Here is a 121,896-nt window from a genome sequence, read left to right on the forward strand (position 1 = left end):
AATTATAAGACACTGATGAAAGATATTAAAGATGATACAAATAGATGGAGAGATATACCATGTTCTTGGATTGGAAGAATTAACATTGTGAAAATGACTCTACTACCCAAAGCAATCTACAGATTCAATGCAATCCCTATCATACTACCACTGGCATTTTTCACAGAACTAGAACAAAAAATTTCACAATTTGTATGGAAACACAAAAGACCCCGAATAGCCAAAGCAATCTTGAGAATGAAAAATGGAGCTGGAGGAATCAGGCTACCTGACTTCAGACTATACTACAAAGCTACAGTAATCAAGACAGTATGGTACTGGCACAAAAACAGAAATATAGATCAATGGAACAGGATAGAAAGCCCAGAGATAAACCCACGCACATATGGTCACCTTATCTTTGACAAAGGAGGCAGGAATATACAGTGGAGAAAGGACAGCCTCTTCAATAAGTGGTGCTGGGAAAACTGGACAGCTACATGTAAAAGTATGAGATTAGATCACTCCCTAACACCATACACAAAAATAAGCTCAAAATGGATTAAAGACCTAAATGTAAGGCCAGAAACTATCAAACTCTTAGAGGAAAACATAGGCAGGACACTCTATGACATAAATCACAGCAAGGTCCTTTTTGACCCACCTTCTAGAGAAATGGAAATAAAAACAAAAGTAAACAAATGGGACCTAATGAAACTTAAAAGCTTTTGCGCAGCAAAGGAAACCATAAAGAAGACCAAAAGACAACCCTCAGAATGGGAGAAAATATTTGCAAATGAAGCAACTGACAAAGGATTAATCTCCAAAATTTATAAGCAGCTTATGCAGCTTAATAACAAAAAAACAAACAACTGAATCCGAAAATGGGCAGAAGACCTAAATAGACATTTCTCCAAAGAAGATATACAGATTGCCAACAAACACATGAAAGAAGGCTCAACATCACTAATCATTAGAGAAATGCAAATCAAAACTACAATGAGATATCATCTCACACCAGTCAGAATGGCCATCATCAAAAAATCTAGAAACAATAAATGCTGGAGAGGGTGTGGAGAAAAGGGAACCCTCTTACACTGTTGGTGGGAATGTGAATTGGTACAGCCACTATGGAGGACATTATGGAGGTTCCTTAAAAAACTACAAATAGAACTACCATATGACCCAGCAATCCCAACACTGGGCATATACCCTGAGAAAACCATAATTCAAAAAGAGTCATGTACCAAAATGTTCATTGCAGCTCTATTTACAATAGCCCAGAGATGGAAACAACCTAAGTGTCCATCATCGTATGAATGGATAAAGAAGACGTGGCACATATATACAATGGAATATTACTCAGCCATAAAAAGAAACGAAATTGAGCTATTTGTAATGAGGTGGATGGACCTAGAGTCTGTCATACAGAGTGAAGTAAGTCAGAAGAGAGAGACAAATACCGTATGCTAACACATATATATGGAATTTAAGAAAAAAAATGTCATGAAAAACCTAGGGGTGAAACAGGTATAAAGACACAGACTTACTAGAGAATGGACTTGAGGCTATGGGGAGGGGGAAGGGTAAATGGTGACAAAGCGAGAGAGGCATGGACATATATACACTACCAAACGTAAGGTAGATAGCTAGTGGGAAGCAGCCGCATAGCACAGGGAGATCAGCTTGGTGCTTTGTGACCGCCTGGAGGGGTGGGATAGGGAGGGTGGGAGGGAGGGAGACGCAAGCGGGAAGAGATATGGGAACATATGTATATATATAACTGATGCATTTTGTTGTGAAGCTGAAACTAACATACCATTGTAAAGCAATTATACTCCAATAAAGATGTTAAAATGAAAAAAAAAATACAGTGGTGCAGTGGTTAAGAATCCACCTGCCAATGCAGGGGACACAGGTTTGATCCCTGGTCCAGGAAGATCCCACATGCTGCGGAGCAACTAAGCCCGTGCACCACAACTACTGAGCCTGCACTCTAGAGCCTGCGAGCCACAACTGCTGAGCCCGCGCGCCTAGAGCCCGTGCTCCACAACGAAGAGTAGCCCTCGCTCGCCACAACTAGAGAAAGCCCATGCACAGCAACGAAGACCCAACGCAGCCATAAATTAATTAATTAAAAAAATACATTCTGAGTATGCTGAGTTTTATTATTTGAAATAGAACATTTTTATTGAAGTATAGTTGAAGTACCTATATGTACAAGAATGCTTATAATAGAAAAAAAACCCTCAGATTCGTATCTGCAAGTAAAGGAAAATGGGTAAATAAATTTGTATTGTGGAATATGACACTGCAGTGAAAATTGATGACCTACAGTGACCCTCAAGAACATGGATGAACCCTAAAGCAATATTGAGTAAAACATGAAAGGCTACATAAATCAAAATACAGTGTCATGCGATTTTCATAAAATTCAGAAACAAGGTAATCTAAACAATATATTGTATAAGCATACATATAGATGTGATAAAAATATAAAAAAATTTTCATGGACATTAACAAAATGATTCATGGACATTAACAAAAGTCAGGACAGTGATTACCTCTTGGGAGGAGGCAGAGAGATGGAAGTTTTGGAGTGTAGGAGTAGGTGCAAGTTTTGTAATGTCCTAGCTCTTGGGTTGGGAGGGAAATTCAATGAATTAATTATACTATTTTTGCTTTAGAACATATACATACTCTTCTGTTTGCATTTAAAGCACTTTAAAAATTAAAGAACTTAAAATAGCAGTTATTAGCATACCATACACACTGTTCTTCTTGTTTTCCACTTACAATATCATAGAGATTGTTCCCTATCGGTACACATAGATCTACCTCATTCTTTCTAACGGTTACATAGTATTCCACTGAATACACCATCATTTATTTAATCAGTCCTCCTTAGTGATGAATATTTGGATTGTTTCTAGTCTATAAGCAATGTCGCAATTAATTAATTAATTAATTATTTTTTTGGCCACACCACGCGGCATGTGGGATCTTAGTTCCCTAACCAGAGATCAAACCTGCACCCCCTGCAGAAGGGCAGAGTCTTAACCACTGGACTGCCAGGGGTGTCCCCGCAATTAATATTATTATGCATACATCTGATGGGGTTCAGGGCAGGCCACTCCAAAATATGCCATTTTGGCTTATTGATTATTTTGAATTAAATTTACTTAAGAAACAGCTGGTACAAGAAGGACACTCTGACCCTGCTTTGTCCCCCCTAAAAGCAGGAAATAAGTCTTCCATGTGAAAGGTACCTTGCATGTACCAGAAGGGTAGAGGGCATTCTTATCACTAGAGATAGGGAGGTCAGAGCTGAGATGTCTGTATAAAAAAAATCTTGTTACTTCTTTACTAATGTACTACTCCAAGCCCAAACTCCTTTGTCTTGTCAATTGTTCACAAATTTATTGTTTCTTTGTCCAAAAGGTATAAAAGCTGCCTGCCCTGGTCACTTCTTTGGGTCTCATACCTTTGGGGTCCCCTTACATATGAAATTAAGTTTGTTGTTCTCCTATTAATCTTTTATTTCAGGGAGTGTCTCAGCCAAGAACCTAGTAGGGTAGAAGGAAAATTATTTTTCCTCCCTACACATCTTTATACAGTAATCTGAAAGGTCAAATTTCTAGAAGTGGAATTACTATGGTAAGAAATGTTACAATTCTGAATAGATGACTAAATTGCTTGTTTAGGGGCTTCCCTGGTGGCGCAGTGGTTGAGAGTCCGCCTGCCGATGCAGGGGACACGGGTTCGTGCCCCGGTCCGGGAGGATCCCGCATGCCGCGGAGCGGCTGGGCCTGTGAGCCATGGCCGCTGAGCCTGCGCGTCCAGAGCCTGTGCTCCGCAACGGGAGAGGCCACAACAGTGAGAGGCCCGCGTACAGCAAAAAAAAAAAAAAAAAAAAAAAATTAAATTGCTTGTTTAACTTCAGACAATACGAGTTTAAGGCAACGGTGAAAAATCCAAATGCGGGTGGCCTACAGATATTGTCATCAGGAAGTACCTGAGGACGCCCAGGAGTGTTTGAATGCTTTTGCACATGCAAGGTATTTAGAACAGAGTAGGTGTGGAAGTGGAGTGAGAGTGACTATGTATTCACTGCTTGAGAAAAGCAAAGTTAGTGACCTAAGGCCTCCCTCCAGGCCTGTTGGACAGCATTTCCACAGCCGACCCGTATACTCAGCCAAACTCTTGCCTACTCCCTGAGGGTGAGCCAGGAAAGTCTTGGGAAGGAGAGAAGGAAGGAACAACTCTCCTGGCCTTGGACATGTCTGTAGTTGGGGTGGCCCCTAGGGCATCTGAGCTAGGCTCTCCCCCACAGCGCTGGCCCAGCATAGAGGCCCAACCCCAGAAGAGCATAAACAGGGGTGACCCTGAAAATACCTTTTGCTGAGAGAGACCAAGCCCAGTTGAATGGGGCAACCTCAGTACCAGGATCCTTTTATTACAAATCATGAGTTCAGGTGAGATCCCCAATTGCTGGGCAGTTAAAGTTGTGTGCAGTTCTCCCCTGTTATAAACAAAACTGGATTGAGCGCACTTGCTCTTCCCTTCCATCCAGCATGACTACCAGGCTTCACTTCTTTAGGTCCCTATTTCCCCTCCTATAATGGCAGCAGGATTCTCTGTTCGTCCCTCAGGATCCTCCCCAGAAGTTGAGACTAGAGTGAGGCAACTGAGGCAGCCATTCTGCAGGCAAAAGTTAAGGGTTTGCCAAAAAAACTCAGTAATCAAGATAAAGAATACTTTAGGGAATTCCCTGGCAGTCCAGTGGTTAGGACTCTGAGCTTCCACTGCAGGGGGCAGGGGTTTGATTCCTCCTCCCGGAACTAAGATTCTTTTTGCCGCATAGCGCAGCCGAAAACAGAAACAAAATAAGTATTTTAATGCAGCATTTCAAAAATTCAAAACTAATGGCAAACAAAAAAATCCATGATGAACAAAATACCAGAACTTACAGTGTTAAAGACGAGATCCAACCCTTCACTTTCACCAACCTGCCTCACTCCTCTCACTAGTCCTGGTTCCACTAAAACTTTATATACAAAATCAGGTGGCCAGCGCCACTGGCTGTGGTTTGCCAATATTCCTATTTTTAAAAATTCTTTGTTATATATATATTTTTTATTGTGGTAAAATATACATAATATAAAATGTACCATTTTAACCATTTTAAACTTTACAGTTCAGTGGCATTAAGCACATTCACATCGTTCTGTACACGACATGATTTTTTTAAAAATATTACATTAAAATATTGTATATCGTGATTACTGAGTTTGGGGGCGCCAGAGGCCAGTGTCTCCCTTGCCTTACTCTAGTTCTCACGCTGCCTCCCCCACTCTTCACCCACTCCTGCAGCCTGAGGAAGGAAAACTGCAAGTTTCTCCTATAAGGCAGCAGCAGAAGAGTTATTCCGGTGGCGAACAGGCTATTGAGGACGTCCGTCCACACAGCCGCCGGCAACAAGAAGACTTGCTCCACCTGCATCCTCCCGCCGCCTTTGCTCGCTTGCAATGAGACACACTTGGCTGGCGCTTCCTCTACCTGCCCAGAACCACCTGACGGAGGGCGGGCATCCCGTGGCCCGGCCCGCTCGGGTCGGCTGGGCGTCCTGCCGGCCAATGGGGAAGGAGCCCCTCCGGACACAGGCAGTGTCCTTAAGAGCGGCCAATGGGAGCGCGGCATGCAAATGAGCAGGTGCGGCGACGGCTGACCAGTCAAGGCGGCAGCGGCTCAGGGGATGTTAAGAGGCGAGCAGGGCGGTCGCGGAGTAGACACGCAGGCTTCGAGCTGCGAGCTCCCGTCTCCCGCCATGGCCCCCGCTCCGCCCCCCGCCGCCTCCATCTCCTCCGCCGAGGTCCAGCGGCGCCTGGCGGCCGGCGCCTGCTGGGTCCGCTGCGGGGTCCGCCTCTACGACCTCACCGGCTTCGTGCGGCACCACCCAGGGGGCGAGCAGCTGCTGCGGGCACGGGCTGGTCAGGATGTTAGCGCCGACCTGGATGGGCCACCACACCGGCACTCGGACAACGCGCGCCGCTGGCTCGAGCAGTACTACGTGGGAGACCTGCAAGGAGACCCTCAGGTACAGCCGGGCCCGGGTGTCACACACCCTCTATTCCCTCCACCCTCCCCGCCCCAACTCGCCACTCCCCGGCAGGCCGCGTTCACCTGCCCTCTAGGAGGACCCAAGGTGACAGCCTCCGCCCTCACCTCTCTTCTCTCCAGGTAACAGGTCCCTGCCTACCACCCCCCCCCCCAACCAGGAGTTTGCCCTTCCTCTCCAGCATTTCCCCTGTCCCTCCTCTATCTGCTACTTCTCCTACCTCATAAGGTGCCAGTCACCCTTCTCAGCTAGTTTGGATTTCCTGGGGCCACCCTAGTCTTGCACAGCGGCTTCTCTGGTTGCGTGGAGAGGCTGGCACAGTGTCTTGGGTGGCCTATGTCCTCCCACCCCTCAGACCTCCCTTTATTCCTTGTCTTGCATGCTGGCTTGGGTGTCCAGCAGAGTGACGTGACAGGGGTAAGCCAGTTTTGCTGGGGAGAAGGGAGTAGCACTCTGGGCTGCCTGCTGCTGTGCACCACAGGCTCGTGATTGTATTTAAACCTCTGACTGATCCTGGGGTGGCTTTTGTTATCCCTATTTTAGGATGTGGAAACTGAGGATCAAGGAGGCACTGTAATTTGAGGTCAATTTGGAATTTGAGGTAATTTGAGCTAGTTAGTGGAAAAGTCAAGTGTGTCTGATTCCAAAATCAATGCTCTCTCCATCCCAAGGATCCTTGGGCCTGGGAGATGATCCTATCCGTTGGGTTCCAGGTAGGCTTGTGCCAGAGGAAAACCGACTCTTCAGGACTTCCCCAGGCCCAGCTGTAGGACTGGTGACAGCGAGGCCATCATGCTTGGACATAAACCAACAGTTGTTCCCTGCTTCTAGCTCTTGCATTCAAGATGGCCCCAGCAAGTGCTTTTAGATCTTTGGATGAAAGGACTTGTCTCTCACTGTTCCAGGTGGCTTTTCACTAGGCCATCTTGCCTAATTCTTTAATCATTTATTCACTCACTCACTTGGTCCCTTAGTGATTGGCAGTACTGAGCTAGGCACTGAGGAGGTATCAATGGACAAAAGCAATACTGTCTTCATGGACCTAACAGGCTAGTGAGGTAACATACTAATCCTACAGTAATTCTTCATTTACCTGGTGCTATCAGAGTATGAATCAGGGAGAGCTTTCTGAAGAAAGTGATATTTACCTGGGAGCTAATCAATGGATAGGGCTTAAGCCAGGTGAAGTGTGGTGAGAAGAACCTTCCAGACAGAGGGAAAAGAATGTGTGAAGGCTCTGAAGGGTAAGGACTTGGCAGAGTCAAGGGACAGAAATAAAGCCAATGTGACCAGAGGCTGTTGGGCAAGGAGAGGGAGTGGAAGGAGGCCGGAGATCAGCCAGGGCCGCTGTGGTCAGGTTTTGGGACTTGATTCTAAGAACAATGGGAAGCCAGGTCATGGATTCAAGCAGGGGTGTGGCGTGGTCAGATCTGCATCTTTGGAAGAGCATCCTGGCTGCGATGCCAAGAAGGGGTGGAAGGAGCCCATGTGGGTGTGAGGAGACCAAGCGGGAGGCTACCCCATAGCCCAGGTGAGAGATAACGGTGACGATGACCAAGGGAAGGGGAAGGTGGAATTTGGGAGACTTCATGTGTAAAATGGTAGGACTCAGCATTCTGCAGCGGGGGCCCAGTTTAATCTTGGAAGCTGATGTTACGTGTCAGGTCATGCTGAAGGGGCAGAAGGTTTAGCCATAGATATAACTGAAGCTGAGTGCAGGAAATGAGAGGTGGGAGCTGGAATACTAGAGACTTCCAGGCTCGTGATGGCTCATGGAAGCCATCCTACCTTGTAACTGTGTCCTATAAACAGGAGGCTTAGGGTGTGGCCTCTCCTCTCAGCACCATCCAGAGCGCCTCTCCTGGCTAGATGCCCTAGATGGCTTTACCTCCTAGCTCTGCTAGCTACCCAGCACTATGGTTTGATTTGGCTTTGTTTTGCTTTGCTTTACCTGACCTTCAGAGAATACTGAGTCTAAACTTGTTTCTCACCCCTGCGCTCACCTGTTACCCCAAGAGTCCCAGTGTGGCCATGTTTCAGGCATCCTTATATCTGGGCCCCCACCTGAGGATGTGGGAAGAAAACTAAACATTAACACCACATTTACAAACCCATGGCCCAAACTTGACCAACGGCCGTAGTCACCCAATACTCCAGTTGCTCGTCAGCTTCCGTCTACTATTCTGGAAACTAGTGTAGGGTTGTCTTTCTATTGGGGAAGAGGTATTCAGAGGGGAAATCTGGAGAAGATATCTTTTCAGAGAGAAACCATCTTCATAAGGGCTGAATGGCGAGAAGACATATCTGTTCTTCTCTCTGGTTAAGCCCTTCTGGCAACCCCCATGCTGCCTTCTCCACCTCTCCCATCTCCTCCTGCTGGACCAGGGATGCTGACACCTGTTGAGGCTAGAACCCAGCTCCTGTAGTGTGAAGACCAGAAGGGGCGTTGATGGGGAAGGGGAGTGTCATGAACCAGCTCTGTTGTTTGGAGCTCATTTCTGAACGGTGCCCCTCCTTGAAGTCCTTCTTCCCAAGTGTAGTCCTCAGCAGGGAGCCTGCTGGAGCTCTGCCATGAAATTCCAGGGACAAGGCTCAGCCCCACTGGTTTCCCCTTTCCCCCACTTTGCCACACCCCCTCTGTATACACACTTACCCACACATTCACACTCACAGGGAAGCACACACACATGAAACAAGTCAAACTTGTTTGAGCCAACATACCGTGGGGATGAGACAAGATCTTTTGTAGCCCTGGACTTGAGGAAGTGAATCGGAGATGGCTGAGCAGGGAAGCCAGGCCCTCTTCTCGATTGGGCGCTCAGGGCTCCTCACTCCAAGCTTAGATAAGAGTGGCTCATGTTGTTAGTGGGGCATGAAATCCATTGACTGAGCTGCAACCAGCAATTTTTGTGTGTGTGTGTGTGTGTGGTACGCGGGCCTTTCACTGTTGTGGCCTCTCCCATTGCGGAGCACAGGCTCCGGACGCGCAGGCTCAGCGGCCATGGCTCACGGGCCCAGCCGCTCCTGGCATGTGGGATCTTCCCGGACTGGGGCACGAACCCACGTCGCCTGCATCGGCAGGCGGACTCTCAACCACTGCGCCACCAGGGAAGCCCAACCAGCAATTTTTTTAAAGAAATAGGAAAGAAAATAACTTTGGGTCCAAACCTCCCAAGACTATAGATACTGTTTCCCAGACTTGTCATCCACGAATCACTGTTCCAGTTTTTTTCCAAATTGGCATATGACTTGAACTATTTAATATTTATTTTTAAGTAGACTCACTTTTTATTTTACCGTTTACTCCCCTTAGGCAATATTACCAGTGAAATCAGGGTTTACATGCACTTTAAAAATAGAGCTATTAAAATCAGTGCTCATCCTCCTATCCCCTAAAACCCTGAGCACCATCAGTGGAGTAAGTCTCACACTTTGGAAGACACAAGGAGCAGAGCTTCTTAACCCTGGAGTTCTATGGACCATTTTCTGGGACTGATGGAAGAGATGAAATTGTGTGTAAAACATGCGTGGTTGTGCATTTTTCTGGTGACAGAGCTGCAGCTTTCATCACAGTCCAACCAGAATCCTTCCCTCACTCCAGACCTGCCACCAAGAGGAATATAACTGAAAAGGCAGATCATACTCCCCCTGTCTTACACACCCAGACCTTGAGGGGGCCTCCTGTGGGCAGACATCTGACCATGCCCCTGGAGAAAAGCCCTCTGTTTGGGGAGACCCTAGAGGAAGGCAAGCCCTGACTCCCCAGCCCCTGCCGTTGGGTTAACCCTAATGTCTGAATGTGTGTCGCATCCTAATCCCACAAGGTGTATCTGTCTCTGAGTGGCTGAGAAGTCCCCAGATTCTGCCACATGTGGTTCTACCAGGCTTTGGGGGTCCAGCCGTTCAGAACTTTGGAGCTTGAGTAACTAAATGGGGATGGACCATAGGGAGGAGATCTAAGTGCAGGAAGACTCAGGGTCCCCACCCCACCCGGGGCTCCGGAACAGCTTGAGCACAGCCCAGCTTGGAATGCCGGTCTGAGCTGAGAATTCAGATAAAAGCTGATGAGTAGGAAACTTTTAAACTCCCCCTGCCTGCAGAGCGGAGTGTATGCGGGAAATCTGCTAACCGAAGGGAGTCGAGGTCTGCTCAGCCCACAACAAGGCTTCCCAAGTGGGCCTGCCTGGCCAGTCAGCAGCCACCGTCCTTTGCTACCTGCCAGGGACTTGTGAGCCCTGGCCTGCTGTGGTGCCAGGTGAGCCTTACCTGGAGGATGAAGCTAGCGCAAGCTGGGAGAGGGCCAGGGACACAAGTCACTGTGGTTCCATGTGACACAGGGTAAACACAGGCTCCAAGAGTGCCCCCTGGCGTCACCTCAGAATTCAGTGATAGAAGGGGCTTCGAGACCCAAATTAGGGCGAAGATTGGAAATTAGGACTCTATGGGGGAAATAAAAAGAAATAGACAGGAATCTCAGAAACACCCGAGGGTAATCATTTCTGGAAACATTCCCAGCAAAGAACCCAAATTGACGCCTGAGCAGCGTCCATCATCTTCCCTTTCCTTATTTATTTATTTATTTATCTTAAGACACACAACTCACTGTTGGTCCATATGTCGTCCTCATTCATTTAGACAGACAGGAAATAAGCGCCCTGTTCTCTCTGAAACCCACCACGGCACTGACAGTACCCTTGCCAGGGCCATCGGGACCTTCACCTGGCTAACCCTGGTGGTCAGTTCTCACCTGGCCTGGCAGCAACTCTCGACATGGCGATCGCTCCCTGCTGCTTGACACACTGTCCTCAGCTGGTTTCTGGATACCTCGCCCCTTTGGTTTTCTATTGCTGCTGTAACAAATTACCACAAATTCAGTGACTTAAAACAACACACATCTATTCTCTTGTGTTTCTGGAGCGTCAGAAGTCAGAAATGAATTGGCAGGGCTGCCTCCTTCTGAAGGCTCTAGCAGAGAACGTTTCCTCCCTTTTTCCAGCTTTTAGAGGCTGCCTGGGTTCCCTGGCTCCTGGCCCCCAGCCAGCAGTCACATTGCTCTGACCTCTGCTCTCCTGTCCCTTCTCGTTCTCAGACTCTGATTCTCCTGTCTCCATCTTTCACTTATAAGGAACCCTGTGATTACACTGTGCTCCCATCCCCCGACCCCCACCCCCACACCAGATATCCAGGATCATCTCCTCATCACAAAATCTTTAATCACACCTGCAAAGTCCTCTGTGCCATGTAAAGTAACATAGTCACGGGTTCCAGGTATTGGGACGTAGATTTTTGAAGGGGGGGTGCATTATCCCGCCTACTTCACCCCTTATACCCCTGGTCGTTACGGCTCAGTCTCCACTGCTAGTTTCTCTTGCTCTACATTTTCCAGAAAAGTCACACAGTGTGTGCTCTGCTGTACAGCTTCTTTTACCCACTACTACGTCTGGGAGATGATCTGTGTTTTTCAACTGTCTCCATTCCTTGCTGTGTCCTAGAGAATCCAGAGGCTGTAGAGGGGAAAATGGGGGATAATTGGAAAAAACCAGAGCCAGTGGCTGGGACAGACCCCATGCCGATCCTCATGAGTCTCCTTAGTCCTCCTTCCAGGACGCCTACCCACTACTACCCTACCTTGGCCAGAGCTGCGTTATACTCATTATTGCAGCAGTCTCCTGGGCAGGTCTCTCCTTGCCAACACTTCCTTCAGCCCATTGCCTTGTGAAGCTTTCCAAAGAGCATGTGGTTTTGTTACAGTGGGATTCCTAAATCTTCAGTGGCTCCCTATTGCCACATCCTTTAAGTCCATCTCAAACTCTATTTCTTCCACAGAGATTCTCCTTATCTCCCCATCTAGAACTGGGTTTTTCCTTCTCCCAAACTCTCATGGCACTTGGCCTCTCCCTACATTACAGCATTCAAAATGTTTTTCCTTATTCACTGTGTTTTCACTATGTGTCTTATCTTCTCTACTAAACTGTAAACTCTCCGAAGACTGGAATTGCCTAATTCATCTGGGTTTCCCTAGGAGACAGTAGCACACTGGTGCCTGCCAACAGGAAGTAACAAATGTCTGAATAAATGAATGAATGAACTGCTTGGAAAACTGATATGTGTACCAGATTGAAAAGGAAAGTGGTGATATTAGCGCACGCAAGATACTTCAAGTAGTAAGATGTTAAAAAAACAAAAAAACAGAAACAAACCTGTTTCCAGTTTCTTTTTTGTTAGCTAAAAGGGTTGGGAGTTGATGGAAAGGATGGAGGACTATCAAGTGAGTCACTCATTTCTACCTTTGGCCTCAGTGTTTTGCCGCCAGAAAGAGTTGGCAAAACGTCTTCCATACCAGGCTACTGAAGTTCATCCCTGCAAGGTTAGAAGTGAAATTAACCGTAGAAAATGCCAATTGAGAGCCCTCGTTGCTCTCAGGGCTGTGACCCGTCCCCATGTGTCTATAAGTGTCTGGATGATGTGCATAGGCAGGACCCAGGTTCCTGGGTTTCCAGTTCTGTTTACTCTTTCCTGTGTCTTTTCATACAAAATTCTCTAAAGCGTGTCATCTCCGAATGGTGATTCTCAATCTTCTCTAATTGCTGCTCATCTAAGATGGGCAGAAGATTCTAATGACCGTTTCCCCACCTGCTCTTGCCCTCTGATGGAAAACAAACTCAGTCATAGTAACAAGACTGGGGAACAAAAAAATTGATGCTACCAACAGCTGTAAAGTTATCACTGAGAAATAGAAACCTCATACTCAGGATTTGTTGTTGTGAAGCATTGCCCTAAAACATAATTATTCAAATGCTTTGTTTTCTGGCTTCGATAGTATTTATATTGCAAGGTGTTAAAATAGCGGTACCAGATAAGCAAATTTGAGGGGATGTGTTGAACTACGATGCATACAGAATGTCTTAAGGTCCTGTTAGAGGAAAGCTAGTAGCCAAAAATTCCTTTGATGGAAGTACATGTGACTACACACTTAGAGTGAACCATGTAATCTACAACAAACGTGGTTGATAATTACCTAAGTGAATTAGTCATAGTTTCTCCTTTAAAACAAATAGAATTTAAAGGGAGTAGAGTTCTAGCTCTGTACATTCTTCTATGCCCAGCAGAACCTTTTTAACGTTGCTTAGCATTGCGTGATGCTTACCTTTCCCACTGGAAAATGGAATTGGAGATTTTAGGGATCTCTAGTAATGGCTAGCTTTGTTTTATAAATCCCAAATGTTAATAGTCCATAATAACCCACTTAGTTGCTAATAAATAGCTCCTAGTCTTATGTAATAATGAATGTCTATGAAACAAGCATCACTTACCCACAAAGATCAAAGAAAGACCTCACATTTTTATTTTTTTATTTTTTTCCATTTGTTATCACAGGATCTCACATTTTTAAATCAAGTTAAGGCCCACACTTTGAGACTGGCTGCCATGGAGGAATAAGGAGAAGTTACATTTAGCTGAATAAATACAGCTTCCATGATCCCAAGTTAGGCACCAGGACAGACCAACCCGATTTAGTTGTTGCTTCCCCATGTCCTGGGCAAGACCCTTTGGAGTGGCAAGTGTAAAAGATTATGCAGGTTGGAGACAGGGTGCCATAAAAAAACTCAGTTGTTCTTGAACCTGAGTAGGAAAGTCCTTGACTCCTAGGATTAAAGGTCACTTAAAGTGAATCTACTTTAAATGAAGACCGAAACTTCATAGAAAATGGGCCAAGTGGTTGAGAGAAGGAAACTGATACTCTTTAAAAATGAAACTGAAAAGTTTTTTTTGTTGTTTGCTTTAGTTTATTTTAATCTGACAGCAAGGGAATTCCCTGGCAGTCCAGTGGTTAGGATTCTGTGCTTGCACTGCAAGGGACACGGGTTTGATCCCTGGTTGGGCAACTAAGATCCTGCAAGCCCTGTGGCACAGCCAAAAAAAAAAAAAAATCTGACAGCAAAATTCAGATTGCACTTGGGTGCTGATTCTTAAATTGAGCATATGATGAATCAAGTAGTGTTGTTTTGCACATGTGTGGTTTTTCTGACAAAAACGTATGAAAATACATTGTGACATTCTAAACTTTGCATTGGCTGTTCACTGTGTGATCATAAAGGTCATTTTAGAGACTTCCCTGGTGCTGCAGTGGTTAAGAATCCACCTGCCAATGCAGGGGACACGGGATTGATCCCTGCTCTGGGAAGATCCCACATGCAGCGGAGCAACTAAGCTCGTGTGCCGCAACTACTGAGCCCGTGAGCCACAACTACTGCAGCCCACGTGCCTAGAGCCCATGCTCTGCAACAAGAGAAGCCACCACAATGCGAAGCCCGCACACCGCAACAAGAGGAAGTCTGCGTGCAGCAGCGAAGACCCAATGCAGCCAAAATTTTAAAATTTTTCAAAAAAGGTCATTTTAGCAAGAGTATTTAAGGGCTAAGGATCTCTTTTGATCCTTTAATAAACAAGTCCTCCTCTTTTGAAGGGCCTCACCCTTTGTTGATTGCCTGTATTCCAGTGTTAAACAGCCTGACTTTGCCAGATCCTTATTTGGCAGTGGAACTGTACCTAAAACAGTTTTCTCTCACTTTCATTGACTTCATGAAATTTTTCTAAGTTTTTGCATTGATTTTGAATTTCCACTTTGCAGTCAGTTTGCATTTTGTTATATTGTGTACTGTCAGATGATAGTAACCCCAGCCATCACTTTGTCCCTCCTTTTCTCTATTGTGATAATTACCCATGAACATAGTTCATACAAAAATTTAAATCATTAAAAGTAATGTGCAGGGCTTCCCTGGTGGCGCAGTGGTTGAGAGTCCGCCTGCCGATGCAGGGGACACGGGTTTGTGCCCTGGTCTGGGAAGATTCCACATGCCGCGGAGCGGCTGGGCCCGTGAGCCATGGCTGCTGAGCCTGCGTGTCCGGAGCCTGTGCTCCGCAACGGGAGAGGCCACAACAGTGAGAGACCCGCGTACCGCAAAAAAAAAAAAAAAAAAAAGTAATGTGCAAAAAAATATATTGAGTGCCCCTCCCAACCTAGTCCCTGTGTAAACACTACCAACAATTTCTTATGTGGCCTCAGAGAAACACATATATTATTCAATTTCCCACATAAAGGAGTTGTATGGTACAGGCTGCTTGGCAACTTGCGGCTTTTTTCACCTAATGACATGTTTTGTACTTCCTTACACATCAGCAATAAAAGTTTTCTTCATTCTTTCTTCCAGTCCAAGAGCATGGGATATCTTTCCATTTCTTTGAGTCCTCTTTGATTTCCTTTATTTAATTTATTTATTTATGTTTCAATTGAGTCTTCACTGCTGCGCTCAGGCTTTCTCTAGTTGCGTCGAGTGGGGGCTACTCTTAGTTGAGGTGCACGGGCTTCTCATTGCAGTGGCTTCTCTCGTGGCGGAGCACGGGCTCTAGGTGCACAGGCTCAGTAGTTGTGGCTCACTGGCTGTAGAGCGCAGGCTCAGTAATTGTGGAGCACGGGCTTAGTTGCTCCGTGGCATGTGGGATCTTCCTGGACCAGGATTGAACCCATATCCCCAGCACTGGCAGGCAGATTCTTAACCACTGCACCACCAGGGAAGTCCCTTGATTTCCTTTATTAATGTTTTAGTTCTCAACATATAAGTCTTTCACCTCCTTGGTCAGGTTTATTCCTAGGTATATTTTGGGGGTGGGGTGATTTTAAAAGTTATTTTTTTTTTACATTCCCTTTCTGATATTTCATTGTTAATGTAGAAAAATGCAACTGATTTCTGAATATTAATCTTGTTTCCTGCTACTTTGCTGAATTCATTTGTTAGATCTAGTAGGTTTTGTGTGGCGTGCTTAGGGTTTTCTATATATAGTATCATGTCATCTGCATATAATGACAGTTTTATCTCTTCTCTTCCAATTTGGATACCTTTTATTTCTTTTTCTTCTCTGATTGCTGTGGTTGGAACTTTCAATACTATGTTAAATAGAAGTGGTGAGAGTGGGCATCCTTGTCTTGTTCCAGATTTTAGTGGGAAGGTTTTCAGCTTTTCACTGTTGAGTATTATATTGGCTGTGGGTTTATCATAAATGGCTTTTATTATGTTGAGCTATGTTCCCTCTATACTCACTTTGGTGAGAGTTTTTATCATGAATGGATGTTGAATTTTGTCAAATGCTTTCTCTGCATCTATTGAGATGGTCATGTGGTTTTTGACTTTTCTTTTGTTTATGTGGTGTATTACATTGATTGATTTGCATATGTTGAACCATCCTTGTGAACTTGGGATGAATCCCACTTGGTCGTGGTGTACGATCTTTTTTATGTGTTGTTGGATTCGGTTTGCTAATATTTTGTTGAGAATTTTTGCATCTATATTCATCAAAGATATTGGTCTGTAATCTTCTTTTTTGGTGATATCTTTTCTGGTTTTGGTATCAGTGTGATGGTGGCTTAAGAGACTGTCTTTGGGAGTGTTCCCTCCTCTTCAATCTTTTGGAAGAGTTTGAGAAGAATCAGTATAAGTTCTTCTTTGTTTGTTTGGTAGAATTCTCCTGTGAAGCTATCTGGTCCTGGACTTTTTTTGTAGGGAGTTTTTTAAATTACAGATTCTATTTCACGTGTAGTGATCGGTCTCTTCAAATTATCTATTTCCTCTTGATTCAGTTTTGGTGGGCTGTATGTTTCTAGAAGGTTGTCCATTTCTTCTAGGTTGTCAACATTCTTTCTGATAGCTGTCCCTATTGATGTTTTTCCCTATTGTATCAATGCTACAAGAAGCATCCTTACATAATCATTTTGCACACATATGCAAATAAATTTGTAATATAGAGTCCTAGACGTGAAATTTCTAGATCAAAATGATATCCATTTTGTATTTTGATGGATATTGCCAAACTGCCCTCTAAAAAGGTTGTACCAATTAAAACTCCCTCCAAAAGCATACAAGAATGCCTGTTCCTTCACACCCTCACCAATGCTGTGTACTACCAGTATTTTTAATCTTTGCCAATGGGAGAAAAAATTTGCTCCCTGTTCAAATTATACATTTCTAAATTATTTGCACCTTTTTGGTAAACTGCATGTTCAGGTCCTTTGTCCATCTGTACTGGATAGTTGATCTTTTTCTTATTGATTTATATCACTCTTTATGTATAAAGAATATTAGCCTATTTTCCATCATACATAATACTACTTGTCTTCCAGCTCTCATTTGTCTTTTGGCTTGTTTAATTTTTTTCTTTTCTCCATTTAAACGTTTCAGTTTTCCATGTAGTAAAAGCTGTCATCTTATCATTCTTAGAAAGACCACCTCTACTTTATGATTTTATATATAAAAGCAAGCAAAAAATATTTTGTATCTTTCTCACAGTTTTTGTCCTTAATGATTCTGTTGTTTGTTTGTTTTTGCTTAAATGTTTTATCTACCTGGATTTTTTTTTTTTTTTTGGTGTAAAGAACAAAATAGAGATTATTTTAGGTTTATATTTTTCCAAGTGACCAACTGGTTATCCCAGTAGATTTATGGAATAAGCTATCTTTTCTCACTGATTTAAAACAAAAACAAAAACCTTTATCACACATCAAACATTCACAGTTATATTTTGGTCTATTCTTGGACTCTATGCTATAGTAATGAAATCACTCATTTTCTTATTAGGTTTTAGCCATTCAGGTTTTTTTTCCCCTCTCCTCCTTCTGTTCCATTCCATCCTGCTCCCACCTGCTCCACTAGAGAAAGCAAAGGGCGGGACAAGAGCTGAGCATCAATTCTGTACCATGTTGCCAGCCTTGGGGAAATACAGTCAAGTCTGACTTTCAGGGGCTGTGGCTGCCCAGCACGCCCTGACCCTGATGTCGTGTGGCTGGAGCAGGGAGGAAGTGGCTCAGGGAAGCTCAGACAGGCTGCTGCCGCAGTCCGAAAGCCCATGGGAAGGGGGGGGTGCACGGTGGGTGTGCAGTGGTTGTGGAATGGTAGTGATTTCAGCAGGGAATGCAAGGATGAGGAGTGGTGTGGAGAGAATGTCTGGAGGCAGCCTTGCCGCTGGAACTCAGCATGGGGGCGGGTCCTGTGTACCTTTCCTGCTTTGTGTCCACAGCTTGTAGTTGGAGGAGGGGCCTACAGGTCAAGTTCTATGTGTGTATGAACAGGGGAGGCTAGGAGAGCCGGGAAGGAGCCCTATCAGGGAAACTGGCACCTCTCTTGTAAAGCCCTGTAAATCTAAAACTTCTTGTCCCTCTGGTCAAGGGAACTGAATACTTATCCCTCTCTACCTTCCTTTCATCAAAATCAAATGAGGCCTTACTAAAAATAGATTCCTGGGACTTTCTGGGACGGTGGAAATGTCCTACATCTTGATGTTGGCATTGGCTGCAAGGAGGCATATAATTGTCAAAACATATCAAACAATACACTTAAGATTGGTAATTTTTTACTATATGAAGTTTATACCCAATTTTTTTAAAGGAGGCAAATTAATTTAACACATATTTAGTAATTGCTTCTAAAGATATGACCTCATGATTGCAAGCGTTAGATGTTGGTATACACCAGCCTTTAAAAATTGCTTTTTTTTTTTTTCAATCATTTTACCGTTGAGTAGTATTGTCTGAAGGTCTATCAACTAGAGATTAGTAATCTTAGCTCAATTAAAAGCATGAAAACTCTGACAGGTTAAAAGGGTTGTCTCTGGTCATTCAGATCTTAATGTCAATCACGTAAATTAGGTTTTTTTCCTGCTAGAACTGGGCAGAATTGGAGCACACTGAGGGAATGCTGGTTTGGGGTTTTTGGTGAGGAGATGGCTTTGGAGAAAGGCTCTGGGAAGCAGGGAGGTCCCAGCGTGGTGTTATTTGGGTAATAGGAGCATACTGTAATGTAGGGACTGGGTTTCCAAGAGCCTTGGGGGGAGGGCAGTGAGACTAGCTGGTAGGGAGGTGCAAGGATCAACATTTTACTTAGGACTGTCCACAGGTGACACAACACAGTGAGGTACTTCTTTGTCCTCTGATCCTCCTCCTCTTTCAGACACATGCAGAATACTACAGAAGCGGAATCACACAGTGTAAACAGGCAGACCTTGTTTTATTGCACTTCACTTTGTTGCACTTCGCAGATACTGCATTTTTTTTTTTTAATTGAAGGTTTGTGGCAACCCTGTGTCAAGCAAGTCTGTTGGTGCCGTTTTTCCAACAGAATTTGCTCACTTTGTGTCTCCGTGTCACATTCTGGTAATTCTTACAATATTTCAAACCCTCTTACAGCAAAAAGGTAATAACTCACTGAAGACTCAGGTGATGGTTAGCATTTTTTAGCAATAACGTATTTTTTAATTAAGGTATGTACCAAAAGTGCTTTTAAAAAGAAAGAGTAGAATGTGAATGGTAGGATCTAGGTAGTAGGGATACAGGTATTCACAGTGAGATTCTTTCACCTTGGCTGCATGTTTAAATTGTTTCATAATAAAAAGCTGGAAAAATACTGGGTAGTTACATCATGGACATCACTCCCAAATATGTTCTTAAAGGATGAGTGGGAAAGTAAAACAAGGTAACAGCACATGAATGGTTACCTGTAACAAGGCATCACATTTCTAATGAAATTGTATTAGTTTCCTAGAGCAGCTGTAACAAAATACCACAAAGTGGGCACTTAAAATAACAGGAATTTATTCTCACCATTCTAGATGCTAGAAGTCTGAAATCAAGGAGTTGGCAAAGTTGGTTCCTTCTGGAGGCTCCAAGGGAAAATCTGTTCCTTGCCTCTTTCCTAGCTTCTGGTGGAGCTGGCAATGCTTGGTGTTCCTTGGCTTGTGGATACATCACTCCAGTCTCCGCAACCATCTGCACAAAAGCATTCTTCCCTGTGTCTCTGCATCTGTGTCTCCAAATTTCCCCTCTTCTTACTAGGACACCAGTCATATTGGATTCAGAGCCCACCCTAACTCAGTATGACCTCATGATAACATGATCAGTGCAAAGACACTATGTCCAAATAAAGTCACATTCACAAGGTTCTGGGTAGACATGAACTTGGCAGCAGTGGGGTGCAGAGAGATAATATTCCTCCCAATACAGATATCGTTAAACGACTTCTGCCGCTCAAATAACCTAGAAGAAAGTGAATGTGATAGGCACTGGAGAACTGCGTTATATTTCAGAAAAATGGCTCTAGTAGCAACAGAGATTCTAATATTTTAAGACTTGTGTGAAAAGTTTGATGTTTCACTGGGGGTGAAAAAATAGACATGAAACTAAATTAGAGAATTAATTGCCATAAGGATATATGTGTATATATATATATATATATATATATACACACACACACACACACATATAGATATATGTGTGTGTGTATGTATATATATACATTTCATATTCTTGGGCCATTCCCCAAATCTACAAAATCAGAATCTCTGAAGGCAAGACCCCAAAAATCTGTACTTTTAACAAGCTCTCTGTGTGCCTTAGAAACAACATAAAGTTTGCAACCCACTGTCCCAGAAGGCTAAGGGCAGAGGGAAAATGGAGATGGAAAAGCTGGAGTCACTGAAAGTGGCTCAGTAGGTAGATCTCTTGGAATTACTGAAGAATCAGCGTCCCCAAGCTCCCAGAGTGGAGCTTAGTGCAGAGCAGTTGTGTGGTGGGCGCTGAATTAGCAGCCCATCCTACTCCCCTCCAGGAGAGAGGAGGCGCCGGGGATCTGCAGCTCTGGGTCTAGCTCTGGGTCTTACTGGCTACGTGACATCGCATGAGTCACTAAACCTCTCTTGGCCTTGATTTCCTTATTCCTTGCATCACTACAGGATTTTCTGCGGCTTCAATGACATCGTGTGAGCTCTGTAAGACAGAACATGTAGATTAAACTGAGATAGATGATTACGAGCCCCTTTAGCCCCGGCTTCTGCTAAGAAAAGGCAGGTTCCTGTTAGGTGGTGAGGGATGGATGCTTTTAAGATCTGAGTTGCTATGTGCTCAGACTCTCTTGGGTGAGGCCACTTACCCCCTGGAGGAGCTGGAGAGTGGTAACATTCAGTCTCTCAGAGTTACCCCTCCCCCCAGCTAGGGCGTGTGGGGTCTGCACCAACCTGCTGTCCTTCTGTCTTCACCTGGACAAGTACAATGTTGGACTGGGGACACACGCCCTGGTCAGGGACAGTTGGTCTCTGAAACAGAGGCTGGCGACTGCCCCAGTGGTCCCAGGGGCTTGCAGGGCTGCCTCTTTCTCCCCACCATTCCTTCCTCTATTCACCTGCAAACATAGTGAATATAGTCTCATCATGCCCAGACCAAGCTTGATGCTGGGGATAAAAAGACAACTGTTCGCTGCCCTCATGGGGGGTACCTACCAGTAGACAGAGGGAGATAGATAGGACAATTACAGGTGGTGGCAAGAGCTGTAACAGAATATATTTTAGATAGATAGATAAACAGACAGACAGAAAATATATTTTAGATCAGGGGGCTGTGACAGAGTGACAGCTGCAGCTTCTGATGGGGATGGTCAGGGAAGGCTTCTCTGGGGAACTGATATATGATGGATGAAAAGGAGCTGTCATAAGAACTAGGTGAAAAAGCATTCTAGGCAGAGGAACAGCAAGCACTAAGGTCCCGGGGTCTGGCAGGATTGGTGACATCAGGCATGCAAAAGGCGGCTCTGCTGTTGCTGGAGTGCTGTGGGCGACGGGGAGTGGGTGTGGGCTGGAGCGGGGAGTCAGCAGGAGCCCTACCTCAGCGGGGCTCACAGGTCATTGTAGGGGGCTTAGATTTTACTCTGAGAACAAGGGCCTGGAGGACTTGAAGCGGAACACTGACAAAGTTGGTCTATAGTTTATTAGATCATTCTGGCTGCCATGTGGATGGTAGCTTGAAGGGAGGCAAGAGCGGAAACAGGGAGCTTCCCTGGTGGCACAGTGGTTAAGAATCCGCCTGCCAAGGCAGGGGACACGGGTTCAAGCCCTGGTCCAGGAAGATCTCACATGCCACGGAGCAACTAAGCCCATGCGCCACAACTACTAAGCCTGCGTGCCACAACTACTGAGGCCGCATGCCACAACTGCTGAGGCCCGCGCACCTAGAGCCTGTGCTCCACAACAACAGAGGCCACCGCGATGAGAGGCCCACACACCACAGTGGAGAGTAGCCCCCGCTCGCCGCAGCTAGGGAGAGCCCACGTGCAGCAACAAAGACCCAACACAGCCAAAACTTAATTAATTAACTAATTAATTAATTTAAAAAGAGTGGAAACAGGAAGAGAGCTAAGAGGCCATCCCTGTTGTCCAGATGACAAAAAGAGGTGGCCTGGACTGGGAGGCCATTGGGACAGAAAGAAGTAGATAGAAATTGGAAATGTCTTGCTGAGGGATTAAACATTGGGAGTGAGGGAAGAGAGGAGTTGAAGGGACATCAAGGTTTTGACCTGAGCAATTAGGTGGTTTGATTTGTGGAATGATGAATACTGGGATGGGGGTCCATGGTTTGGGATGGGGCAATTAAAGTTCACTAGGACCCTATCAGGTTTGAGATGCCCAGGAAACACCCGGGTAGAGATTTCAAATAGTAGCTGAATATATGAGTCCAGAAATCTGGTGTCCAATATGGTAGCCACGAGGCACATGTGGCAATTTAATTTTAAATTAAATAAATAAAAATTCAGTTCCTCAGTCACACTGGCTAGATTTCAAGCGCTCAGTAGACATATGTGGCTAGTGACTACCATATTGGACAGGACAGATCTAGAACATTTCCATCGTTGCAGAAAGTTCTCTTGGGCAAAAAAGCGTTGGTCTGAGCTGTGGCCCAGAGTCACAAGGCATTTCTCTCTAGGATAGTGGCATCCTAATCTGGACCCCAGAAAGCTGGTGTCCCTGCATCCTTCTCAAATGGCTCCTTCTTGCTCTCTCTCTACATGATCACACCATATCGTGTATTCAGTGATGTCCCTGACATGTGGCCATGTCAGAGAGGCACTGGCCACCCAGAAGGACAAGTTGCCTTGAGGCTGATCAAGGACGTCATCCCCTGGGGCTGAGCATCATTAGAGTGATGAGTATAAACACCTGAGCATAAAATGTGGCGTGTAGGCTATTACTCATGAGGCGGTACCAGTTCTAGGGCTCACTGTGTAGACTTGGCTAGTTTGAGAAATGTGCAGTGGATTTGGAAATTGTCAGGATAAATGAGGGTGGAAAAGAAGACAGGTTTAGAGTTCAACAGTCTTATGTTCTTGAACTCACTGTGTCACTGGAGGGAAGCCAGTCAACCTCTTGAACATCAACATCCTCAGCTACAAATGGGAGAAGATTCCATGCCTGAGCAAGGGAGAGGGGGAAATTGCTTGAATAAGTAAAAAGAAGTAGTGGGTAAAAGACAGGTGGTTTTTTGTTGTTGTTTTTATTGTTTTGTTTACAAAACAGTTCAGTGGCTTTTATCGTTTCTGGCAATATAATCATTTGCCATTTTGTAAACAAAGAGAACAATAGTATTTTTCTTTCTTAAGTTATTAGATTACAAAAGGCACATTTAGGAATCTTGTCTCTGGAATAGAGATATATGAGGTTATTTGTAAATCAATGGTCTTGTTTCTCCTTTAATAAAACAGCAAAATAGTATTTTGAGATTCATCCTTACAGACGGAGTGTTACATCTGACATTGGTTGTTTTATAGAAGTTGGGTCGGTCAGGAGATAATATATTTTAGATGGCTTAAGTGTGTCTTCCCTGTGGATAGCACATTCTGTAAGCCCACCTGAGGTGCCTTGAGGTCTAAGACTTGAGAGAGCACAGTCTAGAAATGTCCCGTGGAATCTGCAAAAGGCTAAACCTTGAGGAGCTCATTTGCTGCAGTTGCTAATGCTGCTTATCAGAGTTGAAGCTCTGGTCCCACCCATCCTACCACTGCAGGCGAGGCGGGGTTTTGTAAGGCAGGACCAAGGAAGTGAGCCTCAGAGAGCTCCCCTGGTCCCCCCCGACCATGCCCAGGTCAACCTCCCCAGCACAGGCTCCCAGATGGAGTTTTCCCCTCGGGCTGTTCCAAATCCCCGAGTTCAGCTTTCATTGGGAAAAAACTGTGTCCACTTGCCTCTTGGTGACTTCCTGGAAATGGTGCCCTCGTCTAAGGTTAGAGGCTAGAGCAGAAGAGATCTGCCTGGATACGGATGTTCCATGGCAGGACTTGGTAGAGAATCCAGTTAGTAGCCTGAAAACTTGCGGGGTGCTCGGGCGAGTTGTGAGTGGTAATTTACTATTTTCAATCCACTGGCCCCCTTTTCTGATGTCTTGGAATGCCCACCTATGCTGGCTCCTGCTTCTGGTGACAAGGTTGCTGGTGATGTCATCCAAGGGGGCTCATTTCACGTGTAAGAGCAATGCTGGGTCCACAGCAAACTGACATCAAGGACCCAGGAGGCTGGGAATGTCTTGTCCACATCTCCACGTCTTCTGAGAGAGGTGTGGGGCACACCTCAGGTACAGGTTTCCTATTCCTGCTCATTTTCTCTTTTCCTTTCATCTTCCTACCATGAATACAGGGACAGTGGCTGGCAGAGCTAGCTGCCTTGCAGTGACTGGGCGAGTGGGACGTGGGTGTGCTTTGGGAGTTCTGTGGCTTGTCACTTGCTAGGCATGGATTGTGTTTTGGTTTGGGTTTTGTGCACGTCAGGGGTTTGTTTTAAGTGTTTTAAGGCGTGGATAGGCCACAGGACCTGGCTGGTCCTGGCTTCTGATTTGGACCTCATCACACAGCAGCTTCCTGGAGACAGAAGCAGGCAGGTCCTGCCGCCTTCATTTTCGCCCCATGTTTCTGGCTGCAGAAAACAACCAGCTCCAGGGAGGCTGCTCCCTGGGGGGCCTGGGGGTGGGCTTGTTAACACTGGCTTCTCCCCAAGGAAGCCTCTTGGTGCGGTTACGGTCCTCCTCCTTCTGGGACCTGCCTGGGCCATGTGCAACCCAGGTACCCTGAGACACGTGGGCCTCTGGGCCTCCGTGGGAGGGGAGCAGCTGGACACAGGGCCTGGGGCACCCTCTCATTTCAGAAGAAGGGTTTTCAGGCTGAACCCAGGCCATGGGATAAAAGGCCATCTGTCTGTCCCTCGGTGCCCAGCCCTGGCTTTCCCAAACAACATTCCTTTATGCCGGCTCCCCCGCCTCCTGCAGCCCCCGCCCCGCTGCACACAGCCTCCTTTCACTGCCTCTGCGGTCGGCTTGTTTGTTTGCCATGCAGAGGGCAGGCTTTTTGTTGTTCTCTTTTCTCTCCCCCTCATGCACCATCCAAGCACACCCTCTCTGGGGACGGTCTGGGGCACTAGAGAGGGGCTTGGGGGCTCAGGGCAGGGGCTTGGAGTATCCCAGTGAGTCCTCCCAGAGGGGATAGAAGAGGACGCGGGAAGGACCTCGGCGGGGACAGCCCTGGAAGTGGATTCCTGGCTGGCTCTCCCAGCAACTGTTTGCAAGTCCTTGAATCAGTGACTTGGTCCCTCTCTGCCTCCGTTTCCCTCATCCAGGGAACACGTCCTCAGGGAGAATTGTGTTGATCCCGATGAGATGTTGGCCACACGTGCAGGTGGTAATGGCACTCACTGTGGAGGTGGTGCAGCTGTCCCAGAAGCCTCGTGGCTGGGTGGGGGGTGGGGATCACCAAGTAGGCCAAGGTTTGCACTAAAGGGGGTCGCGGTGCACCGGACCTCCCCCCACCCCAGTTCAGCCTGCCTCCCCAGCACAGTGCTTCCAGGTGCTGGGGAGTGACTTCCCAGGCCCCGAAGAAGGGGAGCAAGGCCACCCCTGGCTGCTAGACAAGGAATGGTGGGCTGGGGAGGGAGGTATAGTAAATCCCCTACATACGAACGAGTTCCGTTCCAAGTGCACGTTCGTAAGTCCAATTTGTTCATGAGTCCAACAAAGTTAGGTAGGTACCCAACTAACACAATTGGCTACATAGTATTTACTGTAATAGGTTTAGAATACTTTTCAAACAGATAATACATAAAAAACAAACACAAAAAATAAAGACAACATTTTTAATCTTACAGTACAGTCCCTTGAAAAGTACAGTAGTACAGCACAACAGCTGGCATACAGGGACTGGCATCGAGGGAACAGGCAAGAAGAGTTACTGACTGCAGGAGGGAGAGGAGGTGGGAGATGGTAGAGCTGAAGGATCGCCAGCAACAGGAGATGGAGGGCAAGCTGCAGTTTCACTCACGCCTAATGTTGACGGAACACACGTTTGCATCTTTGAAAGTTCGCAACTTGAAGGTTCGTATGTAGGGGACTTGCTGTACTCGAATGCCTACCCCTCCCAGCGCCGTCTGTGTGGGCTGCCACCAAGGGCCTGGCAGGAAGGCTGTGCTGATTGCAAGACCCTGGTTTCTGCCACCTCCTCAGATCTTGTCTCCACATCTCCTTGGACGCCTCCATCATTTGTTCTCATTCCTGGTTGGATTCCTTCTCCTTCTGTGGCCCTGAGGCAAACCCAGGAGAAACTAGTTCAGCTTGGATTCATTTGCTGTCGCTGACATAACCAAGTCCCACACCCTGGGTGGCTTAGGCAACAGAAATTTACGTGTCCCAGTTCTGAAGGCTAGGTGTTCTGAAGGAGACCAAGGTGTGGCAGGCTTGGTTCCTAGCGAGGGCTGTGGGAGAGACTCTGTCCCAGGCCTCTCCCTAGCTCCTGGTACTTTGTTGGTAATCTCTGGCGGTTTGGCCCTTGCAGATGCTTCACCCTGATCTCTGCCTCCCTCTTCACATGGTGTTCTCAGGGTGTGTGTGTGTTTCCAAATTTCACCTCTTTATAGGGGCACCAGCCACATTGGATTAGGGCCCACCCTAATCACTTCACTTTAACTAGTTACACCTGCAGTGACCCTAGTTCCAAATAAGGTCATGTTCTGATGGACTTGGGGTTAGGACATCAACATAGGAATTTAGAGGTGGGGTGGGCATGTGGAGGATCGAATCAACCCTCCCTGGAGGGAACATCCTTGGTGCACAGCTGCGTCTCTGCTGCGATTCCCTCACCCTCACGGATTTGTCTCCCTTCCAGACACCATGAGGGGGAAGAGCGCCAGTAAAAGTCCGCATCCACCACCCACTTCTGTTTCCAGACACCCTGCCTCCTCTCGGCTAGCCTAGAAGGAGAAAGAGGCCCAGGTTGCCCTTCGTTGAGCCTTGCTGGGGCTCTGGTCCTCTCAGTGCTGCCCACCTGTCACCAACCCACTCAGGGCATTGGTACAGCTGGGTGGGTGCACGTGGGCTCCCCGTGGATTCCCTGTTGTGGGAACAGGAGGACAAAACCCTTGCTCTTGCCCGTCCACGCCCATCCCTCTCTGAGGCTGTCCCGGGGGCAGGAGGGCTGCAGCTCACCCAGGCTTTTCAAAGTGGCGGGCTGAGGGCTGTGTTTGTATTCAGGCAGGTTGGTTTGGCCCACATTGTGTGTTTGTTTTAAACATGCGTCAGATTTTGAAATCTGGAGATTTCACAGAGAAATCTAGTTTTCCAGTTTTTCTTAGAAGTCGGAAGGTCTGACAACACTGGGCCCCATCCTCACCTGACCTGAACCTCAGTCGGGGCTGGCCCCTTTCAACGGGGTGTGACCCCCTCCAGTTTGCTGCAGTCCCCTCCATTCCCCACAGCCTCCCCCATGCCAAGACCCCACGACAATGACCACAGATTACTGCACGTGTTGCATTTCTTTTTTTCTCTGTACTGCTGTCTCTAGCAAAAGGGCTCCTCATGTTTTTGCTTGTCTTTTGTTTCTTGGTGCCTCGTGTTTTAAGAAAAAGGAGAGTGAGCATCTTTCCTCATAGAAGTAAAGAATATTCCTATGTATTTAGCCAAAAATAAATAAATAAAATTTTTAAAAAAAGTTCGCAGAGACTTCCCTGGTGGCTCAGTGGTTAAGAATCCACCTGCCAATGCAGGGGACACGGGTTCAATCCTTGGTCCGGGAAGATCTCACATGCCGCAGAGCAACTAAGCCCGTGAGCCACAACTACTGAGCCTGTGAACCACAACTCCTGAAGCCTGTGCACCTAGAGCCTGTGCTCCACAACAAGAGAAGCCACCACAATGAGAAGCCCGCGCACTGCAACAGAGAGTAGCTCCCTCTCGCCACAACTAGAGAAAGCCCATGCGCAGCAACGAAGACCCAACACAGCCAAAAATAAATAAATAAAATTTTTTAAAGTTAATTAAAAAAAAAAAAGAATATTCCTATGTGTTTAGTCTGCAAACGAAATGAGTCTGTATTATGAACCACACTCTGCCTGCTTCATTCATTGAAGGCACCTGCCCACCTTCTGAGGACAGAGCAAGAACTCGGGGTGCCTTTGCCAGAGAGAAGCACTTCTTGTTCCAAGAGGAGATCCTCAGGTCACAACGCAAGTTGATGAGGGAGGCTGGTCTAGAACTCTGTCTCTTCATTAAAGCTGAATCTGCAGGGTCTGGAATAGATGGTCGGACCCGGATTCTTCCCCCGAGGGCTGCCTCCCTGAGAGACAGGCATGTTGGGGGAACTGGCTGGAACCTCAGCAAGCTGGCAGGGGCAACTCCTGGGTCCTCTGTGAGTTCGGGTCCGAGGGCATTGAACTCAGTGTGAGAGAGGAGGCGGCGGCCGAGGGAGCCCAGAAGAGGGGGCGGTGGTGTCAGCAGGACCATCTCCATGAGACAAGAGCAGTGGCTTGGGCTGACCTGAGAGGACATCATGATTCATTAGCAGCCGGGAACTGGCACTGTAGTGGGAGAAAATAGGGCTGGTGCTGCTGTTTCATTGGCTTCTTTCCCTGCAGCCTTGGACTGTGGCTGGGAGGATCTAAGGAGATCAAAATGCCCTCCTCACCTCCTCCCCCATATTGCCCAGCATGTCCAGTGGTTCCCAGCTCAGGGTGGGCAGTGCCCGCCTACCTAGTCTTCTTAGCAGGGCACATTGACCTTCTCCCCTCAAGTAGGCATCCTGCCTGCCTGGGCCCCCAGACCCTAAAGAGGCCACCATCTACTCAAATATACCATTCAGCACGTATTCAGGTGCTGACCCCGTGCCAGCTGCCAGGAGCAGAGCAGTGAGCAAAGCATCAGGGTCTCTACCCTCATGGAGCTTGCATTCTGGCTTGGGAGGCAATCACAGGGAAATGCATAGGAAAGCAAGATGCTTTCAGCCCCTGAACTATCGATACTTTGCTAGCTAGGCTCACCAGCTTCTCCCAAACAGCCTTGGGGCCTGACCATAAATGTGCTTCTAGCCAGGTCTCCTGCCTGCCTTCCCAGGATGGAAAGGTCGGCAGGGCTCAAGAGGAGGGGTGGGTCTTCAGCTCCATCCTTGCTCCCCTGGGACAATCTTGTGTCCCTCGGGTAGACCCTCTAGGAAAGCTGTCATCTGACACAGGTGGGTTGGACACCGCATGTCAAGCCACATCCATCAACACTTGGGCTGATTATTCTTGTGAAAGCCATTGTGAGTCTGACTACAGAATTACTCACTTCCCTTCCCCAAAGTCTGTAGCTAATGCAATCTGAAGGCAGGACCCAGAACAATTTCCAAAACCTGGAAAAGAGTACATGTTTTCTTCACTTGCCGCTGCCTTTTGGTTTTCAAAGGTTTTTGGTTTTCAGGCTTGCTTCCAGGATCAGGAGAGTCTTTTAAATAATGCATTGTGGAAGTTTCCAAGAAACTTTTTTTAAAAAGTCTTTTAGAGTCTGAGTTGTACCCTAGTCCCTAGGAATGACCTTTACATACTTCTGATTCATAGATGGTGTTTGCCCATGGAATTCAAGCGTGAGCCTGGCTCAACCATAAAATAAACACGAGGCAGGGAAGTCTGGAAACCATGGCTCAGATCAGTGTGTGTGGTGTGGCGGCTCCCAGCAGGACTCGCTTCCTGGAACACCCGCCCTCTGCCCTGGTTCGGATGGGAGCAGCCCCCGAGTGGGAATGGGAGACCTTTTGAAAACTCACAACTAGACCCTAGAAAAAGAGTCAATAAAAGACGCACTAGAGGACACTTCCTTGTACCTGAGGGCATTTCTGCTCCTGGCAGCGCCCATGTGCTGCTTGCTCTGGTTCTCCTTGAAATCTCCTCCCGTATTGGATCTGTGTACAATCTTGTGGTTAATAAACCTGGGCTCCTGCCATGGAGGGCTGTGGTCCTGATGAGGCCACCCAGAAAGCACCTTGGTTCTATTGTCAGTCTGCGATCTAGTGGCCAAAAGCCTGTCACCCACAACATGACTGCCTGGTGGTTCCAGGACCCTCAAGTTGTGATTAGCTGGGGTTACAGGAGGACAGGAGGAAACAGCCCCGTCCGTCTTCCTCCCCTTTCCCCACCCTCCATGGCAGCGCACGGCCCGTGCCAGCCTTCAGACAGGAGCTGGTGCAGGATTCAAGGGCAGCATCTTGGGAGAGTCCCTGACTGCTCAGGGCTGGGGAAGCAAGCTGGTGAGCCCGGTGCTGGGCAGGAGCCGCTCCCCTTCCTCCTGGCTCTCAGGAAAGAGGCAGAGAGCCACGGGGATCCTCCCTCCATTTCCCTCATTCCACCCGGAATATTTCCAGCTGAACGACAACAACAACAACAAAAAACCCTTGAAAGTTCTGTTTTCATTTTCAGCCAACATCTCTCTGTGAAACTGGATTTTTAGTAATTTGTTAAGAAACCTTGGAACTGGAACAAAGAGAGCATTTGACCTACTTCCTGTTACACAGAGACTAGAGACCCACACCGACCACCATGAACCAAGAAAACAATGATGTACAATTAATTCTCACAAAACAAAATTTTAGGTTGTAATTTCTTCTGCATTAATAAATATTTTTAAATGGAACCTTTTTTTTTTTTTTAATCCCCCTGTAAATTTGCCAAATGCCCTTCCTTGGGAAGAACTGCCTTTTATTCTGCAAGCATGTGTTTCCTACCTATTTCTTTCATTTATGAAATGCTGCTGCTAATTTTAAAAATATTTTTTAATATACGTTTTTCATGTATTTATTTTATTTACTCTTTTTTTTTTGGCTGCATTGGGTCTTTGTTGCTGCGCACGGGCTTTCTCTAGTTGAGGCGAGCGGGGTCTACCCTTCATTGCGGTGCGTGGGCTTCTCATTGCGGTGGCTTCTCTTATTGCAGTTGCAGAGCACGGGCTACAGGCGCGCGGGCTTCAGCAGTTGTGGCGCATGGGCTCAGCAGTTGTGGCTCACGGGCTCTAGAGCACAGGCTCGGTAGTTGTGGCGCACGGGCTCTAGAGCACAGGCTCGGTAGTTGTGGCGCACGGGTTTAGTTGCTCCGCGGCACGTGGGATCTCCCCAGACCAGTGCTCAAACCTGTGTCCACTGCATTGGCAGGCAGATTCCCAACCACTGCGACACCAAGGAAGCCCCTTTTTTAATATCTTTATTTGGCAAAATAAGATGCTGGTAATTTCATGTCAGACTAATGTACTTTCAGTTCTGCTCGTGCCTATCCTGTGGACTACCCTTGGCCAAAGGGCACTGAGAATATACGGCCCAGATTATTGGACTTTGACCCTTGTGTCTGGGCACCACCCCACCCAGCCCAGGTGGCATTCTAAGATGGTGTGTTCAGTGTCCTGGGCGACCTCTCTCTTCCAAGCAGATGTGCTCACCCCCCATTCTTTATATATTTCCAAGGAGCATGAGCCTGGCAGAGTTTCAGGGCTCCACCCTGAATAACACAGTCAGGATCCCCTGTGGTTCCTGCCACATCTCAGGGGTCTGGAGTGTCAGGGGATCGTGGCTATGTTGCAAAGAGCGAACACTGAAACATGATCCACTTGAGAAGTATGAGTGGAGATGTAATATTTTCAAGAGCCCACCCTAGGTAACTTGAAGAGAGGAAACAGTAGTTTCCTGGCCTGTTAGAATCTATTGTTCGTCCACCATTGGACAAACAATGCCGGAACAAATGCCGGAACATGCAAAAACAATAAGAGGAAGGAAATTGTAAATACCAACTGAGGCAGTGGGACACATGGAAAGTGTGACTTTTTTTTAAGTTGGAAAATGAAGAGCTCATTTCTGGCTAGAATGGTTAGGGAAGAAGTACATGGTTGTCAAGAGAATATTCTGGAGCCCAACTGCGGCTCTACCCCTCATTAGCTGTGGGGCTCCTTCATGCCTTGGCCCTCCCATCCGTGAAGCGGGAATAATAATCATGCCTGCTTCATATGGTTGTTATGCAGATGAAAGGGCTGGGCACATGGTAGGCCTTCATGAATATTAACCGTTGTCATCATGCTAGATAGGATGACATATGAGAAGAAAAACGCGAGGTATGTTTAGAAAATGGCAAGTCGTCCCTACCGGTGAGAGGGAAAAATTAGGCTTAATTCAAAGGCGTGACAGGAGAAGAGCTTGGAAATACAGGGGAAAGACGTTAAATACAAGGAAGTCAAGGATAAGCCGACCTACAGAGGAGGATAGCGTGTTCCCTCCTAGGAAAGTGGTCAGAGGGTCAGACTATAATGTCAGCTGTTGGAAACGCACTCCCGGAGCAAGGAGCAGGACCAGTGTTAGAGAGACGTTGCGGAGTCTTCTGAGCTGATGTGTGATTGGCACGTTGCAGATGTTCAAACACCTATGTCTGTGGATGAGTGGGTGACAGCAGTGGGTGTGGATCAGATCCTTGTAGGAGGGAGGAATTAAGGGAAGAGGCAGGGGACCATGGTGATACTTCACTGAGACCACCAGCCCCTGAAGAGGAGGCGGATGTGGAACCAGGGCTTCTGTCCCCGCAAACTCCCCTCGATGATCCCATTTCTTAGGGTTTCTTTGGTTTCCACCGCCTTCTGCCCTCCTGTCCATCACTACTCCGGGCATCCCAGCCTTCATCACAGTGGGTCTGCAGGTCCAGCTCGCCTCCTGGGCCACACAAGCTCTCCACACCACGCCAGCAGCAGCAGTCCATGGAAAAAGCTTCAGGTGGCTATAAGCTAAGTGAATGAGCCGCATAAGATGGAGGTCAAAGTGCCAATGGGAGCTCAGTTCCCATGGCCTGAAATAGGATGTTCCATGTGGGGGAGGCATGAGCCCTGCTGGGTTCTGGCCTGGTCCCATCACACCCACCTTGGAAGAGGAGCCGGAACCAATCATGCTTAGAGACCCTGTTATGTCCTAAGAGGTTCTTGTGGAAAAGCAGATGGCAGTGGTCCTCATGTATGTAGAAGTTGCCAGGCGAAAAAGAGCCTGTACAGTCCTAGAGGGGAAGAGCCAGGAGCGGTCCCTGGAAACTGAGGCAGCCAGCTGAGCAGAAGGGAGACTTTCCTAAGGACTCGAGCTCTCAGAAAACAGCCCAGCCTTAAGTGACCAGAAGCACAGGCTGGATAGATGAGGGCTCTGTGCCCAGTGCTGAAAAGTGATGACCATTTCTTCTGCTTCCAGTTGTTGTTTAGATGCACGTGCCCCTAACAGATCTGTGTCTGCCACTCAGGGATGTCTGAAAAGTGTAGCGCAGACAAAAACATCAAATGCTAATTCGAGTGATAACCCCTTCCCTGCTTGGGATGGGTGGACCCCAAGACAAGCCTTGTGTGGAGAGAGATGCATGGAGTTGTAGTGAATGAGAGGGGTTGGAGGTGCAGAGAAGGATTAGATCACCCTGCTTAAGAAAGGACTTGGGGTGAACAGGAGAAAAGAACTACCCAGGAGGGAGGGAGAACCAATAGGTCCATGATTGGAGGCGCTCGGAGGTATTTTAAGGGTAGAACAGAATTAGAAGGGACAAGATTCTTATATGACATTTATTTTTGATACTTAGGGAGTTTCCTTGTATGATATACTATAAAATCCACTCCATCCTCAAGAGGTCATCAGAGATGCTTTTGAGAAGAATTCAGGTATTAGCGTGGTGACAAAGACTAAAAATACTGAGATACCCAGACCAAGACAGGACCATGAAAGCCCGCTTTTACTTGGGTTACATATGGGTTTTCCCAGAAACTGACAGCGTCGCTGTCACCATCAAGTTCTCTTCATTCATTTGGAAGCAAAACATGTAAGAATCGTAGCAACAGAAACCCCAACTGGCTGCTCAAACACTCTTCTTGGGTTCTTGCCAATATCCAGGTTCCAAGGGCCCCGTCTCCATGGCCACCACAGCTTCCTTTAGTCACAGGGACTCAGAGGACACCCCCCACCATTGGTAAGCGCTCTCCCCACCTTCCTGGAGGGAAGCCTGCATTTTACCTACGTGCCGGCCTGCCCTCTCCGGCCTCACCCCACATGACATCAGGGCCAGCTCGAGCCATGTGATTTTCCCAGTACATTCCATTTCCCTCTGCCTTTGCCTCTTTGCTCCTTCCATTTGACCTTGAGCCCATCTGGGTTCTCCTCTGCCAGTCCCGCCCCACGTGTGGCCGCTGACCCACACCTGGGAGTTCCTGGAGGGACGGCTCCCTCACGCTCTGCTGCCTTTCTTTCTTGTGGGCGTGTGGACCTAGCTGCTCAGCCTGTGGCCCACGAGCTCTGTAGAATTACCAGGAAGAGAGGCAGGTGATGTAGTCATTGGGCGTGACCCACTGAGCCTGCCAGGTCCCCTGGGTGCCACCCTGTGACTCTTTACCTGACACCTGTCAGGGGCCTGGGGAAAGGCTGGCAGGGATCTCCTGGGCCAGGGCATTCCCAGTCACTGCTCTCATTTCCCTCCAGTCTCTCTGCCAGCTTCTATGCTCCCCCAGATCTTTTGCCTCTTGTTTTTATGGGTATTATTTTCTTTTTCAGAGAGAAGAAAAGTGCAGAGAATAAGACCACCCACATCAGTGTCTACCCTTTTTCAAGTGCACTCGGTGCCCTTGATTTCCGCCCACCCTGCCCTGCCATGGTGCTCCCACCACTCCTGACTGCCTCATCGTGGGGCAGTTGGGGGTTCTCTTCCTTCGCCCACTGTGGGTAATCCCCTTGTGTCTCCTCTCCCCAGGGTTCCGTGGAGAATGGGGCTGTGACCTCTGCAAGCACTCAGAAGACAGACCCTGCGATGGAGCCGAAGCTCAATGCAGTGGACTGGGACAAGGTAGTGGGCACAAGACTGGGTGGGGTGATGGTCGGGGCTCCCAGGGCCGAGGACAGGGTGCGTGGAGCCACAGGCTATGGTTATTCATGACGTTTGCCCAGGGAAGATGAGGACCGAGGAGCAGGTGCCCACAGCTCACAAGCACGACCTGGGGCAGCAAACCTGGGCTGAGGTTATGGTGGGTCTGGGGAAACGACACACGAGATCTGTGCAGAACCAGGCTCCAAAGACCCCAGAGGGAGGTCTCCCACAGGGACCCCTGCAGCTGAGAAGGGCACGATGACAGGGTCAGGAGGCCTAGACGCGCCCAGCTTGGCCAGTGCACAAGGCAGAGCTGCCCCAGGTGCCGGCGACCACTCGCAGGAGTGGCCGGCACGGGAGCCTGCGGAGGCCGGCAGGGAAAGGGCTGCAGCCTTCTGTAGCATGTGGCTGCGGAGCCCGATGACAAACCTCTCTTGGTGCTGGGAGACCAGCATCTTGCTGTGATTAGGCACACCCATTTTCTGGCTAGGGAAGTCCTAGAGGAGCTGGGTAGTCACAGGTGGCAGTGGAGTCAAGAGGAGGGAGGGGTAGCATTGCCTGGGGGTTCTGGAGAGAACCAGACCTGGGTGTCATTTCCCTCCAACCTGGGTCAGAGGACTTTCTCAATGTCATGTTGCCATTTCCTCCTGTAATAGACATAAGTGTGTATGTCTATAAATGTCCCCAACCTGTGCTGGACACTGGGGACAAGAGACCAACAGGACAGGCCATTGCTTTCAGGGAGCTCACAATCTGGTGCGGAGGGCAGATCTCCCCCCAGACATGTTATTACAACATGGGGAGATGCAAGAACCACACCCAAGGGACACAGGTGACCAGAGGAGGCCCCCACTGATTGTTTGCTGGGCCCCTTTTGCCAGGACTCCTGAGGCCCTGACCCCAGGAACTCAGAGATGGCATCTGTCACGTGGGAATCGCCTCTGCCTCTGGGGAAGCCCATCAGCCCAGGGCTAAGACGCCTTCGGGTGCTTCACTAAAGAGGCCGGGACAAGTGGTCCTGTGCTCCATCCCCTTCAAGCAGGCCTGTGACCGAAAGGGAAATTGAAGGCTGTCAAGGGGAAAGGCTTGCATAGGCCACGCAGTATGTTCCCAGAGGGCTCACTGGACCTGGTCTCCTGACCTTGACGCCGGACTCAGCCACGATTGCTCATTGCCCAGGCCGGGGGCACAGGTTGAGGGTCTCAGTACAAACGGCTGACTTCTCTGGAAACTTTGGGGACCTGGGCTTGTTCTGCACGAGCGCAGGATGGAGGGGGAGACAGCCAGCTTGAATGGGACAAGGATCCTGGAAGCTGGTGGAGTCAGGACCTCGACTTGAAAAAGGAGGAGCTGTGGTGGGAGACGAGGAAGGTGTGGGGATGAGGGTAGGACCAGAGAGTGAGCTGCAGCATGTCGAGCTCTGGGCTCAGCGGCCAGTGGACGGTGCTGAAAGGACCACATGAAGAGGGGTCCTTGGGGCCAGCATCTGTGGGCTTGGTTTAGGGGTTGAAGGTTGGAAAGAAAATACTCTACAGAGGGCTGAGCAGGCCTGGGGTGGGGAGGCAAGAAAGAATCATCCTAGAAGGGAGAGGACTGTCACATGAGCCTGGCTGGGGACTGGCAGATCACTGCTCAGGGGAGGGGTCCTCCCAGTTTCCCTGGGCTGCCCTGGGCACAAGGCAGAGGGATCAGGTCCCCCAGGCCTGTTCCACCATCCACCCCGCCCCTACCCAAGGGGAAGAGAGACCTCCCCTCCCCCTCCTCCCCAGGCCCTGCCCAGGCTCCTCTCCAGCACATCCTGGTCATACCTGACTCACCTTCCCCGCCTCTGTCATTCTCTCTCTCTCACACACACTCTCTCTCTTCCTCCTCTCCCTCTTCCTTTGTCCCTGGGCTGAGAGAGAGGGGCAAGGGCTGGCCCAAGAGGCGGTGTGGAGACCCACTGGGAGCAATGGGGGGTCAGCTTCATGCCTCCCCCAGGCCCTGAGAAGACCCAGCTCGAGGAACTCACTTCCCAGGGAGAGCGGACAGTGCTTTCCTTGCTTTTTTCCCCTTTTTTATTCATCTACCACGTGGTCAGTCCCAGCCCCTTTGTGGGGAGACGAGAGGCTGGGAGACCCCCCATCTGTTTCTGACCCAGGCCAGGGTCTGGACCTTGAGGAGCTCTAGAGAAAGGCCAAGAGGCAGCAGCTTTGTCTCAGCTGGGGTTCCCGGGCCTGGGGTGGACTTGCCAAAGGTAACCCTTCATGTTTTGCATTCACTGGAAGCCCCTCTAGGTGCTGCTAAGGAAGGGAGTCTTGGTTACCATGGCCCAGCCTCCCTGGTCCTAGAAGCTGGGGGACAGAGTCAGCCATGCTGGAAAGAGGGAGGGAAACTGGGATGGGGGTGCTGGGGCAGAGAGTGGAGGGCGGAGAGTTCTGAAAAGACAGGAGAAAAGGCCAGGAAGCAAGCCCGGGGGGCCCTGCCCTGCTTAGAGGTGCAGTATCATCTGACTCTTGAGCTCTGCATGGGATTTTATTGGAACAATTTCTGAATCATACCTTGCATCACCTCTTGGGCAGGACCCAAGTTTCCTTGTGGGACAAGAAACCAGGTTGTATCTCTTTACCCCACACTACGCCCTACATGTCTCTCCCTGTTTCCTGGAACCCAGCCAGCTCGGGAACTATCCCAGTAGAGGTAGACAGAGCGCCCACTGCTCCTGGCTTCTGGGCACACCGGTTCCATTTGTCCCACGACCTCTTTTGCTCCTTCACTGTGTCCTTGGCAGGCTTCCCATTAGGGGGCCAGGGTCCTGGGAACCAGATTGAACTAGTGTGATTTGAGGGGTTTGCAGATCCCCCTGGACAGCTAACAGGACAGTTAACGGGAGTTAACACTGGATTAACTCTTCTTCATTGAGCTCTTACCCTGTGCCAAACACAGGATAAGAGCTTTAGGCTAAGCACTTTAATGATACTATCTTTTATCAACAACACAAGGTGATAATGAGCCTGATTTAATTAATGAGGAAGTTCTTCAGCCCAAGGTCAAAGTCACTCTGCTGGTTAGCGTAGGGGATCACAGCTGAGCCCCCTGCCCTGCCCCCTCCACGTGTCCTGGAGCCCTTCCACCCTGGTGGCTGGCCAAGAATAAGACCTTGCGGCCTGTGACTGGGAAGGGGGGGGGGGGTGGCAGAAGGCAGGGAGGAGGCCGAGCAGGTACTCAGGGAGGTGTCTTCAAAACTTGGCACCTCCTCTCTGCATCCTGCTTCCCTCAGGCTCCTGGAGGCCGCCAACAGGTGTCACAGAGCAAACTGCAGCTCCCCAACCTCCCTGCCCCTACACACACACACACACACACACACACACACACACACACACACACACACACACACACACACATTGGCATCAGGGGCTGCCTGGCAAAGATGTTGATTTTGCCCAGTGAGTTTTACGCTTTCACGACCCTCACATAAGTCACTGAGAACCTGGGCAAGTAACACCTGGATCGGAACCAGCGCCCCTCGGGAAGCTGCCCCGGGACAGGGCCGACCTCGACACCATGGGTGCTGGCTTCCTTCCCAGGACTCTGCCCCCCAGTCACCTGGGGCCCCCTTGAGCCTCCCTTCTCCCTTTGGCCCGCCCCAGAGTAGGGGTGTGGAGGGTCTGGCTGCAGAGGGATCCACAGGGGGTCCCCAGGATTGTCCTCCTGGCCCAGAGCCTCTCAAGTTTCCTCCCTGCTCGTCCCCTTGCCCAGAGGTCTGGGCCCCTCTTCTAAAGAGCTCAGCTATGCTCAAAAAATACCCCTCGGGGAGACACCAGGCAGGCTGGCTGGGGGGCAGGAGGTGCCACTGGGTGACCACAGGCAGTTGCGGCCTGTTTCTCCCTCAAGAAGGAGGAAATTATTCCTGCCCTGTATTGTGTGGGGTGTCGGAAAGTGAGCTGCCAGTGAAAGACCACCCCGCCTGGCCTTGGGCTGGGCACCCGGGGCAGGACTGCGGTGGTACCGGCTTTCTGCACAGCATGCCATCCTTCCTCTCTCCCTGGGCCTCGGCCCATTCGACCCCCCGCTCCCTGTCACTCTCATCCCCTGGACCTTCGCAGCGGGGAGCACGAGGCCACCCCCTCTGGGTACGGGAAGGTTATAGGGCACGGGCAGGGGAGGCAGAACACGCCCCTGTGGACTGGAGCTTGTCCAGCTGGGAGCCCCCAGTTAGACCTCAGGGAATAGGCCTGCACTCACCCCTGCAAGGCCACCAAGAGCCGCGGCACTAGACACCCCTGCTGGACCCCTCACAGACTCTGTGCCAGAGAACCCACTGCCGTGGGGGTCCTGAGCCGGCTGAGAGCGGGCCTCCCGGCCTCGTGGTTAGGACCTCGGGCTCCGGAGCTGGGCGGCTGGGGTGCAGCATATGTAGCTGGGCCTCTAGCCTAAGTCTCCTCATCTGTCAAATGAGCTCATCAGAGGCCCCAACTTTCAAAATTCCAGCTTCCAAGAATATTGGACCTGAAGTCTGAGCCCAGGGGCCTGTTACAAGGATGCAGAAACAGTGGCTGGAATTCTCGTCCTTCCCGGGCACCGTCCCCCGCCCCGCCCCTGCTCCTGCTGGTTGGAAGTCCCTCCCCCACCTCCCTGGCCCAGAAAGCTGCCCTAGAGCTGTGAGCTCTGGGGTTTGGGTACACATTTCTTTCAACAATCGCCTCAGCTCACAGCTGCGGTGGTGGGAGGAGCTGCTGACAGAGAGCAGCTGCCCCCTCTCCCCACATTTGCCCCTCGCCCCGTCTGGGGATGAGCAGATTCCCACTCCTGAGCTGGGGCTGCCCCTGGAAAGAGTTATGTGCCACCTGGCCCCTGTGCTGCCCAGGAGGAGGGGCCTCTGGAGAACGGGTGGGGCAAAAAAAGAGGCCCTCTCCCCACCCTGGCAGCGCCCTTCCACCCACCCTGTGGGCAGCAGGCTGCCCTTTTCCCCCGCTGGCCCTGCTGCAGCTGCATTCCTGGCATAGCCCGGGGAGACTCCCTCCCCCTCCCTCCCGTTAGGGCAGGGACAGAGCTGCATGGGGGAGGGGAATGGGACACCAGGTGCTTGGGCCAAACTCACCCCGACTTACACGACTTACACGTGTGCTCCCTGGGACTTGGCCTGTTGCTCTGGGTCTTTGAGTTCACTCGAGCCCGCCCCCCCCACCACCACCCTCAACAAGTGCACTCAAGAGCAGTTTCTGGACATATCCTCACCCTCATCCATGCAGTCTGGCTTTAGCTGGGTGACCCTGAGTGAATCACTTGCCCTCTCTGAGCATTAGGTTCCACAGCTGTAAAGGGAGGATTTGCTATCGTGAGGGTAGCAACGGAAACCCCCAGATGCCTGGGAACTGGAGGCGTGATCAGTGGGCTGTTCCCCCCTCCTTCCCCCACCCAGCCTCCTTCCGAGGCCCGCAGACCTTTGCTGACGCCTTCCCTGTCTCCCCTGAGCCTTAGGAAGTAGGGGTGGGAGAGGGCCAGGAGCAGGCACCAGCTCTGGAGGAAGAGAGCCGTTTATGTGGGAGGGTTAAGGGGCCAAAGGGTCCCAGCCAGGTGGAATAGGAAGTGAAATTTATCCTGAGTCCCTTCCTACCTCATTGGATCCGAGCCATCATCTCTTGCCATCCCCCCTTCTCAGCCAGTTGCCATGTTGGAAATGACCAGCAAGCGAGAGGTGTTGAATTAGCACCCACCTGAGACTTTCTCGTCAGTGAGCACGACTGGAAGAGAATTGAGAAGAGACACCCTGTGTGTGCATGTACTGTCTGAACCAGGGTGGAGCCCATGGTGAATGTCCCAGCTCCTGGGAGATTGTGTGGAGGATGTTACGAACTTGGGGGAGGCGGGAAGGGAGGCTCCTACTACAGGACCAACCAGCCTTATCTGAAGAGTCACCTGACCCCTCCTGGCCTCAGTGTCCACCTTCTCAAAGTGGGGAGGAAGTCAGCCAAGCTGCATTTCTACACTTAATGTGGAAGGGTAGGTTTACTGCCCCTGGCATAGCAGGACTGCCAGCGGGGAGAGTGCAGGTGTCAGCCTTTGAGGACTGAGGGGGATGTTTGCAGACAGGAAAGTGAGCCTTCTTGGGATTCCTCCGCCATGGTCCTTCATCCCCCAAGGTGAAGTGGCCCTTCCTGGGCACCAGTGAGGGCTACCTTGCAGAAATGCACGGGGGGCTAGACACAGAGCCCAGGTTCCAGGCCCTCCAAGGCCAGCCAGCAGGTCAGAGGACCCTTGGGACCAACTCAAGACAGCAAGTCCGCCCTTTGTACAGTGGCCAGTGCCCACTGGTCTAGCCAGGGAGGAACCCAATTCATGTCCAAAGATCCAGTGGGCAACAGGCCATCAAATGAGAGACGCTTGTGTCTGGGAGGAGAGGCTGGCTCTGTTTCCATCATGCCTGTAAACAAGCAGCTCTCCGGCCATCTGACTCCAGCTTCTCCATACATTCTCTGTCCGTCTGTTCTGTTCCCTTCGCAACAGGGTGTTAGATTCAGGCTAGAATCCCTGCTTGGTGCTAGACCTAGACGTTTCCTCCTGGGTCTCAACTGAATCAAGCTTATGAATCCCATGCTGTTTTCTGTTCGCTTTACAAAATAAGGGCAAAACGGATCAACAGAAAAAATTTTCCCAAACCACTGCTTGGCTGACAGAGAGGCCTGCCTGTTCACATACCTGTGCCACAGCTGGAAACGGTTCTTGTCTAAGGTAGCTGAGTCTGAATTAAGTGTCATGTGTAACATGCAAAAGTGGAACACGTAAAAACCAGGGCTTTCGCTTGAGATAGATGGTGATAAGCTATGGATGCATATTATCATCCTTTGAACAGCAACTAAGAAATATACAAAAAGGCATAGCTAAAATGCCAACAGAGCAGATAATATAGAATATTTTAAATTCTTGATCAACACAAACAAGTCAAGAAGGGAAGAACAGAGGAGACAAACAGAAAGCAAATAGCAAGACAACATTAAATGTAAATGGACTGAATACTCTAATTAAAAGGCAGAGAGTGTCTGACTAGATCGAAAAGCAAGACCCAACTATACACTGTCTGCAAGAGATGCACTTTAAATTTAAAGGCATGTGCAAGGTGAAATTAAAAGGGTGGGGAAAGAAAGACCATGCAAACACCAAGTATAAGGAAGCCTTGCTAAAATCAGACAAAGTGGACTTCAGGACAAGGAGTATTACCAGGGACTATTTCCCAATAATAAAGGGGCCAATTCATCAAAAATGTCTTAACTGGGCAGCCTTGGGCAAGTTACTCACCTTCAATTTCCTCATCTGCAAACGACAACAATAAAAGTACCCACCTAGTTATGGGTACAGTGAGGATCACAGGATTTAACTCACGTCAGGTGTTTAGAAACATGCTTGGCACATAACCAGTGCTCTGTGACTGTTAGCCCTCAGTTCCTGACACCACGTCCCTGTCACCCACAGTGGCCGCCGAATGCCCTGCATTGGACGTTCATTGACACCCACTGAGTACCAGACACTGGGCACGTGGCGCCCTCTCTCCTATTGTGGGTGGTGGGTCCAGGCACACCCGGCTTTACAGACGAGAGAGCCGAGAGGCTCTGAGAGGTAAAGGCACTTGCCCAGGATCCCACAGCTGATAAAAGGCAGAGTCAGGCTTGGAAGGTGGTCACCTGACTCCAAGGTCATTTTTCTTTACTGATTTTGCTCTAGATTAATCTTCAATACACCGACTCATCAGAAATCTTCAAGGGCTACCCATTGTCTTCAAGGGCTTCTGCAGCCTCCAAACTTTTTTGACCTTGCATCCCTATTAACTAAACGTTTTGAGCACATTCTCCATTATATGTCCATTTAAATTATCTACAAATTATTTGTGCGAGCTAATGTACTCTTGTATTAGGTACATTAGAAAACATTCAAATATGGCTTATATATGAAAGAAATATATCAAAAAGAGTCTCTAATATTTTCTCCTCACCTCTGGGGATCAGCCTGTGAGTATCCCTGGGGTACACATACATCCCTACCTTGGAGACATCCAGCCTGGAAGATGAAGTGACAACTCCTGGGCCTGATACTGGGTGTTCTGTCATCTAAAGCCCTCAGAAGATCTCTTTCTACTGCCCCACAGACCAATGTCAAGGAATCAAATGGGCCACAATCATTCTCAACTCCACATCTATGCCCATACTCCCTCCCCACCTCCTTTCCCTTCTCCCCCTTCCCAAGTATTCCATATTGTATGAGCTCAACCCAAATCCTAGGTTCTGTGGCAAAGCCCTCCTCTCCTACCCTAGACCCGGGCATTTGTACCAATCATTCTGCCTCCCAACCTCAGCCTGCCTGCATCACCATTAAATTTTCTTGCCTGGCATGTCTCACCTTGCTGAGTACTTTATGTGGGTACCATTATTATTACTTCCATTTCATAGCTAGGTAAACTGGGGCTCAGAGAGGTCAAGTAATTTCCCCAAGGTCACACAGTAAGTGATAGAGCCTGTCTCTAGAGTCTGAACTGTGCTTCAGCACTAAGCTATGTGAAGCAAAGATGGTCTCTTACATTGTTTTTTTTTTTTTTTTTTTTTTTTTTTTGCGGTACGAGGGCCTCTCGCTGTTGTGGCCTCTCCCGTTGCGGAGCACAGGCTCCGGACGCGCAGGCTCAGCGGCCATGGCTCACGGGCCCAGCCACTCCATGGCATGTGGGATCTTCCCGGACCGGGGCACGAACCCACGTGCGCTGCATCGGCAGGCGGACTCTCAACCACTGCGCCACCAGGGAAGCCCGGTCTCTTACATTGTTGTTTATTCTTCCCAGCAACTAACATGGAAATATAGATATATGTCAAGCAAAGTGCTGAACAAATGATTGTTTGAATGGGTGAATGAATGAATTACACAGGCCACCACTAAGAAGAAAGCCCTTGGACTTCTCTGGTGGGGTAGTGGTTAAGAATCCACCTGCCAGTGCAGGAGACATGGATTCGAGCCCTGGTCCAGGATGATCCCACATGCCACAGAGCAACTGAGCCTGTGCGCCACAACTACTGAGCCTGCGCTCTAGAGCCCGCATGCCACAACTGCTGAGCCCGTGTGCCACAACTACTGAAGCCCACGTGCCTAGAGCCCATTCTCTGCAACAAGAGAAGCCACCGCAATGAAAAGCCCATGCACCACAATGAAGAGTAGCCCCTCCTCGCAGCAACTAGAGAAAGCCTGCGCACAGCAACGAAGACCCAATGCAGCCAAAAATAAATAAATAAAAATACATAAATAAATTAAAGAAAAAAAAAGAATCTGCCTGCCAATGCAGGGAACATGGGTTCGATCCCTGGTCTGAGAAGATCCCACATGCCTCGAGGCAACTAAGCCCATGCGCCACCAACTACTGAGTGCCCACTCTAGAGCCTGTGAGCTGCAACCACTGAGCCCCCCACACACCACAACTACTGAAGCCCTCGTGCTCTGGGGCCTGCGTGCCGCAACTACTGAAGCCCGCGCCCCTAGAGCCTGTGCTCCACAACAAGAGAAGCCACTGCAATGAGAAGCCCACACACTGCAATGAAGAATAGCTCCCACTCACCACAACTAGAGAAAAGCCTGTGCACATCAATGAAGACCCAGTGCAGCCACAAAAAAAAGAAGAAAGCCCTTGTTGGAGGAGAAAGGGCCTACCTGATTCCTAGTACAGAATATATTGGCTCCTATACCTAAAGAATCCTGGTTAAGACTTCAAGCTTCATGCATGGCTGAATCTAGGCACTCAGATGTCATCACCAGGATTCAGTGTCTCCAGCTCCGGGCTTGGGCATCCTCTGTATTGACTTCATCCTCAGGCAGCCTTCACTGGCAACTCCAGGGTCATGGCCTGCCAACCTAGCAATCCCAGCAAGAGGAGAGGGCTGTCCGATTGCTCATTGCACCAACTTAGGCCATGGGCCTATCCTGGATCCCATTTCTGTGGCCCTCGGGTTGGGATGAACAGTTAGTCCCCAAGCACTGGAGCAGGAGGGTTGGTAGCTCCATACAGACCACATAAGCTGAGGTGGGGCTGGGGAGTAGGATGCTGTAACCAGGAGATGGGAGAACGAATGTGCACAGGTGTGAATTTCAAGTGTCCACTTGACTTTATCTCTTGCAGGACCTGGTAGACTGGCAGAAGCCCCTACTGTGGCAGGTAGGCCACTTGGGGGAGAAGTACGATGAGTGGGTCCACCAGCCGGTGACCAGGCCCATCCGCCTCTTCCACTCAGATCTCGTCGAGGCCCTCAGCAAGACTGTCTGGTGAGCCCTGCTCTCGGACCATGGTGGGCTATCCCTCTCTCCTGATGGTGCCAGTCAGATGCAAAGGGGACGGGTCAAATGGATCCCTCCCTGGAGCCCAGAGCTGTACTGTAAGCTCTTGGCAATAGTGGAACATGTCATAGGCATAATCCATGATTATGGATATAGTATGCATGATTTTGCATAGTATGCATATATATAGTATGCATGATTTTGCATAGTATGCATAATCCATGATTATGGATATAGTATGCATGATTTTGTCCACTGAGTGACAATCCAACATGTAGCCAGAAACCACTTTGAATGTCACTCCTGTTCTATTCCAGACTCCTGTGAGGGGTTTCTAGCCTTCCCTGCCATGGCAGACTATTTTGCCTGCAATTAGCCGCTCTGCCACAAGAGGTCAGCACCTATCTAGCTGCACTGTTAGCCAGAAGGACTTTTTTTTTTTTTCCTGCCAGTAATTCATCTCAGAGACTGAGACAGACTCACAGCTTCTCTCCTCCTCTCCTCCCCATCCCCCACATCAGTGTCCCCTGGACCGCAAGTCTCCATATGCTTTGTGCACATGCTTTGGTATCATCTCATCCCCCTCTAGTTGAGAGGTGTGTCTCTAGGGAAGTTGGACCCTCTCGAGCTTCCGTGCATGTATATCTCTCACCCTGACGACCTTCCTGCAGGTACAGCGTCCCTATCATCTGGGTTCCCCTGATGCTGTATCTCAGTTGGTCCTACTACCGAACCCTCGCCCAGGGCAACGTCCGACTCTTCACGTCCTTCACCACAGGTAATGTTGGGTCCTTCCTCAGTTGCTCCCATGGCTCCTGAAGGCTGGAGACCTTGGTGCTCTCCCTGGTCCTGAGTTTCTGAGAACATAGAACACTAAACCATATCACAAAGATTTTAAAATGAGGTCTATCTGTAGAAATATTCTTCCAAAAGAAATGTCAGACCTCCCCACCCTCCACAAAATGAGTTTTAAAAAACAACCAGCCACACATTAGCAGACACTAAATGAAATCATTTCATCAAGTGGTGTAACAATAAAGACGGGGTTTCTCACTGAGTCTAAGAATAGAAAAAGTGTGACCTGGGATTGTTTGTCAGGAAACTAAATGAAGTCATTTCACCAGGTGGCACAGCAGAGAGCTGAACCTGGAATGGTTCACGAACAGAACACAGATTAGAGCCTGGGAGAGAAGGATCCCAGAGTGTCCTAGAATGTCCCCCAGGGCAAAGGCCCGGCAGCAGAAGCCCTGACTCAGAGTAGCAACCCACTAACCTCTACTGAGCACTTATCACATGCCTGGTGCTTTCCAGGGACCATCTCATTTAACCCTCCCAACAGCCCCACAAGAAAGGTACACCCCTTTAGAGATAAGGAAATGGAACCTCAGGAAGTCAAGTGAGCAATTCAGGGTCACGTGGCTGGGATGTAGATGCTAGGTGCCACCCAGGTGGGCAGGGGACAGAGAGAAGGGCTGACATGGGGTGACTTCCAAAGAGCCTGTGAGGCTGAGTCTCTCAGGGCAGCCACAGGTTTGGGCCTTTTCTGCCAGCCTGCCTCCCAAGTTCATCACCTACCTTTGGTCTCCAGGTAATCTGTCACCTGCCCAGGTAATCTGTCCGTCCTGGCAGAACCTGCCTTGGGGAAGTGCTTGCCCATGGCAAATGGCTCAGACAGAGGCCGGGTAGGGGGACAGGTGGGAGAGGGGTGCTGGGAATAGCTCAGGTGGGCTTTCCTCTCCTGATCACATGTCATGTTCCCAACTGTGAGCCTCTGAACCCCTGTCACTGCCAGACAGAGGCTCCTTCTCTCAACACTCCGAGGCTCTCTCCTGCCTGCCTCCCCCAGGAGCAGAAGTTGAGGGCTGAATGGTTTAGATGAGAGGGGCCACAGCCACAACACCTGGAGCCCCAGTTTTCCCACCTGGTCCAGGATGGGGAGGTGCTGAGCCAGCTGCAGGAAGTCCCCCAGAGCCCAGGCTGCTCCCGGTCCCCAAGGGTTAATGTGTGCACCCCTCGAGCCAAGGTTACCCTATTCTGCCCACGCTGAATAGCTCAGGCACAGCACAGGGCTTGTTGCTGAGATGGCCTGCTCACTGAATCACCCACTGTCTGCCGGGCGCTCCCCTAACAATCACCAACAGTGGCAGGGCCGCCAGGGCTGGGGCCAGAGGGGGAATGGGATGCCAGAGCTTTGGCCCAGGTCCCTTTGCAGGATTCCTCCAGAGATGCCACTCGGTACCAGCTCCGGCCTGATGGGCTGACGGGGGTGATGCTGGGGTGAGGGGGCGGGTGGAGCCTTGACCTATAGGAGGGGACTCTTCTGCGAGGCAGGGAGGGTGATTCGATGGCTTCATCAGAACCACGGGCCTCTGCAGAGAGCTGAAATGTGCTGTCTAATAAAGGTCTAGTGTAGGGGGTTAATGGGGCTGTGACCATGATGCCAGCGATGGTGACATGAGAGCCGCACACGCCTCCCTCACCTGCAGCTCATCAGGCAAGGCACAGGCCACAGGCAGAAAAAAATAGAGCCACAAAGCAAGGCGAGTGGAAACTCAGCAGGGTCCCAGCACAGCTGCTGGACAAAGGGTGCACTGGAGTAAATGCAGGAGACTCAGGGTGCCAAGGAACAGTGGAAGCTGCATGGAGACACCAGTGCAAGGCTGAGATTCCTAGGTGCGTGTGTGAAAATGCTTTGGAAAGCAGAGGGCTTCTGCACATCCAGGCTGGCCCCCAGCGCAGTTCCTGGAGGCGCATTAGAGTGAGTGCAGAGCAGCGTCCTAGGCAAGGATTCAGGCCTCCATGCAATTGTGGTGGGAGCCCCAGCAAAGGTCAAGACCAAAGTCTGTGGCCAGGGAATGCTTATGTATGTCCAGTCCTTTCCCTGCTGACAAGAGAGCTACACAGCGAGGAAGGGCTCCTGCACTCTGGGGCGGGGGAGCTGGGAAACTCCTTCTCCCCCAACCAGGGACCCTCCAGAGCCCTGCAAGGAGAACTGAGAAAACACAGCACAAGGAGGACTGTGTGGAACTTAGATGTACTTTGACTCATTATATTTAAAAATTATAGTAGCTTCTTGTTATATATGAGGCATATTATATTATTATGATAAGTATTAATATACAGTGTATTATTCTTATATATAAGATATATATTTATCACATAATCAGGTGTTATATTCCCTATGTCTTAGCAACAGCCCTTCACAAGTGGTAGGATATTTTACTGTTGAGAAAACACGTAGATGGTACAGAGCTGGGATCTGAACCCCGGTCTGCAAATCCAAAGCCCAGGCTCCCTGCACTTCACCAGAGTGTCCGAAAGACCCCAGAGGTGTCCAGCCTTCCCTCAAAGTGGGACCTGGCCAACCAGAGCAGCCCAGCCAGGGCTGGATGGCTACTGACAGGGAGTGCTGTCAGGCATATGTCTCATGCCAGATGTGGACACAGTAGGCCCCACTGATGAGAAATGTCAGAGCAGCTCAACGCCTGATTTCGGAAAGATTGGCTGGGTCCTTTGGGGATTGAACCTTAGCTGCGTTGTGTTACTTTCCAGGCAAGGTGTGAAAAATCCTTTCTTAGCTTAGAGACTCATTTGGAACCGTCTATCAGAACGGCCCTGGGCCTGGAATCTGGTCCACAGAGCAGGAAAGTCACCTCTCCTCCTCACCTTCCTGGGCTCTCTCCTTACTCACTAGTTCCCTGTGGTCATTCACACTGGGCACAGTCCTTCAGAAGTGCTTTCTTAAACAGAACCAGAGGCTGCCCCTGTTCTGCCCTTAGAGCAGTACGGGTCAAAGCTCATCTTTGTCCAGCCCTCCAGAGAGACTTGGGCTGGCCCACGAATCTCACGAGTGTCTGAGCACCTGCTGTGTTAAGCACAGGAGATACAGAACAAAATGCCCACTCTGCCCATAAAATGCTCACAACCTGGTGGGGACAAGTGGGTAAAACGGCAGCCATAGCTCAACATGAGGAAGGATGATGTGGCAGGCCTCAAACCCGGCCCAGGTCGGGGCAAAGGGTGTCTGCAGAGGCTTCTCACAGGAGGAGACACGTGGGGTAAGGAGGGGAGGGAGGGAATTCCAGCGAAGGAAAGGATATGTGTGGGTGGGGAACGCGGGCATCTCAGGAGCCACAGGTGGTTCGGTTTGGCCCCCGTACAGGGTGATGGGGCAATGAGGCAGGGATGTGTCTGGCAGGGCTGGGTCTCAAGCGAGCTCGAGTGCCAGGCTAGGGGTTTGGACTTTACCTAAAGAGAACAAGGCACCACAGGAGGGTTTTAACAGCATGTAGGGGCAGAGAGTTGGAGTAGGAAGCTGATGCAGCCACCGGGTGATGAGGTAGTGGGGGCGTCAGGGCAGTGAACTGACCCAAGAGATTCTTTTTTAAATTGAGGTGAGATACATATAACATAAAATGAACCATTCTGAAGAGAACAATTCAGTGGCATTTAGTACGTTCACAATGTTGTGCCACCACCACTTTTGTCTAGTTCCAAAAGGTTTTCATCACCCCAAAACGAAACCCCACCCCCACTGAGCTTCTGCTCCCCATTCCCCCCTCGTCCAGCCCCTGGCAACCACCAGTCTACTTCTGTCTCTCTACATTTGCCTATTCTGGACATGCCATATACTGCCTACAGTATGTGGTCTTTTGTGTCTGGCTTTTTTTTTTATTTTGCCAGAAGATATTAAGGAGAGGCAGCTGACAGAGCTTGGTGACAGGTTGGACGCAGGAGACAGGAATAAGTTGAGCCTTAGGTAATGTGTGGAAGTCATTAACCCCCGCACTGAGGTGCAGCTTGGGGTGACAGGGTGGGCAGGAAGGAAGAAGAAGATGATTGGCTTCATTTGGAAGCTGCTGACCTTGGAGGCGGGGCTGTGGACAGCTGCATGGAGATGCCCAGTAGCAAGCGGCCGTCCAGGGCTGAGCTGGAGGCATAGATCTGGGGCTTGTCAGCAGGCAGGTGCGGCTGACATCCTAGATCAAACAGAGAGCATATAAGAGGGGAGGGTCAAGGTTTTGACCCTGGGGACAGAGGCAGTTTCCACGATGGAGCCTGACAAAGGGCATCTAGAGAAGAGGAGAAAAGCCAAGTATCCCAGTAGGCAGGGGGTGGAGCTGTGTGTTCAAACCTTGTTGGTTCCAGTTCCTTGGAGGATCTGAAAATTTGTGGACTCAACCCCCAGAAAGATGCACGCAGATGCATCGTTTGGGATACCACGTCAGCAGGTTCACTCTGAAATCCGACCGAAGACTCTGGGTATTCATAAACCTCAGGATGGGAACTTACGGGGTTACAGACTCAAAAATAGAGTGGTCGGGCTTCCCTGGTGGCGCAGTGGTTGAGAGTCCGCCTGCCGATGCAGGCGACACGGGTGCGTGCCCCGGTCTGGGAAGATCCCACATGCCGTGGAGCGGCTGGGCCCGTGAGCCATGGCCGCTGAGCCTGCGCGTCCGGAGCCTGTGCTCCACAACAGGAGAGGCACAACAGTGAGAGGCCCGCGTACAGCAAAAAAAAAAAAAAAGAATGGCTAGCTTTAGAAAACAGTTTGGTAGTTTCCCCAAAAGTTAAACATAGTTGCAGTAGGTGCCAGCAATTCCACTCCTAGGCATATACCCAAGACAACTGGAGACATACGTCCACTCAAAAATCGCACACGAATGTTCACAGCAGCATTATTCATAATAGCCAAAAAGTAGAAACAACCCAGCTGTCCATCAACTGAGGAGTGGATAAGCAAATGTGGTGCATCCGTATTAATAAGGAATATTATTCAGCCTTAAAAAGGAATGAAGTTCTGATACACGCTACAACGTGGATGAACCTTGAAAATATTGTAAGTGAAAGAAGCCAGTCACAAAAGACCACATACTGGATGAGTCCATGGATATGAAATATACAGAATAGGCAGATGCAATAGACAGAAAGTAGATTAGGGGATTCCTGGCTCTGGGAAATGGCAGGGGTTGGAGGCAATGAGTAGTGACTGCTAATGGGTAATGGGTTTCTTTCTGGGCTGATAAAAATGTTCTAAAATTGTGGTAATGGTTGTACAACTCTGAGTACACTAAAAACCATTGAATTGTACACTTGAAATGGGTGAATTGTAAGATATGTGAGTTATATTTCAATAAAGCTGCTCCTTTTTAAAAGAGAGAGCCAGTATAGCCAAAGCAATAGCTTGTGGAGAAAAGAAATAGAGCTAAGAGAGTGAGCATAGACATGAAGAAAACTGTGACAAGAGCTGAAGTGTCGGTGAAGTCGAAGAATGGATGAAGCAGAGAAAAGAAACGAGAGCCGGAAGGACTGCAGGCTGTCCTCCGAGGGCTGGGCATGGGGGACCTCACACTTCATGATAATTACATCTCTCCAGTCTCCTGGTCTCCGGGCCAATCATCTTCAGGTTTTTCGCATCTTCCTCATATGCTATGATTTGAAGTATTGTTCATGAACCTATCTCTCCTTGGGTTTTCCTGGCCCTCCTGGCCCCCCAGTCCCTGGTGGTTAGCATCTTCCACCAATAGCCCCCCAGCTCTGCTGGCTTCATCAGAATCGCCCCTCCCTCTCCTCCACGCCGCTGGGGCAAGGTCACTTTTTCCTTGTCCGTTCAGTCTTCTGTAACAAAACATCACAGACTGGGTGGCTTGTAAACAACAGAAATGAATTGCTCACGATTCCGGAGGCTGGACGTCCCAGATCAGGGTGTCAGCATGGTCAGGTGAGGGCCCTCTTCTAGGTCAAAGACTCATTGTATCCTCCCACGGCAGAAAGGGGAAGAGTTCTCTCGAGCCTCTTTTATAAGGGAATTAGTCCTGTTCACCCGTGACCTAATCACCTCCCATCACCTTGGGGGTTAGGTTTCAACATATGAATTTGAGGGAACATGTTTCGACCATAGCACCAGGTAAAGGTCCAGTGCTGGCCATAGCTGTTCCTCTTACAGTTGCTTTAAGGAAGATCTCAGATGTCTAACCAAATCTTACTCCAATACCAAAGCCAGACAAAGACACCACAAGAAAGGAAACTACAAACTAATATCACTGACGAATATAGATGCAACAGCCCTCAACGAAACACTAGAAAACTGAATCCTAGAACATATGAAAGGATTATACACCACCACCAAATAGGATTTATTCCAGAATGCAAGGGTGGTTCAACATCGGAAATCCATGTAATACCCCACATCAATAGTCCCTCTGAGAGGACTTCTCCTAAGCCCGACATAGATCGTCACAGCCTCCTTCCCATTTTGATTCAAAGGCCCTAATAGTGGGGCTGGGCCCCATAGCTGCTGGGCAAAGGGCAGCAGCTCCTAAGGTGACAGGGCCTTGAGACAGGACCTCTGGAGCTACCAGGCACCGCTGTGCCCTGGGGCTGTCTGCCCTGACCTTGCCTCTCTCCTGCCCCTCTGCAGAGTACTCGGTAGCCATGCCTGAGTTCACGTTCCTGGGCCTCTTCATGCTGGGGCTGCTCCTCTGGAGCCTAGTAGAGTACCTCATCCACCGCTTCCTGTTCCACATGAAGCCCCCTAACGACAGCTATTACCTCATCATGCTGCACTTCATCATGCACGGCCAGCACCACAAGGTGAGCAGGGAAGGCTCTCACCCGGGTCCCGCCCATGGGAGCTGCCCATCTTGGTGGGAGTCAGGTTGAGAGCGAGGGGAAATGTGACTGGGTGTGACTGGGTCCTCACCTGCACCGGGCATGGACAGAGTGAGCCTGTGTGTCCAACTTGAATCCTCACAACAACTTCATTCCTTCATTTATTCATTCATTCAGTAAAGGCTCACTTAAGTGCTCACTATGTGCCGGGCACCGTTCTAGACACCATTGAACAAAACAGTCCAGAATCACTGCCCTTGTGGAGCTTCATTCTGAAGCTGGTGCTACAGTTCTCCCCATTCCACAGACTGGCAGACTGAGGCTTGGGGAAATAAAGGAACTAAGGAATTCACCCAAGGTCACACCTGGATGTTGTCCCCTGCGGAATCCAGAGTCTGTGCTGTCAGCCATCCACCCCACTGGGGCTCCTCAAGGGCAACATGATGGTCCCAGCAGCTGGGATTGGAAGCCAGGTCTGCCCAGAGGAAGTTGTGTCTCCCTGCTGCTTCTCTGTCCCTGCACCATGCTGTTCTCAGCCTATCCCAGGGTCTCCATCCTCCCCCCTCCCTTCCTTCCTTCTTTGTCCTGGAGCTGGTGTTCGGGCACATGGCCAGCAAGTCCTGCTGCTCCTGGTCAGAGGGGAGGGAGGCCCACATCGGTATATTGCTCTTTCTCTGTCGCCTGATTTCTCTCTCTCCTCTTTCAGCCCAGAGAGGGTCTCTCCTCAGAATGCTCACACAGTCTCTAAAATCTTACCTGTCTGCCAGGCCCTTGGCTTTGTGAAGCTCCGGAGCCAAAGACTAGGTTCTTTTGTTGTCTGGTTCACTGTGACAACACCCCCTTGGAACACAGAAGGCCACCTGGGGTGGGGGACCTGCCTGTTAACACTTCCAGCATCGTCTACCATGTGCGCCTTCATCACCCTCGGGCCGTGTCCAGGTGCCCCGCCTGGTACTTGGGGTGGGGGGCTGGGCCTCCTCCCTAGCACCGAACAAATTCCAGAGCCACAGGGGCCTCTTCAGCATAAAGAGGGACTCTGCTCTGCGAGCACCCTGCCCACATCACACCCCCCCGTTTTCTTGGCCGGTTTTCCAGGTCCCATCCTGGCTTGGAAATTGGAGTGGGACAGACTCTCCAGGGCTTTTAGGCTTGGTGGCCCACCCTCCCCAAAGCCACCGAGGGTGCTAAGCCTACACCCTCCCTGGACTGTCTGGGCTGCTCTGCCCCATCCCCCATGGGAGCACCTCTGGGCCGGCATGCTGTGTGTGACCACAGTCAGGCCCTGGGGCCCCGGGCTGCGTCCTGACACATGAGCCCCTCCATCCACAGGCACCCTTCGACGAGTCCCGCCTGGTCTTCCCCCCTGTGCCAGCCTCTCTGGTGATAGCTTTCTTCTACGTGTTCTTACGGCTCATCCTGCCCGAGGCGGTGGGGGGCACTGTGTTTGCAGGTGGCCTCCTGGGCTACGTCATCTACGACATGATCCACTACTATCTGCACTTCGGCTCCCCGCACAAGGGCTCCTACCTGTACAACCTGAAGGCCCACCACGTCAAGCACCACTTTGCACATCAGCAGTCAGGTGAGGACCTGCCGGTGCCTCCCCACTTCCTCGTTTGTTCATTTCTTATTTGACAGCTACCCCTGAGCTTCTCGCCAGGGCCAGGCACGGTTCTGGGGATACACAGTCAGCAAGGCAAGCGTGGAACTCCCATCCTAGTCCCTGGTGCAGGGGGCTGTGCAGAGACAGACAACCAAGGAAACCAGTAAATAGCAAAGACCATTTCAGACAGTGATAAGTGCCACAAAGAAAATAAAGCAAAGTGATGTTAGAGAAACCATGTCAGCAGGAGAGGGGACCCACACTGTTTAATAATATAGAATATGAGTCACAGATGGGATTTTACATTTTCTAGTAGCCACATTAACAAGTAAAATTAAACCAATGGAGTTAATTTTAATAATATAGTTTATTAAGCCAAATACAACCAAAATATTCTCATTTCAACGTGTGATCAATATAAAAATTGTTGGGCATTCCCTGGAGGCCCAGTGGTTAGGACTCAGAGCTTTCAGCCTGAGGACTCAGCCTGCCGTGGGCCCAGGTTTGATCCCTGGTTGGGGAACTGGGATCCCTCAAGCCATGCGGCGTGGCCAAAAAAAATAAAATTGTTAATGAGAAATGTTACATTCTTTCCTTCTATTAAGTCTTCGATATCCGGTGTGTATCTTGCACTTACAAGCCTGTCGCCATTCAAGGGCTAAATGTTCATTGGAAATACTTGATCCATATTTAGAGTTTATAAAATTTACAGTCAAAAAAGTAGATTCACATACATGAGTTGCTCCAAACGTGCCTAAAAGTTCTCCAGTAACTGAATCGAGTATAGCTTTTTACATTGAAATGTAAGTTAATTAAAATTAAATGAAACTGGGAATTTAGTCCCTCCATAGCTCAGGCCACATTTCCAGTGCTCAGAAGTCACATGGGCTAGTGGCTACCCTGCTGGACAGCAGAATGCTAGCTAAAGTGGTCCGGGAAGGTGTCACTGCAGAGACGTCATTAGAGCTGAGACCTGAATTAGGAGAAGCCAGCATCCAACGTCTGGAGAACGAGCCTCCCAGGAGCAACAGGTGCGAAGCCTTGAAGCAGGAATGAACTTGGCATCTTCAAAGAGAAGGAGGCGGCTGGAGTGTGAGGCAGAGAGAGGAAGAGGCAGGCAGCAGCCAGGCTCTCCCAGGAAGCCAGGCCAGATAAGAAATTTGGGGTTATTCCAACGGTATCCTTGGGAGTCTAGAAACACTGGTACCCTGCTCTTGACTCCTGCCAGAATGGCCCTGAGATTTGGAAAGGCCATCGGAGACTATGTTGAAATCTTCCCCACGTGCTAGCCCCAGCTAGGCTCCCTTCCAAGCAGATTGACTCCTTCAAGCATGCCTCATCTTCTCCCCATTTGTCTCCCTCTCTAGGATTTGGCATCAGCACTAAATTTTGGGATCACTTTTTCCACACCCTTATTCTGGAAGAACCCCACCCGAAGATACAGTGACAACTCCCAGCCCTGTTGTCCTGCCCTCAGCCCCGCTGTGGCCCCTACCCCAGTCCACCCCCGTCCAGACCCTGCAAAGAAGGTTTGCTTGACCAGGCAGTGCGGGCTTTGTCCGGCCCTTGGGCTTGGTGGAGGGTGCTGGGGAAACCCTGAAGCCCGAGGCTAGCCCTGAGACTGCCGTCCTGACCCAGCACAGGAGGGTCACGTCCACTTGGTGGCCCACTGACCCTCAGGGACTAGCTCTTTCCTGGAGCATCCCAGCCTCTTCACTCACACCCCCGCCCAGTGCCTTAGCCCACAGGACTGCTTCAGGACCCAGCCAGTGGGGACTTTCCTAAGGGGAGTGAAGGCAACTGACCCCTGGGACCTGCTGGTGTCCCACCTGTGTCTTAGCACCCTGGAGCTGCCAGTGTTAACCGTGAAGAGCGGGGCCTGCAGGGCCATGGCCCTCATCTTCCCCACCTTCTGTCGCCGGGGAGTGTGTGGTGGCTCAGGCTGTTCTCCTGAGGACTGGAGGACACAGAGGTGGATGAAGCACTGTCCGAAGAGGAGAAAGCAGGAAGCCTCCTACAGGCCATCCCCAGTCCTGGGGCAGCACCTTTGTCCCCTGCCAATGACAAATGCCAGCTGCATCACCAGGTGCCTCGGGCTGTGACACATCCAGCACCCACACGCCTGGCCCTCACCTGTCTGTGCAGGTGGGCCGAGAGTAGCTGTTGCGGGTCTCAAGGCTGGAGGGAGCCCACGCCCCTTTCTTTAGGAAGCACCAGCTGCTCTAGCCGTCTCTCCCCCTCCAGAATCACAAAGCTTTTCTCCAAGGGAGGCTGAAGAGACCTCTCCATGGATGGGAGCCCCATCCTGTCCCCAGCCATTCTCGACCTCCACCTGGCAGAAGTGGGCCACTGCCCGCCTCACTCAGGACCCTTCCAGCCAGTGCCTCCTTAAGCCGAGAAGAAGCCTTGATGCGGTGCCTTATCTCCCCGCCCCTTCCACCCCAGCGGACGAGGTTCCCCCCCTTTCTTCCTCATAACCAAAACCCTCGCTGCTCATAAGAGGGTCTTATTTATAAACTCTATAAATACCCTTAGTCGGGCCCCAGACCAAGTAGCTGCTCAGATTGCCCTTTCTAATCCTACATGTCGAGCTTGTGTAAAAACGTTTTTGTCTTATTTTTGTTCCCTTCTTACCCACAAACCGTTACTACTTGAAACTTTTTAAAAACTCGATGTGTGTAAAGGCTAAAGGGAAGCAGTTTGACCGATCCTGTGATTTGTACTGTTTACTGCGGGGTTATTTAAAGATTTTGGAATAAATATACAAACTACCGTTGTGAAATAAAGGTGTAAATAAATTGTATATTTTGAAAAATAAACACATTGGAAAAGAAACCAAAAAAGATGAGGTGTTACTTGCTGATGGCGACTCACCAGACTTGGTCGAGGCCAGGGAGGCGCAGAAGGGTTTGGGGGGTGTGGCTGGTTGAGCAGGAAGGAGTATTCGATCGCTGACCAGGTTGTGTAGACTTGCTGGGGTATAGTGATGATAAAAATCAGACCAACCCCTATCTTTTTATTCGATTTTATTACTGTTTGGTTTTTTTTTTTTGGCCACTGCCTCGGGGCTTGCGGGATCTTAGTTCCCCGACCAGGGATCAAACCCACGCCATTCACAGTGAAATCGCGAGGCCCTAACCACTGGACCACCAGGGAATTCCCTCGTCACTGTTTTTAAATTCTCTGCAGACAGCATCTCTCCCTCACTGCTTATACCTGGAGGTGGGCATAAGGGGGCGTCACTCCCACAAAGTGCCTTGGTACACAACAGAGGAGGTGTTTCTTTTGGAATTTATCAGACCACAGCTAAGACTCTAGTTGACTTTTCTAAGGCTCCAGCAACAAATGCCCAATGTAGGAACTAGAACTTCAGGCCAGCTCAGTCTGGGTGAAACAGTTTCCCAGGATATCTTCCCAAGCCACCACATCAGAACCACCTATGGAACCTATCAAACCACAGATCCAAGTCCTCAACACTCAGAGTCTCATTCAGTAGGTGCGGCAGAGGTGGGCTCTGCATTCGCCTGCACAAGGATGCAGAGGCAAAAATGAAAGTGGAGGCAAGCTGATGTTGGCGAGACTGTGGCCACATGGAGGGGCCCCTGCTCCTGCTGCCTCTCCCTGCTCGAGAGAGCAGCTCCCAGCCTAAAGGTTAGGGTGACCTGTCTGAGCCAATCCTCCCTCAAGCTCCTGGAATCAGGCCATCGAAGCAGCAGAAATCCAACCTCCATTCCCTAGATGGTGTTGGGAATCCAACCATGGAGCATCACTCCCCAGGGGAAGGAAGAAAGAAAAAGCAGGAGTAAAGGAAGAGATCAACTAGTTGTAAATATGTGAGTCCACCGGAGACAGGCCTAAGATGAGCAAGTTTGAGCAAAAAATTAATTGGAAAAAAAATTCTTTGAAAAGATTAAAACAGGGCTTCCCTGGTGGCGCAGGGGTTGAGAGTCCGCCTGCGGATGCAGGGGACACGGGTTCGCGCCCCGGTCAGGGAAGATCCCACATGCCGCGGAGCGGCTGGGCCCGTGAGCCATGGCCGCTGAGCCTGCGCGTCTGGAGCCTGTGCTCCGCAACGGGAGAGGCCACAACAGTGAGAGACCCGCGTACCGCAAAAAAAAAAAAACAAAAAAAAAAAAAAATAGAGCTAGTAAGAAGTGTCAAAATCTATGTGAGTTTGTAGCATGGTAATGAGAAGATTTAGGGGGAAAAAAGAAACAAAAAACAAGCCAATCTATTAATGAAAAGGTCCACTCAGTGAATATTGGACAGACTCCCCCAGAGCTTCCTACTGTGCTGGCTAGAACTTTCCAGGAGGTTAGGAATTTCCACAAGGCCTTGGAAGGGAGAGAATGAGCCTCATCCTACAGAAGAGAACAGTATAGAAAGTGCCCTTAACCTCAAGCCAGTTGGCACTCACAGTGCAGTCCCTTCTGGAGTCAGAGAATTTTATCTTCAAGTGCAAGAGACCCAAGGAGGAGTCAAAGATTAGATGCTAAAGCCAGCAAGGGACATTATCAAGATGCCAGCACATCTAACATGATGGGAAAGCCTGAAGCTTGGAGCACGTGATTATTTCTGTAGTGGGAGAAGACAGAAAAATCATCAAGCAAGTTTAATGTTTACGTGGGCGAAGGGCCATTTAAATTCTGATCAGTGTAAAGTAAATACGCAGGTTGACTGACTCTCAATGACCCTAGCAACTTACCTGATTCTCTAGCAACAACCCAGCTGCCCTGGCAGTGGACAGGGCCATAGCCCGTTATCTTTATTTCTGGCATCGCTCTACCTCCAGACATGCTGTCTTTGGGTGTTTCTCAGCTGACCTGAAGAACCACCCTCTTAACTTGACTCTGTTCCACTCCTGCATTGGCTCTAGCCTCCCATCTCTGTCTTTGAACTTTGTTCTGTTTCTAATTGAGCCTAACTTGTAACAGGCCCCAATAAGTGTTAGTCTTGTCTCTGTCAGATCTCTGGCAGGTTACATTGTTTGGGTTTGGTTTTCCACCGGTTCCCTGGCCTCTGCTGCCCTCTGGTGACAGCATGCGGCTCTGACCCCTTATGACTGGAAATCAGATGTCTGTGATTGTAAAATTCCATCACTTTTCCACCTTACCTGTTCTCTTAACTTACTGTTTTGTCTCATCTACTGTTTTTGAGAGGAAGATGGAACTATACATATTAACTTTCCAGTTCTAACTTTCTATAAAGATATGATGGTTGCAAAAAAAGATGGAGATTTCTTTACAATGAGGTAATAACGGCACAATGAAGAACTGTTACCTATTAAGGTTGCTACAGGGTGAATGTGAAATTTGGAAAATGCCAAGAGTCTCATCTGCATTCCATCCCAGACACCTTATTAGCTTATAGTGGGGGAGGTGGAAGAAGGAGCGATAAGAAAAAATATCATTTTGGCAAAAGCATAAAGGTAGGGGGCTGTCTTCATTTAGGTTCCCTAAAAAGCAAACCTTAAAACAAGAACATTCATGCATGTAGTTTATTTGGGAGGCAATTGCAGAAATAAAGAGTGAGAAATTGGGAAAGATTAGACAGTGGGGGAGCCAAATAAGAATGAGTATGTGAAGTTCTCCTACGGATTCCACAGGGGCATCTTGAGAAGCAGACAGAATACCTGCCAGAATTGTCCACCTAAAGGACAAGAGGCTGGAACATTTACCCACAGCTTCCTCTCCTATTGGTTGAGAATTGGTGTCAACACCCTCCTCACTGATGTGCTGTCCCAGCATGCAACGCAACCAGATTCCTTGGCTTTGACAAAGGTCCTGGAACAAAAGCAGAAAGACAGATGTGTGCAATTGAAGTGGGATGCAGTCAGTACAAGCTGAGTGTGAGCTTGCTAGGAATTATCCACCAGAACTGTGGCTGAGTTCCCACAGAACCTTCCACCACAACTGAGGTTAAGACCAGAGGTAGACTCAAGGGATATGACAAGGATCCCAGACATGTCTGCTACAGACCCCAAAAGGCTAGATCCGCAGTGGAAGAGCGAACCAGAAGTAAAACCACTTTCCCAGGGCACTGCAAGTAAAATTACCTGCATGGAGTGGAGAAAAAGCTCTTTTGAGAATATAGAACCCCAAGCATGGCCCTCATGGTGGTCTGAAGCGTGGATTCACATAAACTGTGTGGTTTGAAACACCTCAAGTCAAAATTTTAGTGTAAAATATCCCTGACAGGTGGAGCCACAAGGCTCTCAGGAGAAGCACTTATAAATTTTGGTGGAAAAATATGTAGCTTCAATCCAGGCCTCAAAAAATTCCCACAGATAAAATTCCAAGGACTGTAAGCTCACAATAAAAACAAAACAAAACACACAGGGAAAGAAGGCACCATGAGTAAACGCTGATAGGAACAACATGCAACAAATACACCAACAAAGACATCAGACATAGGAATTATGAGATGGGCTAGATACTTGCCATTTACTCTCCAGATTCACTCTCCCCTTCTTTCCCATCCCTCTCAGTACCCTGTGAGGCTGATCTGTGTGAACTGCATCAGTGTGTTCTTTTGCATATTGACTGCCAGTTCTGCAAATACAGGCACTGGCAAGAGACTGGCGGTCCAGGTGTTTATACCTGGAACTCTTTAATTTACTTCAGCAATGGTTTGTAGTTTTCAGTGTACAAGTCTTTTCACCTACTTGGTTATATTTATTCCCAAATATTTTATTCTTTTGGCTGCTATTGTAATTGGAATTGTTTTCATAATTTCCTTTATTGTATTTTTCATTGCTGGTGTATAGACACACAACTGATTTTTGTGTTCATCTTATATCCTGCAACTCTGCTGAATTCCTTCATTAGCTCTAGTAAAATTTTTATTTTACATACAAGATTATGTCATCAGTGGACAGAGACATTTTTACTTCTCGTTATCCAGTTTGAATGCCTTAAGTTTTTTTTCTTGACTAATTGTTCTGTCTAGAACTTCCAGTACAATGTTGAACAGCACTGATGAACATGAGCATCCTTCTCTTATTCCTGATATTAGGGAGAAAGCATTCAGTCTTTCACCATTAGATATGATGTTAGCTGTGGGTTTTTCATAAATGTCCTTTATCAAGGGGAAGTTCCCTTCTATTCCTGGTTTGCTGAGTGTTTCATCATGAAATGGTGTTGAATTTTGTCTAAATTTGTTCCTGCTTCAATTGAGATGATCATGTGGGGTTTTTTCCTCTGTTTTATTAATATGGTGTATTATATTGATTTCATATGTTGAACCACACTTTCATTCCTAGAATAAATCTCATTTGGTCATATAAAGGCGTACAATCCACTACTGTGTTTTAGGATTCAGTTTTCTAGTATTTAGTTGTGGATTTTTTCATCTATATTCATCAATGGTATTGGTTTGTAGTTTTCTTTCTTGTGGTATCAGGGTAATGCTGGCCTCATAAAATGGGTTAGGAAGTGTTCTCTCCATTTATCTTTTTGAAACAGTTTGAGAAGGATTAGTGTTAATTCATTTTCAAATGTTTTGTAGAATTCACCAGTGAAATCATCTGGCCCGACCTTTTATTTTGGGGGGAGGGTTTTGATTACTGATTCAGTCTCTTTACTTGTTATAAGTCTGTTCAAATTTTTCTATTTCTTCTTGAATCACTTAGATTATTTGTGTGCGTCTCATCTAGGTTATCTAATTGGTTGGTGTACAATTGTTCATATATTCTCTTACAGTCCTTTTATTTCTTTTTTATTATTATGGAAAGAACACTTAACATGAGGTCTACACTCTTGACAATTTTTAAAGTGTACAATATATTATTGTTGACTGTAGGTACAATGTTGTACAGCAGTTCTCTGGAGCTTATTCATCTTTCTTGACCGACACTTGATGCTCAATGACTAGTAACTCCCCATTTCCCCCTCCCACAGCCTCTGGGAACCACCATGCCTCTTTTTGATTCTATGAATTTGATGTTTTAGATACCTCTTATAAGCTGAGTCATGCTGTATTTGTCTTTCTGTGATCAGCTTATTTCATTTAGTATAATGTCCTCGAGGTTCATCCATGTTGTTACATATTGCAGAATTTCCTTCTTTTTTAAGGCTGAATTCTATTCCATTGTAGGTATATACCACATTTACTTTATCCATTCATCTGTTAATGGACATTTAGGTTGTTTTCACTTCTTGGCTATTGTGAATAGTATTGCAATGAACACAGATGTGCTATTTCTTTGAAATCCTGATTTCAACTATTTTGGTTAAATACCCAAAAGTGGGATTGCTGGATCATATGGTAGTTCTACTTTTAACTTTTTGAGAAACCTCCGTACTGATTTCCATAATGACTGCACCATTTTCCCTCCAACAGTGTGCAAGGGTTTCAGTTTCTCTACATCCTCACCAACACTTGTTGTCTTCTTCTTTTTTACAATAGCCATCTTGATAGGTGTGAGATGATATTTCATTGTGGTTTTGATTTGCATTTCCCTAATGATTAGTAACGTTGAGCATTTTTTCACATGCAAGTGGGCCATTTGTAAGTCTTCTTTGGAGAAATGTCTGTTCAAGTCCTTAGCCCATTTTTTTTCATCAGGTTATTCATTTTTTTATCATTGAGTTGTAGGAGTTCTTTATATATTTTGGAGATTAACCCCTTATCAAATATATGGTTTGAAAATATTTTCTACCATTCCATAGGTTGCTTTTCCACTCTTGTTTCTTTTTCTGTGTAGAAGCTTTTTAGTTTAATATAATTTTACTTATTTTTGTTACCTGTGCTCTTGGTGTTGTATCCATGAAATCATTGCTGGGGTTAATGTCACAAAGCTTTTCCCCTATGTCTTCTTCTAGAAGTTTTACAGTTTCAGGTGTCATGTGTAAGTCTTTAATCCATTTTGAGTTGGTTTTTGTGAGTGATATAAAATAAGGGTTCAATTTAATTTTTTGGCATGTGGATATGGTTTTCCCAGCACTATTTGTTGAACAGACTATCCTTGTCCCATTGTGTATTCTTGGCACCCTTGTCAAAGATCAGTTGATCGTATATATGTGGATTTATTTCTGGGTTCTCTATTCTGTTCCATTGGTCTATATGTCAGCTGTTATGCCAGTACCATAATGTTTTGATTACTGTAGCTTTGTAATATATTTTGAAATAAGAAAGTGTGATTCTTCCAGTTTCGTTCTTCTTTCTCAAGAATGATTTGGGGGCTTCCCTGGTGGCACAGTGGTTAAGAATCTGCCTGCCAATGCAGGGGACACCACAGGTTCATGCCCAGGAAGATCCCATGTGCCACAGAGCAACTAAGCGCGTGCACCACAACTGCTGAGCCTGCACTCTAGAGCCCACGAGCCACAACTACTGAATCCCATGCGCCTAGAGCCCATGCTCTGCAAAAAGAGAAGCCACTGCAATGAGAAGCCAGTGCACCACAATGAAGAGTAGCCCCCACTCACCACAACTAGAGAAAGCCTGCATGCAGCAATGAAGACCCAATGCAGCCAAAAATAAATAAATTTAAAAAAGAATGATTTGGCTATTTATGATCTTTTGTGTTTCCATATTAATTTAATTTAATTTAATTTAATTTAATGCTGCATGAGGGATCTTAGTTCCCCAACCAGGGATTGAACCTGCACCTCTTGCAGTGGAAGCATGGAGTCTTAACCATTGGACCACCAGGGAAGTCCCTCCATATTAATTTTAGAATTGTTTTTCTATTTCTCTATAAAGTGACATTGGGAGTTTGATAGGGATTGCATTGAATCTGTAGACTGCATTGGGTAGATGCTCATTTTAACAATATTAAGTTTTCCAATCCATGAACACTGGTCTTTAGATTTATTTGTATATTGTTTCATTTCCTTCATCAGTGTTTTGTAGTTTTCAGTGTACAAGTCTTTTACCTCCCTAGTTGATTTATTATTCCTAAGTATTTTATTCTTTTTGGTGCTATTGAAAATGGCATTGTTTTCCTAATTTCCTTTTCAGATAATTTGTTGTTAGTGTATAGAAACACAACTGATTTTTTACGTTGATTTTGTATCCTGCAACTTCACTGAATTCATTTATTAGTTCTAACAGTTTTGTGGGCTTTTTAAATGGCGTCTTTAGAGTTTTCTATAGATAAGACCATGTAATCTGCAAACAGGTACAACTTTACTTCTTTCTTTCCTATTTTGATGTCTTTTCTTTCTTTTTCTTGCCTAATTGCTCTGGCTAGGACTTCTATTATTATATTGAATAGAACTGGTGAGAGTCAACATCCTTGCCTTGTTCCTGATCTTGGAGGAAAACATTCAGTTTTTCACCACTGAGAATGATGTTAGCTGTGAGCTTGTAATATATGGCCTTAGTGATGTTGAGATAATTTCCTCCTATTTCTAATTTGTTGAGAGTCTTTAATCATTAAAGAGTTTTGAATTTTGTGAAATACTTTTTCTGCACCTATTGAGATGATCGTATGTTTTTATCCTTTATTCTGTTACTGTGGTGTATCACATTAATTGATTTTCATATGTTGAACCATTCTTGCATCCTAGGAATAAATCCCACTTGGTCATGGTGTATGATCCTTTTAATGTGTTGTTGGATTTGGTTTGCTAGTATTTTGTTGAGGATTGTTGTATCTATATTCAGCAGGAGTATTGGCCTGTACTTTTCTTATATCTTTGTCTGGCTTTGGTATCAGGGTAATGCTGAGCTTATAAAATGAGCTTCGAAGTGTTCTCTCCTCTTTAATTTTTTGCAAGAGTTTAACAAGGATTGGTACTAATTCATTTTTAAATGTTTCGTACAATTCACTAGTGAAACCATCTGGCCCTGGGCTTTTCTTTGTTGGGAGGTTTTTGATTACTGATTCAGTCTCCATTACTAATTATAGGTCTGTTCAGACTTTCTATTTCTTCATGATAGTTTGTTGGCATATAATTGTTCATCACAATCTCTCTCTCTCTCTCTCTCTCTCTTTTTTTTTTTTTTTTTTTTGCTCATGCTGCAGGGCTTTGTGGGATAATAGTTCCCCAACCAGGGATCAAACCTGGGCCCCTGGCACTGAAGACCTGGAATCCCAATCCCTGGACCTCCAGGGAATTACAGTCACTTTTGATCCTTTTTATTTCTGTGACATCAGTTGTAATGTCTTTTATTTGTGACTCTTTTTATTTGAATTTTCTCTCTTTTTTTCTCAGTGAAGCTAAGGGTTTGTAGAGTTTATCTTTAAAAAAATAAACTGTTTCACTGATTTTTTTCTATTATTTTTCTGTTTTCTATTTCATTTATTTCTGCTCTAATATTTATTTCCTTCCTTCTGTTAACCTTGGGCTTAGTTTGTTCTTCTTTTTCTAGTTCCTTGAAGTGTAAAGTTTGGTTGTTTCTTTGAGACCTTTTTTATGTAGGTAGTTATTGCTGTGAACGTCCCTCTCAGTACTGCTTTTGTTGCATCCCCTAAGTTTTGGTATGTTGTGTTTCAGTTGTTTCAAGGTACTTTCTAATTTTCTTTTGATTTCTTTTTTGACAGGATAGTTGCTCAAGAGTTGTTTAATTTCCACATATTTATGAATTTTCCAGTTTTCCTTCTGCTATTGATTTCTAGTTTCATTCCACTGTGGTCAGAAAAAATACTTGGTATGATTTCAATCTTCTTCAATTTGTTAAGACTTCTTGTGACCTAACTTCTGATCTATCCAGAGCAGAAGCTACCTCTTGCTCCAGACCTCCCCATGGAATCTGGCTGAAGCTAGTCTGCACTGAGACCGCATCCTTGCTTAGCTATTTTCTCCCCCTGCCCTATCCTGCCCTCTATCCTGAGAGCCTTCCTTCAATAAATCGCAATGTACCTGATTCTCTTTTTTTGGACTCTGCTACTAGGGAACCTGAGCTAAGAAGAAAACTGATGATGCAGTAGGTGGAGAAAATAGCAGGAGAATATAAATGAATAAACACCCCAGACGTCCTCTACCCAGGTCTTCCCTATCCAAAAAGTCTTCTCATACAATCCAATTCTGTCCTTTTAGAGGAAACAGCCTGATGAGTTAATGAATGTCATTCCTCAGACTTTCTAGCCGCGGACACAGCTAACTGTAATAAAACATGACTTGCACCAAAAGAGAAAGCTCTGCAGTGACCTTAGAGGAGGAAGTTGATTTCTGCCGAACCCCCCACCCCAGCTTAAGTGTGTCTCTTCCTTCACTCCCTTCCCCCAACCCCAATATTTTCAAGCACCGAGAAGCAGACACAAGCACCTTCTCTCTAGCTCTGTTTTTTGCTCATCTAATCTTTCCCATACCGTGTCCTGGTTATAATAGTTTCCTGGGACCTTATTCTTTTCTGAATCTACGGCCCCAAGCAGAGGGCCTGGCCCCAGGAGTACTCTGTAAATAATTACTGAGAAATTTGGGGAAGGTGGGGGAGTGTGGAAAGGGCAAGGGGAGAATACCAGGAGGAAGGAAGGATCCTTCGCTCTGAGCCAGATGGAAAGAGGTTCTAGGGAACCAATGCACCCTGAGCCTGGGGTTTGGCTACAAGAGCCCTGTGAAAGCTCCGAGAAGGCGGGCCAGACTTCCCTGTCCGACACCCAGTCCTTTAGCCGGCTCAGGGCAAAAACAGCCGCCGATAAAGCTGATTGGCGGACACGTGGAGGGGCCGGGCTCAGGGGCCGTGAGCCGAACGTCGCTTGACTTCGAAGGGACACATCCGGCCGGTGGCAGCCGGCGTCGGGTGAGTCCCGCTCCGCCAGCGGAGCGCAGGGCGCGCGGCACGGGCACCGAGGGCAGGAGTCGCGGGGACTCGGCACTTCCCCCGGGGTCTCGCGTTCGCAGACTTCTCGCCCGGGAGGAAGGCAGTCGTCCGAGAAGAGAAGCCGAGGTGTCGGCCTGGAACTGTGCACAGGACCGACTGGACGCCCTCAGGAGGGACGAGGGTGAGTCTGGCAGTCGTCCCGGGGCGCGCGCGGTCCCCGGAGGCGGCGGGGCTGAAGGGCGCAACTAGATTCCTGGGCAGTGAGGGGAGAGCCGCAGTGGGAGGTGGGGGTGACCCACGGTCCCATTTCCTGGAACTCAGGACCGAGTTGGTTTTCTTTCCTCGGCTCTGAGGGTGGAGCCGCCCGCTCGTGTCTCCGACTGCTTCCAGCTAAAGAAGGCGCGGCAAAGGGGTGGGCTCCGGGTGGAGGTCGTTGTGGAAGGGCCTCGGGAACCCAGCTCAGAAGAATTGGCCAAGCAGCCCCAGACAGACAACTCCAGACAGTGGGACATTGCCAAGGGAGATGATTCCAGATCTTGATGATTAATGCCCTCTTCCTTTTCTGGGGGCCCATTTTAGACACAAGGAGAGTAACCTTATGTAAAATGTCTCATCAGGAAAGGTTGCTTGGTGGCATTTTTCGGAGGGGAGGAGGAAATGGCATTAGAGTTCTCAATGGATTTATATTGTTACTACCGTTTTAAGATTTTTCACTTTTAAAATTAGTGACTTTTACCCCTCATTGTTTTTCTGCAAGTAACATATCCTTATCAAGGTTGTTAGCAGTTTTACATATTACAAATAGCACCTCAATGCACATCCTTAGTATCCAACTATCTGTACACATATGAGCTTTTCCACAGCATAAGTTCCTAGAAATTCACATTGTTGAGTCAAAGTATATATGTATTTATATTCCCTTTCATCCTTTTGGTATCTTTATCATATACTTAATAAGCCCTAAACAACTTTAGTAATTAGAATTTTAATATCTTATAGGTAAGTCCCTTTTTATTACAAAAATCCTTGTTATCGCTACTAATTTCCTCTTTCAAATGAACTTGAGGATCATTTACTTTCAGTACCAAAACGTGCCATTGCGAGTTTTATTGGAGCTGCATTAAATTGGATTTACCTTTGGAAAGGATTGCCAGGTTTGTCATTTTTAATCTTCCCAGCTAGAAAAATAACAGTTCTTTCCATTTCATTTTTTGGCTTTTATTGTGGCCATGCCTGGAGGCACTCGAGATCTTAGTCCCCCAACCAGGGATGGAACCCGAGCTCCTTGCAGTGGAAGCACGGAGTCTTAACCGCTTCTCTGCCAGGGAAGTCCCTCTCCATTTCTTGAAGCTTTGTTTTCTGTGGTTTTCCTCATACCACATTATCACTTTTCCTGCGAAATGTATTGTTTTAAATTGTTGCTTTGATGAGTGGGATATTTTTTCCCATTATCTTTTGATTAGTTGTTTCTGAGATATGGCTTTTTTGATGAGGCTGACAATAAGATAACTGAAGCTTGGAGCTATGAAGCTGAAATCCTCAAGGTTCCTTGAGCAACATTTTCACATCTGCCTTTGTCTCCGGTGGACCAGAGAAAGGTATATAGTTCATTGCCCTCAGGAGTCCCAAGAAATGGCCTTGAAGCTCTCTGCTTAGCAACTGCGAATAGCTGGGCAGCCTGAGACCCATTGAGTCTTTTTAGGCATGCCCTAATACCTGTTACTTCTCTTGTTAGATCAGTATAACTCTAAGGCAACAACAAAAATGTATCAATTAGTTGCTTATTTGCTTTGGCTTCTGCTAGTTTCTTACTCATGCTTTTAAACCAGATTTGGACTCCAGACCAATTACCTTCTTGGAATAGAACTGTTGAGATTAACTTTGTTTAAAAGTACTTTAGAGGGACTTCCCTGTCGGTCCTTGGGTTAAGACTCCGCACTCCCACTGCGGGGGAACTAAGATCTTGCCTGCCAAAATAAAAGTCCTTTGGCAACCGTTTCTGTGGACTTGTACTTATTTAAATGCAACCTTTCCCTACCTCAGGATCTTCACCTATACAATGCAGATAACCACAGTGAGCTTGTGGTTCCAAAGCATTTAGCGTGTAGTAATCATCGCTATTATCACCATTCATTACTGAACACAGTTGCCTTTGGTTGCAAGTACAGCAAACACGATTCAAAGGAGCTTAAACAATAAGGAAGATTATTGGTTCATGAAACCTGTAATTGAGGAATGGGGTAGACTTCAGGGTCAGTTCAAACCACCAGTGGCTCAATGTTGTCACTGAGGACTCATTCTTTTCTTTCCGTTCTGCCATCTGTAGGTTAGCCTCATTCCACAGCTTTAGAATCAGGGCTCCATGCTTTCTCACTCATATTCAGAGAGAGATTGAGAGTTAGAAGCTGACTTCCTGGGCTGGCTTAGGGGAGCCAGGACGTTCCCCAGCAAACGTACCCCTCAAAGTAGCCCAGGTGCCCAGTTTTGAACCAATCACTGTGATAAGCTACTAGGAATTGTCTGATGGCTTAGATCAACGTTTCTCAACCCCTGCACTATTGACATTTTGGGCTGGATCATTCTTCGTTGGCGGGGGAGGGGGGGCGGTGGGAGGCATCCTATGCATCGTAGCACCTTGACCTCTACCTGCTAAATGTCAATAACACCCATCCCCTAGCCGTGGCAACCAAAAATGTCTCCAGACGTTGCCAAAAGTCCCAGCAGGGAGTGGGGGGTGTGTCACCTTCAAAGTTTAGAACCTTCAGTTTAGAACCACTGGCTTAGATACAAGTCTCACCCTTAGAACCAGGGGTGGGGCCTTAGAACCTTCAGTCATCTTCAGTTTAGAACCACTGGCTTAGATACAAGTCTCACCCTTAGAACCAGGGGTGGGGCCAGCTCCCCACAAACTGATTGCTGAATGGAGGAGGAGCAGATAGTCACAGAAAATTTGGGCAACAATAGGAAGTAGAGAAATGGATGCTGTGTAGGCAACACAGATGTCTACCTCAACTCCTCTGGGCCTGAAAAATCTCTTAGTCTTTAGTGCAAAGGCCTCCGAGGGGTCAGCGCTTACAACATGAAGGCTTATTGATGCATCGGCCAATGGGGAGGCTGGAACAAATTTACAGAGTGCTAAAAACACAGTAGAGAGGGATGGAGGTGAGGACCGGGGAGGCAGGGCTGCTCAAGCACTGGGAAAAGAGACAGAAAAGAAAATTTGAGAGTGCAGAAGCCAACTTCTATTACAGTCCTGAATATCCTGAGCTGGCTGTGGCCAAGGTAGTAAACTGAGGCTTCATGGGCAATATCCAGTTGACAAACATATTTTATTTGACCAACACAGTGTTGGACTGCACAGTTTTTAAAACATTTTTTGACTTGGTTGCAATATTTTAAATTGAGAGATTTAATATAAAAATCCAAATTTCTGATTGCTCTTTAAAAACTAGAAGATCTTCCACCACTGGGCCCTTTATCCTTGAAGAGTTGGTGACTTACTAGGTAATCCTTGCCTTATTTGGAAAGGGCCTGAGCTTTTCAACCTACTATCCTATAGTCACCCCTATACTTTGGCAGGATATATTTGTTAGAATAGGCTAAATTTATTTAATAAATAGACCCCAAAATATAATGGTTCAAATGAAATAGAAATTTAGTCCATGGCAGATATTCCAGGTTTATGAGCAGCTCTCCTCCAAGTGATGATTCCGGGATCCAGGATTCTCCCTTCTTGGGCTCTACCACACCTAGGGCTACATCATCCTGTGTAACCAGCTGACTGTGAAGGAGACAAACCTGACTCAGCCCAAAGTAACACTTATATTACTCACACCCCATTGGTGAGAACTAGTCACATGGCCACATTAAGGTGCAAGGAAGGCTGGGAGATGTAGTCCTAGCTGCGCCAACACTTTCCAGCTAAAACTGGAAGATTTTGGTGGACAGCAAGCCATCTCTACCTTACGTGAAATTGATGGGGAGACCTCTACAGCCATTTAAATCACAGACACCCTTAGCCCAGTAGTAAATATGCAGGAGATTCCTGGGACTTAAACAAATTCCATCTGTTTCTTCCAGATATGGATCAATTGAGGCAGATCATCTCCTTAGTCCAGCTTATCTACAACCAGTGTGAAGAGATGAAATACTGCCAGAAACAGTGCTGGCATCTAAGAGGCCATGTCCATGGCCTGCTGCAGCAAGGCCATGGAGAGAGGAACCTGCCCACCGAGATAACCACTGCCCTGAAACGTTTCCAGGCTGCCCTAGAGGAAGCTAAGGAGCAGATAGATAAGTTCAGCAATAAACCCAGAAGTTTCTAACAGCAGGGCATGACAGAATACTCTTCAGTGGAGTGAACAAGAGGCTGAGAGATGTCTGGGAGGAGTTCTCACTGCTGCTTCAGGTGGATCAACGGATGCATATTTCAAGCATCAGCCCAGGAGCATTCTGGCAACAGGAAGATCAATAGGATGCAGAGGAAGACAGGAAGGTTATCCAAGGACTGAGAAGTGGTAAGGAGTTTTTTTAGATGGGGGGACTCCAAATGGGGGTATATTAGTCTCATTTTGGTTTACCAAAAAACCAGGAAGGCTGAAGAGGTTTTAGCAGGTATCTATTCATGTAACTCAGAACTCCGGACATCCCTGGGTACAGACATGGTGGGGGCTGGTGAGATTTGAGTGTGCCACCAGTGGCGGGGTGGGGGTGATACTGATGAGTCGTGTTTCCCTTTCCATTCTCTTTGATGTCAATCCTCCCAGCCTTAGTTTTTCCAGGATGTTCCATTAATATGTAAATTATCCAGGAGGAAAAATTCACTAATTATCTAAACAAACAGGAATTGAGTACCGTGTGCCAGGCACTGTTCTAAGTGCCGGAGATTCAACACAGAGCAAAATACACAAGATCATTGCCTTCACGGAACATAAAGTCTGCAGATAGAGGGCTAAGTAAATTATTTTATCTAAAGGCAATAAAAATCATACACATGATAGTGAGATGGAAAGTGACAGTGGGTGCAGCGAGAGTGGTCAGGGTGACATTTGAATGGACACCTTGAATAATCAAAAGGAGTGAGTCATGTGAAGTTGAGGGAGAGGTGCATGGCCGGGAAGACAATGAATGCAAAAGCCCTGAGGTGGGAATAAATATGGCCTGTGCAAGGAACAGCCGGAAGCCAGGATGGCTTTAGTGTGGTAGGTGGAGAGATACCAGATGAAAGTGGGGAGGTAGGCCAGAAGATACAGGAGCAGGGTCATGCAGGTCCTGGTAGGCCTGATAAGAATTTTAGATTTGGGCTTCCCTGGTGGCGCAGTGGTTGAGAGTCCGCCTGCCGATGCAGGGGACGCGGGTTCGTGCCCTGGTCTGGGAAGATCCCACATGCCGCGGAGCGGCTGGGCCCGTGAGCCATGGCCGCTGAGCCTGCGCGTCCGGAGCCTGTGATCCGCAACGGGAGAGGCCACAACAGTGAGAGGCCCACGTACAGCAAAAAATAAAAAATAAATTAATTAATTAATTAAATAAAAAAGGACACTTTCTATTACTACCATAACTTGAAGACAAGAATCACTTATCACAAATAGGTGACCACAAATAAAACCAAAACAATGTTATTAAATTCTGGCTGCATGATGCCTCCTGCCCAAAGGCCTGCAATTCAGACCGGCATTCTCTTTGTGCAGAGGAGATGTCAGCAGATTTAGGGAGGTATTAAAGACATCCAACACCAAACTGAGACTTTCTTCTTGGCGTAATCGGAAAGACTGGAATTAAAAGAAGAATAATTTTCTTACTATGTCATCTTGCATACCACTTATCCATACTTTTGGAAATACTGCCTTAGATCTTTCTTGGAAGTCATAAAGTTTATTCCTTCTCAACTCCCTACACTAGTGAGTTTTATGAGAAGTAATTTTGGACTGTAGGAGACACTGTTAGTGCCTATCCAGATGGCCTCTGATCCTTTTTACCTGCTCTGCACACTCATCCCCCACTCAGCATACTTTGCTGCTAACAGCTCATGGCCGCCATCTGCAGAGGAATATCCATGGGCGCTGGAGCCCCTTGGCCCTGAGAGGTGAAAGTGCCCGGGAGCTTTATAGCCACCTGTCCCTGTCCCTGTTCCTCTCCCCCCAACCCCACCCAGTCCACAGTCATTGAACAACAGGTGTGAGTACAAAAGTCCAGCTCCTTTGCGTCGTGCAGAACAAACCCTGAGGGGTAGTTATCCTCTAGAGGTCCCCTTGGGGTCAGGCTGAGCCTGGAACTTCACCTGAAGTCACACCCTTGCTTGATTTCTTCTCCTTCTCTGTCCTGCTTCCTCTACTCCCTCACCTGGTTTCTCCTGGGAATACCTTCTTAATCAATCACTTGTACCCAAATCCGTGGCTCATGATCTGCTTCTGGGAGAGCCCAACCTAAGGCCAACTCTGTGATAACACCCCAAACTGGGAGGCAGGGGCTCCATTAATCCAAAACACTTAACACTTACTAAGTTGGTGGGAACCCCAGCTTCACATTCTGTTTCAACCAGAAGGGTCCTAGGTATGGTCCAACCATCCCGCCATGCCTCTGAGCCCTTTGCTTTGCTCAGTGCTTCCCAGGCAGAGCACCACAGAGGCGTACAGCTCACAATTGTCACATCTCACCTCTGCATCCCGGTTTTCCCACCTACCCGTGGATGGCAAAGTCTGTGCAAAGGTCACTAATGTTCCCTGCCTTTGGTCGTGTCAGGAAACACCTGCAGAACTCCACAGAAACATCAGCAGCACGAGCTTCCTGGTGACTAAAGACTGCAACGTGAAGGTGAGTATGGCCTTCCAGGGCCCCTCTGAGTTCGACCTGTGTGACTGTTTGGTGCTAGGAGAGGGACGCACGTTTCCCAGGGGCCTGTGCTTGCTCGTTTCTCTGCCTTCAACTGAGTTCAACTCTTCCCCTGCCTGGACGGCTTCCCGTGTGCCCACCACAGGACAGACTCAGCCCTGCCTGCTCTTCTGATGCCCGTCGTCCACCACTGCCCAGGCACTCAGCAGGGATGGGCTAAGAGCCATTTCCCCTTAGGTGCCTCGACACCACTTCTGTGTCCCTGCAACACCCATGAGGGGATCTTCTTAAGCCCAGGTAGGCATTCAGACTCACAGGCCAGCCATAGCCCACACTTGGCACCTGGAGGCAATTAGAAGGGTATCACGCAACACAGCTTGCCAGCAGGGCAGCATCAAATCCTTCTCTCCAGCCAGAGACGCCACACCTGTCCCCACAATCCTCCAGGAGATATTCTCCTCATCCTAGGTGTGACAGAAAGAGGCTCCCCTCGGGTGGGTGCGGGGCCATCCAGGCTTAGAAGCCTCATGACTCACAGGAGTCAATATTCTTTCTTTTTTTTAGATTATTTATTTATTTATTTATTTTCTTTACTTTTTTGGGTGCATCGGGTCTTAGTTGCGGCACATGGGCTCTTCGTTGAGGCATGCAGGATCATTTGCTGTGGCACGTGGGCTCTTCCTTGTGGCACATAGGCTTCTCTAGTTGCGGTGTGTGGGCTGTCTAGTTGTGACACATGGGCTTTCTAGTTGAGGTGCAAAGGCTCAGTAGTTGTGGTGTGCCAGCTTAGTTACCCCAGGGCATGTGGGATCTTAGTTCCCTGACCAGGGATTGAACCCGTGTCCCCTGCATTGGAAGGCGGATTCTTTACCACTGGACCACCAGGGAAGTCCCCCAGTAGCTCTTTATAGTCCCCATCCCCCCGACCTCTTGTCCATAAACAACTTGCTAATCACCCATCATTTTAAAATCAGCAGCAATATTACTTAGGAGCATAGGTAACAGTCAGCGTTTGTCAGTTTCCCAGGGGAATAGAGCTAAAAGGTCCACTGAAATTCAGATTCTCCTATGGAAGAGAAAAGGGTTCTGTTAACTCGATGTCCACAGTTCCCAAGTGCTAAAAGAATATTTTCTCTGTCATCCACAGATAGCTTTCGCTGAATAACAGAAGACGGGTCTTTTCTGCCTTTCAGATGTCTTTCCCCGTAGCTGGTGTAATATAAGTGTTCACAAAGCACAGACCTTCTCACACCTGACTGTAACATGTGCTATTCAGCCTTTCACCCCTGGTGGCTAGCGTGGAGCCAGATGTCAGAGGATGTCAGTGCTCACTGAACATGTGAATGAAAGGAGGAGGAGCCACCTAAGTGTCTAATCCTTTTTCGGACCTTGCCCCTACTTTTGGATCCCTGGCTGCGTTTAGGGCTGGCAGCCCTCTGCACACGGATGGTGCTGATGACAGATGTGCATGGACCAAGGAGAACGCACACTCCCATGACTTGTGCTGTGGCTTCTTTAAGAGCATGGCATTGACCGTGCAGGGTCAGTGGGGTAACAGGCTGCCTATAGGTTCAGATACAACAGAGAGGATACCCCTGTGTTGTTTTTTTGTGTGTTTTTTTGGTCTGCTTCCGAGAGAAAATGAGCCATCGGTGACTCCAGGCACCCCGTCCACACTCACTCAGTGGAGCTGAGTCGTCAACTGAGAAAGCCCTGTATCTAATGTAGTAACACTAGAACAACAACATACCAAGTCTTACAGGTGCTTTATAACCATCGCCTCAAGTAATCCTCATGCCTCATTTTATAGAGAAGAAACCTCTTTGTGTTTCTCTTGGTCGTTACACCATAATAAATTGAACCCAGGATGCCAGCCAGGAGAGTAGCCACAGAGCCAGAAGACACCACTGGAAATACATCCCAAAGGAAAAAAACCATCCCCTGAAAATCATGTGTAGCACCAACCCCTTCCCTCTATCCCCCACCCGAGATGGTGCTGTTTCTTTCTGTCTCTGAGTCATTATCTAGCTTGCAGGATTTGAGTTGAGAAAACACAGCGTTCCATCAGCTGACCAACTAAAGGAAAAGAAGCAGAGAGAGTCAATTCTGCCGCATACATCTCACCTCAGAGACTGGAAAATGTGTATAATAAATATGACATAAAAGCTGAAATATACAGGTATGTTTATGTTCTCGTGCAGATTCTAACTCAGATGAACGGGACAAGAAAGTCCAAGTCAAATGCCATTAGGGAGGAGCACCTTAACTCTGTTGAATAGATTTGGGTGGTAATCAGAAAATTCACCGTGAGGACTTCCCTGGTGGTCCAGTGGTTAGGACACTGCGCTTTCACTGCCGTGGCCCAGGTTCAATCCCTGATTGGGGAACTGAGATCCCACAAGCTGCTCAGCACAGCCAAAAAGAAAATCCACTGTGTTTTCTGGAAATGGCTAGAGGGGCATGGGAAAAGGGAAACTTGTTACGGTTGTTCAGTTTCTTGGTTCTCTTTTAGATTTGGAATCGTCCTCTGGGAAATTGCCACTGGGAAAAGCCCATTTGAAGGTAACCAGTGTGAAAGTTGGCTCAGATGGTGCTGGGATTGGGTCGCCTTCCAAGAGACTAGAAATTCCCATCAGTGCTGTCCTGGACGCTTTGTTCTTCAGTGTGGGCATTGCCTGCGCTTGTCATTGGGGTCATTGGAAGCTCCTGTTTCTTCAGTTCTCAAAGTCCCTGGTTCCATTGCCAGCCATCAGCATCCAGAGAGAGGTGTGTGTGCCAGAGCAATTTTTAAGCCTCCCATCCTATCATTTCCATGCCAGGCTGTGATTCCAAGAAGATCTACCAGCTGGTGGCTGTGGACCGGCACCAGGAGCCAGTGGATAAAGATTGCCCTTCACAGTTGCAGGAGATCATTGATGATTGCTGTGCATATGAGCCCTCCAGGAGGCCCTGTGTTAAAGGTAGGGCTTTTTCTGGTCTAAAGAGCATGGGCCACATGTGTTACTTAACATTTGTGAAAGATTTTCCTTATGTATCACAACCAGGGGTTGTTTTGCCCTTCGGGGGACATTTGGCAATGTCTAAAGACATTTTTGGCTGTCACAACTCAGGGGAGGTGGGGTGGGGTGGACATGCCATTGGCATCTAGTGGATAGAAGCTTCTCAACATCCTACAAGGCACAGGACAGCCGCCTACAACCAAGATTATCCGGCCCAGATATCAATAGCACAGGAGTTCAGAAACCCAGCCCTAAGGGCATTGTTTAGTCTAAAGTTGGGTTGCGAAGGCAGATTACTGCAGCCTATATTCTTTCTCTCCCTTCCTTCTCTTTTCTCAACATCCTGGGGGTAATTTCCTCTACTCAGACTTTTTTTTTTTGCGGCACGCAGGCCTCTCACTGTTGTGGCCTCTCCCGTTGCGGAGCACAGGCTCCGGACGCGAAGGCTCAGCGGCCATGGCTCACGGGCCCAGCCGCTCCACGGCATGTGGGATCTTCCCAGACCGGGGCACGAACCCACGTCCCCTGCATCGGCAGGCAGACTCTCAACCACTGTGCCACCAGGGAAGCCCTCTACTCAGACTTTTATTTCACCAGGTTATCAGCTGCTCCTCCGTTTCTTTACACCATCTCCCTCCCTGGGAATGTCTCCCTCTCCCACTCTAGATCCAAATTTCTCAGACTTTCCACGAAGCTCCAGACACAAGAGAACATGATTCACAGGCAGTAGCCCCGGATTGGGGAAGTGTTTCCACTGAAGTTGCTACAGAGTTCAAAGATACAAAATAATGTTTTTCTTATCTTTATTGTGATATGTATCACAGGACAGTAGTGTATAAAATATATATGTGCAATTTTTTTTAAGTCAGAGGAAAAGAACATCACATATCCACCCCTGGTTAAAGACTAGAACATTGCTACAAACTCAGAAACCACGTATGAGTCCCTTGCTTTCACATTCCTCTCCTGGAGTAGGACAGTGGCTACTCCAATATTTGTTGACCAAATGAACTAGAAAATGAATGAATGAAGGTACTGCTAATGGTAGAGGGAAATTCATGGCTTTCCCCAGAGCCTGGGGATGAGGCTTACCACAAGTGTAAACTTTCTTTGGCATATTTTAACCTTGACAGTTCTTTCAAATTTTTCATTTAAATTATACGTTCAGGTCCATAAAAGTAGTTACTATCATGTAGTTTAGGGGAACCCATTAGTTATGTCTTTTGGTGGAGAAAAAAAAAAGACATCCATCTAAACAACTCTTCTATGAAGTGGCGCTTAGTGCATTTTTTTTTTCAGTCTTTTTACAAATGGGCCAACGGGGGGTTGGTGTTTAAGTAATCACCCATAAAGTTGTAAATGGGAATTTCACCCCTAAAATGAAATACAGCCAATACCTTTCTCCTCTAACTATATAAAACTTTTGGAAGTTGGAGACAAGACTATAACCTTCTGGCTTGTGTGTTTATTCTTTCTCTTCTAATTAGTAAACATGGCCATTAGGTGGATCATGAATGAATATACTCTCAGAACCTTTTAGAAACATTCTGTATATTTTTCACTAAGTAGCCCTCTGTGTTGTCCAGATTTTTTTGCCATGTGATATTACCTATTAATTTTTTTTTAATTTTCAAAGAATCAGTGTTTGATGATGTGCCTATGTATTCATTGACAACGAAAGCAATTCAAGATATATTTTGAGATTAAAACACAATTCCATCTATACCTAAATATACACATTTAGATAGATGACGATTTTAAACAAAGTAACTAATGACTTCTCTGGAGACAATTTTTCTTTTTTGCTTCTATGTATTGTCTAAATTTTCTGCATTGGACATGCAGTTACTTATATAACAGTGAGAATCACTCAAAATGTTTTTCATTCTATGCCATAATATATGTATTTGTTTACAAAATAACATTCCTTTTCTTCATATTAACCTTGCTATAGCTCAGTAGAAGCTCCCTTAGGGGCAGGAAAAGGAAAAAAAAAAACTACAAATGCTAATGTTCACTTTAGTGACAGGTTTGGAGGAGGAGAATATTGAAAAGTCAATTATTTGGATAATCCAAGGCTTTCAGTTGTTTACACTCTCCTCTGCTACTAGTTCCACTCAGAATTGGAAGCTGAGCAAATGAAATTCGGCAGTGTGCAGTCTGTGCCTGCGGTTTAGATTTTTAGGTCTTCCTCCTAAAGGTGAGATTTCGTCTTTCAGGGAAATGCTTGAAAAATGTTTGCTGTCAAGTGATGTGACGGTAGTTTAGTAGCAGGCAGTTTGTTGCAATGGTTTGGGATTGAAGAGACCGCGTAGGTAAGTTCTTTTGCATGAGCTCTTCAACCCACTGGAGGATATACAATATATGAACAGGATTGTCCCACTCCTCTTTACCGGCTCCGGGATACTGCGGGCAACATTTTGAAATTATTGGATTAGCTACCAGCCTTTGGATAAAGACATCTCCTTCACCAAAGACTTAGGGAGAAATAGCATGAGGCACAGTTTTAATATTTTCATCTTTCCAAAATGGACCAAGAAGTCTTTCTCTTGCCACTTCCTCTCGCCACAAAATTCAAATAAAGAGCGGTAAAACCCTTCTTCCGCTTTTCTCTTTGGGCGAGAGTTGACGGACGTAGGTTTCTACCAATTGTACGAGGCCTCCTCGAGCGTGGTCCCGCCTAGTCCGTTTACGAAGGATCAGCCAATGAGAGCACCGCTGTTTCAGCCAGTGGCGACCAAAGAAAGAAGAAGAGAGGGTATTGGCCGCCGACTGGGACTTCTGCCCAATAGGAGCAGGCCGAGGCCTCAACACAGGCTGGCGGATTGAGCTGCTCCGGAAGTGGTTGTTGGCGCCAGTCCGGCGAGAGTTCTTTGAAGGAGACTGCAGCTGCTCCGGGGGTCTCGCGAGTCTGACCGCGTCCTTTCGGTTTCAGGTGAGGTGGGCGTTTGCCTCTTCCCAGACCTTGGGCGTCTGGCTCCGGGATGACTTCCCGGGCTGGGTCCATGGGCGCCGGGCCCCGGGACGCCCCAAGATGGGCTGCGGGCCGGCCTGGAACCCGGCTGTCGAAGTTCGGCCGCTCCGGACGGCCCCAACTGTCGGGGCTGAGTCTCTAGAATCCCCGCTCTTTTGGGGTTGCTGGTGAGGGTGGGGGCGGGGAAGGCAGGAACATCGGGGATCCCGGAAGGAGCCGACTTGGCCGTGGGGCCGGAGTCACAGGTCCCGGTTTGCTCTCCAGGCAGCCGAGCCTCAGACTCAGCGTCTGCAAATAACTGCCGTTCCGTGGAGCGCCCTCTACTTGCATCACTTTCAAGTTGAACGAAAGACCTATTGTTCTGTCCAACTTTATCTCACAGCAACACTGTGACATAAACACTTTTATTATCCCCATTTTACAGAGGAGCAAGTCGAATAGGGAACCTCCTAAGGTCCCAAGGTAGGATGTGACAGAGCAGGGATTTGAACCCAGGTCGGCCCGACTCTCCGCCGGCGCCTCTTATTCTTTTAACTGGGAGCCATCATCCCGACTGTAGCGGACATTCGTTGAAATCTGAGTGACAAAGCTTGGGAAGATTACGGGAGGTCTAGAACCAGGCTGCTCACGGCCTGGGGCCGGGGGGGCGGGGGGAGGGGACGGCAGCCGACGCACCGCTGCTCAGCCCCAGGCCTGGAGGGATTTGTGTTTCCCCACGTTGATTGGGAAGCTTTGCTCCAGTATGGCGCTGGTTAGAGAACTTTCTGCCGGGATGAACATGTTCTATATCTCTCGTATCTCTGTGTCAATATCGGGTGCTAATATGTTCTTAGTTGTTGGGGGATTTTTGGTTGGTTTTGTGTTTTTAGGTGGATGGTGGGTAATTCAGTAGATATTTAGCATCTGCTCTGTACTTCTTGCTGTGTAGGATACACCGATGAATCAGGTTTGGATTCGGCTCTGGGCCTTTCACGTCTCATCAGAACTGGTTGTTCTCTAATCAGAGCTGGCATATGATGGGAAGAAATTTCACTTTTTAATATTTAACCATACTGAGAAGTGCACAGAATAATTTTTAAAAGACCCGTGCATTCACCACCCAGGTCTAACAAATCTTGGCTTTGACTTTTTGATAGAATTCTTTTTTTTTTTTCCTTAAAAAAAAAAATTCTGTATTCAAAACCTCATGTGTACCTCTGCACCCTTCCTCTCCTGAATTTGGTATTTTTCATGACTGGGCTTGTTTTATACTATCTTATATCTATAAGTCCATATAGTAGTGTGGTTTTGCATATTTTATAAGTGTCCTAAAATTGGAATTAATAATGGAGGTTGTTCTGTAACTGATAAAATTTTTGAGGAAATTTACCGTGTTGGGGTTCTTAGAAGAGAGTGTATGGTTACATCTTGACCAGAGGTTTTGCTTCACTTTCTTCTCCATTTTGAGTTCTCTCATTCTTGTACTTCAGTTAATCAAGTATTCTAGCTTGAGCTTTTAATATTATTATTTTTTAACTGTCTTTTGTTTTCTGAAAGAGTTACTCAGGTTTATCTTCCAGTCCTTCTATTAAAGCATTTATTTTGGCTGTAAATTTTCTTTTTTAAGAGCTCTTTCTTGTTTTCTGATTTGATCTTTTTTTCCTTGGCATTCTTTTAAGTTTGGATTTGTTTATTTATTTACTTACTTCTGTTTCTTGCATTGTATTCCTTGCTTTTCTCCGAGTTTCTGCTCTTTGTCTGCTTTGGTCTCTTTCTCTCATGTTGGAGGCTTTTCTTGAATGTCAGTTGTTCTTTGGCTATTTGTTCATTTTGAGGAGAGACCCCCAGAAAACTGATTGGAAGCTCTTTATGAATGACTGAACCTTACCAACCAATGGACTTTTACTGTTAGATGTATGGGCAGAGATCCAGCCATTTTCTTGAGAGTCAGAGCTGTCAGTATTTATAGATCTTTCCTCTTGAGCTGGTTTTCTCTAGGCAACAATCCTGTAATTTCCTGCCTTGAGGCATAGAGAATGTATGTAAACCAGAATATTGCGTTCTGGATTTGTGCAGCTGGGGAGAAGGGTTGGAAGTGTCTCACGCTTGTGAAAGTTTGTAGACTTTCACTTAACTCTTTGTTTTCACTGCTGGTCTTAAGTCTGTCTGGTTCAAACCTCCAGTTGTCTGCAGCATAGGGGGAGGGGTTTTTTGATTGTTTGCCTGAGGGACAGAGTAACTACTTTCACAGGCTTTCCATCTCCGTCTTTCAATGCTATCTTCTTTGGTACATGGTTTTTACAGTCCCCTCAGTGGAAATTAGCTTGCTTCTCAACAGCACACAGTCCTACCAGTTATCAGTCCGAAAAACTGATTTGTGTGTCTCATCCTCTCTTTGCCTTGTACTTGTGGATCCACTGCTTTCAGTAGTTCAGTCCTTATTTTATCGATCGATTTATTTATTTATTTATTTATCTATTTATTTATGGCTGCGTTGAGTCTTCAGTGTGCGGGCTTTTCTCTAGCTGCAGCGAGCGGGGTCTACTCTTGGTTGTGGTGTGCGCGCTTCTCATCGTGGTGGCTTCTCTTGTTGCCGAGCACAGGCTCTAGGCACGCAAGCTTCAGTAGTTGCGGCATGTGAGCCCTAGAGTGCATGGGCTTCAGTAGTTGCAGCACACAGGCTTCAGTACTTGTGGCTTGCGGCCTCTAGAGCACAGAATCAGTAGTTGTGGCACATGGGCTTATTTGCTCTGCAGCATGTGGGATCTTCCTGGACCAGGGATCGAACCTGTGTCTCCTGCGTTAGCAGGCGTATTCTTAACCACTGTGCCACCAGGGAAGTCCCTAGATCTATTTTAAAGGTTAGTGCTGTGATCACATGACTTCATGTTTTCAAAAGGCAAACAGGAAAACTGGTTATAAGTACTTATTATGGGAAAAAAAGTCGAACAAAATCATCTCTTTAAGTTTCTCAGTTTTGCCAAGAATGATCTTAAACAGAAATATTAAAGAACAGATATGATTAGATAAAACATGTCTTATATCTGATATATTTTACTAATACTTACAAATATTGTTTCTTCAGTGATGGCTCATGAAGCAATGAAATATGATCTTCAGGTGCAGTTAGATCATGGTGCTGCACAACAGCCTGCTCCTCCTGAAGTGGTCAGCGGCCAAGGGGGACCACCCCTGCTCCAGCCTTCTCATACTGAGGTGGTCAGCAGCCAGGAAGGACCACCCCTGTTTGAGCCTGCACCTGCTGCAGTGGTCAGCAGGCAAGGGGGACCAGCCCTGCTCCAGCCCCCTCCTGATGAAGTGGTCAGCAGCCAAGAGGGACTGCCCCGGCTTCAGGCTGCTCCACAGGTATCCATTGATATGACAGAGGAGCTCTCAGGAGAAGAGACTGTGGAGAACATCAATCCAGGAGTTTCAGAGGAGAGTAGGCAGGAATCTGGTGCTAACCACACTGCCCAAGTATCTTCATTGGATCCAGTGAACAGCTTCATCAGTGGGCTGCAGAGACTTCATGGCATGCTGGAATTCCTGAGACCAACTTCGGACCACAGGGTGGGGCCAGTGAGAGCTAGGAGGAGGAATTCTGCTTCACAGAGGGCAAGAGCTGGAGGGTCTCACAGGACAAACAGTGCCAGGTAAATATATGTATAAACAGTAGGATTAGTGCCAGATTGGGAATTATGAACCTTAGGCCCTGATCGTAGCCCCAGTGCTGCCAAGAATTGGCGTTGTGACTTGGCAAGTCAGGTGACCTTTCTGAACCCCTGTTACCTCATAAGTCAGATGAAAATAAAAGTGCTTGCCTTATTCACTTCACAAAGTAATGGAGGGGACAAGTTACACTGATATGTTTTGAAAACTCAGTGGTAGTTTGTTGGCAGCGGTTTCTGTAGAGGCTGGCTTTTCTTCAGATCGTTTGTCTCTTGTACATCAAAAAAATATTTAACTTGCAAGGCCACTCCACTCACCCATGTTTCATTGTTCTCCACTTAGTGGTGCAGTAGATTTTGGAAGATGGGCAGGCTGGATTTAGAGAGGCCTTGTGAAAAGTAGAGTGTGAATTAATTTAGAGCTTATCTGACTAAGTGAGAAACATTCTAGCCCTCTTCACCTGATACTGTGTTGTAGAGTTAAAAATAATTTTCTTCCATAGGTTTTGGTTTGAATTTGCCTCTTGAAGGGCTTAGCCGTCAGGTCTTGACAGAGTTATTATGAAGAACAACAATTATCTATGCCTTACCTGTTTTTTCACTTCCTCCAGCTTTTTTTGAAATACTTTGTTTCACATTTGGGCTTCTAAGTATCTTAATGTTGAGATTGAATTCAACCTTTTCATTTTAAATATGAAGGAAACTTGGACCCTGAGAGAGTGGTTTGTTCAGGGTCTCATAGCGACAGCACTGAGGAGGTTAGAGCTGGTGTTGGAACTTGAATCTGACTGTTGTCAACAAAAACAGATAAAGGAAGCTTCAGTCAGACCCATTTGTTTTCTAACACTGTGAAAATAATGAGGTGACAATAAAAGGTGGTAGCTGGGCCATCTAATACCTATGTTTTACAAATGAGGAAGATGATGGGGTGATTTGTGATTTGACTGGGATAACTGTGGAACTGGACTGTGCCTTCTGATTCTGGATTTCTGCATCCTTTTCCATGGATCCTGCTGATTACTGTATCAGGGCCTGCTATTACTGTGGCTTCAGTCTCTGTAATGCCTGGTCACTGCTGGATGTGATCCATCAAGGGTGAGAGGTGCCTAGTTCTGTGTTGACAAGAGTTGCAAATGTATGCTACTCTGTTATTTTAAGATGCCGTTTACTCGGATTTTGAAAGCAAAGTAGGATTTCATACATTTGTGTCATAGGTGAAAGTACCTTGTAGTGCAATTTGGGGTCCCTGTTGAAGTAAGGGGGCTGAGAGTTGAGAGTGGTGTCCCCAAGAACTGTCAAGAGGCCTCTTGCAGTAGTCCTCACGCTTGGTTGTTCATCCACTCATGAGCAGGCGGGGGTGGAGATTGCTCTTGGTCGGGGACTTTTGTGTTAACCAGTTCACAGGAGAGTGACACTTATAAACCAGATGCCAATTTACAGAGAAAATTAGAAACACCACAGAGACCAAATTCTCTTGTTGGCATGGTCAGCATGATTCACCTAGGGGATGCTGCCACACTGAAGCCAGACTCTAATCAGAAAATAGCTTGATGTGCGTAGAATCTCTGCTCAGGGACTGAGCTACAGAATTTAGATGTTAAATGATGTCAGATAAGCTATTTGACTGACGGTCATATGTTTGTCTCCACAAAGAGAATAAACCTTAAAGGCAAGGAATTATGCAGTTCAGTGGAGAGAACATGGATTCTGGAGCCAGATAAATGTGGCGTTAAAATTTTTTTTCCTTTAAATTGTGTTGTAAACAAATTCCACACTAAATTCACATAAAAGTCTGAGCTTTTCCAGGACTTATTGCTTATACCTTCTGAATTTCTTGAGGTGAATTTCTCATTATGGTGTTTGACATTACTCACCCGACAGACCATTCCTGGGCCAGGTGCTGAGAGCCTGGGCCAAGGTGAGCAGCTTTTGCCTCAGACTCCACCAAGAAGCCAAAATTGGGGAAACCTGCATAGTGGGATATTTTTCCCAACTACTTCTCAGCCAAGGTCACAAACTCCTTTCCTGTTTCTTTGTTTGAGGCTGCTTGATTCTGACAGCCAGCATCATCACTTATTCATCAAATATTTGTAACACTCCACTATGTGAGAGACTGAACTTTTGCCTTGAAGATACGTTGGTGAACAGGACAGATCAGGGTACCGTTTCTCTTGGAGCTTATGGAATCTAGGACTATAGAGGGTAAGCAAGGGGCAAGAACTTACTATACTGTTATTTAATTCAGAGATGATAAGTGCGGGAAAAAAGGAGAATTTCTTGGGTTCTAAGACTGTACTCCTAGCACTGCCTCCCAGTTGCTCTTCATAGTTCGTCTTTTATATGTCCCCGCCTGACCTTGGAAATGCCTCTTTTGCTATGTAAAAGCAATATTAATGAGTGATATTTTAAAAAATAGTCAATCACTTAATTTTTTACTGGTTTCTATGCAGAATGCTATTGATATGCACGTAATAGCCTAACTTTATTATGTATTTCATTTGGTTAAAATGTTCTTAGGAAATACTGTTCTTATATTCTTATTCTCATGAGTAGCTATAGCTGCTGTTCATGCACAGTTCCTAAAATAAGTTTGTAAACTTGGTTAGCATTTTTTTTTGAAAAGGAAACCTGAGTGACATCAGTGAAAACGGCAGAGTAAGGACCCCAGAAAATTCTCTCCATAAAATCATTGAAACAGGGCTTCCCCGGTGGCGCAGTGGTTGGGAGTCTGCCTGTCAATGCAGGGGACATGGATTCGAGCCCTGGTCTGGGAAGATCCCACATGCCATGGAGCAACTAAGCCCGTGTGCCACAGCTACTGAGCCTGCACGTCTGGAGCCTGTGCTCCGCAACGGGAGAGGCTGCGACAGTGAGAGGCCCGCGCACCGCGATGAAGAGTGGCCCCCACTCGCCGCAACTGGAGAAAGAAAGCCCTCACACAGAAACGAAGACCCGACACAGCCATAAATAAATAAATAAATTTATTTTTTTTAAAAATAATTGAAACAACTGGCAAAATTTATCAAAATCAACTTTTCAGTACTCTGGAAATTAACCAAATACTTGTAGCAATTCGGTGAGTGATTCTCAAACCAGCTGAATCTCAGTAAGAACTGTAAGCTTTGTGGCATTCCCTATTCCCATCCCCTTCTTCAGCTTCATAGTAGTCTTTTTTTAAAAAAAAAAATTTATTTATTTGGCTGCGTTGGGTCTTAGTTGCAGCATGTGGGATCTTTCATTGTGGCACGCGGACTTCGTTGCCCCATGGCATGTGGGATCTTAGTTCCCCGACCAGGGATCGAACCCATGCTCCCTGCATTAGAAGGCTGATTCTTAACCACTACTATCGAGGGACTTACTATGAAGTCCCTCCATAGTAGTCTTGAAAACTAAATGCCTGCAATCACAGTGAAAAGGCAGCAGTCTGGAAGCAACTAGAGAGAGTAGAATGGAATTGGAGGTCCTTCAAAGCCTCATCCCCAGAGAATTCTCTTCCTTTGACCTGTTTGTTGGTTTCCTGGAAGATCCCACTTGAAAGGCAATCCCTGGCTTGTCCAGTTCGAAAATTCTAAAGCCTTTTCCCCAGGGTCTGCCTGTGGCAGTGGATGACCATTGGGGCAAACATTAGACTAACCAAAAAGCTTAAAAGGAAAAGGTGGAGAATGAGATCTTCCTATGGGGTTTTGAAAAGTTCTGACATATTCCTGGGAATCTAGAAGGCCACATACATGCCCAGGGCTGTGTGCAGCTGGGCCCACAATCAGGAAAGACCTAGGAAGGCACTAAGCTCTCAACTCTGGCTGACTTTGAGGCTCTGCATAAGCAGGAAATGAAGGCTGAGGCAGAACTGTCACCTGCCTGGCTGATTATTGATGATGTGTCCCAACACACACATCAAGTCTCTCACCAAAGACTGGGAGGTGTACTGATTCCAAGTGTTTAAGGAAATCTCTATCTAGTCATGAACTGAACACTAAGCTAACCAAACAGAAACTTCAGTGGCCACACACAACAAAGAATGCAAACTTTATAGAATTAACTTCAGAAAAGTCACTAAACCAATAGTAACAACTATAAGAAATAGTAACAACAACAAACCCTGGGAATGGGTGAAATCTCATTTCCAGAGTTACCACATTATATTATTTGAAACGTCCAGTTTTCAAGAAAAAATAAGATATGTAAAGAAAGTATAACCAAAACACAGGAAGAAAAACTAGAAACTGTACATGAAGAAGCCAAGATGTTGGACTTACTAGACCAACTTTAAATCTGCTATTTAAATATATTCAAAGAACTAAAGCAAAGTATAAAACAACAAAATAGACAATATCAATAAAGAGACTGAAGTTATAAAAATGTACAAAATAGAAATACTGGAGTTGACACAGTAAATGGAAAAAAATCACTAGAGAGCTCAACAGCAGGTTTGAGCAGGCAAAAGAGAGAACTTTTGTCCTTCTTTGACATTTTTGACTTGAAAAGTGGCTCAAAATAAGAGATGAGACAATGATGACCATAGCCAGGCTTCATACCTTCAAAAGACCTTGGTCTTAGTAGCTGCAGAAGCAGAATCCCATGAGGCCATATTTGATCAATAGGGCCCTTTTAGGGCTTCCCTGGTGGCACAGTGGTTGAGAGTCCGCCTGCTGATGCAGGGGACATGGGTTCGTGCCCTGGTCCGGGAGGATCCCATATGCCACGGATCGGCTGGGCCCGTGGGCTATGGCCGCTGGGCCTGTGCATCCGGAGCCTGTGCTCCGCAATGGGAGAGGCCACGGCAGTGAGAGGCTGGCGTACCGAAAAAAAAAACAGGGCCCTTTTTCATCTTGCCCACTCTCTTTTCAGCCCCCTAATATCAGCAGACAAATTGCTGAGTCAGCCCTCCCTCCCTCCCTCCCTTTCTTTATATTAATGAGTCATGTCTTTAAAAGGTATTGACAAAAGAAGTGCCAGTAAAGTAGGATTAGCTTTTAGCAGAGGGGTCAGGCTTCAGTGTGGGCTAATGGAATACTTGAGTGGAAAGAGCATGTCTAGTCCAGTCAGCACCTGCCTGAATCTCTATTCCTACTTCAGCGTTCAAAGGCAGCATTTAATGGCCTGGTGATGCATTAAAATGACTAGGATTTACCTCCAAATTACTGTGGATTATTCTTGTGATGATGGTATATTGTACAAGAATTCTGTTGTCTTTCTGCATATATAGGTTGAGATCACCGCTGGATGCTTACTTTCAAGTGAGCAGGACGCAGCCTCATTCGCCAGCCACCTCTTATGGTTCAGAGACTAGGAATCCTGTCTCTGAAGACTTGCGGGTATCAGGTAGTTCTGACAGTGACAGCTCCACAGAGTATGAAGAGGGAGTTGTCCAGGCAGAGGAACCTAGAGCTGTTGTTTTAGAAGGTGAGTGTTTTATCCAGATTTGATCCACAAGGTCAACATCTGGAAAGCTTAGACTCCAGAAGGCTAGAAACTCTAGACTAGTGTTTTAATACTTTGCCTTTTCACCCCAAATGTCATAGATTAATGCTTTATAGTACAGAGCTTTCACTGGCCATAACTATATAGAGAGGATTTGATCTGGCTTGCAATTTAATGTGATTTGTGACCCATTGAGTTGGTCACTTTATAATGGCATTTTACATTCCCTTTCGTTTTCTTAGACATTTGAGAAGGAAGTAGATTATTTAAAAGAAAAGCTTTGTAAATTCAGCACCCTGTCTAGTCCGGTACTTTTTAAGTCCTAGTGTAATGTTACGTGTTGTGCAAGTGGAAGTTTATTTAACAGTAGATGCGCAGAGACCCTTTAAGCATATGCTTGTATTAAAAAACTCTCTGGGGACTTCCCTGGTGGCACAGTGAATAAGAATCCGCCTGCCAATGCAGGGGACACGGATTCGATCCCTGGTCTGGGAGGATCCCACGTACTGCGGAGCAACTAAGCCCACGAGCCACAACTACTGAAGCTCACACACCTAGAGCCCATGCTCCGCAACAAGAAAAGTCACCACAAGGAGAAGCCTGCGCACCACAATGAAGAGTAGCCCCCGGTCGCCACAACTAGAGAAAGCCCGTGCGCAGCAACAAAGACCCAACGCAGCCAAAAATAAATAAAATTAAATCTTTACCCAGAAAAAAAACAAAAACCAAAAAACCTATCTGATACCCTACACTGTGGTCTTCTCACACTAAAGGGGACCAAGGCTTGGAGAAATGGCTTTCCAGGTCTGTGATAGGAAATATACAAGATGGGCCTACGGCATTTTATTGTGCTGGAAAGCAAGGAAGCCGTCTGAGTCTTACACAGTTACATCAGTAGGCACAGGTGCAACCTTGAAAGAGATCCTACTGGCCTAAGTTGGGACAGTTTGAGCATTAAAAAGAATAATGAATGTATTCTTAGATTACAGATTGAAATACATCAAATCTGTGTGAATCTATAAATTCATAATTGTGCACTTTTTTTAAAAAAAAAACCTTACTTATCACCATAATAAGTTATTAGAGCCCTAACTCATTGCTCTGAAAACTGTTGAATAGAGGATTAAGCATTTATCCTGCCTTTCCTATATGAACTGTATCCAGAAAACCAAATAGTTGATGGAGAAGGTCTTTTAAGTGTTTGTTTGTTTGTTTTTTGTTTTTGTTTTTGTTTTTGGATATGCGGGCCTCTCACTGTTGTGGCCTCTCCCGTTGCGGAGCACAGGCTCCGGACGCGCAGGCTCAGTGGCCATGGCTTATGGGCCCAGCCTCTCCGCGGCATGTGGGATCTTCCTGGACCGGGGCATGAACCTGTGTCCCCTGCATCGGCAGGTGGACTCTCAACCACTGCGCCACCAGGGAAGCCCTGTTTGTTTGTTTTTAAGACTTTTTTTTTTTAGAGTAGTTTATGGTTCACAACAAAGCTGAAAGGAAGCTAGAGAGATCTCCCATATGCACCTGCCCCCCTCCCTCCCCCACACATACATGCACTGCCTCTCCATTATTGGCATCATTCACCAGAATGGTGCGTTAGTTACACACTGTAATCACTCGAAGTCTTTGGTTTACCTTGGGGTTTACTGTTGGTGTTGCACATTCTATAAGTTTGGACAAATGTATAATGACATACATCCATCATTATAATATCATATACAGTATTTTCAGTGCCCTAAAGATTCTCTATGCTCTGCCTATTCTTCCCTTCCACCCACCCCCTAAGGAAGTTTTTTTTAATAGAAAAATTCCAGCTAGTAATTGTAGCATGAATGATAGGGGGGAAAATTATCATTTTGTGACTCCTAATGCATTGATGTATCTAGTCAAAGATCATCAGTGACTCTTCAAACCATTAGATTGGAAGGTTGGTGGGAGTCTTTTTAATAGAGGGACCAGGCTGACACCACCTGAACCCACTGATCAATCTTAGCATTTCAGAAAGTGAAACCACCAGATTTTATGTGCCTCTTGATGTGCTGCAATCAGAAATGTCCAGGGCTTCCCTGGTGGCGCAGTGGTTAACAATCCACCTGCCAGTGCAGGGGACACGGGTTCAATCCCTGGTCCGGGAAGATTCCACATGCCGTGGAGCAACTAGGCCCGTGAGCCACAGCTACTGAGCCTGCGCATCTGGAGCCTGTGCCCCGCAACAAGAGAGGCCACGATAGTGAAAGGCCCGCGCACCGTGATGAAGAGTGACCCTCGCACCACGATGAAGAGTGGCCCCCACTTGCCGCAACTAGAGAAAGCCCTCGCACGAAACAAAGACCCAACACAGCCAAAAAAAAAAAAAGACATCATTAAAAGAGTGAGATGGCAACCCACTGACTAGAGAAAACATTCATAATACATATATCCAGAAAAGGGCTTATATCTAGAATACATAAATAACTTCTACAACCTTATAGAAAACTGGGCCGAAGATTTGCAAAGGTATTTCCAAAACAAGATAGCTAAATGTCCAATAAATATATACAGAGATTTGATTAGTCATCAGGGAAATACAGATTAAAACCACAATGTGGTAACTGATATGCACCCACCGCAACAGCTAAAATTTAAAAGACTGACAATATCAAGTATTGGGAAGGATATAAAGCAACCAGACCTCTCATAGAGTACTGGTGGGAGTGTAAATTTTTTTTTTTAATTGTGCTTGTAAGAGGTTCACTTTATTTATTTTTTTATTGAAGCATAGTTGATTTACAATGTTGTGTTAGTTTCTGCTGTACAGCAAAGAGATTCAGTTATATATATGTATATTCTTTTTTTATATATTCTTTTCCATTATGGTTTATCATAGGATATTTATCTATTTATTTATTTTTGGCTGTGTTGGGTCTTTGTTGCTGCACGTGGGCTTTCTCTTGTTGCGGTGCCTGGGCTTCTCGTTGCGGTGGCTTCTCGTTGCTGAGAATGGGCTCTAGGCGTGCGGGCTTCAGTAGTTGTGGCACGTGGGCTTAGTTGCTCCATGGTATGTGGGATCCTTCCAGACCAGGGATTGAACCCATGTCCCCTGCACTGGTAGGCGGATCCTTAACCACTGCACCACCAGGGAGGTCCCTCTTCTGCCCTTTTTTTTTTCTTTGCATTTTTGAGTGTTTTATTTATATCAAATTGGATAAAATGTGGGTATTTCTCAGACAGAAAAGACATGTCGAGGTAGAAATGTACCTTTCAACTATTCATGGGTACACAAGTACACTGGGGAGATTGTAAAAGTGCAGATTGTGAGTCAGTAGGTCCGGTAGGCCTGAGTTCTATTTTTTTTGGGGGGTGGGGGTTGAGTAATTTTTATTTAAAATTTTTATTTCCTTGTATCTTTTTTTTATTTTTACTTCTTTATTAGAGTATAATTGCTTTACAATGGTGTGTTAGTTTCTGCTTTATAACAAAGTGAATCAGTTATACATATACATATGTTCCCATATCTCTTCCCTCTTGTGTCTCCCTCCCTCCCACCCTCCCTATCCCACCCCTCCAGGTGGTCACAAAGCACCGAGCTGATCTCCCTGTGCTATGTGGCTGCTTCCCACTAGCTATCTACCTTACATTTGGTAGTGTTTATATGTCCATGCCTCTCTCTCGCTTTGTCACAGCTTACCCTTCCCCCTCCCCATATCCTCAAGTCCATTCTCTAGTAGGTCTGTGTCTTTATTCCTGTCCTACCCCTAGGTTCTTCGTGACATTTTTTTTTTCCCTTAAATTCCATATATATGTGTTAGCATACGGTATTTGTCTTTCTCTTTCTGACTTACTCTGCCCATTTTTTGATTGGGTTGTTTTTTTGTTGTTGAGTTGTATGAGCTGTTTGTATATTTTGGAAATTAAGCCCATGTCAGTTGCATCTTTTGCAGATATTTTCTCCCATTCTGTAGGTTGTCTTTTCATTTTGCTTATGGTTTCCTTTGCTGTACAAAAGCTTGTAAGTTTGATTGGGTCCCATTTATTTAGTTTTGTTTTTATTTCTATTGCTTTGGGAGACTGACCTAAGAAAACATTGGTATGATTTGTTTTGCCTATGATCTCTTCTTAGGAGTTTTATGGTGTCATGTTTTATCTTTAAGTCTTTGAGCCATTTTGAATTTATTTTAGTGTATGGTGAGAAGGTGTGTTCTAACTTCATTTATTTACATATGGCTGTCCAACTTTCCCAACACCACTTGCTAAAGAGACTGTCTTTTTCCCATTGTATATTCTTGCCTCCTTTGTTGAAGATTAATTGACTGTAGGTGTGTGGGTTTATTTGTGGGCTCTATTTTCTGTTCCATTGATCCATATGTCTGTTTTTGTGCCAATACCATGCTGTTTTGATTACTGTAGCTTTGTGGTATTGTCTGAAGTCTGGGAGGGTTATGCCTCCTGCTTCATTCTTTTTTTTCAGGATTGCTTTGGCAATTCTGGGTCTTTTATGGTTCCATATAAATTTTAGGATTATTTGTTCTAGTGCTGTGAAAAATGTCATGGGTAATTTGATAGGGATTGCATTAAATCTGTAGGCTGCTTTGGGTAGTATGGCCATTTTAGCAGTATTAATTCTTCCAGTCCAAGAGCATGGGATATCTTTCCATTTCTTTGAATCATCTTCAGTTTCCTTTATTAATGTTTTATAGTTCTCAGTGAATAAGTCTTTTTCCTCCTTAGTCAGGTTTATTTCTAAATATTTTATTTTGGGGGGTGTGATTTTTTTCTTTCTTCTTTTTGGCCACACAGCATGCGGGATCTTAGTTCCCTGACCGGGGATTGAACTCATGCCCCATGCAGTGGAAGTGCGGAGTCTTAACCATTGGACTGCCAGGGAAGTCCCTTGCGGGTGTGATTTTTAAAAGGTATTGTATTTTTACATCCCCTTTCTGATACTTCATTGTTAGTGTAAAATGCAACTGATTTCTGTATGTTAATCTTGTATCCTGCTACCTTGCTGAATTCCTTTATCAGTTCTAGTAGTTTTTGTGTGGAGTCCTTAAGATTTTATATATATAGTATCATATTATGTGCATATAATGACAGTTTTACCTCTTCCCTTCCAATTTGGATATGTTTTATTTCTTTTTCTTGTCTGATTGCTGTGGCTAGGACTTCCAGTACTATGTGGAATAGAAGTGGTGAGAGTGGGCATCCTTGTCTTGTTCCAGATTTTAGCAGGAATGCTTTCAGCTTTTCACCATTGAGTATTATATTGTCTGTGAGTTTGTCATAAACAGACATGTTTATGACAAAAAACATGTTCTTGTTTTTTGAGGAAGGCATGTATCGCTTGAACTTCTCTGTAAGAACTGCTTTTGCTGCATCCCATAGATTTTGTATGGTTGTGTTTTCATTGTCATTTGTCTCAAGGTATTTTTTAATTTCCTGTTTGATTTCATCATTGACCTATTGGTTTTTTAGTAGCATGTTGTTTAGTTTCCATGTAATCGTTTTTTTCTCATTTCTTTTTCTGTGGTTGATTTCTAGTTTCATGCTGTCGTGGTCACAAAAGATGTTTGAGATAATTTCTAAAAATATCAATTAAGTCTAACAGTTCTGTTGTATCATTTAGGATCTCTGTTTGCTGTATTGATTTTCAGTCTAGAAGATCCATCCATTGATGTGAGTGGGGTGTTAAAGTCTCCTACTATTATTGTATTCCTGTCAGTCTCTCCCTTTATCTCTGTTAATTGTGTTTTATGTATTTTGATGCTTCTATATTAGGTGCATATATGTTGATGAGTTAAAATCCTCTTCTTGTGTTGATCCTTTTATCATTATATAGTGTCCTTTATCTTTCCTTATGGCCTTTTTCTTAAAGTCTATTTTGTCTGATATGAGTATTGCAACCCCCACTTTCTTATCAGTTCTGTTAGCACCATATATCTTTTTCCATCCCCTCACTTTCAATCTGTATGTGTGCTTTGCCCTAAAGTGGGTCTCTTGTAGGCAGCATGTTGTAGGCTTTTGTTGTTTCTATCCAGTCTGCCACTCTGTGTCTTTTGATTGGAGCATTTAGTCCATTGACATTTAAAGTAATTTTTTTTTAAAGAAATATACGATTTATTTATTTATTTGTTTGTTTGTTTGTTTATTTATTTATTTTGCGGTACACGGGCCTCTCACTGCTGTGGCCTCTCCCGTTGCGGAGCACAGGCTCCGATGCGCAGGCCCAGCGGCCATGGCTCACGGGCCCAGCCGCTCTGCGGCACGTGGGATCCTCCCGGACCGGGGCACGAACCCGTGTCCCCTGCATCGGCAGGCGGAGCCTCAACCACTGCGCCACCAGGGAAGCCCCCTATTTATTTATTTTTTAATGTTACAGTTTCTTTATTATTTTCTCAATTTTTTTAATTAAAAAAATGTATCTTTATTATTATTATTATATTTTTGGCTGTGTTGGGTCTTCATTGCTGTGCACGGGCTTTCTCTAGTTGCAGCAAGTGGGGGCTACTCTTTGTTGCCATGCACAGGCTTCTCCTTGCAGTGGCTTCTCTTGTGGAGCATGGGCTCTAGACGCGCAGGCTTCAGTAGTTGCAGCACATGTGCTCAGTAGTTGTGGCACATGGGCTTAGTTGCTCTGTGGCATGTGGGAGCTTCCTAGACCAGGGATCAAACCCATGTCCCCTGTGTTGGCAGGCGGATTCTTAACTACTGCACCATCAGGGGAGTCCTTAAGGTAATTATTGATAGATATGTATTTAGTGCCATTTTAAACCTTGTTTTCCCATTGATTTTATATTTCTTCTTTTTCCCTTTTTTTCTTTTTGTTTTTCCTTTTGTGGTTTGATTCTTCTTATTATTAGTTTTTATTGGAGTATAGCTGATTTACAATGTTGTGTTAGTTTCTGCTGTACAGCAAAGTCAATCAATTATACATATACATATATCCACTCTTTTTTAGATTCTGTTCCCATATAGGTCATTACAGAGTATTGAGTAGAGTACCCTGTGCTATGCAGTAGGTTCTTATTAGTTATCTATTTTATATATGGTAGTGTGTATTTGTCAATCCCAGTCTCCCAATTTATCCCTTCCCCCGATTATCTTTTGTATTATACTTATGTTCTCTTCTTTTTGGTTTTTGTGTATGTTTTTAATTTGTGGTTACCCTGTTTTTCAAGTATAGTAACCCTTTCCTATATCTGCTTGCCTTAGACTGGTAGTCATATGGGCTCAAATACATTTAAGGAAATTTTTTTTTTAATCTACATTTTCTTACTCTCCTCCCCCACATTTTATGATTTTCATGTCCTCTTTTATGTCAAAATGTAAATTGGTACAAACATTTTGCTAGTATTGTTATACACTCACTATATATATATAGAACCAGTGGCTCAACAATTTCACTTTTAGGTATATAGCCAAGGAAGTGAGTACATGTGTTCATGAACGACATGTATAAGAATGTAATAACACTGTTTGTCATAGGAAAAAACTGAAAACTATCCACAAACCCATTAGCAGTAGAATGGATAAATAAATGTTATATTTTTACGCAGTAAAACACAGAAGTGATAATGAACTACAACTCCACACATTAGTACGGAAAAACCTTGCAAAGAATGTCAAACAGAAGTAGCAGAAAGTGGGTAACTCAGATGCCATTTATATACAAAAACAGGCAAAACCAGTCGATGGTGTTAAAATTTAGTAAAGTAGTTACTTTTGGGGGGCAAGGTCACCTCCCTGCCTGTCACCCAAGATAAAAGGAGGACATAAGGGTATAAGGGCCACTCTTAGGGTTGTTGGTGATGTTCTGGTTTATAGTTCAGTTTGTGAAAATTCACTAAAAATATTTATGGTACACTTTTCTGTATGCATATTACATTTCAATAAAAGATTTTTTTTTAAAGAGCCAATTTGAAGGGATTCTTTCTGGCTTACGATGGAACAATTTGAGCCTCAAAAAGAAAAATAACTAAAAATTAAGATGACTATCTTGACCATTAATGGAAGCTGTGAAAGGTTGTTGAGGAACCAGATAGTCTAGGGGTCAGACTGACATCACCTGAACCCAGTATAAGCCTCCTGGTGTACTGCTATCAGAAGCACAAAACCTAAGTTTCTTGCTGCCCTTCCTCTTTCCAAAAAACAGAATTCAATCTACAAAATCATCTAGGTCTAACGGCCAGTTTGTAGGAAAGGCAGGCAGTGAAGCAGTAAGTAAGGAATACCACGGGAAGCAATCAGCCAAATCCAGGATGTAGGACATTTCATAAGACAAATGACCAAATCTCCCTCAACAAATCAGTGACAAGGAGGGGATAGAAATAAGTGAAGGAGAATTGTTATAAATGAAAAAGACTTAAGAGACATAACAATCCAAGCTCACTGTTTGAAGATCTTGTTTGGATCCTGATTGGAATAAATCTATTGTAAAGAGCAACTGTAAAGCAATTGGGAGGGACTTCCCTGGTGGTCCAGTGGTTAAGACTCTACGTGGGGCATGGGTTTGTTCCCTGGTTGGGGAAGATCCTGCATGCCTCACTATGTGGCCACAAAACAACAACTGGGAAATTTTGAGTACAAACTGGGTGCCTGGGATGGTATTGAAGGATTATTGTTAACTTTGTTAGATATAGTATTGTTAATTTTGTTAGGTGTAGTGTTTATGTAAAAAAAAAAGTCCTTATCAGTGAGTGTTACAAAAGTTTTTACAAGTGAAACCACATTTTAGGGTTTGTTATTAGGAAAGAAAATAAAGGGAATGGGGGCTTATTTGGAACAAGATTGGAAAAATATTATTTTTGAAATTGGGTGATGGGTACTTGTGGGTTAGTTTACTATTCTGTCTACATTTAAAAATTAATTCATTGGGACTTCCTTGGCGGTCCAGTGGTGGGGACTCCATGCTTCCACTGCAGGAGGCTTGGGTTCAGTCCGCAGTCAGGAAACTAAGATCCCACATGCTGCACAGCGAAAAATAAAAGGATTCATTGATGCTACTTGGGGAAATTGTCATTCCTTTTACATCAACAGTATCAATTAGAAATGGAAAGCTGTGGTGAGTCAGGCTCTCCTGCTAGCCTCATACCTGACTTATATCTTCTTTTATATATTACCTATCCCATCATTTCTGGAAACGACTTGGCAGAGCAACTAGGAGATATCTCAACAGAGCAAGAAGTTACATGTATTGATGGAGGAGAGACTCTCCCCAAACAGGTAATATGAACATCCTTTTAAATGAGAGGTTTCTATTTACATTTAAAAAGGCAGCTGCAGATTAAAGTGGAAAACCCACAGACTTTGTAGGCAGGGGGTCCAGGTGTAGATCCTATACAAGTTACTCATTATTTGTGTGACTGCCTCCCCTTCGGTTTAAAAACATGGAGTAGGGGAAGATGTGAGGAGAACTTGTCCTGTCCACCTAAGAAGGTTAAGTATCAGTTTAAGTAGTAGATACGAATGCAGTTTATGAACTGTCTGGCAGAAAGATTGCTATGAGATAAACAGTTTTTATTTTTAAAAATTACAGATATCACTGTCCTCAATATGAGACTTATTTATACCAACTGTGGACCCTGCCAGTTCCAAAACATCATTGATTCACTTTTTGCAAGTTTCTATTTTTATTCATTCTCTCTAGAAAAGTTAATCTCATATAAATTTACTTATGTGTATAAATGTTGTTTCTTTATTTATTGAAATATAGTTGATGTACAGTATTATGTTAGTTTCAAGTGTACTGCAAAGTGACTTGACATTTGCATACATTATGAAGTGATCACCACAATAAGTTTAGTAACCATCTATCCCCATATAAAGTTATTACAATATTATTGACCACATTTTTCATGCTATGTACTACATCCCCATGGTTTATTATTTTATAACTGGAGGTTAGTACCTCTTAATCCTGTTCACCTATTTTGCCATAGCCCACTCCCCTTCCCTCTGGCACTCACCCATTTATTCTCTGTGTCTCTTAGTCTGGGTTTTTTTGTTTTGTTTTATTTTTCAGATTCCACATGTAAGTGAGATTATATGCTATTTGTCCACACTCCATACTGTTTCCTATAGTGGGTGCACCAATTTACATTCCCACCAACAGTGCATGAGTGTTCCTTTTTCTCCACATCCTCGCCAATGCTTGTTATTTGTTGTCTTTTTGATGATAGCCATTCTGATGGATATAAGGTGGTATCTCTTTGTGGTTTTAATTTGCATTTCCCTTATAATTAGTCATGCTGAGCATCTTTTCTTTTTATGTGTCTGTTGGCTGTTTCTTTGGGAAAATGTCTGTTCGTGTCTTTTGCCTTTTTTTTTTTTTTTTTTTTTTTTTTTGCAGTATGCGGGCCTCTCACTGTTGTGGCCTCTCCCGTTGCGGAGCACAGGCTCCGGACGCGCAGGCCCAGGGGCCATGGCTCACGGGCCCAGCTGCTCCGCGGCATGTGGGATCTTCCCGGACCGGGGAATGAACCCGTGTCCCCTGCATTGGCAGGCGGACTCTCAACCACTGCACCACCAGGGAAGCCCCTTTTGCCCATTTTTAATCAGGTGGTTTTTTTGCTGTTGAGTTGTATGAGCTCTTTGTTTATTTTGGATATTATCAGATATATTTTTTGTTAAAACCTTCTCCAATTCGGTAGGCTGCCTGTTCATTTTGTTGATAGTTTCCTTTGCTGTGCAAAAACTTTAGTTTGATGTAGTCCTGTTTGTTTATTTTCGCTTGCTTCCCTTGCCTGAGGAGACATATTCAAAAAAATACTTCTAGGACTGATGTCAAAGAGCCTATTGCCTATGTTTTCTTCTAGAAGTTTTATGGTTTCAGGTCTTATATTTAAATCTTCAGTCCATTTTGAGGTTACTTTTGTATATGATGTGAGAAAGTAGTCCAGTTTGATTTTTTTGCATGTAGTTGTCCAGATTTCCCAACACCATTTATTGAAGAGGCTGTCTTTTCCCCATTGTCTATTCTTGCCTCTTTTGTTCGTAAATTAATTGCCCATATAAGTGTGGCTTTATTTCTGGGCTCTCTGTTCTGTTCCATTGATCTATATGTCCGCTTATGTGATAGTACCATACTGTTTTGATTACTGTAGTTTTGTAGTATAGTTTGAAATCAGGGAGTGTAATGTTTCCAACTTTGTTCCTCTTTCTTGAGATTGCTTTGGCTATTTGGAGTTTTGTGTTTCCATACAAATTTTAGAATTGTTTATTCTAGTTCTGTGAAAAATGTTATTCATATTTTGACAGGGATTGCATTGAATCTATAGATTACCTGGCGGGGATATGATTATTTTAACAGTGTTAATTTTTCCAATCCATGAGCATAGTATATCTTTCCATTTGTTTGTGTTGTCTTCAGTTTCTTTCATCAGTGTCTTATAATTTTCAGAGTACAGGTCTTTTACCTCTTCAGTTAGATTTATTTCTAAGTATTTTGTTCTTTTTGATGTAGTTCACAAATGGGATTATTTTCTTAATTTCTCTTTCTGATAGTTCATTTTTAGTGTGTAGAAATGCAATAGATTTCTGTAGATGAATTTTGTATGCTTCAACTTTACTGAATTCACTTAAATGTTCTATCTTAAAATTCACACAAGAGGGATTATATAATATCCTGTTCTGGGACTGGTTCCTTTTCCCCCAACTTACTGCATTTTGGAGAGCCTTTTAGTGTCAGTACATAAAATTGAATCTCATTCTTATTGGTAGTAATAGCCGCACAGTGTTTTTTACATAGGAATACATTTTTAGTTAACTCTTCCCTTGCCATCTACATTATGGTTGTTCCCTTTTTCTTTATTTCTTTGTTGTTGCTGTTGCTTCCTAATAAGATCATGCTGCACTGAGCATCTTTGTACTATTGTCTTGGCAAATATTTGTGATTATATACATGGGATATATTTCTAGCAGAAAGATTGCTATATCAAAGGAAAGATGTATGTATTTTTAGTTTTGATAGATAATGCCAAGTTGCCCTCAGGAAAATTTGTGCCAGTTTTACTTGCAGCAACAGTATGTAAGTATGCCCATTTCTCCCTCACCCTCAGTGCTTGGTGTCATCAGACATCTATTAGATGAAAAAGTAAAAATGTGGTCTCTTACTTGAATTTTCATTTCTTTATAAGTGAACACTTACCGACCATTTGTATTTTTGTGTGAGTTGTTTATATCCTTTCTTTTTTTCCTGGTATTTTTTTTTCTTTATTCACATGAGCCAGGTATTTTATAGCTACTTGAATTGATTATGGACCTAATTTCCAATGTATAACAAACTTAATATTCCCTGTTGTTATTTAACTGGGTCACTTCTAGATTTGTTTTGTTTTAATATCTTCGTAAATATAGCTCCTTTTTGTCATTTGAATGAAAGAAAATCAAGAATTTTATAAGCTCAAAGGGTAATAATATTTTCATGGCTTATATTACCTTTGACCAGATTGCATTCTGGAAAGAATGGGAAGTGATTCATGGGTGTTGGGGTTTTTCTTTGGCATTTTCAATTGTGTTTGTATCATGTTTGTGTATCTTTTGTTAATTTGATAGAGTTTCACATCTTCTTCAAGACTGATTTTGCATCTTCTCTAATTTGAATGTATTCTGGTTTCCATCTAGCAGTCTCCCCAGAAGTCTAATCCTCTTCTAGCTTCTGCTTCTGTGGATGAGGAAGAAGCGGACACTTGCACAATATGTTTGGAACAGTGGACCAATGCTGGGGATCACCGGCTCTCGGCATTGCGCTGTGGGCACCTCTTTGGGTATAAGTGCATTTCTAAGTGGCTCAAAGGACAGGCACGAAAATGTCCTCAGGTAAAGACCATTGTTAAGAACTGTGCATGTGCACAGTCAACATGTTAAGTCAGGAGGATTCCTAGAACCACACTTATTGTGTCCCATTGGGCTCCTTAGTGCAACAAGAAAGCCAAGCACAGTGACATCGTTGTCCTTTATGCCCGAACCCTGAGAGCTTTGGACACTAGTGAACAGGAGCTCACAAAAAGGTAGGTGGCAAGAGTCTGCCTAGCTGGAATATTCGCTTTTGGTTCTTTGTATGCACCTCTGAAAAGGTATGAGTCACTCTTAGTGTGGTTCTGAGGCTTTCCTTGGGCTGTGACTGGGGATCTCTGGGGATCATTGGCAATCTGTCTAACACTGTGATTTATGATACATGTCTGATCATCTGAAGCATGGTTTGCTCTCCATATAGCATTAAAAATGATGATCTGGGGCTTCCCTGGTGGCACAGTGGTTAGAAACCCGTCTGCCAGTGTGGGGGACACGGGTTCGAGCCCAGGTCCGGGAAGATCCCACATGCCATGGAGCAGCTGGGCCCATGAGCCACAACTACTGAGCCTGCGCTCTAGAGCCCACGAGCCACAACTACTGAAGCCTGCATGCCTAGAGCCCATGTTCTGCAACAGGAGAAGCCACCACAATGAGAGGCCCACGTGCCGCAAGGAAGAGTAGCCCCTGCTCACCACAGCTAGAGAAAGCCCACGCACAGCAACCGACCCAATGCAACCAAAAATAAATAATGAATGAATTAAAAAAATAAAAAGGTAATAGAGAAACCTTTAGCCATACAGTAATACCTCACACCTAGGCTGGGAAGCAGACCCAATCAGAAAGATAGCCTGGATTTTTTGTAGCCTGTCCAGATTCTTCCCTAGGGATTCATTTACTGCCTGCCTCTGCTGCTAAACACTGTGAACACTGAATCAGGGAATCCTCTGTCTTACTCTTTGTAGCCAATTCATGGCCATCTAGAACACACTCCCAAGTCTCAATCTCCTTGTCACTAGAATAGACTTAATGATACTTTTTAAAAACTGAGAATTTTTGTTTCTTGTGTCCCTAAGCCCTCCTGTAACAGTACTCTGCAAAGAAGTCTCACAAATGAGGCTTTGCACTTGTCGTACAATGCAAGAAATTATCAAGATTTTGGAAGCCCATGAACAAATGCTAATAACACTACTTATAAAATATGCTCTAAGAACATTAAAGATTAAAAATACCTGCACTGGACTTCCCTAGCGGTCCTGTGGTTAACACTGCACGCTTCCACTGCAAGGGGCACAGGTTCAATTCCTGGTCAGGGAACTAAGATCCCACATGCCTCGCAGCACAGCCAAAAAAAATAAAAAGAACCTGCACTGAGAGAGTACAGGGATGTGGGTTCGCTCATGTATTACTGGTAAAAATGTACACGGGCACAAACATTTAGAGAGGCCTTTGGCAATATGCTTCAGAAGTCTAAAAGTAATTCTGCTTCAGGCATTTTTTCTAAAGAAATGATTAAGGATATGTGCAGAGATGTACTTAATAAGACTTGATTTTTGGTTAATACTCTGAGGCACATATCCTAGTTGATATATGTAGCTCTAGTTGATTCATTTTAATTTCTATATAATATTCTATTTCTCTAATTAGAGTTTACTTATATGTATTTTGTATTGGTGGACAGTTAGGTGGTTTCCAGTTTTTGTTAATATAAGCCATGCTGCAGAGAGATAGGTGAGTTTCTTTAGGTCTAGAAGTGGATTTGCTTTATCATAGGGTAAGTGTAATTTCAACTTTACTAGATATTGTCAAATTGCTCTTCCAAGAGGCTATTCCAGTATATACCAGCAGCAGTGTAAGAGATTTCTCATTTTTTTTCATACCCTCACCTACTTTATATTATCAGACTTAATTTTTGCCAGTTTCATGGAGTGAAGTAGTATTTACTTTAATTTGCTTTTCCTCAATTGCGGTTGAACCTACTTTTCTATACATTGTGCTCAAATATTTTGCTCATTTATATTGAACAAAATATATTGTTTCTTACTGATTTATAGTTCTTTGTTTTCCTTATACCAACTCTTTGTTGGTTGTATACCTTGCAAATGTCATCTTCTAGTTTATGGTTTGTCTCTTTAACTTGTCTATTGTATCTTTTGTTGAACACAAGTTTTTAATTTTAGTGTAGTCATTTATCAGTCTCTCGTTTTGTGTGTTTTTGTCCCTACTACATTACAATCATGGAGACATAATATCTTCTTTTAAATGTTTTTTTTTTTTTTTTTAATAAATTTTTTCTTTTGGCTGCATTGGGTCTTTGTTGCTGCGTGTGGGCTTTCTGTAGTTGTGGCACGCGAGGGCTACTCTTCGTTCCGGTGCACGGGCTTCTCATTGTGGCGCCTTATCTTGTTGAGCACGGGCTCTAGGTGAACGGGCTCAGTAGTTGTGGTGCATGGGCTTAGTTGCTCTGTGGCATGTGGGATCTTCCTGGACCAGGGCTTGAACCCATGTCCCCTGCACTGGCAGGCAGATTCTTAACCACTGTGCCACCAGGGAAGCCCCTTTTAAATGTCTTTAAAAGCTTTAGTTTTTACACTAGTTTTTAGTCTACCTAAAATCTAGTTTTATGGATGACCACAATTGTATTAATTGTTAAAATTAATAATTTAAAAACTAATAAATAATTTTAAATTAATAAATAAAAATTTATATAGAAATGTTCTTTCTCTATAAATTTCCATTGCTACCTCTATCCTAAATTAAGTTCCTATATTATGAATGGACTACTCTGTTGTTCCGGGGTCTGTTTGTTAATTCTTGCACCAGTACTTCAATTTAGTCTTTCCAGCTGTAAATATTATATAATATCCTTTCACTTATTCCCTGTTTCATTTGTGTCTTTTATAACTGTGTTTTGCTTCTTAAAGGCCTTAACTTTATTCCTAGGTTGCTGTTGTTAGAATGCTATTTCGAATGAATTTTTTTCTGTTATATTTACTAGTCAGTTATCTGGTATATGGGGAATGCTGTTGATCTAATTTCTTGATCTTGACTACAGCAGCCTTGCTGAACTCTAATAGTTTGTGGGTTCTCTTGAATTATAAGAGCCACTTTATCCCTTCCTTTCTAATTTTCATCTTTTTTTCTCTCCTGTCTCATTGCAGTGGAAATTTCTTTTTTTGCATTTCATATTTTGAAACATTCAGATTTATGATTTTTATTCCTGGTGAATGTGTCCTTTCATTACACATTGTTCCGCTTTATGCCTATTCATCCTTTTTAATTCTAATCAGTCTTTTTTTTAACATTCGCCTAGTGTATACTTTCTATCTTTTTAACTTAAGCCTCTTTTTAAATTTTATTTATTTATTTATTTTTGGCTGCATTGGGTCTTCATTGCTGCACGCGGGCTTTCTCTAGTGGGGGCTACTCTTTGTTGTGGTGTGCGGGCTTCTCACTGCGGTGGCTTCTCTTGTTGTGGAGCGCAGGCTTCAGTAGTTGTGGCATGCGGGCTCTAGAGTGCAGGCTCAGTAGTTGTGGCACATGGGCTTAGTTGCTCCGTGGCATGTGGGATCTTCCCAGACCAGGGCTCGAACCCATGTCCCCTGCACTGGCAGACAGATTCCTAACCACTGTGCCACCAGGGAAGTCCAGCCTCTTTTTATAGTGTTCTTTAATTTGAATATGAGATGAACAACCAGTACCTTATTTTCTTTTTATCCAGTAGATAACCTTGGTCTTTTAACAGGTCATTTTTACTCTTTTATAATTTGGCTCTAACTCAAGCAGTGAGCTTGGCTGTAATCCCTCATTTTGCATGTTAGGTCCCCATTCCCTAGTAAGAGCCAGATTCCTGGTCATCACTGCCTACTTCAACACTGAGACCCACCCCAGTATGCTCATGAGTTCAGCCCTGCATGCTACTTTCCTGTAGTGTTTCTGGGTAGTGTTTCTGGGCTTGAGAGATTTTTCACTTGTTATATTTTATTCACTATCGTGACATATTTACAGCAAAGTGTATATCATAGCATGAATTTACTATGTCATCTTGATGCGAAGTCTTCTGTAGCCTTTCTAATCTCCACCTGTTGCTGGCTTTCCCCCTCTAGTTCCTTAGAAGAGGAGAAGATGCTAAGGAAGAAGGCTGAGTTAGAATCGGCACAGTGCCGGCTCCAGCTTCAAGTCCTCACTGAGGAATGCACTAAGCTTCACAGTCATGTTCAGGTAAGTTTGCCTTCTCTAATCCAAAGAACTTTTGGAGTAGGAATTAAGAAGGCATCTAAGTATTATTTAGTTTCATCTCAGATACGAATAGGATTTACCAGGTTTTTCAGGAAGTAAACATGATCAACTCTTTATTTCTGATTAGGGCTTATATACATGCTTTATGATGAATTCTACTGCAGTGTGAATTATTTAAAAATTGAACAGCCACCTGATAATCAAAACTTGTTTAAGTCATTTCACTTCCTTGAATCTACCAATTAAATGAGAATTTCAGACAAAATGACCATTAAGGACTTTCAGTGCTTTATGATTCCATGCTCTCCCTATTTCAATTGCTTGTTGAAATATTGTGAAAACTGCAGCAGTTCTTTAGGATTCATGTTAACATTTTCTCGTAAAGGATAAGAAATATCCTTGTATTAGATCAAGGAATTGTGTATGAGGGGAATACCAAACGAAAAAGCTTCACATTTACAAAATCTTTTTCGTTTTAGGACTTGAAAAAACTTATTGTGCAGCATCAGAGTGAGATTTCACAGCTGACCGGGAGTTCCCAAGCACGTTTCCTAAGCAGCCTGTCCTCCAGCCAGAGCCAACACAAGTACCATTTCCAGAAGACATTCACAGTGTCTCAAACAGGAAACTGCCGAGTCATGACATACTCTGATGCTCTGAGCTGCCTGGTAGTATCACAGCCTTCTCCTCAGGCCTCCTTCCTTCCAGGTGAATAGTCCAGAACCTCAGGTGGTTTTGTTTTTGTTTTGTTTTGTTTTAAGGAACATTTATTTATTTATTTTTTGGCTGCGTTGGGTCTTCGTCGCTGCACGTGGGCTTTCTCTAGTTGCGGCGAGAGGGGGTTACTCTTCATCGTGGTGCATGGGCTTAAGAGATGCAGTGGCTTCTCTTGCTGCAGAGCACGGGCTCTAGGCACGCAGGCTTCGGTACTTGTAGCTTGTGGGCTCTAGAGTGCAGGCTCAGTAGTTGTGGCACACAGGCTTAGTTGCTCCGCGGCATGTGGGATCTTCACGGACCAGGGTTCAAACCCGTGTTGCCTGCGTTGGCAGGCGGATTCTTAACCACTGCACCACCAGGGAAGTCCCCAGAACCTGTTTTTATGTTCATTTTTGGACTCTATTTCTCTCCTCCCTTCTTGAAGAATCCAGGACTCACTAGTAGGTGAACACTGTCCACAGCCCACCAAATCACTTTTTCCTAGTCACTTCCCTGTTAATACAGGTACTTTAGGGTACTGCAAAGATGTCTGTACTGTCTATTGACGTCATTCTGTAAATTTGTTCACCAAAAGGGTAGAGATACTGAACCATGGTAAAGTGAGAGAAGATGTACTTAGAAGTGTGGGTTGTCCAAGGATAAGAACATCATTCCTGTACGTTCCACTAAAGTACAGGTTCATTTTAGACTAGAAATATTTGAAAAAACACTACCCCAAGCTCTAATTCAAGTTAAAACAAGATTTAATGCTTATTTTCAGTAGTGTTCAAATTGACAAATTCCAAATAAAAGAATTTGGGAACATTATTATTTTATTAATATTATACTGCTTTTCTCTTTTTTGTGTGCTTTCCAAGCTTAATTTTAGGTTGTCTTAATGTTGAAAACCAAATCTCACATGCCCAGTGTTGTAGATGTTTTTCCTGCTGTCTTCAGCATATGATTTCTGTCAACTGTCAGGTCCCTTTGCTTCAGCCTGATTTCCTGTCCCCCGACTTAGAAGTTACATTCAAATGCTTCAAAACTACGTCCCCCACACTTAGGTATATATAGGATTGGTGGTGGAATCCCTAGATTATCTTATATTTCTCTATTCACTAATATTACCTATGAGTTGAGAGGCTATCAGGAGGCTCCAATTGAGGGGAAAGTAAAAGGATTGTTTATAATGTTCCTATATCCCATTCAAGATTTTAATAAAAAGATTTATCATCATATAAAACCTTCCCCATTAATTGGAAAAATACTTATTTCTTCCAGTTGTTTCCCGAAATTGGGTGTGATCTGTTCCTTTATTTCTTAATGTGTCTATTCCATACTGCACAGCTAGCTCTTCCTGATAGACTGATGATGCTAATTTCCTCTTGTTTCCTTTAATGATTAACTAGGCAAATACTCATGTTCCCTTGTTGATTTAAAGCCGGTAGTTTCTGTGTTTGTTTCTCTGGCTCTCCTAATTCTGTTTCAGGAGAAAACACAGTAAACTTTCTCTCACTTTTTCCCCTAGTGAAGCAGAAGTGTGATCTTGAATCTAGGAGTTGACAAATTTTGTTTGTGTATAACTCAGGTAAAATAGATACTTGGTAAAAATAAATGTATTATCATAACCTTGTAAGAAAACAGAGTAACAAATTTAAAAGGACAAGTTTTTGGCTTTCTTTTCCTCTCTTGGAATGGTATACATTGATTAGCATACTTGATGTCATCTGTTTTCATTCTGTTTCAGAAAAATGTAACATATCTTGACCACCTGACACAGAAATTACTTATCTCCATTCTTTATTGTTCACTATCTGTTCTACATCTTGAGTATCTGTGGTTCAGGTGGAATAGTGTCTTTCTCTCTCTCTCTCCCCCAACAGCTTTATTATTAAAGTATAATTGATGTGCAATAAACTGCACATACTTAACGTGGTGTACCATTTGGTGAGTGTTGATATATGTATACACTCCTGAAACCATCGCCACAGTCAAGATAATGAACATATCTATCACCCTGAAAGTTTGCTCAAGCCCTTTTGTAATCCATCATCCACCTGTCTCTCTCTCCTCTCCCCATCCCCAGGCAACCATGTTCTGTCATGATAGATCAGTTTATATTTTCTAGAATTGTACATAAATGGAACCATACAGTGTTACTCTTTTTTTGTCTGGCTTTTTTCAACATAACTTTTTAAAGATTATCCATATTATTGTGTCTATCAGTAGTTCATTTCTTTTTATTTTTGGGTAGTATTCCATTGTATGTATATACAGTGGTTTATCATTTACTTATTGATAGATATTTGGGATGGAATGTATTTTTTAAGATAAATTAGAACCCCGGGGAATTTTTATTTTCTTTGTTCGACTAGCTTTTTCCCAGAGACATGCAAAGAAAGGTGAAGAAAGGACCTACTTGAAATGGTAGTTTGCTTTGCCCTAAATTGACTTTCAGTGATCTGTTTCACTCTCTCGTATCTTTGGCAGGCTTTGGTGTTAAGATGTTGAGTACTGCCAACATGAAAAGCAGTCAGTATATTCCCGTGCATGGCAAACAGATACGTGGACTGGCTTTCAGCAGTCGATCCAAAGGCTTACTTCTCTCTGCTTCCCTAGACAACACTATTAAACTGACCAGGTGAGTGCTTTGTGGGGAAGATGGGCCCTAGGTTGCCTAGGGTTGAATAGTGTGGAAATTAGTTATCTGTGTTATGATGACCTTGGCTTTTGTGGGGGTGGGATGGGAGATGTCTAAGGCATTGTCTTCTCAGATCCAGCTTCATTGAATTTAAAATGTATTGCTTTAAAAAGTGGATACAGCTTGTGACAAAACAGAACATGTGGTGTTCCATCTCCTTAAAATTATATATGTTACAAAATATATCTTAAGTCATGCAGATGAGAGTAACACCCTAGAGTTGGTAGAATGACAATATGGAGGGAGCCTTGGTACTGACACCGTGGAGTCACCATACTAGCTTGGGACTGCTTATTCCTTGTCTGTTGCTGGATCGTTGTGCCTAACAGAAATGCCTACCAGGAACTCATTGTCCTGGGTGCCATGATGACTGCTCTCATCAGTAATTACATTTTATCAGTAGTCAGTTACTACATTTTATCTTTCACATGCTCTGCAAGTACCCTGAACCAGATCTGAGTGTGCTCCATGCCTTTATCTTTTAGAAAGTAGTTCTAACCCACACACCTATGGCCACCTAATCTATGACAAAGGAGGCAAGAATATAGAATGGAGAAAAGACAGCCTCTTCAATAAGTGTTGCTGGGAAGACTGGACAGCTACGTGGAAAAGAATGAAATTAGAACACTCCCTAACACCATACACAAAAATAAACTCAAAATGGATTAAAGACTTAAATTTAAGGCCAGACAATTTAAAACTCTTAGAGGAAAACATAGGCAGAGGACCACCCTGGGGGTGCATAAGAATCTGCCTGCCAATGCAGGGGATATGGGTTCGAGCCGTGGTCCAGGAAGATCCCACATGCCATGGAACAACTAAGCCCATGCGCCGCAACTAAGCCCGTGCACCACAACTAATGAGGCTGCGCTCTAGAGCCCGCAAGCCACGTCTGCTGAGCCCGCATGCCACGACTACTGAGCCAGCACACCTGGAGCCTGTGCTCCACAACAAGAAAAGCCACCGCAGTGAGAAGCCTGCACACCGCAACAAAGAGTAGCCCCTGCTCACCGCAACCAAAGAAAGCCCATGTGCAGCAACAAACCCCAATGCAGCCAAAAAGAAATAAGTAAATAAATAAACTTATTGTTTTTAAAAAAACAAAAACATAGGCAGAACACTCTTTGACATAAATCACAGCAAGATCTTTTTTTTTTTTCTTGGCGGTACGCGGGCCTCTCACTGTTGTGGCCTCTCCCGTTGTGGAGCGCAGGCTCAGCGGCCATGGCTACGGGCCTAGCCGCTCCGCGGCATGTGGGATCTTCCCGGACCAGGGCACAAACCCGTGTCCCCTGCATCGGCAGGCGGTCTCTCAACCACTGCGCCACCAGGGAAGCCCGCAAGATCTTTTTTGACCCACCGCCTAGAGTAATGAGAATAAAAACAAACAAAAAGGACCTAATTAAACTTAAAAGCTTTTGTACAGCAAAGGAAACTATAAAACAAAAAGACAACCCTCAGAATGGGAGAAAATATTTGCAAATGAAGCAGCTGACAAAGGATTAATCTCCAAAATACACAAACAGCTCATGCAGCTCAATATCAAAAAAACAAATAACCCAGTCAAAAAATGAGCGAAGACCTAAGTAGACATTTCTCCAAAGAAGACATACAGATAGATGGCCAACCATGAAAAGATGCTCAACATTACTAATTATTAGAGAAATGCAAATCAAAACTATAATGAGGCATCACCTCACACTGGTCAGAATGGCCATCATCAAAAAATCTACAAACAGTAAATGCTGGAGAGGGTGTGGAGAAAAGGGAACCCTCCTGCACTGTTGGTGGGAATGTAAATTGATACAGCCACTATGGAGAACAGTATGGAGGTTCCTTAAAACACTAAAAATAGAACTACCATATGACCCAGCAATCCCACTACTGGGCATACACCCAGAGGAAACCATAATTCAAAAAGACACATGCTGTGGACTTCCCTGGTGGCACGGTGGTTAAGAATCCGCCTGCCAATGCAGGGGACACGGGTTCAAGCTCTAGTCCAGGAAGATCCCACATGCCACGGAGCAACTAAGCCCATGTTGTACAACTACTGAGCCCATGTGCCACAACTACTGAAGCCCACACGCCTAGAGCCTGTGCTCCACAACAAGAGAAGCCACTGCAATGAGAAGGCAGTGCACCGCAACAAAGAGTAGCCCCCGCTCAGTGCAACTAGAGAAAGCCCACGCACAGCAGCGAAGACCCAATGCAGCCAATAAATAAATTAATTAATTGAAAAAAAAGAAAGACACATGCACTCCAGTGTTCATTGCAGCTCTATTTACAGTAGCCAGGACACGGAAGCAACCTAAATGTCCATCAACAGAGGAATGGATAAAGAAGATGTGGTACGTATATACAATGGAATATTATTCAGCCATAAAAAGAAACGAAATTGGGTCATTTGTAGAGACATGGATGGACCTAGAGACTGTCATGCAGAGTGAAGTAAGTCAGAAAGAGAACAACAAATATATTAACACATATATGTGGAATCTAGAAAAATGGTATAGATGATCTTATTTGCAAAGCAGGAATAGAGACACAGACATAGAGAACAAATGTATGGATACCAAGGGGGAAAAGAAGGGGGTGGGAGGAATTGGGAGATTAGGATTGACATATATACACTATTGCTATTATGTATAAAATAGGTAACTAGTGAGAACCTACTCTATAGCACAAGGAACTCTACTCAGTGCTCTCTGGTGACCTAAATGGGAAGGAAATCCAAAAAAGAAGGTATCTATGTATACGTATAGCTGATTCCTTTTGCTGTACAGTAGAAACTAAGACAAGATTGTAAAGCAACTATACTCCAATGAAAATTAATTTTTTAAAAAAAAGTAGTTCTGATTAGATGTCTCTTAGTTGGCTTCTTATTTAATTTCTGCAGCTAAATCTGAGGGACATCATGATGCCTGCTCCAGGCCTGATGTACCTTTTGACTTTTCAAGAATGCTTCAGCTTAATTTTACCCCAAAAATCAATGTACCGTTATGTTTTATGTGTATCTATATGCTATGACTTATTTTAGTAGTGTTGAAAAATAGGGGGAGAAAGAAAGGTTAAATAACAAAGTGTTATTAATGACTACCTCTGGATGATTAGATTATAATTTATTTTTATTTTTCTTATATGTATTTTCTAATTTTTCAATACTAAATATTGATTACCTGTGTAATAGGTAGCTATGGAGAAGGTAATAGGGGTAGAGTAGGGAATGTACTGTCTATCTGTCCCTTTAACTTATTCTTTTACTTCCTTACAGCTCAGGAGGGAAACCTGTGTCCCCCAAAACAAATAATTTGGCATTAAAAGGAGTTATCTGGGCAGTCCCTAGGGGAAATTGGGAATCCAGATAGTTTTGGTGTGTGGTTATGTTCTTAAAGGATCATCATTAAAATGATAATTTTTACATCTTTCTTCTGTATTTGATTTTTGTAATGCATAGTTGTAAAAGTCTTTTTTAACTCCACAGCCTGGAGACAAATACTGTGGTCCAGACTTATAATACTGGACGTCCTGTCTGGAGCTGCTGCTGGTGTCTTGATGAAAACAATTACATGTATGCTGGATTGGTCAACGGTTCAATTCTGTTGTATGACCTTCGAAACACAAGCTCTCATATCCAGGAGTTAGCACCTCAGAAAGCTAGGTAGGGAGCCACCTGTAGGTAACAGCTTTCTCTTAGACTGTTATTGTATTAATCCTGTCTTTTGAGAGTGTTTCACAGTTGATCAGAATTCCTAACAGAGGGCAGTTCTCTGAGTCCACTGATCTATTCTCACTTCAGAATCAGTAACATCCTTAGAGTTTGTGTTCATGATAGTTCATATGGTAGAAAGTTCTGGTACCAAATATAACCAGATTCACCCAACATGCCAAAATGAAATCAGATCTATGTTCAGAGCCCAGCTCCACCATTTATGAGCTGTGTGACCTTGGTCACATTTCTTGGCCTGTTATGAGCTTCATCTGTGAAATATGGTTAGCACAGTCTTGCTTTAATAGACACATGTCTAACACACAGGAAGAGATCAGTAAAGAGCAGCCCAATAAAAAGTGATTTAAAACTTCCCTAATCCACAGCTGAACCATATTACTATGATTTATCCATTTATAATCCATTTATAGAGTTGGGAGGTTTGTGAAGTTGGCCCAGGTTCTGAGGATGGGTAGCCACCAGCATCACTTTGGCTCTTCAGAGTGTACTAAAAGGGGGGTAGAGCAATCTAAACATAAAGATATCACTATAGTAATAATTGTTTACTGAAACCTAGCCTCAACACTGTGGGGTCTTCTTTTCGTTTGGGTTGAGTGGAATCGTTCTTCAGTGATGTGGTTCATGGGCCTGAAGGTGACTGATGTAAGTTTATACAAATACGAACTCCAGGCAAACAAGGTGACTGCCATCGATATAGAGGATCCACGTAGAGTAGACAATAAAATACAGCAAATAGCAAGGGATGAATATGTATTTGTTCTTGTTTTAGTTTGCTTGGGTTAGCTTCATTATGACAAGGAAATGAAACAAAGCAGGCAGTGTGACCACTTTTGGCAGCTGCAGCAGAAACGAGTTCATAGGAACATAGTCTGTAGGCTAACATTTCTGAGAGAACTCTTGGCATGCAGTCTGGGTCATATGATTGCAGAAAGACATTTAGAAAATCTCTAAAGAAACAATCCTGTTTCTGAATTAAAATGTAGTTGCTTTAGGCTGTTTTGTTTTTTGGCCGTGCCACACAGCTTGTAGGATCTTAGTTCCCTGACCAGTGGTTGAACCTGGGCCCACAGCAGTGAATGCACAGATTCCTAACCACTGGACTGCCAGGGAATTCCCTAGGCTGGATTTTAATTGAGGGGATCTGTCAACTACAGCTTGGAAGCTTTAGTTTATTAGATGTATAAGCTGAATTTCCTTCCTGACTTTTCTTGTGTATGTGGCTAACCCCATTTCCAGAAGCTTCACACCAATCAGATCTTGTGTTTGTAACCTTGTACTTTTAAATTTCCTAGTCCATTTTTTTTCCCGTTGCTTTTAGAGCATGTGGTGTCTCCTCTGAAACTGAACGTGGAATATTATATATATGCTCTTTTGTTTCTGCAGAGTGGGTTGGTAGTTTTATCGGCTATCAGAGGATAGTGACCCTCAGAAGTTTTTTTAACCTTTTCTATAGAGTTAGGAAAGTCCTCAAGGGCTCCTGGTAGTGGGGTCTGGAGCAATCCAAGTATTGGAAGGTGAGGCATGATTTCCTTTCTTTCCCTTCAGATGCCCGCTGGTATCCCTGTCATACATACCCAGAGCTGCCTCGGCTGCATTTCCATATGGTGGGCTGTTGGCTGGAAGCTTGGAGAATGCTTCCTTTTGGGAGCTGAAAATGGGCTTTACTCATTGGCCTCATGTGCTGCCCATGGAGCCTGGGGGCTGCATAGACTTTCAGACAGAGAGCAGCAGCCGGCACTGTCTTGTGACCTACAGGCCTGGTGAGTGTTGTTCGCATGTCCTCGTGGGACCTGTGGTTTGTTTGGGAGCAGATCGGTAGAGGGGAGAAAAGGAGAGCTTGTCCTAGCCTTCAGGTGGTACTGGTAAGCCCCTCACAGACTAATAGCTCTTGCTACTACAGTGAGGACAGTGGCCCCGAGTTCTTCCATAGAGCCTGCCTCCCTTTTCCTCACTTGTGTGAACTGGGACATATTTGGCCAGGTACTCCTTGGAAGTGAATTAGCCACTTTAGGAGCCCCTGTGACTTAAGGCAGTAGTGGAATGAGGAGACCTGCTCTTGAAGCCACTGAGCTACCCTTAGATCAGTTTCATGTTTTCTACTTGCCCCTCATTTCACTTAAAAGAAAGGCCCAGATAAGGGGAGTCATGTAGAGAGCCCAGACTCTAGGCTATTAGCTGTTCTTCCTTATTTGGGGCCAACAAACATAAGTAAAGAGTAGATGGACAACTGTAGTGGCCCAAGCCAGCTGAACTTCTCATGCCCTCCAGAACCAGGACTGCAACCCTCGACTAGCAACTATGCTAAAATTCACAGGTTTTTTCTAGCTGAAAGGTATGAATCTAAATTCCTGATGAGCTATATGGATGGTCAGGCAGATGTTTTGTAAGAGATAGTCATTAAAGTGCCCAGTAACCTTGTACTTTTAAATTTCTGCTAGATGTGGATTGACCTAAGCATTTTAAGTTTTGTTTGAGCTGAGAAGCTGCTTCAGCAGACTCTTCTTTCCCTTTTGGTTTTAGTCATCTAGGTCCTCTATCTCCAAGGATTTGCTATGACTTTAGAAAGCTTGGGGATCCCATTTTGTTCTCTAGCTTTTGTTTGCCTCCCAGCAGAACCACTTGTATATGTTTCCCCTTCTGTAATAATATGTTTTCACTTTATATGTACAGTTCCGGGGATTAATGGGGTCCTGACTTGGGGAAGGAAAAAGCCTTGTAGTCAGAACCCTTAAGGAAGACAAAAACCCAAACAGAGGTCTGGCCAGTTACAGTGATTTTCGTAAAAAGGCTAGCTCATTCTCAGAATTGTATCCCTCATATACAAAAACCTATTGTAGATAACTTGCTTCATCCTAGCCTAGGGTTCTGAATTTCATTTATGATGTATTATTTTGTTCTTGTTATGTTTGCTCTGTAGCTATTCATGATGGTTTGATAACATTGTGCCCTTTCCACTCAACTAACTGGTAACCAAGTTCATGTATTTGGTTAATTTCTTTGGACCATTCCCATGGATCAATACTGATTTCTCTGTCTCATAGATAAAAATCACAAAACCTTACGAAGTGTACTCATGGAGATGTCCTATAAGCTGGATAATGCTGGAGAGCCAATCTGTTCCTGCAATTCTGTACAAACATTCCGTGGGGGACCCACTTGCAAACTACTGACCAAAAGTGCCATTTTCCAAAATCCAGAGAATGATGGCAGCATCCTGGTGTGTACTGGGGATGAAATGTCAAATTCTGCCCTGGTGAGTAGTCTGTCAGTTTTTTATACTGACGTATATAAAGCAAAGAGCCAAAGTTCTCCATAATTGCATGTATCTTCATACGGGTATGTGTGTGGTTGCTTAGTTTATTTTTTACACAAGTCACACTTTATTGATACATACTACTCTATAGTTTGCTCTTTCCCATTTAACTTCCTGTTTTGGATATCTTTCCATACCAATATCTTTAGATTGACCTCACTCTTTTTATGTGAGCTCTAGTGTCTCATGGGCCGTATTGTGAACCTTTTAAAAAAAAGCGCTACTGAAACCTCTATAAAATAATTAATCAGGCATCAGCTTCATCAATTCAGGATGAATTTACAGTGGAGGGGTCAGCCTGTCACCACCTGAATACACTGATCAACCCTTGCATCACTGTAAATGGGTTAACCAGAAATAATTTGCCTCTTGATGTTAGGCAAAATGAAGCACACGATGCCTTCTGTGTGTTGTCCTTGAACCCATAGAGTAGCACTGTCCAATTATGTCACACGGGCCATGTGAGCACTTGAAAGTAGTTAATGTGAATGAAGAACTTAATTGTAAAATTTTTATGTAATTTAATTTAAATGTAAAGAGCCTTATGTGGCATACTGTATAACACAGGAAACTGCTTAATGCACTGTGGTGACCTAGATGGGAAGGAAATCCAAAAAAGAGGGGATATATGTATATGTATAGCTGATTCATTTTGCTGTACAGTAGAAACTAAAGCAGATGTCTTTTTTTTTTCCTTTGGCTGCGTTGGGTCTTTGTTGCTGCACACGGGCTTTTTTCTGTAGTTGTGGCGAGTGGGTGCTACTCTTCATTGCGGTGCGCAGGCTTCTCATTGCAGTGGCTTCTCTTGTTGTGAAGCATGGGCTCTAGGCGCACGGGCTCTAGAGCGCAGACTCAGTAGCTGTGGTACACGGGCTTAGTTGCTCAGCAGCATGTGGGATCTTCCCGGACCAGGGCTCGAACCCGTGTCCCCTGCATTGGCAGGCAGATTCTTAACCACTGCGCCACCAGGGAAGTCCCAAGAAAATGTCTTTTTTTTAGAGATGTATACTTATGTATATAAGGGTAAAATGACATGATGTCAGCAAAGAAAAAAGTAAAATCAATAAAGCATGTATGGTAAAAGCTTAGTAATCTGGGTGATGGATGGCTCATTGTACTATTGTACTTTTTATTACTTTAACCTTTTTTTTCCACAATAAAAAATTTTTTTAAAGGAGAAGAAAGCACCAGTTAGAATATAGGTTCCATGTGGACAGAGACAGGGACTTTTTGTCTTGTTGACCCTTTTTTCCCTAAAAGAGTTCTTGGCACATAGATTGAAGGAGTGAATACTAGGCTTGGTTTTCAGATCCACTCACAGGTAGACTAATTGCTGATTTTAGTAGGTGAGGCCATACGTGACCTGTGTCAGTTGTGTTGGCTTTGTGCAACCTTGTGAAGGTTAGGGACAGTCTGTTTTGCTCCTTGCAGTGCTTTCAAAGTTGTGTGATGATAAAGAATGCAAGTCCCTAGCTGAATTGAAGGGACCTAGCTGACCTTTATCTCTGCTTTTCTTTTTTAGCTGTGGGATGCTGGCAGTGGCTCGTTGCTGCAGGAACTGCAGGCTACTCAGCCTGTCTTGGACATCTGCCCATTTCAGGTGAACCATAACAGCTACTTGGCTACCTTAACGGAGAAGATGGTCCACATCCATAGGTGGGAGTGACCATGGTCTTGAAACTTGTCGGACATGCTGCTGGTTAATGTTAAATGTTGTTTGTTAGCACCTGGCAGCCCTGAGCAAGATCTGTGCTTAATGTCTGTGGCCTAGAACTTTTGGGATTGTGGCAGTGTCCATCAAAAGAGTCAGTGACTGGTACTCCATCACATTATACATTTCTTGGGGGTAAAAGCCTTCATGAATCTTCGTTGAGAATCAATATTTTTGATCGAACTTACTGCTGAACCTCGGAGAGTATCCTCCCAGAAGTCATTTAGGATATGTGTGTGCACCAAGCATTTCCAGAGGATGTGACATCCCACCAGAGTGGTCTTGTTACTTGAGCTACATGACTTGGGAACGTGTATGTTCCTGAAGGGACTAACGGTCTTTCTGATGCTGCTTGGATGCAGCCTGGATGCAAAAGAATCTTTCGTTGAACACAAGAGGGCACTGTAGAATCTTCCAAAGGATTTGATCTATTTCTGACCTTGCGGGCTGATAACCTTTTAGTAACTTGGTCTCATCCCTACAGAAGTGTGTGGTAGAGCACATCTGGTCTGCTTTGTGGCAGGAACAGTAATGTTCAGGTGTGCAGTGCTGGGATATTGGTAAACCCAGTGATGGTGGTGGCTGATGAGCTGTAGACCCTTCCCTAATGCCGAGTGTATGGAGTTCATCACGTTGTGGGAGTCAAGGAACGAGACCAGTTGTTTGAGCAGTGAGGAAGACTCACTTTTTTTTCTAGCCAGCTTAGGATCTCAGGATTGGTTTTATATAAGCCAATGCTTTGAAGGCCACTCTTTGTCTCTCTCACTAGGAAAAGATGAGCCATATGTCAGAGCTCTTACTTGAGTCTCCTAGTATGAGAGATCAGGAGCAAGGGGCTAATAACCAAGAGAGGCCTACAAAAGAGAAGCTACTCAGACTGCTGTTGAAAGCAAAAAAGGGACTTGTCTTTTCCATTTTGAAAGAGTTTCTCTCTGAATAAAGTCAACCCCTCGGAGTGAGGAGCCATTCTTGAGCGTGTTTAGAATTCCCAGGTTAAATCCTTCCCCCAGGTGAAACTGATGTTTGATTCCAAGTTCCTCTGATTTGCCTCCCTTCCTAACTTTAAAAAAAAGTGGTGTTAGTTAAACAGTTATTCTCAGGAAGATAATAGTGGTTGGAGGCCTATGTGGTTTGCAGGGAGATGCCCACCAGCTTTCATTTCAGCCCTGGATTGTCCAACTTTGGGAGCTGCACTTTTCTCCAATAGAGGGCTCAGTTTATATCTGTTTACTTTGCTAAAGGCTGCTCTTCTAAACTATTGTCCACAACAGAACATGTCTCAAGGTGTGTGCTCCTTGTTCTTGGGAGCAGGATGGCTAACAATGTGATTTTCTTAAATAATTGTAGAAATTTTATCATTTTTATTTTAAAACAGTTCTGACGGTCAACTCCTGAACTGTTTCCAGCATTTCTTACCAGCAAGGGGTTATTGCAGTAGATTTCCCCAGAGTTCCACATTCTAGTTGTGCTTTTAAAGAGTGGCCTCCTATTTAAGGACATCTTTCAAAAAGCCAGTTTCCAGAGCCTGGGAAAGAGCCCCCTTTTCTAGAGGAGGTGTTCCTTTTGATATGTTGATGACTAAGAATGACTACCCAGGCCTAGAGCTTCAGTGGCAGAAAAGGATTTGAATTAAAAAGCAGAGCTCTCTGGGGCTTCCCTGGTGGCGCAGTGGTTGGGGGTCCGCCTGCCGATGCAGGGGACACAGGTTCGTGCCCCGGTCCGGGAAGATCCCACATGCCGCGGAGCGGCTGGGCCCGTGAGCCATGGCCGCTGAGCCTGCGCGTCCGGAGCCTGTGCTCCGCAACGGGAGAGGCCACAACAGTGAGAGGCCCGCGTACCGCAAAAAAAAAAAAAAAGCAGAGCTCGGGCTTCCCTGGTGGCGCAGTGGTTGAGAGTCCGCCTGCCGATGCAGGGGACACGGGTTCGTGCCCCGGTCTGGGAGGATCCCATATGCCGCGGAGCGGCTGGGCCCGTGAGCCATGACCGCTGAGCCTGCGCGTCCAGAGCCTGTGCTCCGCGACGGGAGAGGCCACAACAGTGAGAGGCCCACGTACCGCAAAAAAAAAAAAAAAAAAAAGCAGAGCTCATCTGGTTTCAGCTGATGATAACAGAGAGAATGCAAGTGGTCAGGCCCTGGCTGCCTTCGTCTTTGGCAGAGGCAGAACCCAGGGCAGGGTTAGGATTTGACTAATGTTGAAGTACACTCAGCTGATGCTGATTAATTCCCCCAAGTGTAGGAACCAAGGGACTTGTATTACTAGGGAAGTTGGAAGAATCTCATGTCTTACCAATCCTTGCATTTCTCTAGTAAATTTAGATGTTTTAGAAGCAAATTCTTGGGACTGTGACTGATTTCTCCAAAGGAAAAAACTTTGCCCCTGCCCCCGCTCACCTCTGCCTGGCAGGAGAGATTACCTCTGTAGACCCAGACTCTGCCCCACCATGTTCCCTTACCCTGGCTCTAAGGTTGTTTTCCCATTTGAGGGTTTGGAGTTAAGCAGACTCAAAAATATTTTCTTGTTGTATATATCCTTGTACCTGCTTTGAAAACCGGACAATGGGATCTCTTCATGTTCTGTGTTTTATGTTTTAATGTTAACATGAAAATAAAGCATTTACCATGTGTACCTACTCCTGATGTCTTTTGTCTTTTTTATTTGGCTGTGTTGGGTCTTAGTTGCAGCACACAGGATCTTCATTGCCATGCACAGGCTTCTCTCTAGTTGTGGAGTGCAGGCTTCTCTTTAGTTGTGGCATGCGGGCTTTCTAATTGTGGCGCTTGGGCTCCAGTGGTAGCCCTAGAGTTGGCCATGACCCCAGTTCCTCTCATGAAGGTGGTATCCTGACGAGGTAGAGAGAGTGACAGTACTTAACATCACTAGGCAAACAATATGCGCCTTCCCTCACCTGAGTCACTTGCTGCCTGAGTCAAGGAAAGGAAACAAATACATTAGCAGATGCTAACATTTGCTTCTCTGATTAAGACCCCTCCCTCTCCCCCCCCAAAAAAAGAGACGTGAAATTCCTTTAGGAACCATAGTTTGTACAACTTGGCAAATTGTTGTAAGGGAGGTTGAACACCCACACTCCAGAATACTGGGTTCTTCTCTCTGGGTCTTACAACCCTAGACAATCTAGGGTTCTCACCCTAGACAATCACTGAGATTTCTGTGACAAACAAGTTCAGATCCCTTAGCTGGATAATTTGGAGTGCCTGGAAGTATGTTATTCCATTTTTCATCCCTTTACTCTTTTTTTTTTTTTTTTTTTGCAGTACGCAGGCCTCTCACTGTTGTGGCCTCTCCCGTTGCGGAGCGCAGGCTCAACGGCCATGGCTCACAGGCCTAGCCACTCCGCGGCATGTGGGATCTTCCCAGACCAGGGCACGAACCCGTGTCCCCTGCATCGGCAGGTGGACTCTCAAACCACTGCGCCACCAGGGAAGCCCCATCCCTTTACTCTTGTTGGTATTAAGCAACTGCTGTCATTCCAGCTCAGTAGTCATACTGTTTCGTTTCTAAAAATTAAAAAATAATCAGAATAGTTCATTTTAGATTTATAATAACAGCCTACATTTACT

General features: G+C 45.6%; 3 protein-coding genes across 4 annotated transcripts; all 3 read left to right on the forward strand.

Annotated features, from left to right (window-relative positions):
* The first annotated feature begins 5,791 nt into the window (after nt 1-5,791).
* On the forward strand, nt 5,792-56,182 carry FA2H (fatty acid 2-hydroxylase). The gene is made up of 7 exons (XM_082861845.1): nt 5,792-6,076; nt 34,979-35,071; nt 45,219-45,361; nt 46,045-46,151; nt 52,794-52,966; nt 54,314-54,566; nt 55,955-56,182. Exons 1-7 carry the CDS (start codon nt 5,807-5,809, stop codon nt 56,032-56,034), a joined length of 1,119 nt encoding a protein of 372 aa, XP_082717971.1. The 5' UTR covers nt 5,792-5,806; the 3' UTR covers nt 56,035-56,182.
* Nucleotides 56,183-71,380: 15,198 nt separating this feature from the next.
* On the forward strand, nt 71,381-80,270 carry MLKL (mixed lineage kinase domain like pseudokinase; the record flags this gene model as incomplete). The annotated part of the gene is given in 9 exon segments (XM_082862986.1): nt 71,381-71,609; nt 71,612-71,769; nt 71,773-71,815; nt 73,897-74,108; nt 76,155-76,194; nt 76,197-76,305; nt 76,639-76,688; nt 76,946-77,241; nt 79,857-80,270. Coding segments are annotated over 9 exon segments (1,551 nt in total).
* On the forward strand, nt 79,961-119,955 carry RFWD3 (ring finger and WD repeat domain 3). 2 transcript variants are annotated; one of them, XM_082863221.1, is made up of 13 exons: nt 79,961-80,060; nt 83,164-83,731; nt 88,953-89,149; nt 98,289-98,359; nt 101,759-101,953; nt 102,053-102,144; nt 106,033-106,147; nt 106,645-106,873; nt 109,352-109,502; nt 113,047-113,223; nt 114,838-115,052; nt 116,334-116,545; nt 118,128-119,955. In XM_082863221.1, the coding sequence occupies exons 2-13, from the start codon at nt 83,166-83,168 to the stop codon at nt 118,269-118,271; spliced, it is 2,364 nt and encodes a 787-aa protein (XP_082719347.1). In that variant the 5' UTR covers nt 79,961-80,060; nt 83,164-83,165; the 3' UTR covers nt 118,272-119,955. The 2 variants fall into 2 exon arrangements, with proteins under 2 accessions (XP_082719347.1, XP_082719348.1); XM_082863222.1 differs by having other exon boundaries at nt 101,762-101,953.
* The last annotated feature ends 1,941 nt before the right edge of the window (nt 119,956-121,896 follow it).

This window comes from Leucopleurus acutus, assembly GCF_964270905.1.
Source record: "Leucopleurus acutus genome assembly, chromosome: 20".
In the NCBI taxonomy this organism is placed as follows: domain Eukaryota; kingdom Metazoa; phylum Chordata; class Mammalia; order Artiodactyla; family Delphinidae; genus Leucopleurus; species Leucopleurus acutus.

Coding starts and splice junctions, on each gene's coding strand:
- FA2H (XM_082861845.1), top strand. CDS start 5,807: ATGGCCCCCGCTCCGCCCCCCGCCGCCTCCATCTCCTCCGCCGAGGTC. Junction 35,072..45,218: donor ATGCAGTGGACTGGGACAAG/GTAGTGGGCACA, acceptor TATCTCTTGCAG/GACCTGGTAGACTGGCAGAA. Junction 54,567..55,954: donor CTTTGCACATCAGCAGTCAG/GTGAGGACCTGC, acceptor CTCCCTCTCTAG/GATTTGGCATCAGCACTAAA.
- RFWD3 (XM_082863221.1), top strand. CDS start 83,166: ATGGCTCATGAAGCAATGAAATATGATCTTCAGGTGCAGTTAGATCAT. Junction 83,732..88,952: donor CACAGGACAAACAGTGCCAG/GTAAATATATGT, acceptor CTGCATATATAG/GTTGAGATCACCGCTGGATG. Junction 116,546..118,127: donor AAATGTCAAATTCTGCCCTG/GTGAGTAGTCTG, acceptor TTTCTTTTTTAG/CTGTGGGATGCTGGCAGTGG.